This window comes from Pteronotus mesoamericanus, unplaced genomic scaffold (assembly GCF_021234165.1).
Source record: "Pteronotus mesoamericanus isolate MK-2021 breed Mesoamerican mustached bat unplaced genomic scaffold, CSHL_Meso_final scaffold_507, whole genome shotgun sequence".
NCBI classification, from domain to species: domain Eukaryota; kingdom Metazoa; phylum Chordata; class Mammalia; order Chiroptera; family Mormoopidae; genus Pteronotus; species Pteronotus mesoamericanus.
In genome coordinates, this window is record NW_026555319.1 from 10950485 (window position 1) to 11059087 (window position 108603).

The 108603-nt window shown below is 41.8% G+C and overlaps 1 protein-coding gene, 1 non-coding gene and 2 pseudogenes across 2 annotated transcripts; 2 read left to right on the forward strand and 2 right to left on the reverse strand.

Moving 5' to 3' along the window:
* Window positions 1-5868: 5868 nt before the first annotated feature.
* On the reverse strand, window positions 5869-84287 carry SPPL3 (signal peptide peptidase like 3). Its single transcript, XM_054594181.1, has 11 exons — window positions 83764-84287; window positions 46774-46851; window positions 34688-34776; window positions 26470-26589; window positions 25727-25805; window positions 24751-24863; window positions 16877-16983; window positions 16307-16470; window positions 15387-15586; window positions 13992-14101; window positions 5869-7639 (listed from the first exon to the last, which is right to left on the reverse strand). The coding sequence occupies exons 1-11, from the start codon at window positions 83784-83786 to the stop codon at window positions 7568-7570; spliced, it is 1155 nt and encodes a 384-aa protein (XP_054450156.1). The 5' UTR covers window positions 83787-84287; the 3' UTR covers window positions 5869-7567.
* On the reverse strand, window positions 35578-36539 carry LOC129087331 (60S ribosomal protein L6-like; annotated as a pseudogene).
* Window positions 65689-67394, forward strand: LOC129087173 (60S ribosomal protein L13-like; annotated as a pseudogene).
* Window positions 80291-80421, forward strand: LOC129087528 (small nucleolar RNA SNORA41). Its single transcript, XR_008530911.1, has one exon. It is a non-coding gene; the product is annotated as a small nucleolar RNA SNORA41 (small nucleolar RNA).
* Window positions 84288-108603: the final 24316 nt, after the last annotated feature.

The following is a 108603-nucleotide window of genomic DNA, read 5'->3' on the forward strand; positions in this document are numbered from 1 at the left end:
TGCCAGGGGGCACGCATGCTGGTCCCCCTTTCCTGATTTGGCGAGGCAGCGCCTCGTTTAGGCAGTAACCCCGCGGCCACAGCGTTGCTGGGACCAGGGTCTCCGCGTGTGCCTCCAGACAGCTGCGACCCCGGGGCTTGGGCAGCCGGGCTCCAGCGCCTCCCTGCCTCCCAGCGGGGCTGGCAGTCCCCGCTTCCCCGAGGCCTGAGCGGTCCTTCCCTGTGTCCTGTGAGGGAACTGAGCTCCCTCACTTCCGTGCAAGCTGAACGAGCCCTGTTGGCAAAGCCTGGGTGTGATCAGCTCCTGAAGGCTGGCAGTAGGCTCTGCAGGCGGGGAGGCCCGGGGTGAACGAGCTGACTTTGAAACTTCGTTTTCCAGTGGCCTATAGAGTGGGTAGTAAAATCTGCCCCGCCTGTACCAGATCATGAACTTTCATTACAAATCTGAGATGACTGACACCATGTTGGCCCACAGTGTGAGGCATCCACTGGATTTGGGAAGACTGGGGTCGAGGCTGTTGCAATCATCGTCATTTGCTCCGGGCAGCCGTCGGACTTAAAACCATTTTGCCATCATGGGGTTTTCAGTGACTTATCTGTCTTCTGAGGGGAAGGTCTAGCTGTACTTCTGTGCGGAGGAGGAAGTGCAACAGTTAAGGTCACAGGCCAGCGTTTAGGGCTTATTCTGCCACGTCCCAGCTGATCCCGGGGCCTGGTGCGTTCTTTGGTGACAGATCATGGTATGAGCTGGCGCCTTTGCGAGGTTTCTGGCGCCTGCCACCACCTGCCGGGGCGCTCTCCCTCCAGCTTCCCCGTAGTGGGACCTCCTGTCCCAGCCCTCTGAGCCCCCTTTGAATCGCGGCTCTGCTCCCACCCCTTGCTGCACGTTCCCCTCATTTGCTGAGTCTGGCAGTCATGTCCTCAGCGGTGTTATCCAGAGAAAAGGTTGGACGGGGCTGGGCTGCGGACGAAGGCCAGCGCCATCCTTTCCAGTGGCCATCAGGCCCTTCCTCCGCTCAGTTGGGACAGGGCCATTCAAGCAGTTATCAGTCTACGTCATCGGTGACGCCCTAGGTGCCACCCTCCCCACCGGGGCGCGGGGCTTAGGGAATCCTCAGAAGCCGGTCTCAGGTCCGCTCCCACCCTGCCCTGGCCTGGCTCCGCTCGCGTCCAGCGTCCGGCGGACTGGCCTGGGCCACGAGGCTGAGAGCGACGCCATGCTACTTTAAAATAGGCTGGGAGTTTGGCTCGTTGAGTCTTTGGATCTCACAGTGTCTGGGAAAAACCTTAAGACGGAGAACGCAGGCCCTCAAATGGCTGACAGGTTACCTTCTCCCTCAAAGCCAGCAGCAAACCTCTACCATACGCAGAAGTGAGAGAGAGCAGAGGTAGCACTTACCATGGGGAAAAAAGTCCACAGTATAGGAAAAAGCCACCCCTTGATTGTCTGTAGAATTGGGTTAGAGGCTGGCAGGGCGTTAAGCAAACAGACTGTTAAGGCTCCAGGAGGCAGAACCTGCCCCACTGAGTGCCATGGCAGGAGCACCCCCAGGGCCCCTGCGCCTGGGTTAGTGCTTGCTGGGAGCTTTCTGCTCAGTCCCACTTGTAAAACCACCTTCGTTGGGCCGAGCTGACCCATTAGTGAGAGCAGCCCTCAGGGAGCTCCGGGAGGCGGCTCCTTGAGCCTGACCAGGGAGAGGCACAGCGGTTGCATCCTTCCCTGAGGAGCTGTGGCAGCAGGAGGGACATTCTGGGACACGCAGACGTGGGAAATCTACACAGGCTCACCCATCACCCCTGCTTTGCACCAGGTCCTTAAGTGTGTAAGGAAAACATCAAGACCGTGGACTGGCCGAGGCTTCTTGTAAAGACCCTATCATGTCTGAAGACCCACTTGTTTTGAAAACCTGGACTAGGATTCGAGTGGCAGCCCTCCTTCACCCCTGAGCAAGGGGACGATAGCCAGGTCCTCAGGGGTGAACGGGGAGTGACACACAGGCTGTGCTCGTTGGATCACTGCAAGCACGCACCTCTGTTTAAATCTATTTTAATTGTATTCTGACTCCATGCACACAGCAACGCAATAGATCACTCAGCGCAATATTGGCCGTACCTAACCTTCATTTAATACTTTAAATAAGGTACCTTTATCCCCATTCCAGATAAAGAAATTAAGGTTCAGAGGGGCTCTGTCACTAACCCAAGGTCACGAGAGGCTATGCGAGGGCTAAGAGCTGCCTGAAGCCTTCACGTCAGACCACCTTGTATAGTTCCCCAGGCTTCAAAAATCGTTTCTGTGCTTAAGACTCCCGTTCAGTTGTGTGGTGTTAACTGCTTTATGGGCAGAAACAGAACTCTGTCTTGACGATTGTTGATCGCTCAGGTTATAAGCCCTGGAGCTGCCCTCAGCCCCACCCTCCGCGTCCAAGGCAGCAGTCCCTGTCAGTTCTCCAGGCCGCCTACTAGCTGCAGGTCACACCAGCAAGGCAGGCCTGTTGGACGAACAGCTCAGGGACCACAGTGAGAGCCAGATGGCAGCAGGGAGACCCACTAGGTGACATCTAATGGCACAAGCCCAGGGAGTACGTACAAGTGACAGTTAAAAGGGCCAGGGCAGCAGAGGATGGTGGGGAGAGGGAGGAGGTGGGGTGAGCGGGGTAAGGGTGTTCTGCATGCAGAGTCCGGGGTGGGCCCGGGCCCGAGGTGCTCACAGACTCGAGGAGGGCAGCGCAGCCTCCCGCGGCCGAGCTGGAAGACTGGGACTCCTCCCAAGAACGCTCAGTCACCTTGGAGGTGAGGGCTGCTCCTCCCTGTGCTAGCAAGGCCTCTTTTTTTTTTTAAATATATAATCTTTATCTTTTTTCCATTACCATTTAGTCCCCTTACAGCCCCTCCCCCCAGCAACCACCACCCTGTTGTCCAGGTCCTGGAGTCCTTCTCCATTTTTGCTCAGTCCCTCCTCCCCTCCCCTCCCCCACCTCCACTAGCTGTCATCTGTTCTCCACCTATGAGTCTGTCCAGCCTTCTTTTTGAAATCCGGTTTCTGCTTCAACTACACAGGCCAGAACTTAGTCTCATGTGTTGTCCCCCCAGCAAGCCCAGGTGGCCAAGCGAGCACTCATCAGAAAGCTGATGGGGAACGCGGCTGCGGGCAAGGCAGGGGAGCTGGCACCCAGGATCCGGAGGCCACAATGCTGGCAAGCAGCCACCTTGCTGCCCTCTCTCCACCTCTGTCCTCTGGACACCCACTTCCTGTCTTGCATTCCTCACAAGGCAGCAGCCACAGCCCACAGCTTGGCAGTTTTCCCGACCCCCGTCCCCTGTCTAGTTCCCATTCGTTTGCCGTCTTGGGTCTGCCGAGAAGCCCGGCATTCGGTGGGGGCGGGCTGCACCCCGCTCTCTCAACCTTCTCTGTTTCAGGACTCTGTCCACTTGCAAACCACGGGCAAGTTTTACAGGGTCTACCCAACAGGGGACAGGCTTATTGGGACTTCAGAAACTGACTAGGAAAAATCCAAATTAAAGAAACCATAAACTGAGGCTGAGTCTGACACAGAAATTTTTAAGACCTTGACTAAGAACTCTACAGGACACTGATATGACGCTATATAGCGCCTGCTGACTCACTCCAGGCTCTTAAGTAGTGTAAGACGTCCGGTCTGTTGCATACACGTGTGCGCTTGGCTAAATGCTGGCCTGTGTCCGTCACAGGCACCAGGCTTGTCTTGCATCACTGGTCCAGAAAAAAGGAGCATTTGTAACCATGCTCTCCTGAGACACAGCACTCCCAGCTCTGCTACTTACAGCAAGGCCCTGTCCTGGGGACAGAGCTCTGGATAACTCTCAAGTTCAATGCTGCATTACCCACTAGCCTGGTGTGTGGGGACAACTGCCACCTCACCTCTTTCCCTCCGTGTCGAGCACGTGAAAGCAACCCTTGCCTCAGCGCACTGGAGCGGGGGTCAGGACGGCTGGTCTCCTTGACTGGAGCACCAGTGCCCGACGCAGCTTTGGCTGAAACGTGACTGGCTGACCCCAAAATAGATGGGAAAGGGTTTTGACTCCCAAGGGGAAAGTTGAGGCAGAAACATTACGGCTGACAAAGAAATGGGAAAGGTGCTATTCTGGGAGCGGCTCCACGCGCGGGAGAAGTTGAGTTTAATCTTGCCAACAGAAAGCAGTTCACAAATTGCACAGCGTAATTTCTAGATGGAAAAGCTCTTACCTGGCTTGTGCCCCCTAGAAGAGGGAAGCGACCCGATTCCATGACTAGACTTGCAGCATTTCAGTACAGGCTTCTGTGTTAGGAGCCATTATTCTTGAAGAAAAGCCATTGCTGGCAACTGCCAAGAAATGTGACTTAGTCGGGGGAGGAGGTCGCTCAGGCCAGCGAGCACTGGGGGACCAGAGCCGAGCTGCCCGTTTCCTTCTGCGCCTGCACCGCCTGCCCTGCTTCCATTGAGGACGGCACAGCTAACGTTGTCGAGTGCACTTCATGCACATACAGAACTGCGACATTCCGAGGCTGTCACGTTGTTAGGCTTTACAAAACACCAGTGTCTATGTACAACACCGCATCTGGCTGGCAGTCATGTGGGAGCTGCTATGCAGACACAGCAGATTCTATTTTTGACACTTTATTTGCAAAACAGAACTTCCTTCCCTCCACCCTTGCAGAGAACCAGCCTTTTTTGTTGGTGGTGGTGGCGGCGGCTAACTTACCTGTTGTAACCAAGGCTTGTGTGGGCAAGGCGCCAGGCAGTTCAGAGCTTACCCTTCCCCAAAGCCCCTGCCCCCAATCCAGTGTGACCTGTTCCTATGCAGGGAGCTATGACGCCATCTTATCCAGGGAAGGCGTAAGCTATAACAACGGTAATGGAACATGCTCAGTTCATGCTCGGTTTTGGATAATCTTTGCTGTCCTATCTTCATTATCTCAGATTACCAAGAAGAAAGTCACTACCAGCAAGAGTTCCAAAATGCAGTTGCCCTGGGGGAAGAACCACCTCAGAGCAGCGAAGAAGGAAGGGGGTCCGTGCTGGAACTTTGTAAACATGCCTTTCCTAAGATGCAAGAGGCTTCTTAGAAAACCCCAACCTTGGAGTATATGAGAAACCAGGAAGAGTACGCTGAGGACGTGGTCTATCGGGCAGGGGGAGTGGAGAGGGGAAGGCGGAACGGAGAGAGAGCTCAGGCTTCCACTGCAGCCCTGCCGTGAAGGAAAGGGTGCGGCTTCTCGAATTGGGGGCAATTCTCCTGCGTTGGTGGCTGTCGTTGATTTAAAACAAAAGGAATGTTTGCAGTTCCTCTGCCCACGTTCTGAGGACTTTGAAGACCAGCAACTTGAATCCCAATTACACTTAGGGGTCCTGGTGTGGGTATTTCCTCCCCACCAAACCTGCACAGGAGGTTTGAGAATAACAAAATCACACTACTTCTGTCTGGAATTTAGTTTTTGTATGAGAAGTTAAAAAATTAAAATGACCAACTGCAGAATAAGATTTCTAACCATTACCAACACTTGCCTTTCATGAGAGTCATTTTGGAAGACACTCCCCCCACTGCGCCCCAACTAGCCATTTAGCACCCTGGAGGGCCAAGAAGGAGCCGAGTGGCTAGGCAGCGGGTGCACGAGCGCACTTCTGGTCTTCACCAAACCCAGGGGTGGTTTGGAGTTCTGTGGACACCGGAAGCTTCAGCTCCCTGACGTCTCTAGGACCGAGCCAGAGCTGCAGGTGGCTCTGCCCAGAGACAGAAAGGGTCTTCTCTTCAGTCTTCTGGGACAGACAGTGGGCAGGAGGTGAGGGGAGCTCTGGTACCAACAGCCAAAAAGTGAAGATGAGGTGACAAGGTCTAGAAAGGAGTCATTTATTAAAAACAAAAACAAAAACCAAACAACAGAAAACAAAACAGCCCTCAGCAGGATTTGAAAACACAGAGACTTGAGGAACGCACCATCCTGATCACTTGACTCTCCCGACAACGTGGCACGCACAGCCTGTAAGCGCTACCCACCGTGCCTTCAAGTGACAGGAACCACAGCACACCAGTTTATTACACAGGTCAACACAGAGGCAGGTCGCCTGAAGACGGGAGGAGCGGGACACGGGTCCTCCTCCACCTCCGCTGCCAGGCATGCAGGCCACTTCCAGGCACCTCTCTGCCTCTGAACGGGCGACCGCTCACCAGGCTGGTGCTGCTGCAACAAGGCAGGCGGGCAGGACTCGGGCCTGTCACCGCTGGAACACTGGCCCTCTAGGAGGGACCACAGCGCCCGGTCGGATTCTCGGAGGGCAGAGCGCCTTACTGCTTCCACAATTCCTGCAATACGGGGTGTATCTCCGAGGGGCAACTGACACTTCTCCCCAATGTCCAGGTGTCACCACAGGTAAACCAAGACTGTAATCACAAGAGCAAGGACAGGATTGTGTTGTTTTTTTCCTTTTTTTTTTTTTTTCTTAAAGGAGTGAGGGCATGGAAAATACAGCACACCAATGAAACAAAATGCCAAAAAAATACAAAAAAATAGAAAATAGAAAAATGTATTTACAAGTAGTACATTACTATGATCAGAAAGCACAAAGACACCTGCTGCTATAATACATGCATCGGTTCAAGAAGAAAGGACTAAAAACCCTGCAAGGGAGAAGCCTGTAAAAACAAAAGGAAAGGCCCAAAAAGGTTTATCTTTTCATCCCTAATTTGCTACACTGATCGAAACCAAATGGGAGTCCCCTAAAGTCCATGAGTCTATCAGTACAAATACTATACTGGTTTTTAACTGCATGTTCAGTTGTGGAGGGAAAGACAGCAGCTTATCCATATACAAGAAAGCCAGAGTAAACGGCTCTACATGCTAACAATTACAGCAAGCCCCTGTCTGCTACACAGCATGATCTTAGCAGGTTTTAAGTTTGTTTATTCATATATATCTATGTGCGTGTGTGTATAAAAACCGTGCCCTCGTTCACTGCCAACACATCTGGGTGGACATGAACTCTTTACAGCAATTCTTATGTGTACATTGTAAGAAGTCACTCAATGTCTGTGGATTTAATAAGTCACTTCACACCACAGAAAATATTTAATAAATCCAAAAAAGGAAAGAAGAATATAACGACAGAAGAGCTTCTGTCTCAGTTCTCTGAAACTGAGTCCCCCACAGGAAACTGGTCCCAAAGTTCTTGAGGGTTCACTGAAGAAACTTCGGTATGCTCATGTTTCTCACCCTTTAGTGTTCAAAAGGTACAGAATGATCCTTGCCATTGTCAGTTTTGAACAGTCCTATCTCCATCCCTCACAGGTAACAGTCTGGGGCAGATCCAGGAAAACGGGAGAGGAAAGCGCGCTGGGGAGGGCTGTCACTCCCAGAGGCCCCTCCGCCGGGGCGGGAGGGAAGGTCCCGAGCAGGGCTCCAGCACCGCGCTCCCGCAAACACAAGATCCAGGCACTCGTCAATTCCTTAAACAGGTACATCTCCGAGTACCAGGCCAACTCTAAGAGGAAACGAAACCAGGCGTTGACAGAAGAGGACTAAGATGGCCATTCTGGTCACGCTCTGCGGTCCATCATACTTCCAGGAATCGGGAGCTGCTGGACTTGGAGTGGAATGGCTCAGACCACATCCGCCGCAGGTCGCCCTGGGAAAGAAGGAACTTGACTAAGTTACAGGTTTAAACACAAGGCACACGTATCTACAAGTCTTTTCTGATTCTTGATCTCAGGCTGCTTCTGTGGAGAATCAAAGAACATTCAAATTTTACTCGCTGAACTGTAACCCACCACTCTTTGAAGCACTAACCAGAAGAGCGTTTGGGCCCCCTGAGCAGGGAGGAGCTTTTGCCACGTCTATCACTTATGAGTCAGGTGCTAGACTAGGCAAGTCAATTTTCCTTTGTGTCTGTTTCCTCATCTGTAAACTGGAAGTTCAAAGTAGAAATCTTGTAAATAGAATGCTCTAAGTCTAGTTTATCATTTCCTGTTCCTAAATTTTATTTATTTCATTTTTAGATTCCACATATAAGGACAGATATGGTATCTGTCCTTGTCTTACTTCACTTAACACCCTCTAGGTTCATCTTTGTTGCTGGAAATGCAAGATTTCATTTTTTATTGTTTAATAATGTTCCATTATCATACAGATTTCTATACACAGATATACATCTTTATTCACTAATCTATTCATGGACATCTAGGTTTCCTCTGTATCTTGCTGTAATGAGCATAGTGGTGCACATTATCTTTTTGAATTAGGGTTTTTTTTTCCTTCAGATAAATACACAGAAGTAGAATTGCTAGACTGTATAGCAGCTCTATTTTTATTTTTTTGAGAAATCTCCATACTGTTTTGCGTAGTGGTTGCACTAATTTACATTTTTACTATCAGTTTACAATACAAGGGTTCCCTTTTCTCTACATCCTCACTAGCATTCAGAATTTATTGGTGATAGCCATTCTGACAAGTGTGAGGTGATATTTCATTGTGGTTTTAATCTGCATCTCCATGATGAGTGATGCTGAGCATCTTTTCATATTGTTGGTCATCTGTACATCTTGGGAGAAATGTGTGTTCAGGTCCTCTCCATCTTTCTGTTGAAGTTGTATGAGTTCTTTACATATTTTGGATATTAACCCCCTTATTAGGTATATAATTGGTGAATATCTTCTCCCTTTCAGTAGGCTGTCTTTTGGCTTTGTTGGTTTCCTTCGTTGTGCAAAAACATTTTAGTTTGATGTAGTCCCATTTGTTTTTCTTTTGTGCCCCTTGCTCAGATATATCAAAAAAAGATATTGCTAAGACCAATGTGAGAGCTTACTATGTATCGTCTAGGAGTTTTACAGTTTCAAGTCTAACATTTAAGTCTTTAATTCATTTTGAGCTTATTTTTGTGTATGATGTAAGAAAGTGGTACAATCTCACCTTGTTGCATTTATCTGTCCAGTTTTTTTTTTTTTTTTAAAGGAATGGACCACTTATTTAAAAGAGACTGTCTCTACCCCATTGTGTATCTTTGTGTCCTTTGTCATAGAATAAGTGACCATGTAAGTGGGAATTTCTGGGGTCTTTGTATTTCATGGGTCTGCTTTTTAAATGCCAGTACCATGCTGTTTTGATTATTGCAGCTCTGTAATATAATTTGGTATCAGAATACATGATACCACCTACTTTCCTCTTTCTCAAGATTTTTTTGGCTATTCGGGGTCTTCTGTGGTTCCATATAAATGTTAGGATTAGTTCTAATTCTAAGAATGTCTGATATTTTAATAGGGATTGCAATGAATCTGTATGCTACTTTAGATAATATTCTTCCACTTATTTGTATCTTTTCAGCTTTTTCTTCAATGTCTTAGTTTCAGAGTACAAGTCTTTCACTTCTTTGGTTTTTTAATACTTTATTTTATACATTTTCATCAATTTTAAATGGACTTATTTTCTTCTTGTTCATTATAGATATGTGTAAATGCAACAATTTCTCTACATTGACTCTACATCCTGAAACTATATGAAGTCATTTATCAGTTCAAATAGTCTATTGGTGGCGTCTTTAGGGTTTTCAATATACATTATCATGTCATCTGCAAATACTGAGAGTTTTATTTCTTCCTTTCTAATCAGCATGCCTTTCATTTCTTTGTATTGTCTGACTGCGATGGCCAGGACTTCCAATACTATGTTGAACAGAAGTAAGAGTGAGCATCCTTGTTTTGTTCCTCATCTTAGAGGAAAAGCTTTCAGCTTTTCACCAGTGAGTATAATATTAGCTGTTAAGTTTGTATGACCTTTATTATATTGAGAGATACATTCTGTCTTTACCCACTTTATTGGAAGCTTTTATCATCAAAGAATGTTGAATTTTGTCAGATGCATCTATTGAGATGATCATATGGTTTTTATCCTTTATTTTGTTAATGCGATGTGGTACATTGATTTGTTTATGGATGTTCAACCATCCTTGAGATCAGTCCCTCTTGGTCACAATATATAATCCTTTTAATCCATTGCTAAATTTGGTTTGCTTATATTTTGTTGAAAATTTTTATATTTATGTTTACAGAACATAATGAGCTGCCCCCTTTTTGGGGGGGTGGGGTGGGGGCAACGTCTTTATCTGGCTTTGGTGTCAGAGTAATGCTGGCCTGTAAAATGAGTCTGTAAGCATCTCTTCCTCTTCAATTTTTTGAAATAGTTTAACAAGGATAAATATTAATTTTCTTCTTTGAATGTTTGGTAGAATGCACCTATAAAACTCTCTGATCCTGGGCTTTCATTTGTTGGAAGTTTTATTTTCTTTTTAATTACTGCTTCAACTTTATTGCTAGTATTTCATAGTCCATTTAGAGTTTATATTTCTTCCTGGTTCAGTCTTAGGTGGTTATATACTTCTGGAAATCTATCCATTTCTTTTAAATTGTCACATTTGCTGGTGTAATTGTTCATAGTATTCTTTAATGATTCTTTGTATTTCTGTGGTATCAGTTGTAACTTCTCTTTCATTTATGATTTTATTTGAGTTTTGTTTGTTTTTTGGCTTATAAACAGCAATTCATTTCTATAAAGTTCTGGAGGTCGGAAGTCTGAGACCCCGTACCGGCACAATTAGGTTCTGGTGAGAACCCACATCCTGCTTCTCTTTTTTTCTTGACGAGTTTGGCTAAAGATTTATCTATTTGTCTTTTCAAAGGACCAGCTCTTAGTTTTTACTGATTTCTTCTCGTGTGTTTTTAATTTCTACTTCATTTATTTCCACTCTGGTCTTATTTCCTTCCTTCTACTCACTGGGGTTTTGTTTGTTCTTTGTCTAGTTCCTTCAGGTGCAGGGTTTAGATTGAGATTTTTCTTGTTTCTTGAGGAAGACCTATGTAGTTATGAACTTCCTGCTTAGGGCTGCTCTTGGTGCATCCCATAAATTTTGAAAAGCTGATTTTCATTTTTCCTCCTGTGGTTGATTTCTAGTTTTATGCCACTGTGGTCAGAAAGGTGCTTGCTGTGATTTCAATCTTCTTGAATTGAGGCTTGATTTGTGGTCTAATGTGTCATTTACCCTGGAGAAGGTTCTATGTGCAGTTGAAAAAAAAAATGTCTTTTGCAGTTTTGGCATAAAATGTTCTGTAAATGTCTAACAAGTAATCCTGTCTAATATAACATTTAAGGTCATTATTTCATTATTAATTTTCTAACTTAACGGCCTATCCATTGATGTCACTGGGGTATTAAAATCCCCTACTCGTCCTGGCTGGTGTGGCTCAGTGGGTCAGGCGTTGTCCTGCAAATGGAAAGGTTGCCAATTTGATCCCCAGTCCGGGCACATGCCTGGAGTTGTAGGCCAAGCCCCCAGTATGGGCATGCAAGAGACACCCACTGATAATTCTCTTCCTCTCCAAAAATAAATAAATAAAATCTTTAAAAAAAATAAAAACCCCTTACTATTTTATTAATGTAAATTTTTGCCTTTATGTCCATTTATAATTGCTTTGTATGTTTAGGTGCTCCTATGCTGAGTGCATAGATATTTATATTTATTATATCCTCATTTTGGGTTACTCCTTAATTATGTAATGTCCTTTTATTTTTTCACATTTTTGTTTTAAAATCAATTTCATCTGATATTAAGTACTGCTACTCCAACTTTCTTTTAGTTTCTATTTGCGTGGAGTATCTTCTAACGCTTCACTTTCAGTCTAACTTTCAATTTGAAGTGAGTCTCTCCTAAACGGCTTCTAGATAGGTAATGTCTGCTTTCTTGTTAAATCCACTCAGCCACCCTGTGTAGTTTTATTGGAGCATTTAATCCATTTACATTTACTGATAAGTATGTACTCATTGCCGTTTTGTTCATTGTTTTTATAGTTTGTCCTCTATTTGTTTCTTCTCTTCATCTCTTCCCTTGTGTTTTGCTGTTTTTGTTTCCCCACGTTTCCTTCTCTTTGTTCTTTGTATATTGTTTGCAGGTTTTTCGTTACCAGGAGGTCTACGCATACCCTCCTCTCTCTGTAGCCGTCTGTTTTAGGCTGATAGGTGCTTCAGTTCAAATGCATTGTAAGAAGACTGCACCTTTACTCCCCTCTCCATGCTTCATGTTCTTGATGTCACATTTTAGATCTTTTTGTGTTGTGTATCCCCACAGTACTTATTTTAATTTCACCTGTGTAGTAGCTCTTGTCTGATTTGCTGTATTTACTATCTGGCAATACTGAGGTTTTTCCTTTTCTCCTATTTTGTGTTTCTGGTTATAGCCTTTCCCTTTCTACTTGAAGAATAACCCTTCAACATTTCTTGTAAAGTTGGTTTAGTGGTGATGAAGTTCTTTAGTCTTTTGCTTGTTTGGGAAAGTTTTCTCTCTCCTTCGATTCAGAATAACCTTGCTGGGTAAATTATTCTAGGTTGTTGGTTCCTTTCTTGTTTTTCTCTTGCTTCATTTAAGACTGCCTCTATAACTTTTGCCATTTTAATTGCAATATGCCTTTGTGTGGGTTTTTGTGGCTTGTTTTGTTTGGAACTCTGTGCTTCCTGGACCTGGATGTCTGTTTCCTTTCCCAGGTTAGGGAAGTTTCTGGCCATTAGTTCTTTAAATAAAGTTTCTGTTCCTTTCCCTTTTCTTCCTAGGATCCCTAATAATGCAAACATTTGAGCACCTGATGTTATCTCAGAGGCCCCTTATTCTTGTTTATTTAAATTCTTTTCTCTTTCTGCTGTTCTGATTTGTTGATTTCTACTGCTCTTCTAGGCTACTGATCCATTCTTCTGTGTTAGCTAATTTGATGTTGATTCCTTCTAGTGTGTCCCCCCCCCCCCCCCCGCCCGTTATTGGAGTCTTCAGGTCTGTTGGTTCTTTCTAATTCTTTACTGATGTTTTCCCTAAGTTCTTCCATTCCTCTCTTGAGTTTGGTGAAGACTCCTACAACCATTTCTTTGAATTATCAGGTAAATTATTTTTTTCTGTCTCCACACCTCCCCGCAACCCCCGCTCCGGATTTTTCTTGTTCCTTCATTCAAGCAATATTTGTTTTTCATTTGTCTGACCATCTTTGTTTTCTTTAATGAATTACAGAAAATAGCTGTCCCTTCCGCTCTTGGGAAGTCGTTTTATGCTGAAGTATGCTCTGTGTACACTGTGCACACACACACACCATGGTTTTGGCAGGTCAGCAGGAGCTGAGCAGGTGCTTCCGGTGTCAGGGAAGTGGCTACTGAGCTGGAGCAGCTCCTGGTGGGGAGGCCAGATGTGTGTAATACTGCCCTGTTGATCCTACCTATTCCCTTTGTTCAGGCAGAAATAGACTCCAGCGATGATGTGTCCAGAAACACTGCAGAGACCTTGCAGGTAGGCCAGAGCACTTGGATAGAGTGTCTTGCCCACCCTATGGACGTGGAGAAGGAACAATGGTGCTCACCGGTTCCTCTGACCCCAGAGAACCCCTCGCTCCCTAGTCTTCTTTAGAGCCTTTATATGGTTTTCTGTACTGAGAGGACTCCGTGTAGAAGCAAACTCAGGGCAGACTTTATGTGCCAGGTGGTTTTGGAAACTCACCTGGAGGCGAGCAGCCATTTACATACAGCACCTGGGGCACTAAGCCTGCCCAGCAGAGAGCTTGCTGGAGAAAGGCCAGGTGGGTATGTGGACACCGTGTTGTTTCTGCTTACTCCTATTTCCAAACTTTAATGCAGAGTATTAAAAAAGGTGTTAGGTGGCAACAGGGTGCTATTTTTAAGAGGAGAAGGAAGTCTCTGCAGCTGGGTCCTAGGGATTTCAGTTAATTATCCAGGAGCAGGTGGTGTAGTAGTCTAACTCATTAGCATTTTCTGCCAGTGGATAGAAGAATCTGTAAAAGGTTGCTAATATCAGGTTAGTAAAACAAGAGAACAAAACCCCAATGACAAGATCAAGAGCTCAGGGGCCTAAGTAGAACCACCTCCAGCAAGGAGAATACATACCCGAGTCCAGGATCAATGCCAAGTTATTGCTTTCACAGGTTTATAACGCCTTCTCTCACCTTTAAATAGGCCATCGTGAGGAGCGGCAATAAGGTAAATGGCACCAAATAGAGAAGGGCAGGCTGGGCTGCTCGGTGGATGCGAGATGCCACAGTAGCAGTGAGCAGACCTACGAGGGTAGAGAAGCATCCGTGAGTAACTCCAAGGAGCTGGCTCCAAGAGAGGGCGACGCCTGGCAGCTGGGAGCCTTTCTCGGCAGTCTCAAGGTTGTGTAGACAAGATGTGACATACTCCATCCATTGGGTAAAGTATAAAATGCCCAGCAGTGGGCCGTTAAAGAAACATGAAACAACACTGTTTAAAAAAAGACAAAAACAGCCCTAGGCTGGTGTGGCTCAGTGGACTGAGTGCCAGCCTGCAAAACAAAGGGTTGCCAGTTCAATTCCCAGTCAGGGCACATGCCTGGGTTACAGGTCAGTTCCCAAGTAGGGGGTGCATGAGAGGCAAACACATATTGATGTTTCTCTCCTCCCTCCCTTCCTCTATCTCTAAAAATGAATGAATAAAAATCTTAAGGGAAAAAAAAAAGACAAAAACAAAAAACGCTAGAATTCCAAGGACCCATGACTAGCCCAACTCGCACTCTGTGCTCTGGTTCCCAGTTCAAGTCTTCACCTCAGCCCCGAGTGTGCCTGGTCTCCCTCTGTCCACTGTCATATGTGATGTTAGACTTGAAGACAAAAGGCCTGGGTTCAGTTTCAGCTCTACCACTTGCAGGAGCCATGTGCCCTTGATTAAGGTTAAGGCCTTTCTCTTCTTGGAGCCTCCCCTCTAGCTGAGGGGGTAACACCATTTGGCCTGACCGCACACCCGCCCCAAGTTCTTGGACTGAAATGAACCCATGTGTATGAGTGCGCTATGGAATTAGTGACGCGCTGATGTTAAGTAGGAGGTGAAAGAGGTGCTCTTTTCCATTTACTCTGCTGTACTCATCGCAGTTGCAGACAGGTACCACTATTCCTAGCCCAACTACAATGGGCTCTTCCTATCTGCCTGTAAGTAAGCTGGTTAGAGAAAAAAACAGCCTAAGGAGACTCCCAGGTGACAACAAATGAAGGGAAATACACATGATGTTCATTAAACTCAAGCTGAAGACTTTTAATTAAGCATATAGATCGATCCTCAATGATTATGTGGTAGGTGTTACTCAGAGGCTAAACCATACTCTTACTACAATGCTCTTCAGACACCGAGAACTGGGCTGGCCAGCAGAGACAGCATCTATCATCTTGTGGGGTTGGGAAGTGTTTTCCTTTGTGGCTGGCTGTCTATTAGCAGTAGCCAGTACTGCTCTCCTTCTATCCCCAACCTGCAGCTAGAAGACCCGATTTCCTTCCAGGGGGTGGAGGGGAGCCAGAGAGGGGATCCAAAGGCAAGTTCTGGTTCTCTCTTACCTACAAAGTATCCAATGAGGGTGCAGTGAAAGTAGGAGACCTTCTGCATGCGACCAGAGATGTTGGCGGGTCCAGAGGCACCACAGGAGTCACCATTGGCTTGTTTTTTGTAGTTGTCATATCGAAGGACAAAGCACAACAGGAGTCCGGGCATCACAATGTCTCCAATGCCCAACATAGAGAAGTGGCTGCCAGTGGAGCTGGAATGCAGTGTCACAGGTCAGAGATGCCACACTCTACAATCCTAGTCTCCTTCTCCTGTGCAAGGTCTGTGAGCTTTGTGAGATATCAAAGAACTTACCTGAATGGCAGATGGAAATCTCTAGTGGTTGAACACTAGTTTTTAAGAGTCTAGAGATTAAAAACCACAGCACTAGCAAAAGAGGTCTTCAACCTAGCCCCTCCGTGCTTCAGGAGAGCACTCGCAGATGGCTGTAAGCAATCTGCTTAAGCACCACCATCTCCAGAAATGTCAAGTGATTCACCATTTGTCACACATTCACCGCGGAGACTTCAAAGAAGCACCTAATTACTACCAGACATGAGATTAAAGCAGCACATTAATTTCTCCAAGATTATATTACCAGGAACTGTATAATTTAAGCATTAGGACATATTTTTGCAAATGTCTTAGAAGTAAAAAGCTCCAGGATCTCCTGTTAATTCTCTCCAGCTTTAAAATATGTCAACAGTAGTAACATATGGTTGTTTGAGAACATTAATCAATATTAAAAAGCAGCACCTGTATCACTCAGTGACAAAACTGCAAGTCAAGTCAATATTCTCTCATTTGTAAGACAGAGATGCTGACTCACAACCCTGTCCAGTCTAGGATTAAAACGCTGATGACAAAGACAGATTAATCAAGGAACAGGAAGGCAGTGTGTCATGAGGCCTGAGGCCTGATGTGTCAGTCCTACCTTGGGAAAACCAGTTTTCCAGGCAGAGACAGGCGAGGAACATCGCGCCCAACGTTGGGCCCCAAGTGGAGCTTCCGGGAAAGAACATCAAGAGGATTGTCAGCAGGCTGGGTGGCCACCTTCACCATGACGTTGCTATTGAAGATGTAGGCGGAGAAAAACACCTGCCGAGTGGAGAGTAACCTTAATGGGGGGCGGGGGGGGGGAGGCGCTGGAGGCAAGGTGGTTTCAGCGCTGGCCCTCTTTGTTCGTTCCAGCAGAGCCTCAAATGCTGCACTAGCAAGCTTTTCTGACTGCGTGCTCTGAAGAGGGAATCTCTGCTCCCAGGGCAGAGAGCTCTGCCTGCCTGCTCCCTCTCCCACTCCGCCACACACATGTGCACTGGAGCACAGCTCAGGAAACAAAGACTCAAGCAACTCCCTGCTCATCTTTTAAAACAGCCAGCTCAGGGCTGGTGGGGGGCGGTCCTAGATGGGAGGGACTCCAGCTAGTTAGACTTCAGACACTCGGACTCCCATTAAACACAGAGGGGAGTAGCGGCTTCAGGGCTTCAGGGCAACAGACACTTACCCAAAAGACGTCGTAGATGAGGAGCCCTGAGAGAAGCAGGCAGGAGACCTTGAGGCTGGGCAGGCGGACAAAGGCGATCATGGCGACACAGAGACCCATGGCCAGGGCTGGGGAGGGGACAGCAGTCAGTGTGCAGTGTGGGCGCACCCCCTTTCCACGAGCTATTCAGCTAACGAACCTAACAAAGTTGTAGGGCCCCCTCAAAAATCAGGCAGCCCTAAGCTCCAAGCTAAGACTTTACACCCTACAGTACGAAGTGCCCACGTGAGCCCAGTCTGACCGACTGGTATTTGGGGACATTCCTTTTCCCACACTACAGACAGTGCTCAACTGTGTAAGACCCAGGAGAGTCTCTACTCTGATAAAGTCCCAGACAGGGTCACCTGGGACCTCCTGGCCTCAGTCTCCTGCCACCCCTCATTACGTCAGGTGCATCATTCTTGCTCCTTACTTTGGAGTTAGCTCATCCTGTATCACACCCCCTTTTATTTACTCAGGGACACTGTTCCAGCAACTCATTCCTCTCTATCCCTGCCTTATTTTTTTTCTTGCACCTCTCAAAATCTGAGACATGCTGTAGCCTCTTAAAAAATGTTCTCACAACTACAATGTAAGGTCTGCCGGCACGGCCACTCTGTGCCGAGGCCACTCAGGTATGATCGCTCTGCCCGATACATACTATGCTCTGTGATGTGCTATGCTGAGGTTCTGTGCTGGGCTTCTTTCCCTGGAAAATTCATCCTTTCTTTTTTTTAAATGTCTTGTTTATTTTTAGAGAGGGGGAAGGGAGGGAGAAAAAGGGAAATATCAATCAGTCACCTCTCACAGGCCACCTGACCGGGGACCAAACCCACAACCCAGGCCTGTGCCTTGACCGGGGATCGCTCTGGTGACCTTTCGCTTTGTGGGATGACGCCCAACCAACTGAGCCGCACCAGTCAGGACTCGTCCTTATCCTAGAAGAGGCCAGGACAGAAAGCCCTCCCTCAGGGAGTCTTTCCTGGCCTAACCAGGTTAAGTTGTTTTCTATGCATCCATTCTATAGCAGTGTGATTATCTATATATCAGTAGTTTATTCCCTAAACTAGGTGTTCTTGGTAGACAGAAGGCATGGCTTATTTTTTCCTGTGGATCCCCAGCACTTGGCAGAGTAGATAGTCAACAAGTATTTGCTGAGTAAATGAAAAAGTATATTCTCTCAACTTCACGTTTCAAGTTAGTCTAAGGAAAGTAAGAAAAGCAAGTAAAGCCATATTACAGATGAATAGCACTTTAGTAGGTTTGGTAAAGTGTCAATATATGTAACAAAGTTGGCAGGTAGAGGCACACCTGAGAGATACGGGTTTGGTTCCAGACCGTCACAATAAACTGAGTACTACAATAAAGTTATACATTTTTTTGCTAGTGGAGGGCGCTGCTTTCAATTGGTAAAAAATGCAACATCTGTGAAGCCCAATAACACAAAGCACAATAAAATGAGGCTATGCATGCCCTGGATACCTGCATACATCAACTAAACTAATATTTAATGAGTTCCTACTTGAGGAACTCAAACAGAAGAGAAAAATAATTCCCGTCCTACAGCACAGAAGGGCTGGAAAGGCAGTAGTAAAACTAGGAAGAAACACCATCTCTATTCCTCCTGTCTTTGCTGTCACGCGTTCACTGAGCTCCAGAGTGTGTATTTTGGAGAGATGTGGTAAAGACATTCCTGACTTTATAATAATTTAGGATGCTCATTTTACTAGGGTCTCCTTTAATTTTGTTATAAATTTATAAAAACAGAACCAAGATGGCAAAATAGATGCAAATACATGTCATTTCAAATGAATATAATGAACTGTATTAATGTATTAAGTAGTTAGAGCTCATTAGGCTTTGCAAAGATTGAAACATTTCAAGGTGCAAAGGGAATGCCTGAAACGTGTTTAGGCATTAAGAAACGTAAGGCCCATGATACAATCAACCCACGCTCATTTTTTTTTAAATAACGGATTCCCATTATAATTCTCTTAGGAAACAAATGGTTGGCTGCGCTGTCAGTAAATAATGAGGACACTGTCAGGCACAAGCTCTGCTGGCTTGAGGAACAACATGGTCACTGCTGGCTGGGAGGCCCCTGGGACAGAGGCTGGGAACTAGTGACGAGAGAACCTGTCACACGCAGGTTTGGGTAAAAACACTGGCTGGGGGAATGGTGCAGTGTGGCAAGAGGTGACCTGCTCTGTAACTTCCAAGTGAACACGCGGAGTGCAGAGCATCAAGGAAACAAAGGAGACAGATGAGACAAGAGTGCGTGGGCCGCGAGGGTCTGAGAACTGACTGATGCTGAACTGAAAGGGGGATGGAAGCCCCCTGGACGGACAAGCAAAAAGCAGAAGGGCAGGCTCCCAGGGTGAAATGTATGTGCCTCTAACACCTGCAGGTGACTGGTCCATTCCAAAGCATTTCTATTCAGTTTACCACTCAATCATCACTCAGTCCTCAACAGCAGGAACGTCTGTAGGTCTTGCGGTCTGAGCACCCACTCACTGCTCTACCACTCCTCTTACGCTAATCCTATCCACCTGGGGTGAAACCAGACACAGGTAGGACAACTGCCCAGGGACAGAATTTCCTATGTCTCCAGGCCAGTGATTTTCAACCTTTTTCATCTCCTGGCACAAATAAACTACGAAAATTCTACACACCGAAAAATATATTTTTTGTCTATTTAAAAAAAAAATGTATAATTTTGATTCCTTCACACCAGAAAGCTATTGTTGTGTTGGCTGTTGTCATTTTTTTATTTGACAGCCTCAGGGAAGAGAGGCCAGTGCCCGACTACACATGGGCTGCACGCTTTGTAAGTCTCGTGGCGCCCCGGCACCCCGCTGCAGCGCCCGGGCGGAAATCACTGCTCTGGACGACGTCCTTCTATTCCTAAGCTTTCAAACAAAAAACTCTGGGTTCATTTTCAACTTATCACAGTCTTTCATTACGTACGTTGGACTGCAGCCATTTTGGGGAGTTAATCTTTATAGTTACTGAAAGCCTTGGTCGCGCCTCCCCACTTCCTCCCCGCTGCCCTTGTGAAAAACGGGTTCACATCACTCTTGGCCTTACTGTGGGCTCCCATCTCTGAAATGGAGCCAATCTATTGTATAGCCACATATCCTCTGGCAAAACTCACACAGACCAGTGACTGCTGTGCCTCCTAGGCTCTGCCTCCGTGTCCACCTCCCTTTGATCCCAATTCTTCAACCTATTCCTCCTCTCCCTCCACCTAAGCTGGGCAACAGCCTCTTTCCACACCAGCCAAGTCTCTACACGGTACTTGAAGGTCCATGTTTGAAGAGGCAGACTGCACCCCTTCCACCACGTCAGAGAAGCCTCTCAATGTCAGTCTGCTGAATGACTCCAAGGTGAGTGCTGCCACATGCTCTGTTTTATCCCCCAAAAACATTCAACCACTCATTTAGTTTTCCTATCTTTATTCATTCATTCATTCATTCATTCAAGTAACCCTGAAAAAAACCCCCAAAACCTTAGCTTCTTTTAAGGGCTCTTCCGAGCCAAAATAAAGAGATGATTAACTTTCCCTTGCGCTCCATGCTGCTTGAGAAACTCCCAAGACTCTCTAGTAGCTTTATTAATAATCTTACTTTTTTGTTAAATGTAAATTAAGCAACAGTGTTAAGGGAAGTAAATTATTAATTTTAGCCACTTAGCTATACTTACTTTCAATTTATTATTGATAGAATCTCTGTATCACTCTGTCTTCCACAACCAGTAGGGCCAAGGACAAGGGCAGTGACACCAAGCTGAGCTTCAATGTTCTTGACAAGGATTATGTAACCTGTAAAGTCTTAAACAGTGCTTGCTTCTAAGATCCCTCATAGCTAAGCCCCATCGGACTAAGCACTAGAGTCTAGCATTTTAAAAGAAAAATATCAATTGCTAGGTTACTGGCACTGAAGGTTTTCTAATCATAGCTTAGTAACAAGTGCTACAGAGTGCGGGGCTGGGCTAGACATCTGCTAAGGCTCTTCTATTTCCACAACTGGTCAGGTGATGCGGACTGTGAACTTGGCTGAATGATCCTTGAACACCCTAGTGGTGTGTGTGCACAAGATTCATCAGCCCTTAGCCTAACATAGCACACTGCCTACTGGTCAAATCCTTTCAAGTGGTGTGTCCAAGCTGCAAGCCCGTGGGCCACATGGGTCCCCATGATGGCTATGAATGAGGACCAACATGAACTTGGAAATTTACGTAAGACATTATGAGGTGTCTTTTTTGTGTGTGTGATTACATGTTGCAATGTACTTATTGTGTAGCCCAAGACAATTCTTCCAGTGTCGCCCAGAGACGCTAAAAAGTCGGACACCCTGAGCTTTCCCAAATTTAAAAGGTTAATTTACCAGATGAAACAAAAGATTTTAAAAAGTTCTAGATTTAGTTCAAGAAAATTCTGACGCTCCTTAATATTAATGCTTTTTAGTATAACCCTGAAAATATACTTCATGCCTAGCCCTAAAACAACCACATTTATCATTGTTTTCACTCTAAATTAACTTCAAATAATTGGCTTTCATTAACACTCACTTAAAAAACCTCTATCACCAAAATCACTGCCTACAAGATGATTTCTGATTCTGAAGAGAAATCTGTTAAGATAAATTCTACATGAGAGAGACATATTTCAGAGCACTGAAGACCACGGCTAGAAAGCTATATATTTTGTAATAGCAGAAAACAAATCACACACACATCAATCACTAATCTGAAAAACAATGAAAAAGCTCAAAGGGTCTCTTTTTTCTTTTGTTGAGAGAGAACTCTCTACTTGTTCACAAGGACAGTTTAACCAGTGCAAACTGGAAAGAAGAAGAAACCCTTGTACAAGTAAATATTGGGAAATAGCAATAATGATAGGAAATGCTGTTCAAGTCTCCTAGTTAGGTCCAGTTAAGGTTTATGGGAACCTCACTGAACAAAGAAATTTCAATTATTAGGTGAATTTCATAATGGAAATGTGTTTCTGGGAGCGATCACTGGGAAACTAGTTTGTCCTTTATTGCCAATTTTCTATCGACTCCAAGTTTGCATAAAGGACGCTGCAGTGGAATGCGCCCTTCAGTAGGGTCTACAGAGAGCTGCTTATCCCATTTTGCCTTTAGTGAGTCTAATGAGCATACTCCCACCCCTACCTACAGAAGTAGAATGGAGAAAACTATGACTTGCTCTAAAGTATGTTTCAGATGGCTGTGTGAATCAGTTTATTTCGAAAAGACTATCTTCTTCCACATGCTAACCTTTTCTTTTTTAGTGGCACACTACTAGTAAATGGGTTTTTCTATGCAATCCTTGGGTAGGGTAGAGATAAGAGTATAAAGAACATATGCTTGCTGATTTGAGAGATCTGATCTTTTCTGGGTTAGCAGTTCTTAGCAAAATCTGTAAATAGTATCATGTGTGTCTGGACACATGAATAAAGAGTTCCATGAAAGGAGAGACACCAAAAGTCAGTACTGGGATTACAGAGAGCCTCAGAACACGCAGGGGACTAAGAGACTTCAAGGTGCTTTAAGCATCGCTAATCATTTAGATTCTGAGTCTGCTAGCACGGAGACCAATTAGACTCCATGCTTATTGGTTAAGTGATTATTGTTTTATATTTACTCTAGTTAAAAGCGTAGCACCTGGATCTTTCATTGTCTCATTTTACGTAACATTTGTGTAGGTAGAGTTAAGTGTACCCAATTTATATCTGTACTATTTCTAGTTAAATCATTCTGTTGCAGAAACCAAAAGTTAATCTTAGGAAAAGTCAAGCACACATGCCTACCACTTTATCGCTCTCAGTAACAAGTATATATAAAATAGGCATCACCCTTCTACCACAAGCTGGCCAAGCAACTTGTGCGGCATCAGATGTAACAAATGTAGTGTTTTTTTTTTCTTCTTCAACTTTTTATCAATCTCCAGAAGCATGAAGTATCAAACACCAATTCATAAGAATACTGAAAGCACTGATACTTGATTTAGAAAATTTAGCAGTTCTGAGAACCACTTAAAAAAAAATACGATACTTCAGAATGCTTATATACATAGTAGGCACTCCTCAAGTACTGAAGTGATCCCAGTACATTTTTTTTTAAAGATTTTATTTATATCTTCTTAGAAAGTGGTAGGTAGGGAGAAAGAGGGGGAGAGAAACATCAATATGTGGTTGCCTCTCGCATGCCCCCAACTAGGGACCTGGCCTGCAACCCAAGCATGTGCCCTGACTGGGAATTGAACTGGTGACCCTTTGATTCCCAGTCCAGCACTCAATCCACTGAGCCACACGAGCCATGGCCACAATAAATTTTTTTTATAAGGACTCTATAAAATAGGACCAAAGCTGTTGGAACCAGCAAAGGTAAACCACTGCAGGGTCCAGACACTGGTGGTTTTGACACTGACTTCCCATTCTGAGTCACTAAAGGTTTGTACGTGAGTCTCAGGGATGATCGGATCTGTAGCTGCAGGGAACTGCTTTTGACTTGGAATACTTGGTATATGGTAGGCATTCAAAAAAGCATTAAACAACAACTATGACAACAAATATATAAAAACGAATGATATATTTAAAATTATATGTTTAAAATTCTTAAGACTGTCCAACAGTAAAATTGCGACTTGTTCTTTAAACATCCAGTTCTGTGGAGCCGCAGCGCGCTCGGCACGTGGGCAAACCGTAGCACCCCAACGAAACGCCTATGCTGTTTCTTACGTCACACCCTCCTCCCCACACAGCCACTGATGTGCTCTCCATCGCTGTAATTTTATCTTGAGCAAACAAATACTAAAAAAGTACATCATGTGTTTCATATGTTTTTAAGTGCTTTTTCTGTATGTATTACCTTTGATTAAAATAACGTACACCACCGTGGTTGGTGTGGCTTGGTTGGAACTTTGTCCTGTAAACCAATCGCAGGTTAGTTTCCCGGTGAGGGCACATATCTAGGTTAGAGGTTTGGTCCCTGGTCGGGGCATGTATGAGAGGCAAGAGATCGATGTTTCTCTCTCACATCGATGTTTTTCTCCCTCTCTTCCCCTCTCTGGGGTCAATGAGCATGTCCTCAAGTGAAGATTAAGAAAAGGAAACCATTTAAATACAATTTTACAGAGCTTCCACTCCACTCCATAGTTTTTGCCCTAATGCAGCTTCTTAAGAGTTTTTCACTAATTAATTTGGTGCATATAAATTTCAAATTCTTCCACTGGTTAAAGTAACTTAATGAAAAAAAAAATCTCTTGAAACAGAAGTATAAGGTTTTAGCTTTCCTTAGTCTTAATAAAGAGGAAATTTTAAACCCTATGTTATTGATTCTAGATTGCAGGGGAAAAAAAGTTAAAAGTCCTTTTTGTTAAATTCTATCCAATTTGACCATGAGCAGAGCATCTCTGGTTTTGAATTGTCCAGAAGTGGCAAATTCAGAGAGAGAACGTAGATTAGCAGGGGCCTGGGCCTGGGCCGTGGGAACGGGGAAGCGACTGTTAATGGGTGTGAGTTTAGAGGGTGGGGGATAAAAACGCACTAAGGCTGATTGTGGTGGTGACTGTAGAACTCTGTGAATACCCTGGAGACCACGAATCGTACAATTGAAGTGGGTACACTGTGTGTGGTATGTGCACTGCATCTCAAAAAAGCTCTTATTAAAAAATATTTTTAAAATGTGAGTAGAAATAGTAAGACTCAATGATACATAACACTCTCTGTGGATACCTAGTATTTATGGTAATCAGAAGTAGCATGACTAACACACAGAGTAGAGTGAACGCAGAGAAATTTAACTATTTATAAACTATATTAGATTTTAACTTTTCACATATTAGTTACTCACCATCCATGAGAAGCCAATGGCCAGTGAGGACCCAGATGAGAACAAGCATGACAGACAGAGAGAATGAGAGTAGCTCAGCAGCAGTGAAACGCCCACAGCATCCAAAGGAAATCCTGGAAAACACATGACATTTACTGGACTAACGGGCAATAAACTTCATTCAATACCCAAACTGGACTTTGGTTCATCATGATTTGAGCTCCTTAGGGTCGGATTAGAGTAGCAGGCAACCATCTAGATATCCGGACATAAAAAATACCCAAGCCTCTTCGGAGTAAACTACAAAGAGCTCAGATAATTATATTTCTGAACCCATTTGATAATGTACTTTTTATCCCAAATGAGCAACATAGGTGTTTAGAAGTTTAAAGTGACAATATCAATCTTTGGAGATTCTAAGTACACAGGAAATTCTATTCTTATGAGGAAAACGTTCAGGAAAATTAATAATTCCATTCATTTAGCAAAGAAGAATAAACACTTATAAGATATTAAATCCACTTGGTTATCACTAATTCCTGGGAAAATCAGCTGCCCCAAGTGACCAGTGTCCTAAGTGCATGCAGAGTCTCCATTAGCAAAAGATTCGTTTCCATGGAGCTTCAGGAGTTAAGGTGTGAAAACTGGGATCACATCTAAGTGATCAGTTTATATTCTAGGTTACCAAAGATGAAAGGGAAACAATGCCTGAGTCAACCACTATTTTCATAGCCTATTCTCATCTTTCAGTAATCTAAGTGGGAAGCATAATACAATGGCTCTGACTTCCTGAAGTTGGTTTATATTTCTTCTGCTATGAAAAGGTACAAAAGGAAGTACTACCTTCCAGTTTTAAAATCAAACATCTCACTTCCCAGTTTTCTAGCATTTGTTATGCTCCAGTCAAAACAAGAAGTTTTAGACTCATAATAATGCTATCAAGCATGAAAGAAAAACATACAAGTTTGTAATTTAGAGGAAACTGCCAACTCCTTACTTGTTCTGAGGTGAACAGGGTCTTGTTAAATACTGGCACATCGGGAGAAGAAGAAAAGCAAAAGCTATCGTTGCAAGAACTACAGAGAGAAAATACATGGTTAAGTTTTGTTGTGGTGGCTTTTTTTTTTTAAACATTTAAAAAAATGGCATGACTTATGGAAACAATTTCCTAGAATACTTTTTTCGACAAGTGGACACAATCAAATTAACCAGAGAAGAAAAATATCCTCCTTTAGCACTCCACAGATAACCTCTAAAAAAGATGTGAAGTAGGGGAGGCAAGAAAAGATAAAGAGCAGGCCAGGGGATTACCTCCCAGCAAGCCTAGCACTTCGTTCGTCTATTACACACCTCCATCATTGCTCAGCTTAAGAACTGATCAGAGAGCTGATTGCTGAATTATCTTGATTAGCTATCAATGTTTCTACCTGTGGAAACATCAGTAGGGGATGCAAATGACCATTCTGCCAAACTAGACTTTCTGGTAACCTACGGGACAAAAGTGATCCTACTTTGGTGTCGTAAAGCTCAAGAGTTTTCAAACTCTTGGCCTTTTGTTCAGATTATGTTGGCATGTGTGTCAAGTGGTTCAAGAAGGGGTAAGAGGAGGAAAAGCCAGACTTGTTAAAAAAAAAAAGAACTGGAGAGATGGTATGATGTATAAATCTTAATGTCTGAGTGATGATAAAAAACAAGGTGAACATGTTTCCTTTTAGGCTAAGAACAGAGAAATTCATTTACCTGCTGTACATATTGTAAAAACTACTTGAACCGAGTCAAAGAAGAAGAACATTACTAGGAGAGAGACAGAGGCTCCAATTGGAAGGAACAGGGCCTGGGTAGAGTCAATAGTTTGGATACCTGAAAGAGAAAAAGGGACATATTAACCACTTCTGTAACAAGCACCATGCCATATACTCTAGATACATTAACTCATTAGAATGCAGACAGTTCTAGGGATTAGTGTATAATATATAGATATCTAGGTCCCCTAAATCTTTATTCCCAATGAGATTATGAATTCCTTGCTCTCCTCACAGTGTCTTCATTACAGCAGCTGCTCAAAAAACACTTGTTGAATTGAGATGCTAACCATTTGGATAACAGGGTGCCAAAAATAAACAAAATCAAGAACATTCAAAGGTAGTAAAAATTCAGATTCATCTATTTGAGTACATATATGGTCTTTTGTATAGGCTTGGTAAAAGAGGTAGTTTAAACCCACTAACTAAAATTATTTCTCATCACCTGTGGGTTTACTGTACTCATGTTCACTCTTCCCCACTGTTGCTAATAGTTGAGGACTGATTTTGGGGCTGGGGGAATGGAGAGAACAAAACATTCTAAAAACAGCAAATCAGAAAAATTATGGGAACATCTTAAGGAACAAATAAGATTTAGTACAATGGTTCTTCATTCTTGGCTCATCAGAATCACCTGGGGAGTTTAAAAAAAAAAATTTGCAATGCCCGGGCCCAAACCCAGATTAATTAAAATGAAATCTCTGGCGATGAGTAGGCCCAGCTAAAAACTCTCCACACAATTTTATTTTGCACCCAATGTTGAGAAACAATAATAGGATATTTGGTGGAAAAGGTAACCATGATAACCACTGAATGAACAGATCCCTAATTTTAACTTGTGTGTGATCTGCTTCCAATTAACCCTGCTGAGATATCATTAATGCAGGAGAGTAACTAAAGAAGAAATTTTCATTAGCTATGTGTTTGTTTGTTTGTTTGTTTATTTATTATTTTGGGCCAATACCATACTGTTTTGATTGTTTTAACTTTGTAGAATAATTTGGAGTCAGGAAGTATGTGTGCATGTATGATACCTCTGGTTTTGTTCTTTTCTTTTTTTAAAGCTTTTATTTATTTATTTTTAGAGAGTGGGGCAAGGAAGAACAGGGAGAGAAACACCAATGCATGGCTGCCCCTCATGCGTACCCTACTGGGGACCTGGCCTGCAACCCAGGCATGTGCCCAGACTGGCAATCTAACCCGTGACCCTTTGGTTCGCAGGCTGGCACTCAAGCCACTGAGCCACACCAGCCAGAGCTGTTCTTCCCCTGACCCCAGGATTGCTTTGGCTGTTTGGGGTTACACACAGACCAACGGAACAGAGTGGAGAGCCCAGAAATAAAAACGACACAAATATGGGCAACTTATTTTTGACAAAGGAGCCAAAAATACACAATGGAGAAGGAAGGCTTTTTAAATAAATCGTGTTGGGGAAATTGGAAAGTCAAAGCAATACAGAGAAGACTGCTGACACCGTAACACAAAAATTAACAAAAAAAAAAAAATTAAGTGCTTGAATATAAGACCCAAAACAATAAAATACTAAGAAGAAAACATAAGCACTAAACTTACGGACCTGTGACTCAAGATGTTTTGTGAACTTGACTCCAAAGGCAAGGGAAATAAAAGCAAAAATAAATGAATGGGACTACATGAAGCTAAAAGGCTATGCACAGCAAAAGAAACCAACAAAAAGGTAAACAACTGAATGGGAGAAGATATTTCCAAATGATACCTATGATAAGGGGTAAATATCCGAAATCTTTAAAGAACTCACACAATTCAATAACAAAAATAGTAAATAAACCAAACTCTGATTTAAAAAACGGGCAGAAGCCCTGGCTGGTGTGGCTCAGAGGACAGAGTGCCGACGTGCAAATCAGAGGGCTGCTGGTTTGATTCCCAGTTGGGGCACACGCCTGAGTTGCAGGCCAGATCCCTGGTTGGGGTGTGTGTGAGAGGCAGCCACACACTGAAGTATCTCTTCCTCTTCCTCCTTCCCTATCCCTCTCTCTAAAAAATAAGTAAATAAACCCTTAAAAAAAAAAAAAGACAAATGATAAATAATGGAGAGGATGTGGAGAAAAAGAAACCCTCATACATCGCTGGGGGGGAATGTAAATTGGTACAGCCACTATGGAAAACGGTACGGAGGTTCCTCAAAATATTAAGACCAGAGCTACCACAGGACCCAGCAATTCCTCTTCTGAAAACATTTATTTGTAAAGATATATGTACCCCTATATTTATTGCAGCATTATTCACAACAGCCAAGACATGGAGACAACTTAAGTGTCCTCTGAGGGATGACTGGATAAAGATGTGATGCTAATAGAGAGCCCTAAGAAAGGATGAAATACTGCCATTTGCTACAACATGGATAGATCTTGAGAGTAAAATGCTAAGAGAAATAAGTGAGACAGAGAAGGATGAGAACCATGATTTTACTCCTATGTGGCATATAAATCAGAAAGCAACAAACAAAAACAACAGACTCCTAGACACAGACAACAGTACGGTGCTCACCAGACGGGAAGTGGAGTGCGGCGAGGAGGGCGGTAAACAGGTCAATTACATGGTGACAGAAGGAGACCCAACTGTGTGATGAGCACACAATGCAATATACAGATGATGTATTACAGAACTGTACCCCCAAAGCTTATTAATTATTAACCATTACCTAAATAAACTTATTTTTATCATAAAGAAATATTAGTAGGTAAAGCCTTTCCATTAAATGAAGACTATGAATAAAATACGCAACCAAAATGACCATAACTAGACACAAAAGGTTGTACAATCATGAACCAACCTTTAAAACTTGCTCTTCAGTATTTAAATTTACTTGTCCCCAAGAAAGCTATTTAAAAATTTTGGTGAAATAAAACATTAAATATTTTTACATGAGTTGCTTCTTATTGGCTGGGTAGATGATCTGAGTCTCATAGTTCATTTAGGAATAGGGCGATTCCATTCAGAAAGAACGACCGATACGTCAAGACAGTGATGGGGAGATGAGGTCTCTCCCGACTCACACGAAAACCCGTTCAGCGTGGCCCGTGAATCATGCATGGGGAAAGCGGCCTGTCTGCCTTAAAGTGTCTCATGGACATTTATAAGACAAAACTATGAAGTCTCTAAATTTCACTTAGTTTTTTAAAAAATACTTATTTTTAGAGAAGGGAAGGAGGTAAGAGAGGAAAAGAAACATTGATGTGTAAGAGAAACATCAATCGGTTGCCTCTCCTACGTGCCTTACACACCCTCACCGAGCCATAGCAATCAGGGCTTAGTTTTTTTGAGCGTTCTACAGTAGTTCAAAGAAGAACTAGAGGAAACTACTGAATTTCAGTGCCTTTCACACAGAAAATAATGATTTTTTCAAATCAATGATTTTTAATATATGGTAAGAAATAAAGCTTTAAAAAATCTGCAAATCTTAAAATACACCCCCTCTTCTGTAAAATGAAGCATCATAGTCTACAGATTAATTATACTCCTTTAAAATATGAACAGAAAAATTAAATGGCAAGCCAGAACAAAGGCCGTTTAGTAAGTCAAGCATAAGAAATATTTGTTTATAATAAATCTAAATGTTAGAAATTCATTCTGCAACTAAAATGCAAAATGGAATACAAATGAAATTCAAAGAACCATTCTAGAATATTAGGTAGAATGCACAGACTTGTTTTTTTGAAAGCACAGGTTTTAGACCAGGGGCATTACACACTGCTTCCACTGGTTTTATAGAATGATGCCAAAGAGAGCTTACCAGACAGCAACGTCAGAAGGCAAGTGAAGCCCCCTTAGTCACTCGCAATATGCTACCTAAAACAATGTACACAGCTTCAATCCTCCACTTCGTAAAGAACTGGAGAAAATGGCCTGAAGGGGAGGAACTATTAATTAGAAATTTTAGTCAAAATCCAGTGACTTCACAACAAAACAGGGCAAAGCAAACAGAGCAGCCATAATTGGGAGAACTTCAGTGCAGCTGCATGATCTTTAAAGCCAAAATCAACATAAGGAAAAGGCATTATGACAATTAAAAAGTATGTAGAGAGACCTTATTTTCAGCATTCGATGAACATGGCTACAGGCTAATTGTATGTCTGGCCATGAAAGAGACATTGGGCAATACACAGATGTACTGCTGATAATTGTTAAGAAAGTTACGGATTTTGTACCCTCATGAGAGAAGCATGCTTTTAACCAAGTTAAACTAAGTATTTAACCGAATTCCTATTATACAGTAGGCAACATGAGGAATTTTAAAAAGTCATTTCCAGATCTTACAAAGTTTAGAGTTTAGGTGGGGAGATGAAGATGTATATACTGTATCTCTATTAATAAAGAAACTCTAACTGTACATTTCTATCAATCTTCATAGTTCAAATAAATTATACAGGAAACCTAGTAAAGGACTTCCAGATGTTATGTGATGGGGGTGGGGGGCTTCAACAAAACCACTTAATAATAATTAAATGAAGGACTGATATACCAGGGTTAAAATCTCTATATGGATTTCTTGATGCAGATGTAGTGATGAAATGGAAGTTAGAGCAAGATAAGGGAAAATCAAAGAGGACCTTGAGGGACCCTTCTCCGTCCTTCCTAACTCTTTTCATTGTAACACACAGCGCATATACGGAGAAGTGCATGAAACAATTGTGTGGAGCACAGTGAATCCTAACAGGGCTAATACCGTCCAGGTCAAGAAACAGAACCTGGCCAACTTCAGAAGTCTTTGTTGTGCCCCTCCCAGTCTCTACTTCCTCTTTCTTCCAAAGCAGCAGTCCTCAACCTTTTTGGCACCAGGGACTGGTTTCATGGAAGACAATTTTTCCGTGGACAGGGGAGGGAGTGGGGTGGGGGCAGATGGTTCTGGCATCATTCAAGCGCACCTCCTACTGTGTGGCCCTGTTCCTAACAGGCCCAGACCAGTACTGGTCTATACCCTGCTCCAAAGATTAGCTGCCTTTTATACTTTCTTCTTTGCTTTGTTTTTCTATGCTTTCTATTCAAGTATGCACCTTAAAATACTACTGCATATTTCTTCTATTTTTTTAAACTTACTATATACATGAAATTACGCAGTATTTGTTTTTTTCCTGTCTGGCTTCTTTCACTCAACAATGTGCCGTTATGCATAGCTGTAGTTCACTCATTTTCATGTCTTGATTCTTATTTATTTTAGGAGTAGGCAACTGCAACCTTTAAGAGACCTCTCCCTCTACTACTCACTTTCAATGAGGTCAAAATATTCTTGCCAAAATCCTAACACTAAATTCATACCTCCCTTTTCTTAGAATACCGCCCCCTGCATTCCTACAATGTGATCATCGAAGACTTCAATCTCTTTAGGACCTACACAATCTCTTGTATTTCTCTGTTCATCTTTCAGGCTATTATTTCTTTGATTTTTGATAAGTACATCCCATTCTTAATACCATCCCTTCAATCTGGAATGGTGTCTTGCTCCATAATCAAGTACTGACTTTCTCTGCCATTATGTTGATCCTGATTATATGGAAGTGCACTGCATTCTAGCCTAACCTGTGCTTATGTTTTTAGTATCCATGGCCCAGATTAGGTACTAAAAAATGTATTTGTTGAGGATAATTCAGCACAACATGGGAGGTAGATTTAAGAAAATGACCATTTAAACAACCATCTACTATTCTTTTTTAAAAAAGTATTAATTTATTTTGGGGGGGGGGAGACATCAATGTGTGAGAGATACATCAATCGGTTGCCTCTTGTGCGCCCCCAACTGGGGACCTGGCCCAAAACCCAGGCATGTGCCCTGACTGGGAATCAAACTAGCGACTCTTTGGTTCACAGGCCGGCACTCAATCCACACCAATTAGGGCTACTATGCTTTAAACACTGATTAAGAATGAGACATTTAAAAAGGATGTTCCAGGTAACTTCCTTCCATTGTATGGGCTGACTCAACCACTTATTTATTTGAGGATAAAAGTGTACTTATTTTTATTTCTCCTAGGCTTCTGTGATACAATACATAAAACCGATTTGTAATCTGGTTTAAGTACATCATTTGTGTACATGCTATATAATACAGGACTTTTAAAGGAGTTTCCAGAGTAAAAAGTGATTTGTGCTGATTGGTGTGGCTCAGTGGGTTGGGCTTCATCCTGCAAACCAAAAGGTAACTGGTTCAGATCCTGGTCAGGGCACATGCCTGGGTTGCGGGCAAGGTTCCCAGTTGGGGGTGTGCAAGAGGCAGCAGATCAACATGTTTTTCTCACACTTTTCTCACACATTGATGTTTCTCTCCCTCTCTTTCCCTCTCTCTAAAAATAAATAAAATCTTTAAAGAAAAGTATAAAGCAATGTGGCTTAAAATGTTGACAGACAGTAAAATGCAATGCAATAATTTAACCTGAAAATCAGATCTTGACACCGGGTATTACCTGGTTCCTGATAATCTACTGGTATAGTATGTTACCTCCTACAAGGGCCTGTGTCTTAAGTTTAATAAAAAACTCATATTTAACTGATTCTACCTACTGTCTTTCATGCCCACTTTACAACTGTCAGGGATAACATACTGAACTGGGTGAAAGCTGGGCAAGTATAATTTCATTGCTGGGATATAACAACAACTAGAGAAAATGAAGTAGATATTAAAGCCCCTCCATGACATTCTATCTATTCTATCTCACTCTGTATCAGATCCCTAGTATTTCCCCCCTATTCAGTGCTGATGCTGACTTTTAAAAGTCATACTCTTTCTCTCCTCTGTGCCTGTTACTACCTTCTTTGCACCTGGAATGACGAATTCTCCACCAATCCCAGTGCACTGTTTCAGGTCAAACTCATCTTCTTTAGGGAAAAAAGTCCCTTACTAACCTGACCCACTGTTGCTCACCCTGACTTGCCTTTCTCTCTACTCTTTGTACAAGGATGTCAAAATGACTTCATCTCTAGTGCTAACTCTGACCTACTGATAGTAGATGCTGTTCAGAAGGATTCTGAGGCTACGTTAAGTTTCACAAGTATCTCCTGTAGGAATAGGATGGGAAATGATATTTTTTATCTCTTAGTGTTTTATGAACACCTTGGAAGTATTTTGGCCACACTGTCCATGCAAACAGCTTGGGAACCAGCTCTTGTACTTTTGCACCTTTCAATATACTTAAAAGATTACCAAGTGCATGGTAAGTATCCAATATCAATCTCTTAATTCAAAGAAATTCTCCTTATTTCTAATTCAATTCTCTTTTTATAACAAGCATTACCAATTTTCTATAGCTATATTGAGGTACAATTTATAAAATTCACCCATGTTAAGTGGATAATTCAATAATTTTTTTTGTGGCAAATTTACCAAGTGTGAAACTATCACCCTAACCATCACCTCAAAAAGATTCTCTCAGGCCAGTTTACAGTTAGCTCTTCTTCCCGTCCCTAGGCCCGGGCAACCGCTAATCTCCTCTCTGTCTCTATGCATTGGCCTTTTTGGAAATTTCATATAAATGGATTCATACAATATGTATTCTTTCCTGTCTGGCTTCTTTTACTTAACACAATGTTTTAAGGTACATCCATGCTGCAGCATGTACTTCATTCTTTTTAATGCTGAACAGCATTCCATATATAGATGGACCATATTTTGTTTATTCATTCACTAGCTCATGGACCTCCGAGTTGCTTCTACTTCTCGGCTATTATGAATAATGCTGCTGAACGTTTGCCATATAGCACACTTCTGATTTTTTAAACATGTGTTCTTATAAAACCTAAATATCAGAAGAGATACAGTGCTTAGTTTTATAAATACTTCAAGTAGTTATCTTTGAGTCACTGAATGAGTTTATGATCAACACCTACAAAATGATCAGCCTCAATAAAGTATTTAAATGAGGTCATAAACAGGCAGATACTAATCTATTTTGCTTATCTTTAAGATTAAAGACCCTAAGTAGCAAGCTTTCAGGCATGAGTTAAGAGCAGTACACAGGGAATCAGTAGTTCAGATTAAAAACATTAAGAATTTAACAAATTATACCAGACAGATTAGATTTTGTTATACCATATAAATTTTGAACCCAGTGAATTACTGGGGTTATAGAAAGAATCAAATTAAAACAATTACATGTATGAAAGTTAATTGACATAAAGTGCCTTACTATTATTGCTGCTGTTGCCATTGAATGACCCAGAAGAATTGTTGTTATCTTTCTCTTTATCTTGATTTTCAAAGTCCATATTAAGGGACCTGTGGAAAAAAGTGTATAGTTAAGTTTTAGTTTGCTTAAGAAAGAAGTTAGAAAAGTCAGTAACAAAAGAGTATTTTAAAACACTAAGGTATCAGAAGAGAAAGGAAGATCTTTTTTTACAACTTTGCAAAATAGTTCTTGCCACATTTCAAAAACAATCTACATTCCTTCCAATATGTCAGAGTTCAAGAGTTTTAAAAGCATTCCACTGTGGCTGAATCTTCCAGTACATCCTTAATTACTTCCTTATGTTATAAATACCTGGAAGGGAAATGCTGGGTCAAAGGGCAAGCACAATTTTGAGACATTACATACCACACAACTACTTCCAGAATGATTCGACCAATTTACTCTGATAGCAGTGTATGAAAGTACTTGTTTCTCTATACCTTGTCAGTTTTCATTCAACAACAAACATCTGAATTTCTGCTATATCTAGACTGTTCCAAGCACTGGTGGGGCAATAAATAGTGAGCAAAACAGGCTTTACATTAAAAAAGAGGAGTGACAACAAACAAGAAAAGTAAGTTAAATATATGGTTTATTAATAGTGAGCTAAGGGAAAAGGGCAGGACATGAAGAGGTTAGGTTTGAAATTTTAAATAGGGTGGGCAGGGAAGGCCTCACTGGTTAGACTTCTGAGTTAAGACCTGAAGGAAGTCGTTATTGTCAATCTGGGGGACTAAAAATGCTATTTGTTTCCATTCAGAATTCTTTAACTCTGAACAATTTGATGTACATGAACTTGCCCACTTATTTATTTACTAACAGATCAGTTAATTGCATTCTTTGGAAGAAATTCAGAACACCAGTTTGTCAAGATAAAGCCCATGTGTGCAAGCAAATGGAGTGGCGGTAGCCTCCGGAGCTGAGGCACAGCTTTGATTTTTGGCAGAACTGGCGAGGCCACAGCCCTCTGATTCACTCTGCGCTGCTCTGTATCTCGGATTTCTCCGTCTCGGGGTCGAGGGTCTCCCCCTCCTGGAGTCCGGGCTTGCGCAGCTGCTGCTTCTCAAGTGAGCATCAGTGGGATGTTTGGGGGTTTTCATACCACTATTCCAACTCTGGCGGAGGCTGCAATGACAAATTTCTGGTGTGTTCTACATGGAGGAACTTGATTCAGGGGCAGAGGTCCAGTCCAAAGTAGCAAGCCACTGCTCAGCTCCTTCAGGAAAACCACCCTCTTGCGTCTGGGGTGCCCAGTGAGGACGATGAGAAGGGCCCCGGGAGTGATGCAGGCCCGCGGTTTCTCATATGCTGTCTGTAGGGCTTCTTGCCGCAGCTCAGCAGCTTTTAAGGCACAACTTTAGTGGAATAACATCTAGGCATTTTGCAAAGTTTAACCACTTGGGTAGCACCATTCTTGTCACCGTCAGTTGGTTTTGTTACAGTAGCAAGAATGATTTCCTTTTTCTTTTCAATCCTGGATTTAGCTGGTGAATACTTCCTCCTGCACGTGGCCTTTTGGAAGTACGTGGCCTTTCGGGAGTCCATAGCTGACCGGATACCTGCCAACTCCTCTGACTAGGACAGGGTTTTGGCTGCAGTGGCACTTCCCCTTCTTAGGCGTCTTGGCCTTGAGGTGATCCTTCTTGACCTTGCCCCCAGCATCGGCCTTCTCAGTTTCAGATTTTTTCTCCTTAGTAACCAGCTTCTCAGTTTTTTCACATGTCATCTTGCAAGATGAGAAAGAGCCCATTTATTTCTTTCTTTGTGGACTACCTGTTCAAGTCCTTAGTGCATTTCCTATGTTCCTTTAAAGGAAGGGTTTGTGGGAGTCTGCATGTCCAAAAGAACTTCCTACAATGATGGAAATGTTCTGTACCTACAGTGACCAATGTGGTAAACATTAGCCATGTCAACACTTAAAAAATGTGGGAATACACCTGAGGTACTGAGTTCTACATGTTATTCAATTTTAACTAATTTGAATTTAAATAATTTGAGAGCTAAAACTATAAAACTCTTACACGAAAACAGGGGTAAATCTTTGTGACCCTGGATTTGTTCAAGCCATTGTGTATCATTGCTGAATTTATGACCATTTGTATTGAGCGGGGTACTAAAATCTTAGCTACATTTATGGATTTATTTTTCTTTGAAGTTCTATCAGCTTTTGCTTCATGTATTTTGAAGATCTTTTAATAGATGCATAAACATTTGGGATTATTATATCTTGTTACTTAATTGAACCTGTTATCATTATGAAACAACCTTCTTTGTAAATAATATTCCTTGTTCTGAAAGTTGCTTTGTGTGTTATTAACATAGGCACCCCAGCTTGCTTTTGATGAGTATAAGCAAGGTTATTTTTTCCCAGTCTTTCATTTTAAGTCTTTTTTCCTGGCTTTATACCTAATGTAATTGGATCTTGCTTTTTTTAAAAAAATAATCCTCACCTGACGATATGTTTATTGCTTTTAGGTGGGGAGGGGAGAGAGAGGTTGAAAAACATCTATCTGTTGCCTCGTTTAAGTGCCCTGACTGGGAACCGAACCCACAACCTGTTGGTACACGGGACGACCCTCCAAACAGTCACCCAATCAGGGCTGAATTTTGCTTCTTAATTCAATCTGACAATTGCTACCTTTTAACTGGGAAATGTGCAAGCCAATTTCATGTAATGTAATTATTGCTATGATTAGGTTTGATACTATTGTGTTGCTATTTGTCGTGTATATTTTTGGGTTCCCTTTTTTCTGCCTTTTTAAGTATTGATAAAGAATTTTTTATGATTCTGTTTTATCTTCTTTGCTGTCTTGTTAGCTATAACTCTTAATTTCAGTGGTTGTTATAAGGTTATAGCATACATTTTTAACCTAGTCTACTTTCAAGTTATAGTGTACTACATCATGTATAGTTTATAAATTTTACAGTAGTTACATTTATTTTTCCCTTCTCAACCTTTGTACTATTACTGCCATGCATTTTACATGTTACACTATAAACTCCATGATTTTATTTTATAGTCAATTATTTTTTAAACTTTAAGAAAAAAATCTTTTGTTTATAATGTAATATCATTTCCTGATGTTCATTCCTTTGTGTAGCTCCAGACTTCCAACTGATACCATTTTAATCTGTCTGAAGTACGTACATCCTTTAAGATTTCATGTAGTACAAGTCTGTTGGTGATGAATTCTTCTAGGTTTTGTGTATCTGAAAACATCTTTCCCTTGTCTTCATTTTTGGAAGATATTTTTGCTATGGGATTCTATGTTGACAGTTTTTCTTCCTGTGCTTTACAGCTGTTGTTCCACTGTCTTCTCACTTGTACTGTTTTCAATAAGAAATCTGATGTCCATCCTTACCTTTGTTCCTGTGTATGGAACATAACTGGCCCCTACCTCTTCCTTCCCTTGCTGCTTTTTAGATTTTCAGTTTTATCACTAGTCTTGAGCAATTTGATTATGATGTGCCTTGGTATAGTTTTCTTCATGTTTCTTGTGCCTAGAGGTTATAGAGCTTCTTAGATCTGTGAGTTACCCTTTTTTTCAAGTGTGAGAAAATTCTGGCCATTCTTCAAGTATTTTTCTGTCCCTCCCTCTCTTCTCCTCTTTCAGGAACTCCAGTTACCCATACATTAGGCCACTGGAGGTTGCTGTCTGATGTCCAATAGCTCAAAAATACTCTTTTCATTAACAATTTTTTCTCTTTTCTATTTCACTTTAGTTTCTATTATATCTTCAACTTCATGAATCTTTTCTTCTGCAATGTCTAATTGATGATAATTCCATCCAGTGTATTTTTTTAATCTCAGATATTATTTTCATCTCCAGAAGTTTGATTTGGGTATTTTAAAATGTCTACCTACCTTTTTATACATATGTAATACAATTATACTATCTGTTTTGATGTACTTCTCTGCTAATTCTAACAACTGTGTCAACTCCAGGGTTACTCTGTCTCAGTATTTTTATTCACCTTGGCTGGGTAGCTCAGTTGGTTAGAGTGTTGTCCAGATATGCCAAGGTTGTGGGCTTGATGCCAAGTCAGGGCACATAGATGAATCAATGAATGAATGCATAAATAAGTGCAACAACAAAACAAAGTTTCTTCCTCTCCCTCTCCCTCTCCACTCCTGTCCCCTTCTTCTTTCTAAAATCAATCAAAAATAAGTTAAAAATTTTTTATATTGCTACTGGGTACTTGATAGATTGTTTAAATATTTTATTTATTTATTTTTAGAATTAGGGGAAGGGAGGGAGAGAAACTTCAATGTGTGGTTGCCTCTCATGCACCCCCTGCTGGGGATGTGGCCCTCAACCCAGGCACGTGCCCTGACTGGGAATCAAAGCAGCAATCCTTTGCTTCTCAGGCTCCACTCAGTCCATTGAACCACACTGGCCAAGGCGGTATTTTTATAATACAACAAATCTTCTTGAGCTTTATTCTGGGATGCTGTAAGTTATTTGGAAATAGTTAAATTTGTTCAGGTCTTGCTTTGTGTTTTAATAAGCAAGTCTGAAGCAGTGTTCAGTCTAGGGTAATTATTTTCTACGACTAAAGCAGGACCTTTCCGAATACTTTACCCAACGCCACATGAATTATAAACTTTTTCCATTCTGGTTGATGGGAACAGGCACTTTCCCCTTTAATACTTACCTTATTCTTTCCTCAGTCTTAAGTCATTTCCTCACATGCATGCACTGATCCACACTGTTAATGCTCCACGGGTCCATATGCATCTCTCTTTCATATTCTGACTAATTTTAGTTGCCTGTCTCTCTGGACCCTCAGCTCTGACTTAGGCAATCTTTCTCCCTATATACCACAACCCAAAGACAATCTTTAATATTTGAGTTTAAAAAAAATTTTTTTTATTTATTTTCAGAGAGAGAGGGGAGAAAGAGGAGAGAAACATCAATGTGTGGTTGCCTCTCGCACCTGTTATTGGGGACCTGGCCTGCAACCCAGGCATGTGCCCTGATTGGGAATCGAACCGGCAGCCTTTTGGTAGGCAGGCCGGTGTTCAATCCACTGAGCCACACCAGCCAGGGTTGTTTTAAGTTTACTTTTGACAAAAAACAAAAAACAAACAAACAAAAAACCTGTATCCAGATGCTTTCTGACTTTATGGTGGTTCAATGAATAATTTTTCAACTTTACAATGGTGCAAAAGGGAAATGTGCAGTAAAAACCAGCTGTTCTCCAGTCTTATCAGAAGACAGAGATACTGATGAACCCGTTGCTGTCACAACCCCAACAATCCAGCAATTAATTTTAGTTCAATGCTTCAACCATTCTTCAGGCTCAGTGTATTTTCAACTGTGTATGTCAATGGCAAATACCCATACGAACATTCTGTTTTCACTTTCAATACAATATTCAATAAACTACATGAGATAGTCAATGCTTTATTATAAAATAGGATCTGTGTCAGATGATTTTGCCTTGCTGTAGACTAACGTAAGTGTCTCAGCACATTTTAGGCAGGCTATATGATGTTTGGTAGTTAGGTGTATTAAATTCATTTGCGACATAATATCTTCAACTTATAATGAGTTTATCAGGACATAACCCCATTATAAGTCAAAAAGCATCTGTATATTTAAGGTATACAATGTGATGTTTTATATATGTATACACTGTGACATGATTACTGCAATCAAACTCATTTACATATCTATTACCTCTCATAACTGCCTTAGCAAATATCAAGTATACAATACACTATTAACAACTATAGTCACCATGCTGTACATTAGGTCTCCAGAACTTATTCATCTTATAACTGAAAGTTTGTACCCTTTGATCAATCTCTCCCCTTTATTCCTACTCTCCAGCCTTTGCTAACCACTATTTTCTGTTACTGTTCCTTTTTCTGTTACTATAAAGTGGACATGGGGCCCTGGCCAGTGTGGCTCAGTTGACTGGATGTCATCCTGTAATGGAAAGATTGCAGGTTTGATGTCCAGTCAGGCACACACCTAGGTGGCCAGTTTGATCCCTGGTCTGAGCACAGAAGGCAACCAATTGATGCTTCTCTTTCGCATGGATGTTTGTCTCTTTCCTTTCCTCTCCCTGAAAAAACAATTGAAAGTGTTCTTGGGTAAGGTAAGGGTAAAGGGATAAGGGGGAAAGGAAAGGAAAAAAAGAAAAGGAGAGTGGACTTGGGGCACGGGGTGGGGGCCATCTTAAGATAGCTTGAAAAATTGTTTATCATTTCTCAGGACCACTGTCCTTTTTTGTCTGATGAACAGTGTCCTGAAAATCATTTTTTTAGGGGGAGTGGTAAATCCAGTCTCTATTATCCCATCTTCCCTTCTCTTCCTCCCAAACTCAAGTGTCTTGCCAATAATAAGCTGCGTAAGAAATTCTAAACCAGTCTCACATTCTAATCCCTGGGTCTCATCAGAACAGCCCCTTTTTAAGGCTTTCATTTTTCCTTCCAGTTATTGTTCTCTCCCACTAGCGATGTTCTCCTGTAGGTCTTTCAAACTCTTTGGGGACTTACTGCTAAGATGAGTAATTATGCTATTTTTCTCTGAGCAGCTGGAAAGATCAAGGAGAGACAGGTGTCAGCTTTAAGTAACATGGGATGTTTAGCAAAACTCAGCTAAGGGATGGCAAACATAAGGGCTCCTAAATCAAGGATCTGTTTCGACTTTCAGAATCCAGCTTTACTTGATATAGTTTCCCCCTCTGTACTTGAAATGTGAAGGCCTGGTGGGAAATAAGCAGACTACTTCACAAATTTTTTATCTGATTATTTTATGATCTGCTTCTCTTATGGAGTTTTCCAGCTCAAGAATGGAACCATATTTGGATCTAGTTTAGGCCATAAGCCTTGGGAGTCATCCTTGACTCTTCTCACTCATACGTACTATATCCATTTCATCAGCAATCTGGTCCTACTGATAGCCTCATTCCACCACCATTAGCCTAGTCACAGCCATCATCATTTCTTGCCTGTACTAGGGCAATAGTCTCTCCCAGGTTTCCCTATTCCACCTTTTCCTTTGACCCAACAACCTATTTCCCCCATACAGAACCCAGGACACTCTTTCTAAAATACAACCAGATTATGTTACCCCCTGCTCTCAACTCTGTTGAAGGTTCATTTTTCCAACTACGTATGAACATTCTCCAGGATGAATTAAATGCTAGGTCATAAAACATGTCTCAAAAAACTTCAAAGGACTGAAATCATAAAAGGTACTATCTGACTACAATGAAATTGAATTAGATTGTTGAAATTCCTTTCAACAACAGAATTTTGAAATACCTTCGAATACTAGGAAAGTAAGCAACATTACTTATAAAGAACCCATGTGTCAAAAGAAAAAAATCACTAGGTAAGTTAGAAAATATCTTAAATTGAATAATATTGAAATATAAAATTTGTGGAATGCAGGTAAATCAGTACTTACGAGAAAAATTTGCTGCTTTAAATGCCTATGTTTAAAAAGAAGACAGGTTTCAAATCAATTAACTTGAGCTTCCACCTTAAGGAAGTGAAAAAAGACACAAACTAAACCCAAAGCAAGCAGAGGAAAGGAAATAATAAAGATTAAAGTGCAATTCAAAAACAAACAAACAAAAAAAAATCAATGAAACCAGAAGTTGGTTCTTTGAAAAGATTAACAAAATTGATAAAACTTTTGAGGCTAGACTGACCAAGGGGGGGGGGGAGGGATCAGAAGACACAAATGACTAAGATAAAAATTGAAAGAGGGACCACCAATACTGACCAACAGAAATTAAATGGATTTTAAGAGAATATGAACAAACTGATACCAACAAATTAGACAATTTAGAGGAAATGTACAAACCCTAGAAAGACACAAATTACCAAAACTGACTAAAAAAGAAACAGACTATCTAGATTTAAAAGAAGAAACTGAATCAGTATTAAAAATTGTCACATGCAACTATAAGAGAGCTGGAGTTGCTACACGAACATCAGATAAAGTTTTTAAGAAAAAAGTCACTAAAAAGGGACATTTTCTCTCAATCAATCCATCAGGAAAATATATTATAAACACACAGAAAGTGAAAACACAAAGCCACAGGCTGGGAGAAACCCTCTGCAAGCCATTTATCTGATAAAGGACTTGCATCCACAACATATAAAGAACTCTCAAAAGTCAACAATAAGAAAACCTAATTTTAAAATGGATGAGAAATCTGAACACTTCACCAAAGACGACACACAGACAGTAAACAAGCACATGAAAATATGCTCAACATCATTAAGAAAATGCAAATCAAAACCACAATGAGATATCAGAGTAGTAGAATAACTATATTCAAAAAAATAACAAGAGAAATTGGAACCCACATACATTGCTGGTAGGAATATTAAATGAAACAGCTGCTTTGAAAAACAGTGCCTGTTTCTCAAAATCTTAAAGAGTTATGAGCCAGCAATTCCATTCCTAGGTTATCTATCCATAGGATAGGAAAATATATCCACACAAAAACTTGTACAGGAATGTTCACAGCTGCCAAAATATGGAAACAACTTAAGTATCTATCAACAGATGCATGGATAAACAAGAGAGTGTTATTTGCCAATAAAAAGGAATGAAATACTGATACATGTTACAACACAGATGAACTTTTAAAAAATCATGCTAAGTGAAAGAAGCCACTCACAAAAGACATGTATGATTCCACTTTTATGAAATTTCCAGAACAGGAAAATCTATAGACATAAAAGTTAAAGATTAGTGGTTACCTAGGGCAGGGGAGAGAGGGAAGGGGAATGACTGTTTATGGGTACAAGGTTTCTTTTGGGATAATGTTCTAAAATTGGATTATGGTGATGGTTGTACAATTTAGTAATTATATTAAAACCACTGAACTGTATACTTTATATGGAAGAACCTGATGGTATGGTATGTTATACCACAAACCTGTTTTAAAAAAAAACAAAACCCTATCAGTACTTTAAAAGGGAGGTAAGGTAAAAGCCATGAAACAAGGTAAAGAAACAAAACCAAACAGAGTATGTGCAAATCAAGAGAACCTGTATCTGAAATATTTAAGGAACTTTTATAATTCTGTATAAGACAAAAAAACCCATTTTAAAATGGACAAAAATTTGAACAGACATTTCACCAAAGAAGAAAAATCATGTACATGTGCTAATCATGTGCTAATGAGTACATGAAAAGATGCTCAATATCTTTTCAACATTCTAATTCCAGTTATCAGGGAAATGCAATCAAAGCCATAAGATATCATTTCACACCCTAGTACTAGAATGCCTATAATAAAAAGACAATAACGTGTTTTAAAAAGCTCCTACCTGCTACTGAACTATATACTTACAAATAACTAAAATGGTAAATTTTATGTTATGCATATTTGACTACAAAAAAGTGTTTACCAGTACTTAAAAAAAAGCAGTAAAGCAGGAAACAAACAAACAAACAAAAAACCATCTCCCCAGCCCTGGCTGGTGTGACTCAGTGGATTGAGCACCGGCCTGCAGACCAAAATGTTGCTGGTTTGATTCCCAGTCAGGGCACATGCCTGGGTTACAGGCCAGGTCCCCCTTTGGGGGCGTGAGAGGGGGAATTGATGGATGTTTCTCTCACACACAAATGTTTCGTTCCCTCTCTTTCTCCCTCCTCTCTAAAGATAAAATAGTATTTAAAAAAAAATCTTCACAGACTTTAGATGGCTTCACTGGTGAGTTCTTTCATATATGCGTATTTAAAGACAAAATACCACAACTTTATATAATCTCTTTCAGAAAACAGAAGAAGAGGAAACACAAATTTATTCAATAAGGGCAATTGAAATGTATAATTAAAGGCATCAAGATTTCCTTTTTTGCAGAAAACACATTACTGAACTATAAAAGACATAAGGGACTGGACATGGGTCCTAACAACTGGGTTCCAACCCAGACTTTGTTACCAATGAGTCATGGAATCTTTATCAAGGTACCACATCTTGCTGAGCTTCAGTTTCCTCATTTGTAAAATAAGGAAGTTCATCAGAGAAATCTTTTCCATTGTATAATAATTGTGTGGTACCCTTAGAGCATAAAATTTTACTTAAAACCTGTATGATCCTAAATTGATATAACCTACCTGTAAAACAATATGACAACCTTTAGTAAGAGCCAGTTTATACTCTCTACTCTTTCAAGTTTTGGATATTTAACTTACATAATTCAACCAAAAGCAAAAGAATACATAAAAAGATCGTCACCTTAACAGCCCACAAGTCCAACAAGAGTGGATTAAGATTAACACAAAGAAATATCAAATTACTAAAAATTAGTATATAGATGATTGTGGAAAATGTTTTTGTTAGGTGAAAATAATCAGAATATAAATGATTTAAAATGTAAACCGCATCTAAGTAAGTATATGCCAAACCTAAACTCTTGTTTACATCAATTAGCCTACAATAAAATGGGCTTCATTATACTTCATTAAGTCATTTCCCTTAAAGTCACAGAACCTATTGATGACATTAAATGAGGACTTACTGTAGTATTAAGGTTGTGAGTGTAAGATTTTTTCAAACTGCCAAGCCTTGCCCTGATCAGGAGGCTCAGGCGGCTGGAGCGCCACCCCACACAAGGAAAGGCTGCAGGCTCCAGGCTCCGTTCCCCGTCAGGGCGCACACCTGGGCGGCAAGCTCGATGCATACGGGAGGCACCCGATCAATGTTTCTTCTTTCTCTCACTCTTTTTCTCTCCCCTACTCTTTCCTTCTCTCCCTTCTTCCCTCCCGCAAATCAGTAAACATCCTCAGGTAAGGACTGAAAGAATAAATGAAATTACCAAGTCTTCTGAAATGTTGACATAGTATATAGGTAAAGAGAAAAAACCTAGAAGCTTGTCCAAAAGGTAGCAATACAAAATATCAAGAGTATGTGATAAGGTTCTAAGTTGCTTGGGTTGATTATTGCTTCCTAAGAGTCATTATGAATTTATGGCTATCAACAGAAGTTTCAATGATTAAAACTTTTATCAGTTGATAGTGGAGTTACCAACAGTATTGTACATGTTCTAATCAGTGTTGATATAAAGCTTGTGATTCTGCTAAGTACTGATTAAGATCCAGATATAATACTGCATAGTTCAAAATCCTTATGACCATTTCCATGTATCACCATAACTCCTCTTCAATTTTCAATTTAAAATTTCTCACATGGCCTTAATTTTTAAGTGTATCAGCCACAAAACTACTTGAATTATACAACCACTAAAGTTTAAGAAAGGATAGTGAGAAGAAGGAGTAAGGGCCTCACTCCCTATTCCTGTGGCTGCCTGCTATGACCAGGATTTCAAGAGGATCCAGTCTCAGCATTCCCATGGTCAGCAGAGAAAAAATACTTGGTAAATGCTAATGACCATAACTCTAATAACAGTAAGTTGAACCATAAACTATTTCTGTAAGTAAAAAAAAAAAACTGACCATAAGCAATTTCATATGGCCCCACCTACGTCGATGCCTCCACGTTATGAAACACGTTGTGCTCCCTTTGAGACCGCAGAGTGGCTGTCAAGGAGTCTCTCCTTAACCTTCCCAGTGAGTGTGCTTGTGTGAGTCATGATTTTAAGAGCCAGAATTTAAGCAATTCGTGTTCGTATGTTTACATTAAAATGCCAAAGTCACACTGGCTGGTGTGGTTCAGTGGACTGAATGCTGGCCTGTGAATCAAGATTGCCAGTTCGATTCCCAGTCAGGGCATGTGCCTGGGTTGCAGGCCAGGTCCCCAGTGGGGGGCATGAGAAATACCAATTGATGGATTGCTCACACACTGATGTTTCTCTCCCTATTTTCTCCCTCCCTTTCCCTCTCTAAAAATAAATAAAATCTTTTAAAAACAACTGCCAGAGTCACATAACCAAAACCAAGAAGTGTTCTAACAGCAGCCAAATTAAAGAATAAATATCAGAATTATCCCATTCTAATTCAATTCCTGTCAAACTCATGTTTCCCTTCACAAAGCAGTACATTTTGGTACTAACATTTTCGCGAACACCTCCAACTGAAATTAATCCCACTCTGAGAGCATCTTACCTGAAACTACCATAGACTATCAGCAAAATGGAAATCAGAAATGTAGACACTTGACTGGAATCCACCAGGGAATAGGCCCTAGAGAAATAAGAGGAAAAAAATCACATCAGCAAGTCCTCATGGAATTTACAGTCTCATGAAGATCCAAACCCCACTAAGTTTTTATTTCATCTGTAATATGAAAAAAGGTATAAATTAGTATTAACAAAACAATTAAAATGAGATATATTGGTTTTCACAGCTATTATTAGTTAACATTCACAGGATGCTGAATATTAATTTAAAAATTCCATTTCTGTATGACATACAATATATGCTTATGACATCATACCTAATATCTACCAATTCTGTACCAATGATAAAAAGTCTTGAGTGATCAAACTTTTATCAGTTTACACTTCAATTACCAATAGTCTTTTACTGGTTTTACTCGTGACAAGGTAAAACCTCTCTCTCCCCCCTGAATTCCATTTCCATTCTTATAACTGCCTAATGGTTCTTTCTATCCTGGGGTCCCACAAGAAGTTCTTCACGGTCAACAGGTCTATAACTAAAGTCATTGTTCTTCCTTTCATACCTGATCTTCTCAAGGAATGGTATCATGATTCCCTCAGCTGTCAAAGCTAGAGACCTCCTGCATCCTTGACATCCCTTCTCTTCCCACCTTTAACAGCGAGTCCTGCAACTTTCACACCCTCAACTCCCTTAATTCTCTCAATCCTACTGCCAATTCCTTAGCTCCCTTCCATGGCCTGACTATCAGAAATCACTACCCATTATTGTTTGTTAGGGATTTTCCTAAATAAATTTTTGTTCTTTTCATTTCAGCATATATTTAATGATGCCTCTGTGCCAGACACATGCTCTGCTAGCCACTGGGGACATAAAAATAAGATTGTCTTGGTCCCTGCCTAATGTCTTTTCAAAACAAGTAATAAGATTTCATTCTAAGGAATTAAAAAAAAAAAAGTTAACATAAGTAAGTGAATATGAGCGTGAAAAGTGTTTTAAAGGGGAGAAAGACAATTACAGGATACTGTAAGAAAGTGTATTAGGTAGCTCCTAACCAAGACCTGGGGGTGTTTTCCTTAGGGAGGTAGATGAAGGAGAGACACGGTAAGTTAAGTAAGACGTGGTAATTGTTTATGGGAGGTAGGAGAGGTCCCCCCCGGGTTTCCGCTGAGCAGCAGGTGGATGGTTGGAGGTTAGAAATTAGGTTTCAGAGGTGTTGAGACAGTTGGATATCTGGGTCTAGAGACCGGAAGCAGCTCTAAGCTATGAGATATGTGAGGGGGGCCCCCAAAAACCCTCCAGAATTCTGTTCTAGAGAGCAGGCCCCTTGTAGTACCAGCTTCCCAGCTAGGTGAGTGTTCCAGGAACCCATCTGTATCAGTGTGCCAGCTGGTGTTGTCAGAGGCTGTGCTAAGCTTCAGTGAATTTTTTTTGAAGACTCTCCGCGTTTGTTCATGATGGGGGATTTACAAGTGCACCTGCCCACACTGCCCGGAGTGTTCAGCAGTTCTTGACCAAAAACGGCATGACCCCATGCCCCACCCTCCCTATTCACCCAATCTCACCCCGAGGGACTTTTTTTCTTTGCTGTTTCCCCAGATGGAAAAAATCCTCAAAGGGAAACATTTTGCCCATGTGGAAGAGGTGAAACAAAAAACTGGCCGGAAAACTAAAAGGCATCAAAATCCATTAAGTTCAAAAATTGTTTTGAGCAGTGGGGAAAATGTCATGATAGGTGTATTGCACCATTAGGGAGTACTCTGAAAATGACTGAAGTTTATACATGTAAGAATAAACACACAATTTTTTATAAATAAATTTCGGCTTGTTTTTTGGGGAGTTTTCCCTACCCTCATATATTGGGAGCTCAACGCCTTCTGTGTGGTAACTGAAGCCGTAAGTGTGGGTAAGACTGCCTAGCAGCGGGGAAAAGAGAACCCAGGATAAAACCTAAGAAACCTCCAAACTTAAAGGTCAGGTAGAAGGAGCTGCAAAGAAAACCAAACTGAAACAAAGAAGGAGGAAGAAAACCAGGATAGAAGGCTGAGTGATGAGAGTGTTTCAAAGAGGCAGCAGGACTGGATAATGTCTGGATTTAAACCCTTGATCTACTCCTTACTAGGAGATGGACCTAGTTGCCTAACCTCTCTAAGCTCCTGCATCATCTGTACAATGGGGATAATGACAACTTCTATTTCAAGGAGCTGTTAAAGAATTAAACGAGATCATATAAAGAGCTGAACACTGTACATACTCAACATTCATTGTTTGTATTATAAAAGAGAAGTCACTTGTGTTTAAGACTGCTGAGAGGTCAAGTATAATGAAAACTACAGTGTCTACTGACTTTACTTAATGTGTAAGTCACTGGTAACCTTAGCAAAAACAGACTTAGTGATAGGGCTGGGAGTCAGACTGGCATTGGCTAAGAAGTTCAAGTTAAGGAAATGGAGATAGACAGGTGTTTGAATAGTACAGGGAAGAGAATGGCCGCTGGAGGGAAATGTAAGGATAAGGGAGGTTTTAGGGTTTTTTAAACGCAGGAGATACTCAACCTCCTTTTTTTGTATGACTGGAAATGATCCCAAGGAAGAGGGAAAGAATAATGAATATAGAGGAGGAGACATTTCCTTCAATTTGTCTAAAAAACAGGATACATAATAAATGTCATGATAAGGTGTCGAGGTGGATCATGTCATTTTTTTGATCTTTAGTTATTAGAGATATATAACTGAAGTGATACGACTTAAGGTTTGCTTTAAAATATTCCGGGAGGGAGGGCAAGAGAGGGTGAGAGTATCGGATAGATGCAATAAAAAAGGGTAAAATTGTTTTTAAGTATTGAAGCTAGAAATATAGGTGCATGGAAGTTCATTATATTCTTTCTTTTTTAAAAAACTTGCATAATAAAAAGGTTAAAAAAGCAAAAAGCAAAACCTTTTTTCATGGCAGTTTTTCAGATGGTGAAATAATTAAAAGCATGAGCGGAAAGAGACTTTGGGTGGTGAACACACAATGCAATATACAGATGATGTATTATAGAGCTGTACACATGAAACCTGTGTGATTTTATTAACCAATGTCACCTCAATAAGTTCAATTAAATTTTTTAAAAAAATAAATAAAAGCATAAGCAGTAGGTGAATAAAGGAATGTGTGTAGATGATGTAGAAGACAGGGCTTATCCACCAAGAGATACCTGAGACAGTACATTTCATGTCCTAGGAAAATTGATCCAATTTATATTTTTCTTGCTGACATATTCTTTGCAAGTGTCTTTCTAAAATCTGAAAACAAATGACCTCTGTTTAGAAGAAACACTTTCTTAAATTAAAAAAAACAAAAACAAAAACAAAAAAACAAAAAAACAAATTTGGGCCCTGGCTGGGTGGCTCAGTTGGTTAGCATTGTCCATATACCAAAAGGTTGCAGGTTTGATCCCTGGTCAGAGCGTGTATGGGGAGGCAGCTGATGGATGTTTTCTCTCTCACCCTCCACCCCGCTCCCCCGTTTCCTCTCTCTTTAAAATTAGTGAAAATATATCCTCAGAGGAGGATTAAAAAAATTTTTTCTGGAGTAGGTGATATATTCCACATGGTACAAAAATTAAAAATATATAAAAAGGTACACACTGAGAAGTCTCAACACCTCATCCTCTTTAACCAACTACCACTTTTACTAGTTTCTTTACAGTCTTCTGGAGTAAATATATAAGTATATAATTTCTCACCATTCTTATTACAAAGGTAGAGTATTAAACACACAGCTCTGTACTCCCCCAACCCTGACATTTACAATGTAGCCTAGACAACTTCCTGTAACAATATGTGGAAAAACTTTTTTTATTCAAACATTTGCATAATATTCCATTGTGTGGGTACGCCATGGTTTATTTAAAAAACAAATCTCTTTTAGATGGGCACTGTGACTGTTTCTAGAAATTCCATAACAAGCAATTCTATAAAAAAACCCAAAAACAACCCCTCTAAATTTACCTGCATTGCCCACATACAATTACATATCTTTGTAGAATTAAGTCCCTTAAAATTGAGATTGCGGGACCGAAGAGACAACGCACTGGCAATCTGAAAGGGGCTGCCCAGCCGCCCTCCGCAGAGGCCGAATCGCTCCACACTCTCACCAGAAATGGGTCGGACTTCTAGTTTTCCGAAGTCTCGTCAACAGCGAGCACTGTCCAACTTTTGAATTTTTAACAATGTGACAGGTGAAAATTGGTATCTCAATATGATTTTCATTTACATTAATTTTCTGATATAATTTAAAAAATAAAATTAATTAAAGATGGAACAGCTTTTCATATGGTTAAGGGCTAGTAGGCATTTTGAAAAGCAATTAAAATTTTTTCCAGGCTACAGAGCTATAAAAAACATAAGCAGCTTGCCCCCTGCAACCCCCCCCCCCCAGGAACTCCAGCTGGTGTACCCTTTCTATTCTAATGTATAGTGTCACTACCTCCCCAAATTCGGTGTCTTAAGGTCTAATACTAGTGTTTATGCTTCAAATCAGTGGAGACCATGTAGACTCATGGCTTAGGACTTCTAAACGTCTGGGCTGAATTTTTGTGAAACCAGTTCCTCCTCTTTAATAGATCCTCTGTACACGTGACAGTCTCTGTGGCTGACCATCCTGTAGTCATGAACTTTCTTCAGTTTGTTTTTCAAGGTGAAGGCTTGACTGCGCGCAAAATGCCTTATGAAGAGGTTGATTAGGGCTACCAGGACTCTCATCTCCATATCCTGGCAGTAAGCATGATACCCGCTGCAGAACTAGAGGCATCATTTCAGAAAAACAATGCTCTGATGTTTTAATAGTTTCTTTTAGACTAAACAGGTGTTTTTGGTTTTATTTTTCAAGTAAATCTATACAACAAAGTAAGTTTAAAACTGACTCCTAATGCAAACTGTATGAATTATTACATAATTAGAAGTTAGAACTTATTTCATGGTATTACTTGGATTTTCATATATTTTCAATTCTAACTACCATTATAGAATTTCTACAAAAAACCTTGTAACAAAAAAAATATTTCTTAGAAAATACAGAACATTAAAAAAATTAAATCACTATCAATTTTCATTTTTTAAAAAATTCCGAAAACAATTAGGTTCATTGTAAACATTCACACAGCAAATAATATAAAGCAAAAGTACAAGTGCCTCCTCTCTCTGCACTCCTATTTCCTAGGTGCAGGCTCTGTTTATAACTGGGTATACACATCCTACCACATAAACTGTGTGTATAGAATGTACACCGCAAAAAAAAATGAAAACACAACTGTTTTTCTATAACTTGCTCTTTTTAACTATGTGTCAGGAACTATTCTTTTCTATTGCCTTGCCTTATTGGCCTTTTGCTATAAAATTAAGACATGGAAGGACTTCACAATATAGAATGCACTCTTTTCTTAAATATAGAGAGAGATCTAGATTCAATGAACACAACTTGAACACAAACATTGTCTAGTAAGTCTCATGTCTGTATTAATAATAGCAGTATCTACCAATGTTTCACACTTTTTCACCTAACTTTCTGAATTAGGAGGGTAGATTGTTGGTATCTAACTTCAACAGAAACAAATAAATTTAGAGAAGACAAGAACATTTCTATTGTCTTTTTATCAAAGGCAAACCAAGGAATCCCACAGATAAAGATAATGTGCATATCATGATACTGAACATTCAAACCTCCCATGAAAATAATATTAGAAAGAACTACACCTTGTACTTTGGGAGAGGTACTCTAACAACCCCTTTCTAGGCAACAGGAATTATTAAAATATTGTAAATAATATTACATTTTAAATGTGTATATAAAAAGCATTTTTGGAAAATAACACTTGTTTAACAAATGTGAACTTATGAGCACATTTCATTACTAACATCAAACGGGTAAGAATATTTTGCTATCCTCAAACAACTTTATAACATAGTTTTTCTTTGAGAAAAATTTACAAGCGGAACTTTCTGCCACTTAAAATTCTCTAAGTTTAGGGGCTTACTGGCATAGATGCATTATATTCTATGAATCACTTAAGTTGATTTCATTACAGGTTCCCTGTGTCAAGTTAAACCAGAAATACATACACTTTACTATTACATCTTTTAAAAGCCCTGGAAACAGAAGGAAGAATTTATTACAAGCTGATGATAAGCGTCAGATGTACTTAGAAACACTAGTTCTTTCTCTCACATTAGTTGTGTTAATTAGCCAATAAATAATCTGCTGGGTCATATTGTATATTAATCAACAGAAAAAGATAATTACAAAAAGAGCAAAGGTCAAATCTAAATGGAACATGAATTCAAATGAATTATAGAGCTATGCTGTCCAACAGGGCAGCCACTAGTCCCATGTGCCTATTTAAATTAAGTAAAATTAAAAATTCAGTTTCTTAGTTGCGCTAGTTGAATTTCAAGTGTTCAATACCTGGTGGCTACTGTACTGATGATCAGATAAAGAACATTTCCATCACTGCATAAAGTTCTAGTGATTGCACTGACATACACACCTGTAGACAGTAGACTCTTGAACACAGGTGTGAACGGTGCATGTCCACTTATACACAGGTATTTTTCAGTAAATGCACAGTCGACTGTATCCATGGGTTGCAAATCTGTAGAGTCAACTGACAGATCAAAAAGAGTACATATTTTCAATCAATGGTTGGGAACCCACCATGTATTGTTGTGTGTATGTAATGCTGCATGCTATTTTATATAAGGGACTTATCATTTGTGGATTTTGGTATCAGTATGAGGTCCTGGAACTAATCTCCTGTGGATACTGAGGAATGACGGCAAGTCACATGTGAATTTTCCATTGCACGCATGATGGGGAGGGGACTGGCCCCGAAGCCCAGTGAGGCGCACCGATCAACTGTAGATAATCATGTTATATTTCAAAAACTGGAGTGCTAAGCCCTGACTGGTGTCGCTCAGTGGGCTGGGCATCACCAGTGAGATTCCCAGTCAGCACACATGCCTGGGTTTCAGGCCAGGTCCTGGGTTAGGGGTGTGCAACAGGCAACTGCTTGACGTTTCTCTCCCTCTCTTCCCGTCTCTCTAAAAATAAATAAATGAAAACAAAACAAAACAAAACAAAACTGGAGTGGTTTTTATTGGTGGCAACAGCAACAATAATGTTTTACTGAACATTTGATTTTTACAACCATTCTATGAGGTTAAGGCCTAACGTCCACAACCCCTTATCCGAAAATTTACCTTGAGAATAAATGTGTTTCAGAATTCAATTTTTTTTTTTTGCATTTAACAAAGAAAAACACCCCATTTGCATCTGGAGCAGTACTTTATAATCAAATATTAGTATTTCTATAGTGAAGCATATAAATTGTCATACTAGGGAAGATAAATGAAGATTATAAATAGCCTCCTATCAGTTTATGTCAGGTTTGCTTCCAAATGAAGAGAAGAAATATTCTGAGTCTGCAGAGTTGCTGGTTTGGAGAATTGTGGACTTGTGTGAGTATCACCATTTTTGAGATCAGGAGCCAGATACAGTTCTGAACATAGACAGCCTAACTCCAGAGTCTCCCAAAATAAGTTCATCAACTGCCCCAAACTAGACAGACCTGGAGTCAGGAGGTTTAGTTCCTATCTTTAAATATACTGTAACTAGCCAATTGATCTTCCCTGGGCAAGCCTGTCCATCTTTCTAGTTTCTGGAAAATTCTGTTGGCCTAGATGAACATAAAGGCCCAACTAACTTTTATTTTCAAGATTCTAGGTTTTTCCATTGTGTTCTTCTTCCAAAAAATACAGATATTACCGGAAATATCCTTTCAAAAATAACTGTCTTTCAACTGGCTGATTACTGGCATGTCATTAGCACTAACAAAGATGACAGTGTTCTCAGGCTACTGAAAACTGTCATTAATTTTCTTCTTTCATCACCCAATATTTACAGACTTAAAAGTGATTTATGTAAAACCTACATTGTACCTGCAGAAATAGATAAAGGTAAGCCATTACAGGGGTACAGTCCCTGCTTGGTTTAACAGCCCCAGGGAAATTTTTTAAAGATTTTATTTATTTTTAGAGAAAGGAAAAGAGAGGGAGAGAAGTATCAGTGTGCTAGAGAAACACCCATCAGTTGGTTCTTGGGCGCCCCCAACTGGGGACCTGGCATGCAACCCAGGCACGTGCCCTAACTGGGAATGGAACTTTCAGTTTGCAGGCCAGCACTCAATCCACTGAGCCACACCAGCCAGGGCAACCCAGGGAAATTTTTTAAAAATTTGGCCAGTCCTCGGGCCCAACCCACCAGGCTCTTTTCTTCCCTCTACAAGCCCATAAAAATAAGCATACAGCTATTTCAAAAATGTCTAAAGCTTTTCCCTGCTAATGATGATGGTGAAAAGGGCCTTGCCCATACCTCTATTCTGTTTGCCCACAGAGAGAACTGAAGATTCATCAACACATTGGAAGTAAACAGAGATCCTAGCATTTTACTATAGAACTGGGATCTGGGCTCTGGGGTAACACCAGAATAAGGCAGGCAGGAAGGGAAAGGTATTCCAAGACAGAAGGTACATAATCTGGCCAACTGTAGAAAATCAAAGCCCAGATCTCACAGCATCTTCCCTATCCTACATTCCTGGCTCAAAGGATCAACAGAAATGTGTCTTCTCTCAGGCTCTCCTACTGAGGTGTGTGCTTCCAGATATTCTAGGTGCACATTAAAAAGAGAACAACGCTACACTCCAAAATAAAGGAATTCTTACTAAAATGCCACAGGAAACTAAATACGTGCATTTGAGACCATGCCAAAATCAGGTTAGCCCAACGTACTAAAACAGATTTGAAGACTTTACTAAGTGATATATTACCACAGGTTACCAGTTCAGTTGAAATATTTTATACAGTCATTACAAAAAGCACTAATTCTTTAACTATTGGGTTGGCCAAAAAGTCTATTTAGTTTTTTCCATAAAATAAGACACATTTTTCATTTTCACCAATAACTTCACTGTTTGGATATTTTGAGTATGTCAGCTATCTCCTGTGTGGTATAAAGCTGATTGTTCTCAATGTCTCAATTTGATCACTATCAATTTCAACTGGTCTACTTGACCATGGAGCACATTGTCCAGAGAGAAATCTCCAGCATGAAACTTCACAAACCACTTTTGACAAGTTTGATCAGTCACAGCACCTTCTTTATACACTGCACAAATCTTTTTTTGCATTTCAGTTGCATTTTTACCTTTCTTGAATAAAAGCATACTATGCCAAAAATATTGCGTATTTTCTCCCATCTTCAATATTAAAATGGCTACACAAAAATTTCACCAATTTTAATGTGGTTTTTGTAATACATACAGATAGGACAGCTGTCAAATACCATCTAACCAAATTGTTTCGAATGACATTAAAGACAACTAAGCGCTACCAGAGCCATCTTATGGAAAAAAGCATGCAAACTTTTTGGCCAACCCAATACATTCCCCCAAGCTTTAATAGAACAAAGCAAAGAACTACCAGAAATTTCTCACATACATAACATTATTGATTCCACACCCTAAAATTTTTAGAACCATGCTGGATTTTAGTAACTGCTCTAAAATCAAATATCTATTTCTAGCTGCTTTACCAGCAAGTGCTTATAACACACATCCTGCTAAAAATCATGCCAAAGTGAGACACAGAGACTACTGTTCTATAATGTGTTCTATGTGTCAGCCTTCCAGCTATACAATGAAAGCATTCTTGTCCACCCCACAAGCCAAGCAACTCCTATTCCAGCACTGCACAGACACCGCCCTAGACCAGCATTTTGTAAACTTCTTGGTCTTGAGACTACTTACACCCTTAAAAGAGAAGACCTCTATAGAGCTTTTGTTCCTTGGGGTTAGAGGTATGATATTTATCCACAAATTCATTTAAACAAAATAAAACCATTACATGTGAACATAGATAACAATTTTAAAGGAAAGTAGCTATTTTCCAAAACACAAAAGAATTTAGTGAGGTGAGAAGTGTTCCTTTACATTTTTTGCAAACCTCTTTAACTTCTGTCTTAAATAGAATGTAGCCCAATTCTCATATTTGCTTGTGCATTCAATCTGTTGCCTTACATTGTTTTGGTTGAAATCTACAGGGAAAGAGCAGGGGGAAGAGTTGGCCTTTCACAAATGGGCAGGTGGAAAAGGGGGGGGGATTTTAAACTTGTCTTTTTTTTATCCTCACCCGAGGATATGCTTATTGATTTTAGACAGGGGAAGGGAGGGAGAACGAGGAGAGAAACATCAACATGAGAGAAACATCGAATGGCTGCTCTTGCACACGCCCCGACTGGGGACTGAACATGCACCCCAGGCATGTGTCCTGACCGGGAATCCAACATCCAACCAACTGAGCCACCAGTCAGGGCTTCAACTCATTTTTAAAAAGAAGAGAGTTCAAGAGCAGTTTGATCAAAAATATTTTTTCACAAATTTTTCATTTGTTAAATCCAAAATAATGTTTTATTAAAGTAGCAACTGAAAATTTATACTGTAATCAAGTCAATTAGTGTTTTAGGTTGAAAAAAAGACTGTAATACACTGAAAAGGAAGCTGTCAGAAAAGTCCCCAATTCAGTGAACTAATATGCTATAAAAAAGACCTGAAATATTCAGGAGTAATATTTTCTGAGGGTTATAAAATATTAAATTGCATTTACTTATTGAGGATCTTAAAGGAATTTGGTTTGTGAGAGGGGGAAAAAGAGTCTGAAGGGGAGAAAAATCCAAGAGGAGTACCAAGTTACAATCTTAACTCTCTGGGAAGAGGGCCCAGGTACACAGAATAGCATCAACAGGACCAGGTCTCTCATCTCAACAGCATTACAGAGACTAATTGAAAGGTTACGCTGTTTAGTGAGTAGGTTAAAAATCGGTGGACCAGGATTCTGGGTTTGTCTGTAGGGCTTTATCTGCTGGCGTTTTACTCTCATCTAGAATCACTACTTTTATTAGTGGAGTAAAATCATAAAAATGATCCGGTATTTTTGAAAAATCAATCAGGTAAAACTACTCAGTGTAGGCGGAAGGTGCAGAAGAGACTGGGCTCACGGAGACCAAACAATATTCCTGTAGGCATGAGGTAATAAAGCCTAGGCTAATAAGAAATGGAAACAGAGGAGTTAATACAGTTATTAACTATATTTTGAAAGAAAAACCAATGAGACCTCATGACACACTGAGCAAAGGAAATGAAGGAGGAACAAGAGTCAAAATTTCCATGAATATGACCCCCTGGCCTGATAACAGTGGTGGGCACCAAATGGGGCACCAAAATCCCAGTTCTGGTGCCTCGTATGTGCAGCAGAGACAGCTGAGAGTCACCTCCCAAGGCAGAATCCTCTGGACCCAGACCACTCCATAGAGACTAATGCTTACCTAATCAACAAGCCCAAAAGCACCAGCCATCAGCAACATCCAGACACTCTGTGTTCCTAAAAGTGGAACTGAGATGCTCTGCTGTCTTGACTTTAAAAGCTCTATCCCAGTTCCCCCTCCTTCAAGTCTCATCTCACAGAGCCTAGACTCTATGCTGGAATGGCCTCATTCGCTGACAGTGAAAATATGAGGGCGGAGTCAATCCCCACACTGTTGTCCATGTCCATGTCATGGGTCACAGTCATGGGCTGGGCAGAGGAGGGGAAAAGGGGGGGAAACTGGGACAACTGCAATAGAACAACAATAAAAACTTGTAAAAAATAAAAATCTTTACCAACCCCCCACCCCCGCAAAAAAGAGGGTACATTTCCACACTCAGCATTTGATCTTTGGTTTCATTTTTCCTGAACAGCTGAGAGTTGAGAGCTGAGGAAGCTACTATGGATTCCCACTGAAAGCTTTTTTCTCTGAAGGAAGAGCCAGTCCTGTTTCCTACTGCAGTACTGTCACCTAGAAACCAAAATTCTCCACTGACATAACATCTCAGGGCTAGTCTAATTCCTAGGAAACTACTCAGCACAGGTCAAAACATAAAAATCAGCAGGACTTGCCTTCATACCGCCAACCATCTGAAATCTCAAATTGTAAATTTCTAAAATTGCAGCTGCTTAGTTTAACTGACCATTTAATGTATGCAGAATGTTGTGTTAAGTGCTTTAAGAAAACTAGCTCATTTAATACTCAAAATAACCCTATGATAAAGTCATCATTATTGTTATTCCTATTTTATACATATGAAGTTAGTACTTAAGATAACATTCATAAAAATAGGAGACAGTGTATCAATCTTAGAAAGAAGCAATCACCAAGTACCTAAAATTTGGTTCGAGTGACAAATATTTAGGCAGTATACTAAGGTATGTGACATTTAATTAATCCCCAAAGGATTACCAGGAGAAAAGAAAAACAGGCTTTCTGAATTCAGTAGGTTATCAGACACAGACTCAAGTGCGGTGAATATATATATACATTTATTTTCTCCTATTGGCACTACAGAAAGAGAAGTGTGGCTCTGCAACGGGCCCCTGCTGGGTAGTCTTCAGTACACACGCTTCCTCTGTTTCCTGGCAGAGCCCTGCCTTGGACTGGACCCATTCCCAGCTCTAGCTTATCCCAAATCCTGACCAAAGACGAGCATACAATCCAAGGCAGATCACGCAGGACCAGTAACATTGGACTGGAACTTCTGTTTAAGCCATCAGGGAACTCTTGCCTGAAACCAGTGCTATCTGGACTTTTCAGTCCTGAAAACTCTTCCTTATTATTGATACTTAAACCACTGGGCTTTATGGTCTATTATTTGCATTGAAAAATTCAACTAATAAAATTCTTAGAGTAATCAAGGAGCAAATGTGAAATTGGAATTAAAGGCATTACCAAAATACACAGCCATCATTTCAAGAAAGTTGGCAGACTCAAAAAACCTCATGAGATTTCCTCAACTCCCCTTAAATGTAAAATGGAGCAATTCTATTCCAAATCAGGAGACTTGAAAACACATGTTCAAAAACATGCAAAAAACCAAAAAAGAACACAGATGTTCATAGCAGCATTATTCATAGTAATTCAAAAGTGGAAAAAATCCAGTGTCCACCGCTGAGGCATAGATAAGCTGTAGCATATCCACATAATGAACTAAAAAGGCCATAAAAAGGAATGAAGTACTGATACATGCTACAATATGAATAAACCTTGACAACATTATGTTAAATGAAAGAGTCAGATATATAAGGCTATATATTGTAAAATTTCATTTATATGACACGTCAGGAGAGGCAAATCAACAGAGAAAGCAGAACAATAGTTGCTTAGGGCTGGGAATAAAGGAATGAAGAGTGACCTCTAGTGCTTTTGGCTTCTGAGGGGAAGGGTCAGACAGCGATGATGGCTGCACAAGTAACACAGAACTGTATACTACGCAAGAATGAGTTTATGGTATGTGCATTATATCTCAAAGCTATCAAAAAAAAACAACAGTGGTTTTGAACTGTCCAAATGTTTATTCTTCATCGGTTTTCTCTGCTATGCACTTTTAAGTGAAAAGAATAGATTACATACATGCAAAACATGGGGGCTGTTTCCTCCCCAAGTCAGTTTTTCGTTATTATAAGATTCCTGAAACCTTTATGTTACAGGAGAATGTGGAACAAAAGATCAAGTTACATATTTTCCTTGAAAGAGTAAAGAAAAACTGCCGCAGTTTGTTCATCCATGTAAATTAAGCTAAATTCCTTGAGTGCAGATTTAAGTCAAAATGGTGGAGGTGGTAAACGCAGTACTCACACCCTCCCATGACCACATCGAAATTACAACTGCACTACAGGACAGTCTTCATTGAGAACTGCCTGAAATCTAGCTGAAGAGGCCTATATATAGCTAAGGATATACAAAGAAACCAAGGTGCCCTGACTGACGTCCCTCAGTGGGTTGGGCATTGTCCTGTGAACCAAAGGGTCACTGGTTTGATTCCCGGTCACGGCACATGCCTGGGTTGCAGGCCAGTGCCTCCATTGGGGGTGTGTGAGAGGTGGCCAACTGATGTTTCTCTCGCACATTGAAGTCTCTCTTTCTCCCTCCCTTCCCCTCTTTCTAAAAAATAAAATATTTTAAAAGAAGAAGAAATCAAGGTGAGACTGGTAGGAGGGGTAGATATGCTTCTGAAACAAGCTGGTCCCACGTCCACCTGTGGAGGTTAAAAACTGGGAGAGATTACCTGAACTACAGAGGTTCAGATATCTGGGAAGCGAAGGGTCCCGGCCCCACACCGAGTCCCCCAGCCCAGGGTTCCAGCGCCCAAAGACATCCCCTTAACTTCTGGCAGTAAAAACCAGCAGGGATTGTGGCTCTGTGAGGGGAGGGCTGCTGGCGTCCCACAGGTTCCTCTGAAAGAGCCCGCATGGACTGGACTTGGACTCACTTGCGCAGAGCTCCAGCACTGGGGCAACAGCTTGAAAAGATGACAGAGATAAATGGGGAGGAACTGAATTGTCTAGCAAGGACAATTCTCCAGACAAAAGTGCTGGCAGAAGTCACTGTTCCTTCGCTGAGCTCTCCCCACACAGAGCGGACAGGAGCCACGTTTGAGTCTCCGTCACCCTGGCTAACGCTGTCTGCCCTGCCCTGGTGATTCTGAGACCCTGCCCCATCCAAATTTTGGGCCCACCTAAGCATTTTCCAATGGTCATTCCATACAATGGCCTGCCTTGGCTCACACTATGGACCTGCCTAAAATTTCTCAAACAAGCAGCTTCTGGCCTCAGTGTGCTCAATACTTCTTGCTAAGTGGCCCCAGGCCCGGCACTAGTGGCAGCCAGCTTCGGTTCACAGCTTGGCCTCCCCAGGCACCCCCAAGCCCAACACAAGTAGCAGCCATCTGCGCATGGCTTTTGTAGCTCATGGTGAGTGACCCCTGGCAGGGTACAGGTGGGGGCTGACCCTGGCTTGCACCTTCCAGGAGGTCCCAAAGCCTGTACACCAGGTGGACAGCTTCAGACCAAGCCCAACCACCAACTAACCACCTCCATGACCAATACACTCAAGGGGTGGACTCACTGAGCACCAGAGCCCCACTAAAGTGAGTTCTGCTCTGTGTGGTCGACGCCTGCACAAGAGATCTTCCACAGCATTTACCACTAGTCCTTAAAGCTGATTGGCCTGGGTGGTAAACCCCTCCCACTGATGTGCCAACAACAATCAAGGCTCAACTACAACAGGAGGGTGCACACAGTTCAGAGAGGGCAGAGGACATAACTGCATACCTGAAGTGTCCAGCTTGAGTGACTGGAGAGGCTGCGGCACCAGGCCCTACAGAACACCTACTACAAGAGGCTACTCCACCAAGCCTGGGAGACACAGTAGCTCTGCCTAATACACAGAGACAGATACAGGGCATCAGCCAAAATAAGGAGACAAAGGAACATGTCCCAAATAAGAGAACAGAGCAAAGCTCCAGAAAAATAACTAAACAAAATGAAGACAAGAAATCTACCAGATGCAGAGTTCAAAACACTGGTTATAAGGATGCTCTATGAAGAGACGAGTAGATAAACGTAGTGAGAACTTCAACAAAGAGATGGGAAACATAAAAATGGAGATAAGAAAACAAAAAAGAACCAGTCAGAAATAAATGAAGAATCACAGGGAATCAACAGTAGAATAAATAAAGCAGAAGAACAAACCAATGATTTGTAAAATAAGGAAGCAGAAATATCCCAATCATAAGAGCAAAAAGAAAAGAGAATTTACAAATGAGGATAATTTAAGCGACCTGTAGGACAGTACCAAGTGTACCAACATCTGCATCATGGGAATGACAGAAGAGAGAGAACAAGGAATTGAAAATCTATGTGAAAAAAGTAATGATGGAAAATTTCCCTAACCTGGTGAACATAATAGACATACAAGTTGAAAAGCACTGAGGGTCCCAAACAAGATGACTCCAGAGAGGCCCACACCAAGATACCTCCTAATTAAAATGAAAAGGTTAATGACAAAGAAAGAATATTAAAAGCAGCAAGAGAAAAGCTATAAAAGAGCTCCTATAAGACTACTAGCTGATTTCTCAGAAAAAGCTTTGCAGACCGGAAAGGACTGTCACAAAATATTCAAAGTGATGAAAAGCAAGGACCTCCAACCAAGATTATTCTACCCAGCAAAGCTATCATTTAGAATGAAATGATAAAGAGACAAGAAAAAACTAAAGGAGTTCATCACCAAACTAGTATTACAAAAAAAAAATTAAAGGGTCTTAAGAAGAAAAAAAGATAAAAAATATGAATAATCAAATAGGATAAATACAACTCTATCAACAATTACTTCTAGCGCACATGGATTAAATTTTTCAATCAAAAGACATTCAGTGGCTGAAAGAATAACAAAACAAGACCCTTACATATGATGTTAAGAGACTCCAGATCAAAAGACACACAATCTGAAAGTAAAGGGATGGATAAAGATATTTTATTGGGGGGAAAAAGAAAAACTGGGGCAGCAATACTTGTATCAGACAAAATAGACTTTAAAACAAAGGCTGTAACAAGAGACAAAAAAGGACCCAGCAATTCCACTTCTGGGTATTTATCTGAAGAAACCCAAACACTAAATCAAAAAGATATACACATCAATAAGTCCACTGCAGCATTATTTACAAAAGCCCAACTATGGAAGCAACCTAAGTGTCCAACAATGGACAAATGGATAAAGAAGTGGTAAATATATACAATGGATTATTATTCAAACACAAAAAAGAATGAAATCTTGCCATCTTCAACAACATAGGTGGACCTAGAGGGTATTTTCCTAAGTGAAGTCAGTCAGAGAAAGCCCTATGATTTCACTTATATGTGGAATCTAAGAAAATAAGTAGACAGGCAGAACAGAAACAGACTCATAGATACAGAGAACATTTTGACAGTCTGGGGGAATAGGTGGAAAAGGTGAAGGGATTAAGTATAAATGGGAAGTTACAGAATAGTCATGGGGATGTAAAGACAACATAGGGAATATAGTCAATACTACTGTAATAAGTGTATGTCAGGTGGGTACTAGATAGATCAAGGTAATCCCTTTGTAAGTTACAAAAATGTCTAACCACTTTGTTGTATACCTGAAACTAATATAATATGTAAACTGTAATTAAAAAATAAAAATTCAGAGAAAACAAAAACAAAGTGGAACTCTGAATCAAAATAATTAAAAAGTATTGAATCAGAAATAACTGGACTATAAATCAGAAGTTCTAAAATATGAAACAAATTGTGTTAATTGGCCAAGTACCAGTCTGGGTTTTATACAATTAGCCCAATATTACAAAAGCAAGTATCCCTTGTTATCCAAATCTATTCAGTTTCTAAACTTGGAAAATGAAAGGTCAGACACCAGAGATTACTGAATTTCCTTTGGTCAGTCTTACTATATGACTACCTAGCAATTACAGCTTCTTTATTCAAAGCAAAGTATGCATCAATAGAATATACCTTCTGTTTTTATTAGTAATCAATAGCCACAACTATTTTGGCTTGCACATTTAAAATGTTTACCTGTACTATTAAAGATTTAAGGCAAAAATATGACAATTATTATATCCTAAGCTATCAATCCCCAGTACTATATTAATATTGTTAATTGTAAATCTAATTAACTGAATTAATTTTGATCACCAACACAGAACATCTGCATCTCCTCTGCTGGATTATAGCAGTATACACAGAAAATAAAGCACAGCTACAAACTGTGAGAGCAAAAAGAAAAAAAAAAAAAAAGCTCAATTTTTGAAATGATGGGTCAGAAGTGTACACTGGAAGTTGGTATTTTTAGGTAGCATAAGAAAAGAGAAAAGACCCATAAAAGTCCCCTGAGGATCTACTTGATTGCTAAAATTAACAATGCCATCAAGGCACCACAAAGACATCTACAAACAAATATCAGAAACTCTTGTCCTCAACCTAAGATAGTGGCAGAAAATTATACTACACACTAAGAATTTATGGGGGAAAGAGAGGAAGCTTACTGATAGCTTATAAGATGTTCCTATTAAAAAATGTTCCTGAATGAATTATTTTTCAAAAATAGTGGAAAGGGAAAAATATAGTATTGAAGACAGAGCTCTAACAAACAGAAATAGTAGAAAAGCACCAAGAAGGCATTTTTTTTTTTTTTTTTTTTTTTACAATACAGAAGAAAAACACCTGCTGATCAATGATTTGGAAACTGCAGGAGGCAGTAAACACACACACACCCCCCACCCCCTTCTTCCAGCTATGAGTTTTGCACTATTTCCAGCTTGAAATACATTAAATTACAGCCTCAAACTAATAGAGTGAGTTACTTAGCACATCCCAGGAGTGCAGCTACAAGAAGGACCTCAGCATATGCTCCATTCACTAGCATTCACACAGTGACGGAGCAGTTCTACTGATGCATGTCTGGGTCTACAGGTGGGATTATATATATAAATTATACAGAGACATTTCTTTAGATATGCATTAGGAACAAAGTAGGTGTTTGTTGGCTCTGTTCTCTTAGAACACAGTCACCTATTATACCTATTGATGATATAATCCCTTGTGATTTAAGAGTTGTCTATAATCACTGTCTCCTTCCTCACTTCTCTCTTTGACCCACTTGTATCTACTCCACTGAGAATGCTCTTGTACAAATCATAAGTGACTCTCAAAGTCGATGTCCCTGCTGTTCTTATTTAACTTGAATTCTCAGTAGTATTTATTTAGTTTCCATCCTCCTTGAAATGTTCAACTTCTGGTTTCTGTAGAGCTTAATATGTACTTGTCCTATAGACATGTACTTGTCCGATAGACAAAGTAAATGTAGTCACATGCAATTCACCTCTGGAAAAGCAACTGTCCTTTTGAATTACCTCAAAATAAACTTTGGGGTACAAGCTGACCCTCACTTCCAAAAAGCTACATGCCCAGTCTGGTGGGTAATTTTATAGGCTGCTGCTTTTCTTCACCAAGTTAGGCTGCTTGAGATTTGATACAAGAAGGAACACAAACTTGAGTGGCACTTCCCAAAATAGTGTTACTACAGAACTGCTCCAGGTATTGCTAAAGACGCCAAGCAAACTCTTCCCTTGAGCAAGTGAGTGTCTTAACATTTAAAGAAAACTAAATAGGTTTCTTTTTTACTGGCCACCTTCTCAGAGCTCGTAATATGCTAATTCAAGCTATGAATTTCCAAGAGGGATTTAATATGCAGCTTTTCTCAAGCTTTCTTGATTAAAGGTTCCCTTTATTCTCAGAGAACCATTAATGGCAAAGAACCCTGGCTGTGGAGTCAAAAAATACCTGTGTTTAAGTTCTAGCTCAGCCATTTGTTGTGTAACTATATAATCTTAGATGAGTAATCAGTTTTTCAACTGTAATATGGGAGAAATTATATTACCCACATTTCAGGGGACTGACTGAAGAATAAATTATAAACAAAGTGTTAACTACATGCCTGATAAACTTTAAACAAAATTGCAATTTGTCCTGAAGGCAAAAGTTAATTATACTTATTCCCATATACCACACCTTCCTTTTCCCTTCTTTCTTTTTTCTTTCAGTTTTCATTCCTGGGATTGATATTCCTATTTGATTGTCTTTTAATTTAACTGTTAGTCAGGGGAGCCATATTCAAAAGCTCACACCTTTCAACTGAACACTGGAGGACAAAATGAAAACGATGTAAGTTAGTGGGGTCAAGGTATGTTAAGTGAAAAAAGCAAGATACAGGATCATAGTGTGTATAGTGCTCATTCTGTTAAAAAGGGATTACATGAAAGAATGAAGTTGATGCTTACCGTATTTAAAAAAATAGACTTAAACAGATCGAAATCATAAACGTAAGCGTTAAAGCTCTAGAGCTGTTTTCTGGTGGCAGTTCTCCTTCAGAGGAGGCCTGCGGACAGCAGCCACAGAGCTTAGCCAAAACGGCATGATCCTAAAGCCCCAATTCCACAAGGACTTGCAGTGGGGCACCACCACGTGGTTTCACCAGCCTGCGTGGAAGATCCGCAAAAGAGCAAGCCGAAGTATGACCTGTGTCCAGACCCACCCAGACCATAGTGAGATACCCCCATGGGGAGGTACCTACCACACCAAAGCCAGAAAGGGTTGTACAATCCACCAGAAGGGAAGGGACCACTAGGATCCCGGTGGATCCACGGAGGTGGAACAAGCCCACTGAGTCCCCGCAGGGCAATGTGCAGAGGCTGAAGGAGTAATGCTCCCAGCTCATCCTCTTCCCCAGGAGACCCTCGGCCCCCCACGAGGGAGACAGCCCTGCTGAAGAACTCAGGCTGGCCGCTCAGCTGACAGGACCAGTCCTGCCCATTCGGGACATCTACGAGGAGGAGGGAGCCAGGCCACCACCGAGAACCTAAAGGTGTTCGCCAGTCTCCTCACGGTCTGCACCCATGCCAAGCTCATTGGCATCTTGGCAAAAAAGGCCAAGGAAGCTGCAGAACAGGATGTTGAAAAGAAAAAAGTGCTGCTGCCAACCTGTGATTTGAAACAAAAATGAAAAGAAACAAAAAAAAAAACCCACTTATGAAGCTCTTGGAAGAAAATACAGGGTAAAAGCTGTGGCACTCGATTTGGCAGTAGTTTCTTGCATATGACATCAAAAGTGCAGGCAATGGAAGAAAAAATAAATTAGGACTTCATCAAAATTAAAAGCTTCTATGTACCAAAGAATAATAGATACTATTAACAAAGGAAAAAGGCAACAAACAGAATGAGGAAAAAGTATTTCAAGTTATATAACTGGCAAGGAATTGATATCTAGAATATACAAAGAACTACAACTCAACAGTAAGACCAAATCACCAGAATAAAAAAATGGACAGAGGACTTGAACAGATTTCTCTAAATATATACAAATGGTCCATAAGCACACAAAAAGATGCTCAACATCAATAATCATCAGGAAAATGTAAATCAAAACCACAATGAGATACTACTTCATACCCATCAGAATGGCTATTATAAAAAAAAAAAAAAAAATTAGGTGTTGGCGAGGATGTGGAGAGGCTGGAACCCCTGTGCACTGCTGGTGAGGATGCAAAACTGTAGCAGCTGCTATGGAAAATGGTATGACAGTTTCTCAAAAAATTAAACACAGAATTACCATGTGATCTAGCAATCTCACTTCTGGATATACACCCAGGTCTGAAAACAGGGATTGGAACAGGTATTTGTACACCCATATTTGTAGTTGCATTACTCATAATAGCCAAAAGGTGGAAGGAATCCATGTCCATCGATGGATAAATAAACAAAATGCGAGATACCCATACAATCAAAATTATTCAGTCTTAAAAGTGAAGGAAATTCTGATACCTGCTACAACATGGATTAACCTTGAAGACATTATGCTAAGTGAAATACACCAGTCACAAAAGGATAAATATTGTGTGATATCATTTATATGAGTTACTTGGTCAAACTCATTGAGACAGAGAGGCATGATGGATGGATGCAAGGGGATGGGGGAGGGTAGAATGGGAATTACTGTTTAATATGTACAGAATTTCAGTTTTGTAAAATGAAAACGTTCTGGAAACAAATGGAAGTGACCGTTACACAACAACATACATATACTTAATGCCACTGAGCTGTACATTTAAAAATGTTAAATGGAAATTTTTGTTTTGTGTATTTTACCAGAAAAAAGAGAATTATATAGGATTACACAAAAATACGTGGTCTCATAAATGCATTTCTAGAAGGATAGAGAGAAAGCTGGTTATGTTTTCTTGGAGAGGAATCAGGAATGAATACAATATAATCAACAAGGGTTGAATATAACAGTCTACTAAAAACACTAAAAGCTGATCTATGATATACTTAATGGCATGAAAATATATTTAATATAAATATTTAATATTTTTGATATAGTTCTATATTTACATAGAAAAAGCAGATAACAATGTACTGTTTACCATTTAATGTTACTTGCATGCGTGCACACACCCCAGAAAGAGTCTCAGAGGTGACATTAGAGATTATTGAAGAAAAAAGGGACTAATTCAACCACAGACACTGGTACAACTAGATTCTTAATTCATCCAGAAAGAAAACTTAATTCTAGATATGTATTTTAATCTAAATATACCTTAATTTAGACTGAATTCTGTATTTAACCTAGATTCTAAATTTAAAAACTTATGTGTGTAAGGCAAAGTATTAATCCTAACCCACCATTCCTATTTAGAGGGGAAAAAACCTTTAAGACCTCAGGATAGAAAAGGATTCTTTACGACACAAAAGCATTCACAATAAAAGAAATAGATTCAGCTCTAGGTAGAAACTCTAGGAAAACTCTTAAATATGAACACCAGCAATATGTACAAGAATGTTCACAGCAGAACTCTTTGAAATAGTGCCAAATTGAAAACCAAAATATCCATCAACTGTATAAATAAATTATATTCATAGTAGTAAATATATTCATAGGATGGAACATTATACAACAGCGGAAATTAGTGCAACAGCTGGGACAAATCTTGGAAACAACACGGACAGAAAAAAAAGGAAATTATAAAAGACACTACATATCATCTTTATTAACACTCAACTTTGCAAAAATAAAGCAAAACTAAAAAATATGCTGTACAGTAAAACATAAAATGTAGTAAATGTAAACCTAGCTTTTAAAAAACAAGGGAATAATAACAGTGTTTCCCAGGGAGGGAGGACTGAGGCAGAATGAGAAATCAAAGAGAGTACAGGAAAGCTTTAAGAGTGTTGGTAATCCTGCAGATCTTTAGTTTGCTGGTAGGGTTCATGAGTGTTTGTTAATTATTATGCTTCCTAATTTAAATACACAAAACATATTCTGTAGATGTTAAATATCACATAAAAATAAAAACGTAGCATTAAATTGTTTTTGTGTAAAAGATAATCTGCAGTTTCTAACAAAATGCTACCATGAATTTTCCAGATAAGTTAAATTTCAGGGAATTACAATTTTTAAATTATTCCTTATTCAGGATCTCTGATTTTCAACAACAAATTTTTGGGTAATTTAAAAAAAACAACAACAAAACAACAATCAGCCCCAGCTGGTGTGGCTCAGTGGACTGAGTGCCAGCTTGCAAACCAGAAAGTCGCCAGTTCAATTACCAGTAAGGGCATGTGCCTGGGTTGCAAGCCAGGTCCCCATTTGGGGGGGCATGTGAGAGGCAACCACATATGGATGTTTCTCTCCCTCTCTTTCTCCCCCCTTCTCCTCTATCTAAAAGTGAATAAATAAAATCTTTTTAAAAAATCAACAATCACAATTATGCATGTATTTTTCAAAGAACTGAAAGGTATGTAACAAATTTACCGAAGATCTCTGAGTTGGTGGGATTCTGGGTGGTTTTGTTTTCTTTTTGTATTTATCTACATTTTCCAAAATTGCACCAATAAAATACGTATTAAAATACATAATCATTTGGCCAGAAATGTTTCAGAATCCTGATTTCTTTTTTCCTTTTAGAAAGGCAACACACTACCTTTAGGTACTGTTAAAATTACTTAACATTCCCAGCAGGATCTCAGGCATTACCCCATAATCAAACACAAATAATTCTGCAGCAAAGAGTCACACTAAGTGGGATAAATAGGTACTATAAAAAAAACTTCGCATCAGTTAAGGTCTTCTGTTTTTGCTCCTGGAGGAACTCTAACTTAGTTTTACCACCAAAGGAGTGGAATTTTTTATTTCACAGGACCAAAAAAAGAGGTAAAGCTTCCAACTCTGTCCCCACTGGTCCAGTCAACTTGGAGCTTAGTCACTGCAGACTGTGCACTCAGTTGAGAACAGGTAATGTAGTTCTTGAATTAATATTTTATAATTCCCAAAACTCAAAGCATTTCAAACTCAACAACTAAAAGACAGACTATCTCTTAACAAGGTTAAGGCTTTCAAGCACATGTCAAAAATGAAGAAATTACTGGTGTAGGATGGATGAAAACTAAGGGGAAAAAATGAAGTTCAAGTGTCAAGATATAAAATATTTGAATATTATCAAAATCATATTGTATATCAAAAACTCAACATAGCCAACAAATAAACTGTTGACCCAAAAGATAGTACTATTCACTATATTCCGTAACTGTGCCAATGAGGAACTACAATGCATAAGGATTTCACATAGCCTTCAAATTCAAGTCCACTTGCAAATGGCCCTCCGTCCACACTATCACAAATCCAAGAGTTTAAAGATGAACACTGTAGCATATACTATGTAAATTAAGTAGCGACCCTTGTTTTCTTGGTCAGAGAATTCCATTTATAGACTCCCTCAATCCAAAAGCACATGAATATTCCATTTATTAAAAACTGCATGTCAGTGGTCAGGAAACCAGAACGATAGCTGATTAAACATTTGTGAGCATATTAAGGCATCCAATAATCTGTAATACTTAATGCAATGATCAAACCTGGTGAAAATATTTGTATCTAAATATGCAAGTCCCCATATCCAGTGTCACTAGGATACTGGTCAGTTTTCTCCGTATCCCTAACCCATCCTTGAGGCAATGACCTAGAAATGATCACAGACACCAAGAGATCACAATTCAATTGCCTTCAGGGGCTAAGTAAATAATGTAAACTAGTGATAAAGAAGTTCACTGTACAGCAATAGAAAGTGGTGGGAACTGAGGCAAATTAGAAAATATAAGCTATGAGTAAAGGTACTCAAATAATAAGGCACTTTCGACCAAATTCAGTCCCTCTAGCCTTGGCTGGTATGGCTCAGTGGGATGAGCACTGGCCTGCAAACTAAAAGGTTGCCAGTTCGATTCTCCGTCAGGGCACATGCCTGGGTTGCGGGCCAGATACCTGGTGCAGGAGGCAGCTGATCAATTCATCTCTCTTGTATCTGTGTTTCTCTCACTCTCTTCCTCCCTCCCCTTCCCTCCTCCTCCCCTCCACTCTAAAAATATAAATAAAAATCTTTAAAATAAAAAATCAAATGATTGACTGGGACGCAGTCTATATAATGGCCCACTGACATCTCTTTCCCTCTGGAAGTTTTCTTAATTACATTTGCTGGCATCTGACACAGGAAACACCAGCAGTCTCTTAACAACACTGTAAATTCCTGGAAGAGGTAGGATCCTGTTATTATAGTAAAGCCCAACAGGCAAAAAGTCATTCATTCATTAGAGAGATCAAATCTACAACCTTATTCTAACTAAGCTATGTGGTAAACAGTACAAGTAGCATATAACTGATAAAATACAGGCCAAAACAGACCCTGAACATCTAGAACAATTAGAATTAACAACCAAGCAATAGCAGTTCCAACAGTTTTTTTTCATTTGCTAAGAACTATAGAACCTGGTAATGAGGCCAATTTTTTCTTCTTTCTCCTATTAACCTCTACTCACAACCAATAAATCTGAGTTGTAAGGAGCTTGCTTCCCTGTTCCCCTTTAAAGACTCTCTTCTACATTTGTGGGGGTGGGGAAGGGCAGTAACAACATAAAATTAAAGAACAGTAATACAGGTTGATCAAGCACTTGTCTGTTTTTACTACAAAATGAACAGATCATACATACATGTGAACAGAAGCTCTTAACCTCCAGGACAGTATTGTTCAATATGGTAGCTGCTAGTCACACGTAGCTACTGAGCTCTTCAAACGTGGCTAGTCTAAACTGAGAAGACATTTACTTAAAAAATAATGAAGACCTGGATGGGTAGCTCAGTTGGTTAGGGCTTCAACCTGATATGCTAAGGTTGTTCGATCCCCAGTGAAGGTACATGCAAGATTCAATAAAAAAATTTATGAATATGTAAACAACATAAAAAACAAATCAATGTTTCTCCCTCCCCTCCCATCTTTCTCTAAAATCAGTATTTTAAAAAAGAAATACTTAAAAAAAGAAACTGTTACACTGTGTTAACAATTTTTCTATTGATTACATGCAATGACATAAATATTTTTGATATAGTGGGCTAAGTAAACTATACTAAAATTAATTTCACCTGTTTCTTTTTACTTTTTAATGTGGCTACTTTTTAAAACTTTAAATTACATATGTGCCTTACATTCTTTTTCTATTAGACAATACTACCCCAGAAAAGGTCATATTTTACAACTAATGCCTCTAGTGATTACCTTCGTGGCAAAGAAGAGATATGGAGGACTTCCTCCCCTGCCCCTAACACCCAGAAAAACAAACAAAAACTTCAGTCATTAAGCCAGTCACAGTCCCAGAACTAAAAATAATGCAGCAAGGTGCCAGAGTACTTTAGTCATTCACTCACCCAAAGGGAAGGAACTAGTTTAACAGTTACCTGAGGCTAATTTCTTCCTGGTGATTCCAACACAGAAAGAGTATCCTTATCCTGATCCACATGGCTCTGCTGGTTGGAGCACTATATCATAAACAAAAGGTCGTAGGTTCAATTCCCAGCCAGGGCAGATACCTAGGTTTCAAGTTTGATCCCCAGTCCGGAGGTGTAAAATCCCTGGTCAGGGCAGGGATCCTATAAACAAATCTACTATTTTAAACCAATGTTTTTTCCTCTATAACCCCTTAATTATAAGCATTACACAAATAAAAAACACACACTAGGATGGCTTTAATAAAAACGATGAACAATGACAAGTGGAGAAATTGCTGGTGGGAGTATAGAATGGTATAGCTGTTCTGGCAAACAGTTTGGCAATTCTTCAAAACGTTAAGCACAGAGAAATCCTATGAGCCAGCAATTCCACTACAAGAGAAATGAAAACACACATCTGGATAAAAAGTTGTACATGTAAGTTAACAGCAGAATTAGTCATGATAGCCAAAAAATTAAAAACCCAAACAAACATCCATCAATGTTTGGTGAATGGAAAACATGCAATGTGGTCTATCCGTGTGGTGGAATATTATTCAGCAATAAGAAGGAATGAGGCACTAATACATGCTACAAATGGATGAAACTTGAAAATGTTAACCTAAGTGAAAGAAGTCAAAAGACCATGTATTGTTATTCCATTATATGAAATAGGCAAAGAACCCAAAAGTATATTAGTGGCTGCCAGGGGCTGGAGTAAAAGGGGAAGGGAGTAATTATTTGCTAATGGGTATAGAATTTCTTTGGGGATGCAAAAAACGTCCTAAAATTGATTGTGGTGATGGTTGCAAAATTCTGTGAATGTACCAAAAATCATGCTGGATTGTACACTTTAAATGAGTGAACTGTGTAAGTATATGATTTATATCTCAAAAAAGCTATTTAAAAATATGAAACGTTATGGGTCTCCTGTGGGAGAATAAGAGAGGTCACAAAATCCATCTGGAGGTACCTTTAAGCTTGCAGAGTAGACACCACAAGCAAAGCTCACTCTCTCGAGTTAAAAAAAGTTTAGGGACAGAAGTTACCCTTGAGCCCTGGCCAGGTGGCTCATTTGGTTGGAGCGTTATCCAGCACACCAAAAGGCTGTGGGTTTGATTCCTGGTCAGGGCACATGCATAGGCTGCAGGCTCAATCCCTGGATAGCTAGTGTATGGGATGCAAGCGATCAATGTTTCTCTCTCTCTCCCCCTTCCTCTTTCTCTAAAATTAACAAACATACCCTTGGGTGAGGATTAAAAAAAAGCAGCAGCAGCTATCACTGAAATTGAATTGTGACAGATGAATGTGTGGAGATAGCTACTAGTGGGCAACAGAATATTGGAATGGTGGCACTAGGAGTAAATACATCATGTTAGAAGCCCTGGAACCAGTATAGAGAATGGCTGTGTTCACCAGAGAAATCATTTGCTTCCACATGTCCCGTCTCCACAGCACCTGCTTTACTACAATATAAAACTCAAATTGTGTACATTTTCCCATTGAACTTCTGTTAAGTAAACTTGTAGTGGTCAAAAAAAAGTGTGTGTGTGTATATATATACATATATATGTAAAAATAAATTAGAGCCCTAGTTCAGTGGCAAGATTTGTTAAAGCATCATCCTGAGCATCAAAAGTTTGCAGGTTTCATCCCCAGCCAGGGCACATACCTGGGTTGGGGCACATATGGGAGGCAACCAGTTTCTTTCTTACATTGATGTCTGTCTGTCTCTCCCCTTCCCCTGGCTCCCTCCCCCTCGCTCTAAAATCAAAGCATGTCCTTGGGTGACGATATAATAAGTAAACAAACAAACAAACAAACCAGCACACACTTGGCAAAGAACTATTTTAGTTGCCTTTTTTGAAAATAATTACTAAAAAAGAAATAAGAAATAAGTTAAAAAGAGAAAAGTCTTTTAGAAATAGGAAAAATATGAAAGCAAAAAAAGTTGGTTTTTTAAAAAAAATTTAGCTTTATAAACAAAAGCTTAAATACAAAGAATGTGAATTTCTGAAATAACATGAGAGAAAATGTTAAATTGCTCAGAAACTAATTTCCATGTAGTTTACAGCTCATGCCTCAAAGGAAGTTTCCTGTAGAATATTTTCATTTTTCCCTAAATTTTTTGGGGGGAAATTTTTTTAGGGAAAATTTTTCCCCTAAAACCATTTTTGCTAATTGCCCCCCCCCACACACACACACAAAAGCAGAGCTTCTCCACTTAAAAAAATAATAATAAATGTCACATATTTAACAAGTGCCTCTTTGGGAGATAAAGTAGAAGTAAACTGGTAGCAGTCAGACTGGTCAAGTTGGAGGAGGACACTGGAGATAAATGACGACCACCCTGAAGGGCCTCTGGTCCTCTGTGAGCGCTCCCTTTAGGCATTCGGTTATAGGCAGAGCTAACCTGCTTCCTCTAAAGGCTGTATAACTATTAGGATGTTAGGCAAATCAGGTCATAACACTTGATCCAACTTAACAGTAACAATTTTACTTCATATTTTCTTCACAGAACAAAGAGATGTTAGGTAAGTATTCTCTCCTCTATGTGCCCTGGCATATTTTTAGGGAGATAATCTATTCTAAAATCTAACATCTGGCAAATTTCCCATCTAAAATATTCATTCTTTAAAAAAAAAATCTGAGCACCATGAAATTAATGACTTTGATCCTATCCTTACAAAGTGAAAGTGGGAGGGCAGTCACATAAATACATTCAATACAAAAATCAGAAAATCTTAACTGCTTGCCTGCCGTATGACAGGATTAGATGAAGAGCTATCAGAAGAGTACTTACTTCCCTTGGACCAATCGGAATGCTGTTACAAAAGGCGAACCTTGAAAGATGGGAAAGACTTAACATATAAGACTTGGAAGGAAGGCTAACCAGGTATATGAGTCAGTTTAAATGAAAAGGGAAGCAGTGAGTAATCAAGTTTGGCTGAAGTAAGTATTTTAAAGAAAACCTAGGGAAGTAAGGTTACAAGGCCAGATTGTTTTGAAAGTCACACTGAAGCAGTTGGTGTTATACTGCAGGCAATTTAAAAAACCCTAGAACATCCAAATGCAATACAGTCTGAACTAGTGACAATCAAAAGACCAAAAGAAACAGACTAAATGTACACATCAAGCATTCATTCCCTGTTAAGTTCTCCTTACAACTCATAACAAATCTATGATTTAAAAAGACAAACAACAAAACCTCTAAACGTAAAGTACAGTTAAAAAAAAAAAAATCTCTTTCCAAGATCAATTTCTCCTTCTCTCTGGCTTCAAATACACAATTCTCTCCCTGATTAGGAAGGAAAACAAAGGACCCTTACCGCCCTGCTGTATCAACCGTGCTCCTTCCTTCGGTCTTTTGCACCTTACCTCTCAAAGGACAAGTACCATAGGAGAGGACGCCGCGACTCTCCCTTACCCATCTGTGATTTGGCTCTCACCCTCACCGCTCTGATCTTTATTAGTGTATTTTCTGCAATGACTTCCTTTGTAAATTCAATACCCTATTTTTTCTTCTCTTTGAACCCTGAAGCTTTTTAGTTCCTGCCCCTAAAAATTCTCGGTACCTTTTCTTTTGTCACCACTGCACTTTCCTAATTATCTACCTCTGATGGAGCTTCCTTTGACTCTTCTTCCTCCCATTTTTCAACTGACAGTTTCTCAAGCCCAACTTATGGTCTTCTATTCCCTCCTCTCTATCCTCTCCCTCTTGGCTAAATGACCTGTCTCAAATCTTTACCTCTAGCTATACTAGCTGTGGCCCCATGTGGTGTATTTGTAATAAAACTAGTCTAAGCACCTATGAAAAGATTATGTTTGAATATTTCTAAGATATTAGATCTTAATACTTTTAAGGTATCAGTGCCTGCAATAGTCAATGGCATAGATAATTCATTTTCTAAAACTTTTACTTCTAACTAGTCTTTGCAAGCATTTTTGAGAAGTGAAATGTAAATTTCTAGAAGTTTATAAAGTCAAAGCACATAGTCAAAGTTTTAAAAGTTAAGACTGTCAGGCAAGTCCTGAAGATTTAGCTAAATTGCGAAGGTCAAACTGCACAACTCTGGGCAAAAATTAAGACAAGGAAACAATAGAAAGTTAAGCACTGTACTTAGGTCAAAATGTCTGTATAACCAGGTACTTCGCTACATATGACCTAGTTAAGGTGGAAAGTGAAGCCCAAGCCTGAAGCCCTCAGATAAAGGGAAGTGGGTGTGCCTGGCAGACTTGGTGGAGTAAGAAAACAGATAAGAAACTGCCAACAGCCCCTCCTTAGGCCTCCTAAGGTGGAAAAATTTCCTGTGCATTCCAAAGAAAACCAGGAAAAGACTAGGATTATGCACACCGCTGCTCTTTCCTCGTTTAGGTAAATTTTGAGGGAAACTGCTTTCAAAACATCAAAACAAAAGTATCTTATGAAAAAAACGAGTCTTTATTCAATTAACGATATTTTATTTTACAGAATGTGGCAATGGACAAAGTAACTTACGACTAAAAGGAGATGACTTTATTACATTTCACGGACAATAGTATAAATCAATGACAATTTGGAAAATTATTTCTATTTCTTCTTATATGGCATTATTTGAACATGTTAACAGAATTCTCACTAGAATGGACATGTCAAAGGTTAAGCACTGGTTAAATTGTGAAATAAAAATCATTGCTTTAGTGAGGAACTCTAGCTAGAACCTATCTAGATCTAACAATGTAGAGAATAAATAACTTGCTTTTATGTTGTACTTAGGAAATTACACAGCATTTTCCATACATAACCCACTGACCCCTCATAACAACTCTGTGGAGCATGACAGGCAACCACTGTACAAAATGCAACACTGGGACTAAGTCAGGACGAGGTCTCAACCAGAGATGACAATCGCCCTCGAACTAAAGATACCCGGATTCCAAGAAACCAGAACAGAATCAGATTCTCACACCTTGGTATTTCAAATAAAAATTTAATGAGCAGCAGTGACAAAACTGAATACTTTTTTGAGTAATCGCCTATATTCCACAGAATTCACAAGTGTATAAACAACAGCTACAATACACCTTTACTTCAGTGCACTTTTTTTTTCAAGAGTTTATGTATTTATTTTTAGAGAGGGGGAAGGGAGGGAGAAAGAGGGAGAGATACATCAATGTGTGGTTGTCTCTCACAGGCCCCCAACTGGGGACCTGGCCCGCAACCCAGCCCTGTGCCCTGACTGGGAATCAAACTGGCGATGCTTTGGTTCGCAGGCCGCCACTCAATCCACTGAGCCACACCAGCCAGGGCTAGTGCACTTTTAAAAAAATCCTTTAGTGGTTCTTCACTATCAACACCAGAACTCCAAAACAGAGATTATCAGATTTTCCTACCAGGTGAGGGTGAAACCCATAAACCAAGAAATGGGATTTTCTACTACATCTCTTTTAGGCTAATGCATATTCATTAGTCTAATATCTTAAAAATATTTTCAAACCTAACTTTTTTGTAGCAACTCAATCTAGTCTTATCACAACAAATAATGGGTCTGTTTAATTTTAAACTGTGGCCTTAGGCCTATTTTAACAAAAACTGAGAGGTAACAATTCATTGCAAGGATCACAGGGACTAACTGTAGCTTTTTCCTGAAAAATTGAACCTGGTCACATGGAGCCCCTCTAGACACTTAAGAGGTTAAAATTCCAGAAAAGGAGCACTTTGCCTCTAACTCTCAAGTGAGGATTAGAAAATATTATCCAGAACTACTCAAAGTTACAAATGTTTCTTGATTTCTACACACAACAAATAAAACAAACACTTTCCTTTAATTCCCAAGAAGGGACCATTAAACTTCAGAAAATGTATTACAGAACTTTAAAAAACAAATTATCCTTCTGTCTTCATTGCCAGAAATATCAATCACATAATGTTTCAGATGCCAAATACAGCCATCTAAAATAAAACAGCATTTGGTTAGATATTCTTCTCAGGACATCCCCCGATTTTTCACGAGACGGTGTGATGAAACAGGTAAGAATGATAAAACTAAGTAAGTTATTAATGTTGAGGTAAAACGAATTTATATAGTGCATAACACTTCACAATTCAGTGGCATTTGTTATCTCTAAAATAAATGATCACATAAAGATCTATTTTGAAAAATGCATGAATGCTGGGCATTTTAATTCATAGTACTACTTGATAAATTGCGGACGGATATTATTACAAACACTCCAACTTTTTTTTTCCTCCAAAGGCTTTATAAGAAACACTGAAGAAAATTATTTCAATACCAATTCATGCTCTTAGCTTTGGCTAATTTTAGTTTGAATCACACATCGCCAAAACATTATCATAGCACTTTAACTATAGGCAAAACATGTTTTAAAAATAATGAGCAAATCCAAAGTCTATGATTTGCTAGACACACGTTTTCCACTAGTTTTTCTCTGAAAAACTTTTATCAGATGCAACGATACACAATAAGACTGCAACGACATAGAACAATAATCTGAACATAGAAGTGACTTCTATTAGTTCTAGGGATCTATATTATTTTTATTTTCAGGTTTAGTGCTATTTGCAAATACCTGACAGGATAGTTTCCATTATCACAATGTATCACCTTCATATAATGCAATTCTTAGATTAGCTCGTGAAATGAGCAGCATTCTCATTCACTGGGAAGAGTACTAAAACAGAAAGAATCTTATTCTTGCGTAATTTGTAGTTTGTTTACCCTCTGTCATCTCCTCCGACACACAGGAGATCAGCCTTACTGAAGAGCCTGACTAAGGAGCGTGGAGTTTATTCTAAGTGTAGCCAAAGGCCACTGAGGAGCTTTAAGCAAAGGACTGGTAGGAATTGACTGGGGCCGTCAGAAGGCCGCTGAGGAGAATGGCCATGGTGTGGAGGAGGGAACCTGGTGAGGAGGAGAACAGGGGACTCAGGCAAAAGAGGGGAGAGTGCCGACTGTGGAAATGGAAGAGACAGCCTCAACGTCAGAGTCTGGCGTCACAGCCTTGACTTTGAACCTCTTTACTTTACACCCTTGAGTAAGTTACTTAAACTCTTTTCTGCCTCAATTTCCTTACACTGCAATGCTTGCAAAGCCCTTGCACATAGAAAACACAATAAATTATTATACTACTTTGGTAACAATTCATTTGCATGAGCTTCACATACATTAACTTCCTTTTCCCTGTAAGCCAACATTAATTCCACAGCTACTGGTCTGCAGCTGTTCTGCTGGTGGCAGTTGTGGCATTCCTCCATGGGAAAGGAATTGTTATATGATTAAACACCTCTTTCTTAGCAAAACAAAGTTTGCATGTGTGTTACAAACACAAGATAAAAAAATAGGTAAATAAATAATAAACCAACATTAGCCTAAAATAAGTAATTTTTAGCAAGGTTCTGGTGCAGTTATAAACAAGTACTGCATCGACCCCATCAAGAGACAAGTTCCTGTTTCTCACAGAGGTTACACTAGAACAACACTGCTCATAAATATACATTGAACACGATGTTTTCCTCTAATAAGTCTACTTTGATCTTCGATTTGTCTTCACATGCTTTCTTTCATTTCCTCAGTAATTAACAGTAAAAAGAATACAAGCAGCCCTGGCTGGTGTGGCTCAGTGGATCTGAGTGCCAGCATAAGAACCCAAAGGTCCCTGGTTCGATTCCCAGTCGGCAGACTACATCCCCAGTAGGGGGCGTACAAGAGACAACCAACTGATGTTTCGCTCCCTCTTTCTCCCTTCTTTCCCCTCTCTCTAAAAATAGACAAAATTCGGAAAAAAGAAAAAAAGAATGCAAACAGAATCTGTACGTAAATCATAATTAAGAACTATGCTGTTTGCGACCAATTATTTTAATTTCTTCTCTCAATAGCTTTTATTTAAAATTTTATTAAGGGATAGCATTCCTCATCCTTATAGCACTGAGACACCAGAAAACTAAGTTAACAAAAGCCCTCTTTTATATGTACATGGATTATAAATAGTTACCTGTAGTTTCCCTTATGCTTAATTACTCCTTCAACAAAGGGTGAACCACCCTAAAATCTACTATCGTAACTCAATCACTCAGTATGCACTAAGCAGCAGCTATGGGCAACACAATATGCTAGGCACTACGAGAGGGCAAAGATTAATGTAATGACATCCTTACCCTCCTGGAGTTTACAAACCAGTGAGGAGATGAGGTACTCACGGGTGAAAGGGAGTGATGCAGACGGACCTACAGGCATTAGAAATAAAGAGATCGCTTTTTGTTGGGGTGGTCAGAAAATGCTTCACAGCTGGTGGAATGTGAGCCGGACCCTTGGGTGACAGAATTTGCTAGGAAGAAAGCAACCACAAGAAACCAGAAAGCAGCATGACTTTATGTATAGAGGCTTTTTTAAAAATAAAAAATTTAAACCTGTAAAAGTATACAGAATAAGATCATGAACCTACATGTACTCATCACTGAGATTCAACAATTATTAACTCAAGACCATTTTTTTTTAATTTTTATTTACTGATTTTAGAGAAGGAGGAAAAGAGAGGGGGAGAGAGGGAGACATCAATTTGTTGCTCCACTTATTTATGCATCCATTGTTTGATGCTTCTATGTGCCTGACCACACACCACACCACACCACACCACACTCTCAAGATGATGTAAGAACTTTCATCTCAAAACATGTTACAGCTACATGTGAGGGGCTTAGCATTGTGATTTCAAGGAGCTTTGCCTGTGAAGCAAATAAAGGGAGCTGAAGTTGAAGGAAAGATTTTAGTACAGTAATTCTTGTAAACTGTGGAACTTCACAAAATACCCCCTACCCCATCATACAGAGGTAGTGCATGGCCAACCTACCTGGTAAAACACTGTCATTTTCCCTATTTCTTGGCCACTGTGTTTACTCTTTCAACCATGCAAGGACTCTATACATCACAGTAAAAACAGAAAAACACAAGGGCGGCCATCATGACTCTCAGCGGGGCCAAGGTAAGTTAAGTTACCATAAGACAAAACAGGAGCTCCTTTACCTTCGTTTGTTAGTCCATAAAAAACCTTTAACTGTAAATCTTGTGTTCCATATCACCTGCTAATGACAGGCAGCTCACTGTTGCTGAAAATTATCAAATCAGTTTAAATGTTTTTTTAAAAAATATATGTGAAGTCACATTGGTTCACCAAGATTTAAATTCTTCTTTAGAATTGCTTTCTTTCAATCTCTCAGTCAATTATCTTGAGATTTTATACACATCACTAAAGTTCACTTTTCAATTATCAGCTTCAACCACCAATCCTTTCCCTATGTGAAGACACGAATTCTTGACTCATTGACCCCAATCGACACAATTCACTCAATTAAAGCCTTCTACCTCAAACCATTCTTTATTTTCAGATGACCCCTTTCTTTCCTGTTTCCCTAAGATAATTATAATACAGAAAAATACAGCACTTCAGTTTCTCACGTGCTTTACAGTTATTAATTTAATCCTTAGAGCCTAAGACAAAGGTAATTCCTCTATCCATAACGAAAAAGAAATGGAGAACTTACTATCTTGTCTAGTTATAAAGCAGGTTAGTGGTGAGCCGGACCTGCAAACGCCGCCGTCTTATCCCTCTATTACGCTCGTCTCTAAGAAGGAAAACCCTAGAGTTCCGTCCCTAACCACATTTGCTTCAAGGAGTAAACCACCTTTGAACAATCTACCATCATCCCTTGTCTTGCTTCCTCACTCTCCAATTTCCAGTCTTCATGGGTATTATCACCATTCTCTTCAGCCCTCCTGCAAATACTCCACCTCTGCATGCTAAACGGAGGCCTCTCATCTCCCTCCCCCCAAACCCTGGTTGCCACTCCCTTCTCAGGATATGCAAGTTCTCACTTCAGAAACTACTGTGTATAGTACGCTTCTCAGTCCTTAACAAGCTATTTAATATCTTTAAAAGTGCCATAAAAACAGACATAACTTGCAGATCCTCCATCTCCATACCTGACTCAGGGCGCCACGCCACTCTGACTTCTAAAGATCAGAGTACCAACCCTTAAAAGATTCTGCCCATGCCCCACTGTCGCCGACTTCCATTCCATAAGTTGGTTATCCAAAGTGGCTCCCTTTCTGATCTCTTCACCAGGGACTGACTCCATGGTTCCCAAGACGCGCTCTCTCACTCCCCATCCCAGCGCTAAGCAGCAGCCCCAGGTGAGGCGGCTCCCTCTTGCTCACAACTTCAAGTTCAGCCTCTTATCACCTGTTCTTCTCGCTCAGCCCAGTGGCTCACCTCTGCCCGGGCCCGCTTCTCTCCACCCTTTCCATTCCTCTTGCCCTGAAGCCACCCACTCAAGTCAGTTTCGGGGTGCTCATGGGATCCAACTTCCCATCCGTGGGCTTCCCACCCCTTAGGTCATGTTCCCCTACTCCATCACCTGCTCCGCCCAAAATCAGATGACATCCACCGCGGCCACCGCCTCCTCCTCCATCTCCCTTCTCGGACGCCGGGTCCCGGGCCCCGCCGCCTCCCCCGAACACCAGCCGCCTCCTCTGGTGGGAACGAGGGGGGCGTACACCCAACACGCGGCCCCCCCCAACACGCACCTGTTCCTCCGCCTCTTCCCCCCGGGCCGGCCGCGCGGCGCCCCGACCCCCACCCTCGCCGCGCCCCTGCCCATGGAAGCCCGGTACTCACCACGAGTAGGTCTGCTCCGCCATGGCGCTGACTCTCTAGGCCTCCGCTGCAGACTCTGGCCCGGCCCGGCGGCAGGGGAACGAACGGGCAGGGGGCTCGCTCGGGCCGCGAACGGAAGGAGCGGCCGCGGCCCGGCGCTCGCTCCCTTCCACGGCGGGCGGGCCGGGAAGGCGGGAGGCAGGGAGAGGCTTGGGTTCCGAGGCGGCCCCGCTCCTTGGGCCCCGGGGCGGGGCGGACTCCGCTCTTGGCCTCCTTCACCGGCGGCGTCGGCGGCGGCTCCGCTGCGGCTCTAAACCCAACATGGCGGCGGCGGCGGCGGCGCTGAGAACAAGGGGGCCCCGGGGCGGGCGGACGGCAAGTGGGCCCCGCGCTCAATGGGCGCAGGGCCGCGGGAGCGCCGTGCTCGGGCGGCGGCGGCGGCGGCGGCCGGGGGACATGGCCGGCGGGCGGAGGTGACGGCAGCGGCGGCGGCAGAGGGGGGCGCTAGGCGGTGAGGCGAGGCCGCTCGGCTTAACACCCGCCGAGGGAAGGAGAGGAGGGGGCGGGGGCCAGCCTTGGCCCCACACGTGTCACGTGCCCAAAACACGCTCACGTGATGCGCGCGCCCCGCCCCTCGCGCCGGGCCCATGCGCGGAGAAGTCGGTTCTTCGGTTCGAGGCGACTGTTGCTTGCACAGTTCCTGGGGGTTGGGCCGCCTTCTGCCTCCTGGTGCCGCCCCTCTCTCCGAGCGAAGCCTTCTCCTCAGCCTCCCGTCCCTTCCCTTTTCCGAGGGGCTCCTGCAGCCAGCCAATCAGGAGCTCCGATGAGCATTCGTTTGCTGCCCATTCAGTTGTCAGCCGTCAATAAACAGCTTGCTGGCCACGGGTCCCTAACTGTCAGTCAACCTGTCAGTCCTCAAGCTGAAGGCAGCATCCCTTCGTTTGTTCCTTGGTTGCATTTATGCTAGCAAATATTCAAAGCAACCAAACTTATTGCGCCCAGGCTCTGTGCCAAGTTCTGGGGGAGGGGAAACCAAGTTAAATACCCCATATGTGCCTTCATTTAATCAATCAACAGATGTTTTTTGGGTGCCAACTATCAGCTCCTTGTGCTGTATCCCTGCCCTCTGAAAGCTTACAATCGAGAGGAAGAGACATAGTCTAAGCCGACAAATAAAATAAATGAAGATAGTTTCAGATGCTGCTAGGGTTTGTGAAGATGATAACAGAGTAGTGGGATAGAGAATGCATAGGGGTGAGGGCTACTTTTGATCAGGTGGTCAAGGAAGGCCTTTCGCTGAGGAGGTGACATTTGAGCTGACACCTGAAGGATGAGAAGGAGCTGGCCATGCAAGAGCAAAATGCTCAGGGAAACCCTCCAGCTGGAATACGGGAGATAGGCACAGAAGGAAATACACTAGAGCTAGACCAGAGACCAATAGAGTGAAACTGGGGCTTACGGGGAGAGAAGAGCGGGGGACGAACTGCACCCCAGGGCACTGGGGAATGCTTACCAGGAGAGAAGGCATTCTAGGAAGAGAGAATGGCATGAGGCAAGGCCCAAAGATGTGAAGGTTCAGAGTGAGCTCGAATCCAGGAATGGGCTGGATGATTTGTGCTGGGCAGTGTTGAAAGAAGAGACTAAAAAGGTACGTTGAGGGCAGACTTTGAAGCTCCTAGCCAGTCACTGTGTCCATGAATGAAAATGAGCAGTGCAGCTCCAGGTTTTAGAAACATGCTTGGGCAACAAACCAATCAGCCCCCCTGGACTCCCAGGCTCCACATGGAGCAGAACCTGCACACTTGAAACCGGCATACTTAACCTCCTCTGCAGCCTGTCCAATTTCGGGCTGGAATCTAGCTCTGCTCCAATTTCCCAGGGCCTGCCCAGGCTTATGGGGAACACCACACCCTGAATCTATCTCCAAATGGATCAGCTGGCCATTGCCCATATATTTGCCACTTGCCTGTTCCCCTAAGGGAATCCTTTAATGAGAAAGCCAAGTACACTTTTCCTTCAGAAGCAATCTCTCCTTCCTCCTTCCCCTAATACCAGGTGCCAGGACCAGTCAGGTTCAACGTGTTTCCTTGAAGCTCCACCAGAGACCCCTGGGAAAGAGCCAGCTGATAAGATCAAAATCCCCAGAGAGGGTTGAGGCAGGGCCCCAAGAAATGACCAAAACACAGGAGACCTTCTCCTGACCATTCACAGAAAGGTATCAGCCTGCAAATATCTGCCTAGCCATAAATGGCACTGGATGTGGGACTATCATGGTGAAATGGGAAGGAGCTTAAATTCTTGACATTAACTTAGTTCTTAAAACTTTGCCAGGTGCTTTTACTGAATTCCAGCTGTACCCTTGAATATGACACACAGTCATTCTGAGTCTCAAAGGGGCATGACTGAGTCTTCAGACCCCATGGGAAAAGCCAAAAGCTGTTGGCACCAAGTGGCTTTGGGAGGTGCTGAAGCTCTGTCTCTGAAGAGCTAAGAACAAAACAGACCAGACAGGTCGATAATGAAACAAAAAGACACACTGCACCCCTGAGCGATTGACTTGGGCTTTAGTTCCGATGAGTCACAGAAGGCAAAACGAAGTGAAAAGTTGGTATTAGGCGGATGGGACAGGAGATAGGAAAGCCAAGGCCCCCCAGGAGCAAAGGAACCACTCTTTGCACCGAGAAAAATCTGGTGGAAGAAAGAAGGGAGGAGGGGGTCTGAGTGAAGGTATGGGGCCAGAAATGAGAAGAAAGGTTTTCTTCTCTTCATCTAAACCATAGGCTCTCCAAGGGCCTCTTGGGAAAACATATGACTGCACACCATATAAGAAGCCAAACAGCATTTGGCAGGGGTGGGAGAGTGTCCAGGCCACAGAAATCCATGTCCACAGTCACAGGATGACAGAGTGTGAGCCCTGAGACTGGTGGCTTGAGCATCTCAAGCTACGGTTGCCCACATGTAGAAAGCACCTCGAAGTCTTGGTCAGGATCTCTGCAAGCTTCTGAAGTGCCCCCAGAAGGCCAGGCTGAAACAAATCTGAAGACTGCGGGTTTACTGGGGGCTGCCCAGCCTGGGACACTCAAGAGTGACTTTCAGTCCCTCCTCCAGCAGCACTCAGCTCCAAGCCACAGCAGTCCCGGGTGTCTCTATGGCACCTCTGCGCCTCAGCTGGTGAGTCAGGTGTGCCTGGCAGGGGATAAAGGCATTGGCTCCCCTCGGCCCTGCGGGTGAGAGGGCCACAGCTTGTGCAATGTTTGTTCAAAGAGACAATGGAAGTTCCTCTAATTATCACCAAGGTAATTACAAGATCGCTCCTTCTACTAAGTGTGTCCAAGAGAATTGGTGCCTCTCCCTAGGACGCGTCATCTGCCTTAGGCAGAGACTCCAGGGAATAGGCATTGCCAGGTCTGGCAGGGCTGCCTGGGCTCTGCTTCTGAGAGGGTCAAAGGCTCAGGTCTGCCAGGTCCCCATCTGTCCCTCCAGTCCTTCTCTCACCTCTCTCCTCCATTCCCTCATACCCCCATGCACACACACATGCCCTTCACAGTGAACTGCTTGTAGCTTCCCATTGGGCTCATGTTCTTTTTTACTTTCAGACCTCTGACCAAGCCCAAGAGGCATTCCTACTGCCTTTAACTGCTGCTCATAATTTTGAGGCATGACTTCCAGGAAGTCTCACTTGACCAAACCTAGGCTGGTTAGATACTCCTCCCCTGTACTCCCACAGACCCCTGAATTTACACTTAGCACAGTGACCTGTCAGTGCTTGTTTACTTGTCATTCTCTCCCACTGGACTGTGAATGCCTTCTGGGAAAGGACTCTGGCTTCTTGCCAATTACATCTTCAGTGCCCAGCACAGAAGTTAGGGTAGAAGCTCAAAGATTGTGGAGTGAATGCTTGACTGAGCGAGAAGGTGAACCAAGTTTCAGAACAACTGGTTTTGCCTGATATTCCCATGATTACGTCCTTCATCTCAACTTCAGCCTCCTCTCCCAGCCCCCTCCCTCCCAGATTGAGAAAAAAAGTCATTAAAGGCAGAGAAATCTCTATTAAAGATGTCTTATGGGAAGACAAAATCGGAAGTCAGGCACATGGTCAGTTTATTGGGCATCAGATCACTTACACAGTTTAGTTTTTCATCATGGGTTTTTTAAAAAATACTTTATTTTTTTAGAACAGTTTTAGGTTTACTGAAAATAAAGTTGATGGGAAAATACAAAGAATTCCCATATACTCTCTCTCCCCCAACACACACTTTTCCTTATTATTTACATCTTGTATTAGTCTGGTACATTTGTTACAATCGATGAGCCAATGATGGCACATTATTATTAACTAAAATCCGTAGTTTACATTGGATTTCACTTTGTGTCACAGAGCTCCGTGAGTTTTGACAAATGTATAATGATATGTAGTCACCATTAATGTCACACAGAATAGTTTCAGTGCCCTAAAAATCCCCTGTGCTCCACCTCCTCACCCCTTCCTCCCCCCAACCTGTAGTAACCACTAGTCTTTATGTTGTCTCCATAGTTATGCCTTTTCCAGAATGTCACACAGTTGAAATCATACAGTATGTAGCCTTTTCAGATTGGCTTTTTCCACTTAGCAATGTACTTCTAGGATTTCTCCATGCCTTTTTGTGGCTTGGTAGCTAATTTCTTTTTATCACTGATTAATATTCCATTGAATAAATGTACCAGGATTTGTTTACCCATTCACCTACTGAAGGACATCTTGGATACTTCTGGGATTTGGCAAGTATGAATAAAATGGATATAAACATTTGTGTGCAGTTTTTTTGTGTGTGGACATAAGGTTTCAACTTACTTAAGTATACCGTGGGGTTTTTTTTGAAGTATGTTTAATTTCCAAATATTTGGGGCTTTCCAAATATTATTCTGGAGGTATCTTAATGTTATGATTTCTAAATTCATTTTGCTGTGGTCAGAGGATATATTCTGTAAGATTTCAATCTTTTCAGATTTCTTAATTTGTTAAAACATGTTTATGACCCAGCATATGGCTTATTTTGGAGATTATTCTATTGCACTTGAAAAGAATTTTTATTCTATTATTTTAGGGTGTAATGTTCTATAAACATCAATTAAGTCAACGGGTCATAATGTTCAGATCTTTTGTCCTTAGTGATATTTTGTCTAGAAATTGATTTTTTGTATCAATTATTGAGTTATTAAAATCTCTGATTCTGATTGTGAGTTTGTCTACTTCTCCCTTTAATTCTATTCATTTTTGCTTCATGTATTTGAAGGTATGTGATTAAGTTAATAATACACATTAAAATTGTGATATCTTCCTGATGAGTTGCATCTTCTATCATTGTGAAATATGTCTGCTACAGCCTTTGTTTTGAAATCTACTTTATCTGATATTAATATAATCACTCCAGCTTTCTTATGATTTGTGTTTTTATTTTATATCTTTTCCCTTTTTTTTTTTTTTTTTACTTTCAGCCTATATGTGGTTTTCTATTTAAAGCATGTGTCTTTCCTTGGCCAGATGGCTCAGTTGGTTGAGCATTGTCCCAATACACCAAGGTTGTGGGTTCAATCCCCAGTCAGGACACATACAATAATCAACCAATGAATCAATGAATGCATAAATAAATGGAACAACAAATCAATGTTTCTCTCTCTCTTTTCCTCTCCGTCTCTAAAATCAATGAATTAAAAAAAAGTTTTTAAAAGGCATATATATATATGTATATAGTAGTATATGTCTTGTAGGCAGCATACACGTGGACCTTGCTTCTCTGCCTTGTCTGACAATTTCTGTGTTTTAATTAGAATGTTTAGTTCATTAATACTTGATGTACTTATGGATGTGTTTAAGACTAGTTCTACCATGTTGCTATTTGCCTTCTACTAGTTCCATCTTTTCTGGAACTAGTTCCTCTGTTCCTCCTTTCTTGCCTTCTTTTAGATTAATTGAATAATTTTTGTATTGCCTTTTAATTCCTCTATTGGCTTCTTTAGATATTCTCTCCTTGAATTGTATTAGTGCTTGCTCTAATGACTACAACATGAATCTTTAACTTATCTCAATCTACTTAAAATTAGTATTTCACTAATTCATATAAAATATAGGAACTTCACAACACTATAACTCCTATTATCCTCACTCTCACCTGTGTGTCATTGTTTTCGTATAAATTATATGCATCTATGTTATACTCCCTACAGTACAATGTTATAATTTTAGTCTTTAAACAGTCACATGGCTCTTAAAGAAATCAAGAGAAGAAAATAAATATATAGTTTTTTTATTCACTCACATATTTCCCATTTCAAGTGTTTTTCATTCCTTCCTATAGATCTGAATGTTCATTTGGTGCCATTTCCCTTGTGAATTTCCTTCGAAATTTCTTATAATGCAGGTTTGCTGGTGACAAATTCAGTTTTCGTTGACCTGAAAAAGTATCTACTTTGCCTTCATGTTTGAAAAAGTATCTACTTTGCCTTCATGTTTGAAGCACATCTTCACTGGCTGTGGAAATCTGGTTTGAGAGGGTTTTTTCCTTTCAACACTTTAATATGTTGGTCTATTAGGTTCTAACCTCCATTGTCTGCAGTGAGAAGTTGGCTGTCATTTGTGTCATAGTTCCTCTGTTTATAATGTCATTTTCCTTTGGCTGTTTTCATAATTCTTCTCTTTATCTTTGGATCTCAGCAGTTTGAATACGCTGTACTAGGTGTAATTTTCTTTCTCTCTTTTTTTTCCCCTCACCTGGCAACATGCCCACTGGCTTCAGAGAGAGGGGAAGGGACGGAGAGAAACATTGATCGGTTGCCAATTGCCTCCCTCAAGCCTACTAGCAGGGACCTAGCCCATAACCCAGGCATGTGCCTGTGACCCAGGATCCAACCAGCAATCCCTCGGCTCACGAGATGTCACCTAACCCACTGAGCCACACCAGTCAGGGCCACCGAACTTTTTGAATCTGTACATTTATCTTTGATTAAATTTGACAAATCATGAGCAACTATTCATTAACTATTTTTATGCCCCATTCTCCCTGCTTCTTTTCCTAAACTTGAATGACATATGATATGTAGGTCTATTCGTATTGTCCCACAGGTCTGTGAGGCTCCACCTAATTTTTTCAGTTATGATTTTTTTTCTCCCTGGTCTTCAGAATGAGTCATTTCTATTGATCTACCTTCAAATTCACTGACTTTTCCTTCGTTGCCTTCCTCCATTCTACTAAACGTTTCAGGTTTATTTTACATTTCAGTTATTGTACTTTTAAGTTCTTTAAATTCCACTTGGTTCTGTTTTATAGTTTCAATTCCTCTGCGGAGAAATTGATTTTGTTCCTTCCTTATGACTATACTTTCCTTTAAGGCCTTGAAAAGGTTTATAAGGGTTGCTTTTAAAACCCTTGTTGCTAATCCCAACGTACAAGTTGTTACTCTTTCTCTTTGAGAATGAGTTTTGAGTATGAGCCAGTTTTCTGTTCCTTCATAGCTAGCACATATTTGCGTGTGTGTGCACTAGACATTATCAACGATACATGGAGGAAATTTGGATTCCAGTATGTTCCTCTCAAAACGTTAATCCTGTTCAAACAGGCAGTTAACTTGGCTGGATTCAAACCCTAAACTTTGTTTCCCTTATAAAGGGTAGCAGCTGAAATTTTAAATTAGGTCATCAACTTCAGCTGCTGATTTCACTGGGACCCCTGGCATCTTCTGTACATCCATGTGATTCAGTAGATAGCCAAGCATTTGGACAGAGCTTGTACACAAAATTTGCAACTTACCTCCTTTACAGCTAACTTCTTTCTGGGATCTCCTTAAAATCCCAGAAATGTGCTTGGAATTCTGAACTCTTGACACTTCCAACCAGTAAGACCAGTGCTTTCTACACATCCCCACCTCCCACGCAGATTAGAAAGTGCCTCAGGCAAAAAGTCACAAAAATGCAAATTCAATCCTCTGCAGCCTCAGTCTTTCAAGTGCTGACTTCCCTCTCAGTTCTGCCTGCTGTTGGGTGTTCTCCCAGTGCCGTCAAATAATTGGAGGGGGGTTTTTTTGGTATAGATTTTGTTCAGATTTTAGAATTCTACTCTGAGGCAGGTTCTTCTTACCAAGCTCCTCTGCTATTCACTCACATGTTTCCTTTCATCCTTTCATTCCTCAGAGTGTCCCCTTGAGCCCACCGTAATCAGACCCCACTTTCAAGCTGAGGAAACTGAGGCTTTGAAAAGTGAAGCCTTTTGCCCACGGTCACACACCTAGTTCATGGCTGAGCCAGGACCCGAAACCAGCCAGATGATATAAGCCTTTCCTTGCTCTGCTGGCCAGCCATTCCTAAACAGCTTCATGGTGGTTTGGATCGTAGCATCGGGCCCACTGGAAATGAGTCAAGGATGGGAAGGGTTTTGAGAGCCTCAAAACCCATATTCAGCTAGAGCAGTAATGTTCAACTCACAGCAGCAGGGTCATTTGAGAAACTACGAGAAGTAGAGATGCTAGGCCCCGTCTGCTGGATTAGTATTTCTAGTGTTATGGACGATGCAACTACATTTTATAGTTTCTTGATTATTCTAATACCCAATCAGGGATGAAAACCACCAGTATTCCTCTGTCACCTGAAGCTCAGCATTCTCACTTTTCCATCATGCTTCACCTAGGTAATGACATCAGCGCTGAGGTTTAGACTGTGGGCTCCAGGGTCGCTCCACAAAGTGCATCTTGGTCCTGTCTCTAGTTAGCTGTGTGGCCTTGGACAGGTGGCCCCGCCTCTCTGAGCCCCCTGCTTCTCCTCTCCTGAATGGAGATAAGAGCAAGCACGCCAGCTGTTGTCACTACGGGAAGCTTTTAGCACTGTGTCCTACCCTCAGTAGATAGTGATAGATAGTACCTACTTGTGTTATGAACATACCTTCCCTCAGCATTTTTGCGGTCACCGGCTCTCCTATATCTCCTCTCTAAATCTAGCTAGCTGCTAGAGTTAAACTACACCTATGCCTTCTAAGGTATTTCAACAGCACCTGCTCCCAAAAGTTACCAACCAGCCTCTATCCTTGAAACCTGAACCGGGTCCCTCAGCCCTAGCGCAGGGAGCATTTTAACTTGAGCTCAGAGCCTGGGAGGACTTCTTCAGAGTGACTAAGATGCCCTCAGCGTCAGGTTGTGCCACTTCTTGCCCATGGGTTGGGCCCTGTAGGCCACACCTTCAGTAAAGCCCCGAGTGGCAACTTTGAATGCCAGAAGGGGCGCAGAAATCATAAGACCAGACTCAAATTGTTACAGCTGATCACCCCAGTTCCTGAGAGTCAGGTCTGAGTCAGAGTTTCCGAAGGGGAATCCAGCCCTGACCGAGAGGACCCAGGAAAGGCAAGCTCTTTACAACTCATTTCTAGACACTGATGAGCAGCTTAAGGGGAATTTGGCCCCCTGTCTGGCAGACTTCTCTTCAGGACTCCTCCCTAGGGAACCTTTCCTACGGACATAGGGCACGCCCCAAGGTGACTAGACACGGCTGGGACCCTTCTGCCAGCCGGAGCATTCACTCAGCCTCCAGCCTTATGTCAGGTCTCTGGGTTCCAGTGAACACTGAGGACCAGAGGGGTTCTCAGAGCTGGGTCAAGCTCCTGAGAAGGAAGGGAAGAGGACGCCCTATTTATTGGGGACCCCCTGTGTGCCAGGTGCTGCACATTCTTTCTCTTACCTCATCCACTGTAATGGTATCTGTTTTACTCACCGCTGAATCCCCAATGCATAACCCAATAGATACTTGGTAAATATTTACTCATGATAATAGTAAAATAGCTACCATATACTGAGTGCTTATTTCATGCCATGCCCTGTGCAGAGTCCTTTCTATTTCTTTCTTTTTTTTTTTTTAATCTTCACCTGAGGACATTTTTTCTTTTTATTGCATTTAGAGAGAAACATCAATGTGAGAGGGAAACATCAATTCGTTACATGCCCCTATTAGGGACTGAACCCTCAACGTGGGGATGTGCCCTGACCAGAATCAAACCCGCCACCGTCTGGTTTATGGGACAATGCTCAGCCAACTGAGCTTTACTGTCCAGGGCCTATTTCTTAACTCATACAATATTTGCTGGGTTTAAATATCAGATAACCCTGTGAGGCTAGACTCTTGATTCCTATTTTACAGAAGAGGAACCTGAAACACACAGAAGGGAAAGAAGTGGCAGAAGGACAGGCAGTGGGCCGAGGCTTGGAATCCAGGGAACTGTGACGCCCCAGGAAGCGGAAGGGAGGGCCTGGGTTTGCGTGCACAAAATAGGAGCACAAGGGAAGGAATCAAGTGGACTTTGAAGGAGGCGCTTCCAAGGAAGCAGGAGCAAAGGCTGGTGACTGACTGGTGGAGACCCCTGCCAGCTGGCTGCCTCTTTGAGTGTCTCAAATGCTGCAAGACAATCTCCTGCCACTGGCCAAAGAAATGCTGACGTCCTGTCCACAGGGCCACCCCCAGAAGGGGCCAAATGAAGCTTAAGTTTCACCATGGCCACTGAGGGGTGTGCAGGCTTGAGAGGTGTGGCTGCTGCCTCAGTCATCACAAGCCCCAACTCCCTTGAGCATCTCTGGTCAGACTCTCCCCTGAGAGCTGTGTGTGGGTTTGTGGGGCGGGGGGGGGGGCGGCAGGCAGCTTCCCAGTGCAGCCCGTGGTGAGTCACAGGTGACACCCCTGCCCTGGAGCCAGGGCCTACCTGAGCAGGTAGGAGCACCTCACAAACCCCTGCACTCAGCCTCGTCCCAAGGTGAGACCTCTGGGTTGTCTCACTGAAGGGGCTGCGAAGCTGATCTGCCTTCCTGGGCAAGCCATTCGGTGGATCTAACTTCTCAGGTGGGACAGGGGACCCCAATGAGGCAAAGCCTGGGAGTGGCGCCCAAGAAAGTGTGCCCTCTGCTCCTATGATGCAGAAAACCAAGTCGGCCCTGTTCACTCCCGGCGGCCTCAGCCACTCTACCACATCGCCCTGTTTTCCTCGTAACACACAGCTCTATCCATTTACATTGACTTGTCTGATCCCTGGTGTGTTATCTTCCCTGCTGCCCTGAAGTGCTCGCCTGCTGTTCCTGGCTGTACACGCGGCACAGAGTGGCACAGGGCAGGTGCTGAATAGGTGCAGGCAAACTGTGAGTATAATGGGGCCACAGGCATAGCCACACCTACAATCTTGGTGTTCCAAGGCCCCCAAGCTGGGCTAGCAGGAACTGCTGTCTTGGACCTGGGTACCCTTTCACCGAGTTTTTGGTGGTATCCTGGGCCCTGACAGGGCTGTGGCTCTCTCCGAGGTCCCACTGCTTGCGGACCCGAGACCAGAGGCCCTCTGCCCGGCATCTGTGCATCTCCACCACTGGCCCACTGCCGACCTCCCTCCGGGCCTGCCTGACTGGGTCCTCTGCTGACCCCTCCATCTAGCCAGCCCCCTGCAGTGTTTCCTGCTGAGCTCCTTCAGAGAGGGGGTCCCTGGGCCGAGCTGTGGGAGCCCCATGTGAACCCCTTCTGGTCGTCACACCCCAGCCTTCCCCGTCCCAGAGCACGTGAGGACTGTAGGGATGAAGAGCGAGTGCACCCTTGAGCTCCCGTTCTCTCCGTCTCCAGGCCCAGCCCCCTGCCAGGCCCCCTCTGCCAGGCGTCTTTCTTCTGTGAGTTTCTCTGAGGCCCCTTTCTTCCCTTGATGTAGCTTCTGCTGCCCCTGCTGAGCCTGTTGGGCTGGTTTGAACCTGTCTGAATTCCAGGTCCCAACATGTAGACAGGGTGCCAGGTCTTCCCCAAGAAGTCCATGGGTCCCATGCGAAACAGGGGATATGGCCGGCCACCTTTCAGGAACTGTCATGCTGACCCCTCATACCTGATGCTCCATAGATATTCAGGGGCTGGTCTGTTTATAGCCCATGGGGCCCTTTGGCAGGTCTCGGGAGGCGGGGCACCATGGCCTGATTGCTTAGCCCTGGCTCAGCCAAAGCATCCTTACCCAGGAACTCTGCCCCGCAGTCAAGAAACTGGGGAACGAGAATGTACACTTTCTAAGCACCCACTGCAAGCCAAGGTTCCTTCCAGGCCCATCCAAATTTAAGGTTTCCCCATCGCCTAAATCTTTAGTAAACTTGTAGTGAACACCTACTTTATGCCATGCTTTGTTGACTTAGTCTTTTTGACAACATTCTTGTGAACTATTATTTCCATTCCAGAGTTCAGGAAACTGACGGTCTGAGAGGTTAAGGGACTTTCCCAGGGTTATAGAGGTAGGAAATAACCCCCAATTCTCAACTCACCCTGCTAAATTCTGTCCCCAGTCATGGCCTTAAAAGACACATGCTACAGGGAAATAGGCATGAACTACAACATGCTACTCATCTAAACAAGAGGCGCAAATACCAGCACGTCCTGGACCCCAGTGGATCATTTCAATGAGTGAGGCCATCCAGGTATGAGACAACAGGGGTGAGTGGAGACTGTGGATAACTAGAGCATCTATAACAGGGCCTTGCAGCCAATAGGTCCTTAATATTTTTAGAATGAGTATGTTATATGGTACATATCAAATATTACATAAAAAGATGACTTTTAAAATACGAAAAAAGCATACCTAACAATTACAGGAGGTTACTATGTGCCAAGTCCTAAGCTGAACATTTCGTGCGCCCAAAGATCTCTTTGAATCCTCACAAATCCTCGATATGCAGATGAGGAAACTAAGGCTCAAGGAGCATGTCACATGCCCAGGGTCAGAGCTAGAATATGGCAGAAGCAGAATCTGGATATACCAGAGACATGAGTCTGGAATTATCCCAGAAGTGAACTGGGGACCAAGTTGGACTCAAGAAGCGGTGGAGCTGAGGTGAGGCCGTGGAGGAGAAAACGCTGTGCCAACGCGGGGCTGTGTTGTTTAAGAGCTGGAGCTGGTCGGGTGGGGTTAGGGTTTTACCTGGGAACTCTGAAGCCACGCGGAGAAGGCGACAGGTTCCAGCATGTGGACGTGTCATGTTGCATTCCGGTTGCAATGTACTGAAAAATGCTGAGGCGGCAGCTGAGAACCTCACAGACTCGCCTCCCCTCCTTCTATCCAGAGGCCCAGAGAGGGCACACGGCTTGCAGAAGGACGCCAATAAGCCACTGAGTGCAGGCTGCTGAACCTGAGACTCTCTGAAGCCCAGCGCTGCATAGCCTCTCCATTCTCTGAGAAGTTCAGACTGGGGAACCGGCAGCTCCTTGATACAAGCTCCACGGTCGCTACTGACTCTGCTTTTCTCCCAAGAATATGTTTAAGGGAAGCAGGGACCCACACAGGGCTAGTCCCTGTCCCTCTCTCGTCCTCCTAAGTAACCCATCTTCAAAATATACCCCAAATTTAACCATTTTCCTCCATAGGGTCCAAGTCACCCTTTTCCTCCTCCTCCTTTTGGTCATTGAGATACGATTCACATACACACCAGTTAAGGTTCTCCAGAGAAACAAAACCAATAGGTCATAGGTATAGATGTGAGGAGATTTATTACAGGAATTGATTCACACGGTTATGGCGGCTGAGAAGTCTCATGATCTGCCATCTGCAAGCTGGAGGCCCAGGCGAGTCGGTGGGGGAACTTGGTCTGAGTCTGAAGAACTGAGAAGGAGGGGTGCTGATGGTGTAAGTTCCAGTCTGAGTTTGAAAGCCCGAGAACCAGGTGCGCCGCTGTCCAAGGGCAGGAGAAGACAGATGTCCCAGCTCAAGCCCAGAAAGCAAACATACACTCCCTCTGCCATTTTGTTCTGTTGGGACCCTCAACAGATGGGACGATGCCCACCCACTCTGAGGAGGGACATCTGCTTTATTCAATCTGCCAATTTCAAATGCTAATCTCTTCTAGAACCCTGCTCCCTCCCCCCCAGACAGACATGCCCAGGAGCAATCTTTTACCAGCTATCTGGGCACCCCTTAGCACAGTCAAGTTGAAACATAAAATTACATATCACAACATACTAAAAAAATTCACTCTTTCAAAGTGCACAAAATTCAGTGATTTTTAGTATAGACACCGCCTTGCACAACCAACACCGCATTATAATTCCAAATCATTTCCATCCCTCCCGAGTGCCAGTCCCCATTGGCTGCCATTCCCTGTCCCCTTTCTCTCTTCCCTGGCCCTTGTCAACCTCTAATTTGCTTTCTGTCTCTATGGAGTTAGCTACTCTGGACAATTCATATAAATGGAATCAAGCAGCATGCGGTCTTTTGTGTCTGGCTTCTTTAACTTAGCCTCACGTTTTCAAGGTCCATCCTTGTTGAGTGGGCCAGAACGTCATTCTTTTTTATGGCTGAATATTCCAGTTTATGGCTATACCACAGTTTGTTTATATATTCAGCAATGGACGGACATTGGGTCGCTTCCACTTTTTGGCCGCTATCAACATTCGTATACTTTTTGTGTGAATGCCATTACTTCTTGCCTGGACCAGACTGCTAACCTCCTTGCTCAAGTCCAGCCTTCTGCTGCCCTTGGCTCCCGAGGGTCCATTCTTCTTACAGCAGCAAGAGGGAGCCTTTGACAACAGAAGTTAGGTCACGTCATTCCTCTGTGCTAAACCTCCAGTGGTTCCCCATTGCCCTGAGGAGACAGACGCTGAAGACCCAGCACAGACTCCTCCCAGCCGCTAGCCCCACACTTAACCACAGTTGTCTGTACTTCTGCTCAGTTCCTCAAATGAGCTATGCTCCTTCCTACTTCCATGCTAGTGGATTTGTCTTCAAGTTGCATTGTGGTAGCTACTGGTGCCCTGCCCAGATCCCCTTCCTGCGCAGAGCATCCTTTTCTCAGCTGCTAGAATGTTCGCTGCTCCCTTTTCCAGAGAACTGCCCTGGCCCAAGGGGCAGGACGCTATGACGCCCCCTGTGACTCTCCAACCCAAGAGCCTGCAGTAAGTGACTGATACAGGGACACAAATGGTTGGCCCTCCTGCCTCAAGGTGGGACAATTCTAAGGTACAATTTCGATTCCAGAGCACGGAGGCCCCCTGCCCCCACCAGGGAGGGTCAGGCCACAGCTAGATCTTACCAGCCCCTTCCCTGCCCGATCCTGCTTCTCTCTCTCCTTCAGAAATCTCACGCACCTGTGTCAGGCCTGGCCTGAGATGACATTTTACATGAGATTGAAAAGTTGTTCATGTCAATATCAAATGCTTCCCCTGACTACTTCTGCTGATGGAAGTGATGGGGAGGAAGGCTAGCAGCTCCCCCAAGCCCCCTCTGGCGCCGGCCCTGTGGCCTGGGCCCCCAACGGTGCTCCCAGAGCACCACACATGCCCTCTCGTGCCCTGCACACTTCACTTGTTTCTGTGACTGTCCACTGTCCCTCCCCACTTGATCTTGTTTTCCAAGGGCATGAACCACATTTGTCTCATTTTCTACTCTGTCCTCACTCCCTGGCACCTTGGGGGAATCTAATAAACATTCAGCGAAGGATGTTCCTTGCTGCGCTCATTATAATACCTACAGGTTGGAAACAATCTAAATGTCCATGAAAAGGGAATGATTAAAGAATTCACGGACCATCTCTACAATTGAATACTACATACCCATTTAAAAGGGACAGCCCTGGCTGACGTGGCTCAGTGATTGAGCATTGGCCTATGAACGGAAGGGTTTGATTCCTGGTCAGGGCACTGCCTGGGTTGCAGGCCAGGTACCCAGTCGGGGGCTTGCGAGAGGCATCTCATGGATGTTTCTATCACACAACCATGTTTCTCTCCCTCTCTTTCTCCCTCCCTCCCCTCTCTCTAAAAATAAATAAATTAAATTAAAAAACAAAAACGAAACCAAACCACGGGTCAGCTCAGCTTGTTTCCCAGCATCGCCTGATTTCATAGATTCACATGCAGCCAGCATGTTGGGCCTTGCTTTCCCAACAACGCCTTACAGTGAGGTCGGGAGGTCAGTGAAACCACGGGGCAACTTCCAGTCATTGGCCCGCTACTTGGGAGACAGCACAGGGCAGTAGGAAGAGCGTGGGACTTATTTAGCAATATGTATTTCCAGAGTCTAAAAAAAACATGCAAATATTTGACCTAGAAATTCCATCGCTGAGAATTCATCCTGAAGGAACAATCGAGGATTATGCATAAAGGTTTAGCTATAAGGATATTCGCTGAAGGACTGTTTATGGCGGTGGGGGTGGGGGTGGGAACAGAGGGAACTGCCTCAGTAATGGGAGACTAGCTAAGTGAATTAGGCTGCATTCACGCAAAACATTGATGTATTCCTTGTGCAGTTTTAAAAAGTTGTTTGCAGAAAGGAAGAAAAGAACAGCCCTAGCCGGTGTGCCTCAGATGGTTGGAGTGTTGTTCCATAAACCAAAAGGTCGCAGGTTTGATTCCCAGTCAGGGTACATACTGAGGTTGCTGGTTTGGTCCTGGGTTGGGGCACATACGAGAGGCAAACCCCGTTGATGTCCCCCCCCCCACACACTTTTCCCCACTCTCTAAAATCAATAAGCATGTCCTCAGATGAGGATAAAAACAAGAACTTCTTTTTTTTTTTTTAAGCAAATGAAAGGGATGTCTAGTGCCAGGCAAACCTTGGTTCAAATTCCTGCGGTACTCATTGGCGTCATGACCTCCGTCTACTTAATTAACTCCTCTAGTCTTCCATTTCCTCATCTATAAAATGGATATACTACCAAATATCCGGTGTTAGAATTGCTAACAAATAAATACAAAAGTCTCACTGGCTTTTCTTACAACAAACGTCTGTGCGTCATGCAAACTCTGATGCAGGCATTCCTGGTCAGGTAGACTTTCTGGCAGCCTTCTTCCAACTCCTGGACTCAGGGATCGGGTCCCTTTCCATCTTAAGACTCCACCATCTTAAGCACCAAGTTCCCTTCCACGTGGACAGGGCAGAGAGCGTGAGGGATTGGAAGGGGTGTTTTCTGGCCAGGCTCAGCGGCGGGCACATCCCTCCTGCCCGTACTCTGTTGGAAGCTCAAGGCTCATGGCCCTTTCTAGGTACAAGGGGGCTGGGAAGGGGAAATGGCCTTGTCTCTACATCACCTCATGAGGCATCCCTGAACGAGTGAATGAAGGAACTGAAATACAGTGGCAGCTAGCAGGTGCTCAAACTCACCAGCTGCCTTCTCCTCCTTCCCTTTCCTTTATGCTGATCCTGTAACAGGTGTAATTTCCCTGTCTCTTCAAACATTGGCCCACCCTGTTTGGTATGGCCCAGCTTGTCTGTCCGGCCTCCTCTCTCACTGCCCCTTCCTGGCTTCCTGTGCAATGGCCACACTTCTCCACTTTCCAAAATGCGCCTCGCTCCCGCCTCCCTCCAGGTTTTCCACGCTGCCTTGCACTCCACACCCCTCTTTGCTCACCCGGAACTTCCTCAGGAAAGCCGCTCTCTCTGACTCCCCGGTCTAGATTGATTCCACTGCTCTCTGTTCGCGTGACTCTCCCTGCTTTTAGTCCAAGGCAATGATCAAATGTTGTAATTTAATAACCGTCTTTCCCACCATACTGTAAGCTCAGGAGGGTTGGATAGTATCTATTTCATTTACTGCTGTGCCCAGTGCTTTATTTTCCTCATCAGTAAAATGGGAACAATAGCCGTTAGGGACTGAATATCTGTGCCTCCCCCACCCCCACTAAATTCATGTGTTGAGGCCCCAATGTATGGTATTTGGAGATATGGCCCTTATGGAAATAATTATGGTTAAATGAGGTTATGAAGTGGGGCTCTAATCAAAGAAGGTTGGCGTCCTTATAAGGAGAGAGAGCGGGACAGCTTTCGCTCTCCCCCTCTCTCTTCCTCCCCTCTCCCTTCTCTCTCCCAGGGCACAAAGAGGTCATACGAGCCCCAGTGAGAAGGCAGCCACTACAAGCCAAAAATAGAGGCCTCAGAATGAAACCTACCTTGTTTCCTTGGTACCTTGGTATCTTGACCTTGGACTTCTACCCTCCAGAACTATGAGAAATAGAATTTCTGTTATTTAAGCCACTCAGTCAGTATTTGCTATGGCAGCCCAAATGGATTAAGACACAACAGAACTCACCTAAATTATGTCTTCAGGTCTAATAGTTAATACCCACAAAGCACTTTAAGCTGTGCCTGGGCGTGCTCTAGTAACTGTTAAGATTGTCACATACCAGATGTAAGTTATTTGTGGAATGAATAAACAAATCCATTTTGCAAGTTTAAGTTCTTACAGACCGGTTTTCTTAAAGGGAACTTACCTGCATTATTATCCCAGGATATTCAGACATGGATGAACTCCTTAAAAAGGGACTTTATTTTAAAAAAAAACCCCAAAATAATGGATTTCTAATGAGCAGATTGTCTCTCACTTTTTATTTTCCTGGAAAGTCCACCAGAGGGCTCCTTGAGCTCTTTCTCTATCCGAAACACTGCTGGCAGCTGGAAACCACCGCTGTAGGAAGGGAGTTCAGTTTCCTGCGTGGGTTTACTCCATGGCCATACACAAAGCTAATGCAACCATAGGTGTGACTGGAAAACCTCAGGCCAGAGTGAGAAGAAGCAGGTTGGCATCTGAGTTTCACTGGCCCTCGGTCGGGGTCTTGGTGACATCTTTGAATCTCAGTTTCCCATCTAGAAGATGGAGAGATATTCCTACCAGGCATATAGAGTTGTTGGGAGAACCAAAAAAGAACATTTTTTTTTAAATGATAATTTTTGCTTTGAAATCATTAAGTTGTGCTAAGGTAGTACAGTGACCGCCCCTGGCCTCCCAGATGTTGCCCCCGATGTCTGTGATTTAGCACTCAGAATTTGTATGTATCTAGATTAAACACAAATTCTTCTTGCTGTAGTCTCTGCTCTTATGTATGGTACATGCTGGTCTCACTTTGCTTGCTTTATTTCACCTGCCTGGCGCCTAAAGTCCTTTGAGGTTGCAATTTCTGTCTAGATAGAGTTCTGTGCCAGTCCGATGGTATCTGGAGTGCTTCGTGAATAGTCACAATCACTGCTATTTATTGAGCCAGGCAACAAGCTGTATGCCTCATATATATGTAAGCCAAATATAACAAGGGCTTCTGACTGCCTAGTCTCCGCGCGGTGACTTACTGGCAGGAGAATGTAATGGAAAGTAACTAAAATCATTTCCTAATGTTGCAAAAAAAAAAAAGCAAAGGGTGAGTCCATTTTTAAAAAGAGGTTTGTTGAGGTGTAACTGACATACAGTAAACTGCACATAAATTGTATGATTTGATAAGTTCGGACATAAGTATACACCTGTGAAACCATCTCCACCGTCAAGGTCACAGTTCTTCCAAGTGTCCTTGTGCTCTTTGTAATCCTTTCCTCCGGCTGATTCCACCCTGCCCCCACGCCCAAGTAACCTCCAGTCTGCTTTCTATCACTGTAGACTAGTTTGCGTTTTCTAGACTTTTATATATGTGAAACCATACAGTATGTTCTCATTTTTACCTGGTTTCTTTCACTCAGCATAACTGAGATTCACCCATGTAGTTGTGTATCTGGATAATTCATTCTGTTTTGTTGCTGAGTCATATCCAGTTGCATGGATCGCCCACACTGGCTGATCCATTCACTGACTGATGGTCATTTGGTTTGCTCCCAATTTTTGGCTACTACAAATAAAGCTTCTATGAACATCTGTGGTCCAGGTTTACTTGCGGTTGCAAGTTTTTATTTCTCTTGGTAAATGTCTAGAAGTGGGATGGCTAGATTGTATGATAGTTATATATTTAACTTTTTAAGAAACTGCCATTTTCCAAAGCCGCTATGTCATTTTGCATTTTCAACAGCAGTGCATGAGAGTTCCTGTTGCTCCACATCCTCATTGGCACTTGTTATAGTCACTCTGTTTCATTTTAGCCATTCTAATAGGTGCGGTTTTGGAGTAAGCACATTTTTAATGCAGAGTAAAATTTTTTTTACTCTCCTCCCTTCACAGAGGTCTCCCTGGAGGAGGCACATATGTCTCGCACTTCCTGACCACTTTTCTCCCAAGATGTAACCCATTTTTTGGGATCCTGTATAATAAAGGAGAGGTATGGGGCCTAATTGGCAAGAACCCTCTTCCCTTAGAAGGCGGGAGGAAAAGGGTATGAATAATCACACATAGATAATAATAAATTAATTCATCTAATCTTCAGAGTAACCCCAAGAGATTAGGAAGATCCTTAACCAAGTTGTAGTGATGAGGAGACAGGCTCAGGGGTGAAGATGACTTGCCCAAGATCACATGACCAGATGCAGGATTTGAATCCAGGTCCAGTTGGTTCTAAAAGTGGCGCTCGCTCTTCTGCGGAATTCACTGTTCTGGATGTCACTATGGAAAGTAACTTCACAGGGTGATCCAATCATAAATTCCTAACTGAGCAGGTTATGGGGGTGGTCATGTCCCAGGACTGTAATTTTTTAGTGAAAGGTTTATCCTTGCCTTAAGCAAACGCTGTCCATTGTTTCTGGGCATCTAAGTTAACACACTGGCAAGAGCAGAACATACCATTTTTTAATACTCCCTTCCTCTACATGGTAAAAATATTTTCAGTATTAATCATGTAATAACCAATAGACCATCATTTTCTTGATTCATTCTTTCATTTGCAAATAATTAGCAATAAGGAAGTAGGAATACATTTGAATTTTAAACACATGATTGAAGTTCAGTAAAATATTTCATGCATGAACTAAAATTAGCACAGACCAAACACACTTTGCCATACACACTGTTTCATTGTTTTAAATTTTAAATACGCCCTGGCCAGGTAGTTTGGTTGCTTAGAGCATCGTCCCGATATGCCACGGTTGTGGGTTTGATCCGTGGTCAGGGCACATACAAGAACCAACCAATGAATGCATAAATAAAAGGAATGACAAATCAATGTTTCTCTCTCTCTAAAAATCAACAAATAAAAAAATTTTTTTAAATAAAAGAAAATTCTCTACATAAAATGTTCCCCTTTGGTGCCACCACCCACATTGCCTGACTATTGGTGCATCACTCGTTCCGTGAACAAGCGATTGGACACCTCATGTGACATGAGGGCAGGACCCAGGTGGGAGGCTGTGTATAGCCAGGTAGCAGTGACTTCTCTGAACCTGTTTCCTTATAACTAAAACGGGAATTCAGCCACACCGCTTCTGAAGGATAGCTGTGAAATCAAAAGACATAATGTGTGTGTAGACATTTTCTTGTGCTGTCCATTGGATTTATCCCTTTCCTTTGCGGAGGGTGGGGTCATAAGGGAGGAGACATGGATCTTACTGACTCGCAATGCAGATGAGAACTCCTGGGTCCACATTGTTTCTGTCATCTCCTTGTGAGCAGTGTGGGCTGCAGCAGCTGTGAAACAGGGCATTCTTCCCCTCCCCCACCCCGACATGGTCTCACCTACTATCGTCCAAGAGTCCCTCATGCCTGGACTTGAAAGCGGTTGAGGAAGACCTAAGGCTGTGGTTCTCCCATTTCAGCAGGCTTCAGAATCCCCACTCTCCTCAGAGCTTATGAAAACCCAGCCCCACCCCGAGTTTGTGATTGGGTAGATGTGTGGGGAGGCTAGAAGGTTTGCATTTCTAACAAGTTGCCAAATGAGGCTAAGGCTGTTGGTCCTGGGACCACACTTTGACACTCACTGGCCTAAATCAACCATGGTAATTCCATCCCCCTCTGCCAGTGATTGTTTCAGAGTTGAACCAGCAGACCAATTAGATGCAAGGAGAAGCTTGCTCTGGGGCAATGGGTATGAGCAGCTTCTTCGTCTCCTTCTTCCTCACAGGAGACCAAGATGTTTTAATGAGCAGTGGCAGCCACTTTGTAACCATGAGGGGAACTGGTCTTTGATGAAACTGATGCTGTGGACTGCTAACAGAGTAGATGAAAAGAACCTGGGATTTTAATGATAACATCGAGCCCACTGGAGGTGGCTATGAACAAAAAAACAATGTCTTTGTGTCCCACACTTCTTTCATACTGTGACCTTTTGCCAACCTCACTGTCCTTAGCAAACATATGAAAGCCTTCTAGTTGATGATTTATCTGTGTTCCATAAAATGTAGCCATAAATATTTATGTTAGTAATGACCAGAATGGCATAGTAACTGAGATAAGTATCAAAGAGCTGACAGTATCAACCATAAACAATCATCCATCATAAAACCATCAGGAGGTATGGCCCCCAGCTCATACTGTATTTTTTTTTAAAGACTTTATTTATTTATTCTTAGAGAGAGGGAAAGGGAGGGAGAAAGAAAGGGAGAGAAGTATCTACATGTGAGAGAAACATCAATTGGTTGCCTCCCATACATTCCCTGACCAGGGATCAGACGTACAACCCAGGCATGTGCTCTGAACGGGAAACAAACTGGCAACCCTTGGCTTTGTGGGCTGATGCTCAAGTGAGCGACACCAGTCAGGGCTCACACTGCGTTCTTTGCCCTTTTGTCTTGTCAATCATTAGTCCCTGGGTTATACTATGAAATAGTGCTGTAACAGGCACCTGGTAGCGCAGAAGAATTTGTGCCGAGTTGCTGGGTCATTTTTCTGCTCTGACCCTATATCCCTGTAAGTAAATCACCGTGTAATAAATTCTGTTATATTCTAAGTTGTTTCCTTCATCCTTCCTTCCTTGGTCTAAAGATATTTTTTCATTATGGTGGCTATGACACCTTTACCATAACATCGGACACCAGCCCAACTTTGGGATATATATTTTTTTGATTCTGGAGAAATTGTAATTGTGATTTCCAGAGCAATTGACTGTGATATAGGAGAAAAATCAAGGAGTCAAGGATAAAGCCAAGGTATTCGGCCAATCAACTTGGCAGACGGAGTTGTTCTCAGCTGTCTGGGGGAGGCTCTGGGTGGAGAAGATGGAGATATCTAATCGAGGCTAAAAATCCCTCATTCTTTGAAATTTTAACTTGGTTAAAGATCACTATCCCGGCCTTGTTGTTTTCCACTTTCCATTTGTTTCTATGTTATGAAAAGAGCCAAAGTGAGGGTGGCCCGGGGGCCCCCAAACTTGCGGCTGAAGTGGGGGCAGCCTTGTGGAAGGCTGTGTCCCTCGCCTTGAGTTGGGCAAACTCATTGCAGAAGGGCCTGCTCATCTGCCTCTAATGGCACACGGCTGCTCGCATGCAATTCGGAACAGGTATAAATTTTTACCACAGGTGCTGGAATTACCACATCGCTTAATTTTTCTGAAAACAAATTGTTCCTGGCTCAAGACTTCCACGTAGGGTGGCATTCACGCTTGAGGCATAACTCGGGGCTTCCTATTTTCAGTCTGGTACCAAGGCTGTAGGATTCTTTCAGGCACAAATGTTTGGAGGAGCACCTCTGGCCTTGGGTTCACCCAGTATGTCCTCTGCTCAAGCCTGCGGAGCCCCCAAAGGCTGTCCAGACCACTGTCCCCACGCCAAGCTTCCAGGCGGGGTCTTTGTTCAGACTCGCCACTCCATGCCCAGCTCCCGCCTCCCCAGGTTCTGCCTCAGTCACCGATCCTTAGGACCCCCACACCATGTCTCCAGTCTTGAGATGTCTCTCCGTTTCAGAGGAGCAACCCCGGCTCAGCCTCCACACCCCTCCAAGCCTCTTCCACTGAAGTCCACGCAGGGGATGGTGTGATCTTTCGAGGGGCCTTTTGAAATAGTTGGCCTCTCTTCTCTGTGGGTGGGCATGACCCCTGAGCTGGGCTCCCTTCCTCACTGCACCCCTGCTCTCTCCTGCTTTTTCACAACTCTGGACACCCCCCACCCCATCCCCCTTCACCCATCTCTGTAAAAATGCCAAAGTCCCAGTGGAAGCCCCTCATTGGAGGTCACTAAGAACACAGCTCACAGAGCCTGCTGACTGTTGAGTCTTTCTTCTGGGCATTCTGCTGACTCCCGGAGGGGAACAGTGGGACTTTGCTCTCACATGTGGCGACTCCTCCAAGGGGCAGGAGCAGGCAGGATGCGGATGGCTGGTTTTCTTTCAATGTATATTTTAAATCAAACATGTCTCAAATCACAAGGATTAGTTTCCTTCTGAAAACACCGCCAGCCCTAGCTTCTGCATGGGAAATTCCTATTCCTCCCAGTTACAGCGTTTTGCTTTAATTTTGTAAGAACCAATCACCCTGACCTTATTATGGGCACATTACCCCTCCCTGCTTGTTAACTACCCTGTAATCCAATTTCCCCTCTTTCTCCAGTCTGCCTCATGTGCCCTCCTGAATTTCAAGTGCATAAAAGAAGCTGCAAAAACTGTTGTTCCTCAGAGGATTTCTGGTCTTGCTCCCCGGCATATGTTATCAGTTTGGCTCAAAGAAACTCTTTTACAAATTCTCTACAGGTTTGGACATTTCTTTTTATTTTTAAATTTTTATTTAATCTTTATTGTATTTTTATTTCCATTACCATTTAGTCCCCTTATCTCCCCCTCCCCCCCAGGTTTGGACATTTGTTACGCCGATGGTCACCAAACTGCAAGCTTCACCTGGGGGTTTATGGAGGATTCATTCTGTGGGCATGACTGTTGAATCATTGGCCACTGGTGATTGACTCAATCACTAGCCCCTCTCCCCTCCCCAAAGGTCAGGGTGGGTGTGGGAGCGAGGGGCTGAGATTTCTAACTTTCCAGTCGCTTTGGTCTTTCCGGTCATCACCCTCATAGACGCCCCCAGGCACCAGCGATCTCAACACAGAAAAAGACACTGCTCTCTCTAAAGGAATTAGAAGCTCTTTAACATCAGGAATCAGGACTAAAGCCACAGGATACAACAAAAAATGTTCCTATTACTCAGTTTTACAAGGGTTTAGGGGCTCTGTGTCAGGAACCAGGGATGAAGACTAAATATCTATTTCTTGTGACATGTCACCATCTCCTGGTTATCACATCTGTGGGGTGGTC

What these genes read in the sequence shown, in the direction of transcription:
- SPPL3 (XM_054594181.1), bottom strand. Translation starts at nt 83,786, where the DNA reads ATGGCGGAGCAGACCTACTCGTG. An exon ending in TTTTACAATATGTACAGCAG is followed by an intron (nt 25,806 to 26,469) that starts GTAAATGAATTT and finishes TTCTCTCTGTAG; the next exon opens with TTCTTGCAACGATAGCTTTT. An exon ending in TCACGATGGCCTATTTAAAG is followed by an intron (nt 7,640 to 13,991) that starts GTGAGAGAAGGC and finishes CTTCTTTCCCAG; the next exon opens with GGCGACCTGCGGCGGATGTG.